Raw genomic sequence first — 121,548 nt, forward strand, 5'->3', positions numbered from 1 at the left:
TGTCCACCCCTATTGGATGGGCACCTGGGACACCAGAGGTGTATCTCATGCAGCAGTGGCAGGGGGCACCCAGCCTAAACTGCCAAAATTACAAATCCCATTTTTAAACGTCACTTATTTTCTGACAGCTGAACAAAATATGAGCTACTTCCTGTCTGATACTGAGAATTTCATTCTTAGGTACAGGAAACTCCTGTTTAGGTCCCCAGTGTGGTGTGTTGCCCATGGCAGGATGCCAGGTGCCCAAAATTGCTCTGTAAGTACACACCTTGTTTCTGCAACTCGCCTCCCACTGGAGACAGTCCTCCATGAACTTCTTCAGTATCTTCACCATGAGCTGCAGGGGAATCTCTGCTCTAGCATCTGGATCACCTCCTCCCCCTCCTTCTTCAGTGACCTTGGTGTCTGCAGAGCTGTTTCACATTCTCATTCCTCTCTACTGGACACGCGAAGCTTCTAGCAGTTTCTCACAGAAGCCTCACCCTGTAGCTGCCTCCCGCCCCCAATTCCAAGACTTTGCCATACAAACCCAATACACAGGTGCTCTTTTCCCAGTTCATGACTTTCAGGAGTTCTTATAACCATTTTTCTATCTGCATTTTCTCCACCAATTTCCTCCCACTTATTCCACTCACACCTCATGCCTGGCTTAGCTCTGCTGAGGAAGCAGCTCAGGATGGAGCCAAAGGTAGCTGCACTCTTATTTTATAACACTTAAAACTATCTTGTCATGTATAGAGTCATCCTTAAATGTTACATAGTATGGCTATAGATATGCAACAAGAAAAAAAATAAAAAGGAAAGAAGACCTTTTTTTCCAGAACTTTGGGATGAAGATTGTTTGGAGTTAAAGAGATTTAAGAATCTTTCTGCTACTTTACTTTCAAATGTGTGAACCTTACAGGGAAGTACCCCATATCACAGGGTCCAGTTCTGTTCATGTTGAAAAGACCATTTGCTGCTTTTCGTACATAATAGGTATCGGGTTCAACTATTTGTGTTCCAATGGAGGCTGCAGCATAAGTATTAGTTGTGGCATTCAGCTCAAGATATAAGTCCTAAAGAAATCTTGACAGTCAGAAATGGAGATCAGACCATGTGCAGGAAAAAGCTGTCACTGATAGTCACAGAAAAAGTATTGTCTTGATAAAAACATTCAAGATATCTGACAGGGAAAGAGCTACAAAAGTGTTACACTAGGGAACTCCTAAAGTCTTAAAAAAAATAATATTATGACATTTATTTTTAAGATAATGTGAGCATGTTTTTAAAAACCTGTAATACTGACCTAAACTTCTGTACCTTTTACTTACCTTTCAGTCCTCTTTGAACTATAGTCCCAGGTTAAGACACTGCAGAAAAGTATGTCAACAGAATTCTTTCCTTCAAAAAATGCCAAAGATGGTAAGTGTGGAAAATTGGTCACTGTAAAGCACCATTGATTTAAACTGTGCAGCAGCACCTGTGCTATATGACACAGCATCCAAAGCAAACAAATCATGGAAACGTACCAGTGAGAAGTCCAACCTGACTTTCAGGTCTGTAGTATTGTGCAACACGATTTGTACTTGCATTATTCAAGGACATATCAATGTTGACTAATGCCCTCAGCTTACCTAGGAGTCAACCTAATCTTTAGTGAGCCTGCAACTCGGGAAAAAAAATAAGGCAAACTCTAGCAGGTACGTTTTGTATTGAGGTAAGAAAAAAAAAATTAGTAAGTGAAACACATAGGGTGCTAGTGTCTATAAAACAGTATCTTAGCAGAAGATTATCCCATGCAAAAAAAAAATCATGTGCTGCTTAGATCTTGAACATAAAATGGAGGAAAGAATCTTCACATGATTTTTCTCCTGTGGGCATGAACAGATATTTTTAACTTAAGCTACCAAACAGAAATGACTGAGACAAAATTAGATTACACGTCCAACCAATACTTTAGTATCTTGCAAATATATGACAGCTGTGATTCTGAAAGACTGAGAACTAAGTTTGTTAATATCAGTTGTTGCTAAGAGATGCATTGCCTTTAGTAGAAGAATGAATACGCACCCACATACTAAGTGGATCGACGAACTAAGTCACAAACCCAATACAAAATAACTTATTTATATTGCCAAAAGGCCTGAAAATAGTTTGCTGGGGGGGTGGAAATCAGCATTATTGCTCTTTGACTACATCATGAGTTTTGCTGACTTGCCTCCTTACAGAAGGTGTACCCATGATTACATTTTAAAAGATGAAGAATGATTGAAAATCACATTGAAGACAGTAACTCAATATCATTCTTGCAGGATACTCAAGAAACTAAACCATTAAGCCATACATTCTCGTTATCTAGTTTGTTGGGAATGATACTGCAAAGTCTAAAGAAGCTTGAGACTGACTGACAAAAAGCTTACACTGGAAGATAGATACCAGATGTTTTCATATAGTTATGAGCAGTGCAGTTACTCATAACTGCTTCACACAGTTATGACTATTGCATTGTTATTACCATCATTTTAACAGCTGCCTCTTCTTTATTGCTAATTAATGTACTCTCCAATTTCAATTACCTTTACCTGGTACAGTACACTGTGTTTCCACACTTCTCCCTAGACTACTTTTGTATTTCCTAACCTATGTCTATAATTTACTCATGTGAAATATCATTTTCTTGACAGATTTTCTCCATGTTTGTAGCATACCTCACTCTCAGACTGTGTTAAGAGGGGATATTTGAGTTTGTGGGGGTAAATGACACAAAATTCTGTCATGAAAACGCAGTTAAAAAAATTATCCATTTCCTGAGTTGTCTTCTTAATGATCTTTTGTTGGTTCCTGTGGGAAAAGATATCCATTACAAAAAAGCAAAGGTATTAGACCATGTAAAGATGTTCTTTGGAAAAAGACTATCCTCACTAAGAGAATGAATAGTTGCAGCAGTGAATATTCAGGGACTAAAGCACAACTGAGCTGGACACACTATAAAAGCTTTAACACTTGACAGTGCCAGATAAATTTTCCTGATACCAAATTAGCAAATACCTCTGTGATAATTGTGTAAAGTACATTGTAGGTAGATAAACATTACTCTAATATATGTATGGAAAACTTAAGGCAAAAATGAAGTAGCTTACACAAAGCCCCAAAGATTGGCATGCTGACATCTCTAATAAAATTCAAATAAAACTTAATTCCCAGTCTGTATTCACTGCATGACTATCCTAATGGTTTTTGGTATTGTATGGACGAAAGTGCTTTTTCTTCTTTGAGATAGTCATTATTTTGAAACAATCGTCCCTTTTCTCCCTACCACCTGCTAACTATTTCTTGGGCAAAAAAGTGAAACTCCAGCTGTGGGAACGTACAAAGGGCTGTGTCTTGTTCCAAGAAAATCGCTTCAGGAAAAAGATTGGTGAACGGTTATGAAACTGCAAAGTGGATTCTGACCCACTGCAGAGTCCCTCCATAGCATGCCTCCCAGCAGATAAGCTGTGGAAAACAGCAAAATGCAGCTTCTCATGACCAGGCAGCAGATGGTCCCAGATAACTCCCAACAGCAGCTGTTGTAATGAACCACTACTTCCCATATCAACACTGCCAACGTTTCTGACTACACTTTTCTGTTCTGAGTTGGCTAGTTCAATGACTCAAATTTCTGAAGACTGGATTTTGCTGCACTTGGGTTGATCTTCTGGAAGTAGCCACCAAGCCAAAATATCACATTGTAATAGCTGAAATGCACACATCTTTGAATGAGGAAAGAACACATTAACACTCTGCCCAAAGATAGGTTACAAACTGGCTGTAAAGTACATAAAAAAAACCCAAACAACACAACAAAACAGACAAAAAGATTGTGGGCAGAAATTTGAGAGTAGCTGCTCAATGTACTTTTGAAGCATCAGAAATATGAGTGAATTCTTAGCTGAACCATATTGCAGTCATACTATCATTGTGCCTTCAGCTGAACTACTTCATGCAGAAAGCTGGAAGATCTTGTAAGCTAAGCAAGGTTATCTTGGGTCAGCGCCTGAAAAGAAAATGTATGTGCTGTCACAGCTGGAGCTGGCAATTCATTAGATAGCTTCTCAGTGGGCCTGAAGAAAGAAGACTGTAGCTGTTTGTCAGATGGTGCTTGACACTGCAAACACTTTGATTTGGATAAAACTGACAACAAGCGTGTGCCGATTTGTTGTCCTTAAATATCATGCAATGGATTTTGTAGGTGGATATAGCTTTTACACATTGTTGGAAGAGGAAAAGCAGAATGTCACTCAGAGTGTCATGTAACTTTGAACGGACTACAAATGCAGTCCAGCTGAGGGAATGTCTTTGTTTTGCGTTTTTATTTTTCCAATTGCTTTTTACATCCATAGAGAAATGATGGGAGAAGAAAGTCCAAACTGTGTAGTAAAAATCACTGTCAGCTCTATGCGTGATACTCTTACACATTACGAGTATGTGTAAAAAGCACTCCAGTGCGTGAAAAGACCAAGGCTTGGATTTAGGCATTTAGTACCACCTCTAGTGTAACCAAAGCCTGAAATGCTCTTTTGAGACAACTGCACAATTAGCCTGGAGTTACAGATGAAGACTGCTATTCATTCCAAAGAAGATAAAGCACTCTTTGTTTTCCCAGGACAAGTGGCTAAATATTAAGCTGAATCTAGCCTCTGAATGTATGATAAGAACATGAGAACTGAACGTGAAGGAGATCTTGTACTTGAAATTCAGGCCAGGTATTTTGTCCACATGCCCATGTGAATTGCTGTTACCTTGAGATCCTTTCTTCTTATAGTCACATTTAGTCTTGTATAAATTATATGCACTTTGAGACAGGAACAATTACTTTTCATTAGCATGGCCTTTGACAAGACATATCACTGCCAGTATAAGCTGCCCGTAACTAACAGCATTTCCAGCCTCAGCACCTCAAGAACCACAAGATTTCAGAGCTGGGTCCTCAGGCTGCTTGTTGAGTTTTGTGGGCTCCTCGAGGACTGGCACATGCCCTTCTGTGCCCAGCGGGGCACAGGGAGCTGCATGGGAGCCAGGTGGCTACCACAGCACCTGTCCTGCGCACAAGTGGGCTTGGCAGCATGACTCTTGCCATCGGCCTCTTGTGGGAAGAGCTCAATACCCTTCCCTCAAAGTTTTTTGTAAGACATGGATGTGGTTTAGCACCAGACTTGGTAATTACATAATGGTTGGACTCGATGATCTTAGAGGTTTTTTCCAACCAAAACAATTCTATGATTCTACACAAACCTGAGAAGCAGGAGGCTGTGACCTCAAGTGCCCGGTCTAGTGTGTTATGCAGTTCACTGAAATCCTGTTGGCTTTAATCATTCACCTCCCACTTTCTGTTTTTGAACAATGTCTTCGCTTGCATGGCACAGGCCAGATTAATTACATCATTTACAGCTGTTCATAACTCGTCCCCTCGCCCGTATGTCCGGCGAAACAGTGACCATTATACACGTTTCGTACGTAAACATCTCTATGTGTGCCATATGTACAAATCAGAGGGCGCTCCGAGGCCGGGCGGAGGAAGGTGCCGAGAGGAGGTGGGCCCGGAGCCGGGGGCTGCTGGCACCTAACCAGTTAATGGCAAGATGGCGTCGCACCGCCTTCGCCCGCGCCTTCGCGCGGCGGCCTGGTCGCGTCTGTGTCGCGCGGTGATGAGTCACCGGCAGGGGCGCGTCGCGCGGCTCGGGGGTGGCGGGTGCGGAACGGGGCGGGCGGAGCTGCTGCTGTTGGCGGCGAACATGGCCGGCGTTGCCGACGCCGCTGCCTCTGCCGCCGCCTCTGCCGCCGCGCCGGGTAGCGGCGGGGAAGGACGGCGCGGCGGTGTTCCGGAGCAGCAGGATAGCGGCCGAGGGGAGCCGAAAACTCTCTGGGGGAGCGGCGATCCGCTGCCGCCCGCCGCCGGCCCGGGGCAGCCGCCTCCGCAGCAGCGAACGGAGACGCTGGGCTTCTACGAGAGCGACCGAGGCAGGAAGAAGAAGCGGAGCTTCTCGGGTGAGGAGCGGCGGTGGGGCGAGAGGCCTTCTTCCGCAGGCTAGGATGGTGGAGGGCAGCGAGGGCTCCCGCGCTGTGTTGACTCCCCACGGGAGACCAGAGCGGCCGTAGCGGTGTGGCCCGGGACGGGCGGCGCTTCCGGGGCGCGTCGCCAGTGCTGGCTTCTTACAGCGCGGCCCAGCCTGTCCCGCCGGAGGGGCCGGGGCAGAGGTGGGCGCCTGAGGCGGGACCGAGGCCGCCGCGGCCGCTCGCCTGTGCAAAACTTTGGTCAGCGACTTCACAAAGTGCGCCGGGACCTGGTGGGACCGGGGAGCGGCAGCGTTCCGCCGCTTCGGTAGCGGTACCAGGCTGGCGAGAGCTTCTCGTTGCCTGCCCTTCAGTTTAGTCGGCAAACCCGCCCATGTCAGTGAAATAAGCTCTGCAGCGTTACTGCTTGTGTCCCTGCTTTCCACACCAGCGTGTTCGGCAAGGGGACAGTGCAGTCCCAGCGCCCCGTTACGCAGCGCGTTAACAGGTAATCGTCAGGAGGTTTGAAACCACACGGACATCTGCCACTGAAGTGCAGCACACTGAAGTTAAGTCAGGTGTTAGGGGTGACATCTGCCAAGGAGTGACTGCAGCGAGCGTGTCGCACAAGGGGCTTCTGGCAGAGCGGCACAGACCTGGGCCCTGTGTTTGCTTAGGCCCCCGGGCCGGGGGTGCTGGCCTCGCGGAACTTCATTGTAGTACAACGAGAAACGCTTCACTGCCCTAACTTCTTGTTGCATGCATGTAACTGTGCCTTGCTTCTGCTGTGGAAAGTAACGGTGCTGTTGGAGCCTTGAAGTTGTATGCAGATTATTAGAAGTCTTTTAAACTAAACGTAGTTGCCTAGGTAAGACTTTTCTAGGGGGAAAAAGCAAGAATGCCATGTCCTTTGCTATCAGTCTGCAGCTATGTTTACAATTACACTTGAGCTGGTTATTTCAGGTAATTTTCGAAAATAGCCCTGCCTTTTTTTTTTTCCCCTTGTAAAAACTGACACTCTGTGTGGCAGGATTCATTTAATGTTGGTAAGGTTATAAATAATTTTATTAGCATCATATTCTTAATTGAGTGGCTCACTGAAAATTTGGAAAGTTGTCAAAGTGTTGGTCAAATTTCTGGGCTTTCTGCCTCAGTGGTGGCTTGTTGGCTTGAATGTGATACCACAGGTCTTAACAAATGTGTAGGAGAAGAAATAAGAATGTGAGGATTTAACTTAATCAGTCTGCCGGTGTAGTAAATGAACTAAACAAAAGTCTTTTAAAGTTTTATTAAGAATAAGGGCAAACAAAGAAAACAGCATGCTGGGCTGAGAAAAAGGGATGAAAAACAGCAAAGCAATAGTTTTTCTCTCCTTCTTATATAGCTATCTCATTTACATAAACAGACTTATGTTAAATAGAAGGCAGGACATGATAATGAGCCCCCAGAATGTTCTGAAGTGCTCAGGAGAGAAAAATAAAGGGACCAGAGAGTAAAAGAATCTTTCTCACAGAACGTCCGCAGAACTCCCACATACTTGTCTAACACACACATTCCAAGGCAGAGCCAAGCAAGGCCACCTTTATCTTTGATTTGTCTAATAAGAGGTCAGATTGAGCCCCTTGAAATTGATCTTCCAAATGAAATTCACTGAACTTAACTCTTTATGTGACACAAATCACATATTCCTCCATGAATATTGTAAAAATATTCACAACAACTGGCAATTGAATGCTTTCCATTGAAGTCTAACAGGTGCTGTCTTAGTTTCTGACATTCATTATATCGTAGGAATTGCAGCATCGACTGCAGTTCTGTGGTGTTGATGTAATTTGTGCAGCTTTAAGGAATTAGCTTGATTGTAGTGTTATGAATTGCTTTGTGCTGGAAAAAAAATGGTTTGGATACATGAGGATGTGCCTGAAGGACAGCTGAACAATTAAAGCAAGGAAATTGTTATTTGTGTGTGCGTGTGTGAATTCGTAACTATTCTAGCACATGATTTTTAAATTTAAAAAATAGTTAAAAATCATTGGCACTCTTACTCTTCAGGATAAGAACATGTGAAAAGAACAGGCTACTTGGCAATAGGTTAAATGGTAAGTAAAAGCAGTGATTTTTTTTCACAGTGCTAAAAGAGGGCCCGGTACTATACAAAGAAGTTCAGAGGAGAAAGAAACTCTTAAGAAAAAAAAATTGTCTGGTTTTAGTCTTGATTGATTGATTTTGAGTGTTTTTGGAGGAAGTGAGGATTTAGGACTGTTGAGAATGAAGTTAGTGCCTGGAATTGTTGCATTTAGGATTAAAGTTCGGATTACATAACAACAGAAGTTGGTGACACGCAGTGCCTTTCACTTCTGCACAAATTTTCCTCCCCATTTCTGGTTAATGGTTATCCATTGCATAGCTATGCACTGAAGTATAACTTAGGTATCTTGAAGCAATTAGTGGCTTTTATGTTCCGAAGATGCTTGTGCTTTCCTGTCGTGAGATACATGAGAATACTTTAAGCATTAAAAGTATGCTATCTGAATACTTAGACAACACTCTAAAACTTTCTGACTTCAAAGGAGAGAAACCTGAAGTAGGGAAGGAATCTGAATTAGGAATTAGTGTTTACGTATTTTTAAAAGAAAATGATGCTATGATACCAGAATTAAGCTGCTTTTCAAATGCTTTATTACTCTGTCCTTCCTTGGTGTATCATCCTGATGTTTTGCTTACTGTGTTTTTCCAACAGTGTTTGCCAATGATGTTTTTACAGCTGGCACAGAGCGAGGGCTGATGCTTCTGAGCAGTAAGTGCTCAGAAAAGAGGTGGCTGAGCACCTGTCTGTCTTCATTGCATCCCTTGTCACTGGAGAGATTGCAGTCATTCTGGACTCAGTCATGGAGTGATTCTCTCTTAATATCTAGCACATGAAATTCTAGCCAGGTGGTGGAAACTAAAAATTATTTGTTTTTCAACAGTAGGCCTGTGAACCAGTTTGAGGTGAGGAGTAGGAACAAACAGCTCATTAGGTGGAATCAAGGGACCTGTAAGTTACTCAATGGTGGTTGCCTACATATATATATTTGCTTTGCAGGAAACTGTTTTTTTCAGACACATTATCTTTAACTTAGCAAAGGTCAGTTATCAGAGATGGAAGGAGATACACCTGGGCAGTTGAGTAGTTAGTTTGTGTTTATATCCTTTTAACTTTTTAATTGATAAATAATTGGGAAAACTAAAAAAGTTACAAGTGATAATGAAGGAAGGAAGACTTCAGAAAAAAGTTTGCAAGGAATCTGAACAATGATTTAGTGGTATGAACTTCTGCCTTTTTTCACTGGAATGAACTTTGAAACTTTAGTTGTAAATATTAGGTTTTTACTACTCATTAAACTACATGCTGTTTTCATTTGTTTTAAACTAAATAGGTTTAAGGCTTACAGTGGCTTTGGCCTACTTAGTAGAAATAGATCAGTAATATCTAAGTCATCAAAATCACTATCCAAACAAGCCTGTACAAGGGGAAACCATTCAGTTCACATAGTTTAAAGCAAATCATGGTTTGCATGATTTATTAACAATACATAATGAACCAGCAACCAGTGAATTATTTAGCTGTGATCATTATCATCACAGCAGTAAATCACGGTGCTAGACACCCACAGAATGTGGATGCACCACCACAAACTTCAAAATGCCCATTTGTAATCCTCACAAGTTCTGATCATACTCAGTACGCTTGCACCCCACCCAAGGTGTGTTGTGGGTTATAAGCACACTGTGACTTGTGTTTGAGCTGGTTTCTTTGCTTTAAAACACTTCGTAATTTTCTGGCTGCTCTTGCAGCTAATGGTCTGCATCTTCAGTGTCATGAAATATTGAAACTCCACCATCTGTTTTGGATGAACTCTTCACACACGGCATCTATATGTGTATTCTTCTAACAGCTGTTACCAAGGCACTTTTACTAATGAATGATGTGTGATGAATCCTCCTCTTTTCCCCCCAGAAATACGGAATATTGTGCCCTGCACGATCCACCCTCCAGTGCTCTCCAGGAGTTACTAAAACTTTGGCTAGTGCTCTGTACCTTTTCACTTGTCTGTCTAGATAAATGTTTTCCATCTTTTGGATGGTGTGTGAACACTGAAAGTTTCTGGTTTTAAATGCCAGTAGTAACCAGAATTGTTGAGCTCCCATTGTAGTGTTGTGTTCTGTCCCCTTGGAAGCATTACCAGGGGGTGGTGATGTTAGTCCTCATCAGTGAGGGTCGAAGCTTAAGCTCAAGCTCCTTGCGCTGACAGCCTGAATTTTTGTAATTTCACATTTAATTTCCTTTTGCATAATTGCTCTGCACAAAGTCTTTTGTAGAGGCCATTAGAATTGAGTAAACATAGGTCAGTCAGCCTTTAACTTATTTATTACCTGGAGCCATTAAAATGCAGAATACCTGTGCACACTTGATGGTTTTTTGGTCTTGAAAAAGACTATGGTCTCATCATCATGCTTGTACTGTTTGTGCAATGAATCACTTGGGATTGTGTGCCCATGAATATTTTGATCTTACAGAAAGTTGTTCTATAAAGGACAAGCTGCTAATGTTGCTGAGAAAGAAAATAAGTTTTAAGAAGTCTAAAGTAGAGCTTAGTAAATTTAGGAGGACTATCAGTACTTTAAAGATCAGATCCACTCAGCATATTGCAGTGCAGATGCTTCAAGTAATTTTTTGAGGAGTCTGGTGAAAAAGAGACTGGGAAAAGTAGCCTGTTTTTTTGTTGGGAGGCAACAGGGGAGTGGGGGAGCACAGGGCTCACTTCTCATATAGCTCCTTCCATACTAAGTTACTTGACATTCTGGTTGTAATCAGCAGAATCCTTCTGCCTTAGATGTGGTGTAAATGAGGCATGTAGCAAGTAACAAAAGTGTAGCAGTTTTTTCACTCTTTGGAGGTGATGTCTGAAGTGTTTTCTACTTCTGTGTGTCCTGAATGTAGATCTGTCACTGCTGAGATTCATCAGTGCGGAGCTAACAAGAGGTTACTTCCTTGAACACGACGAGGCGAAATACACCGAGCGGAGAGAGAGAGTGTACACCTGCATGCGGATACCCAAAGAACTGGAAAAGGTGAAGTATACTTCAGGATCTGTTTTCATTTAGAAATTAAATCTGCTGCATTAAAGTATTTAAAGTTGTTCTTCCAAACATTTTTGCTACTAAAAGGATTGAAACACGTATAGTCATTAATTTTCAGTGTTAGTAACTTCAGCATGTTTTGGGTTTGGGGTTTTTTTTTGTTTGTTTTCTTTGCTTATATCTGCTTGTTGATGTTATTAACTCGTATTGTTAGCAGAGACCAACATGACTGACTATAATGTCCAGATGATGACAAATTAATTCAGAGATGTCACAGACCCTTAAAGGAACAGTCAAGCAAAAGAAAACTTTCTATAGAAAAATGTAATTTTCCTTAAAAAATAAAAATACTTTAAAGAGTTTGCCAGTCTAAAATGTTTTGTGGGTGGGAAGATTTCAGTCCTTTAAAAATACAGTGATGGATGAGTTTCTGTTTAAGCTTTTTTACAATTTTCATAGCCTTCTGTTTTGTTTCTTGCCACTGATTCATTTTCCATACCTGTCCCAGTGCTGTGCCCCTTCCTGACGCATTCCTGCCACCTCCTGTATGTGGCCCTACAGTGAGCCAGTTCCAATGCTGTAATGTTCTATTATGTCTTAACCATTTTGATTTGAGAGGCTGCAGGAAAACGCTCAAGGATGATGAGTGAGGTGAGGTTTGGCTAGGTTGCAGCATAATGATAAACACTGTAAGTAATATTGCTAAAATTCTCAAAACCTCTAGGGATGAAGTCACATGGTAGGGCTAAACCAATTTAGGTGTAACTTAAATTAAGGGAAGAGTCTTGTTTCACTGTTCTTCCCACTTCATTCTCCTGCCTTATGCATACTGCCAGTTTGCATGAGCTGTGGTACTTATTGGACCATCTTAAGAGTTAAATCAGGTCATAATTTAGCAGTGAACGCTTCATTTTCCTTGCTCTGTTTGTCCTTTGCTAGGATAGCAAGCTGAGTTGCTCAGGCAATAATGCTTGAAAATCCAGAGTCCACACAAGGGCAGAAGGGGAGCTGCATAGTTTGAGGTAGGGCTATAAAGATGAAAGAGCAGCGGAGGAGGGAGGGAGAGTAGATTTGTTTTGTCAGCAGCATGCGGGTTCCCTCTTCAGTATCATTACATTCATCCTTGCTCCATGATGGGACCTACGTTTACAAAACGAGATTCTCAGTCAGTTACTGCAGAAGATCACAGGATGAATGCAAGCCCATGCTTAAAGCTGTGTCACCTACAGCAAGTTCCTCAGGAACACATCCAGTTGCATTTTCAACATGTCCATGGGTGATGTCTTCAGTCCCTCATTCTATCCATTCCAGTTTATGGTAGAATATTCCAGTTATGGTAGAGTCTCAGTCGAAAAATGCATCAGTTCTACATCATCTCCATTGTAATTATGTAGACTATAACATGCCATCTCCAAACCAGAGAAGTGATTCTGAAAGATTATCACCATGGTTTTCCAATAAAACTTTCTACATGTGAGAACAAATGATTGTGGGAGATAAAAGTAATTTACTTGTGCTTTGTTTTACTCTACTTCCTCCCCCAAAGCAACTCTTCCTTCCCATCAGCAGTGCATACAACTTTCACATGTAAATGCTTATTTGTTGTAGGTATCTAGGTGTGCTTAGATGTTGCAAGTATTAATTGTGGAGCCTCTTTAAGTGATTGTCCTTACAGGAAAATACAGTAGTTTCTAGTCTGACAGAAACATAAAAGTATGTGGCTAGAGTCCCAGTCAGGTAACTCTTAGATACATTCAAAGAGCAGATAAGAAGGAATGTCATGTGGGGAGCTCTAGTATATAAGAGCTTTATAGTTGCAGAGTTTAGGTCTAATTTGATTATAGAATTGCTTATTTTGTGGCTATAATTAAATTGTTTCTGTAAATTAAAGATATAAAACATTTCAACTGAGGGAAATTGGAAGTTTCCTGGTTTACATTCTTCTTTGTATGAAAAGAGTGGATATTCTTGGAAGGAGAACTATCATGGCTGTAATTAGCTATGCAGTAAAAAAAAAGTACCAAAGTGAGGGGAGGGGGGGAAGGGAGGAAAGGTACATCTTAAAAAGGATGTAGGCAGAAAATAGCTGTGCAGATGTACAGCTCTATTTTTTTTTTTTCTAAGTTTAAAAACATTAACTTCTGTAGCCTTAGAGGAAAGTCACCACTGGGAAATGAGCTGCAGTTGTATCCAAGTGCAATTCATCTTTTCAATAGTGAGTTAGATGAGCCATGGAAATCTGTAAAAGCCTTTTCTACTTGGACCTGGTGGTGCAAAACTTTTGCCGAATAGTCTTCCACATGCATAGCATGTTATTTTTCCTACAGTTCAGCTGATTGAACACATGAGAGTGTTGTCCTTACTTGGTTAATTAGTCTTACATAAATTTTATTTTCATAAAATAATTCTTTAGAACTGTTTTTAAACTTTTTATAAATAACTAACATAGCTCTGTTTTCTTTTTGCAATGTAGTTGATGTTTTTTGGAATCTTTTTGTGCCTGGATGCTTTTCTGTATATATTCACCCTTCTTCCCTTGAGAGTTTTTCTGGCAATGTTCCGGTTCATCGCTTTGCCTTTCTATGGCTTACGGTAAGTTGATTCCAGAGAAAGGTGCTGATATCCTTAAATCATGTTTCTCTGTTTATACACATGCTTAATTTTATGACCTTTCAGTGCTGTTTGAACTATTGACGACTTCCTCCACTGTACAATACAAGTTCTGGTCTAGACTACTCAAAGCAAAGGTGTGTGTGACCTTTTAAGCTTTTCTACCAGTCACTGACTGTCACCGTTGTTTCCCTCAGACACAACAGTTTGATAACACCACCACTTAGACATATTCAGGTTAGTAAAAGACAGGCATGTAACCTTATGCTATAGTTTTATTCTTTTAACTAATATCTATTAGAACAGTGGGTTAGGATTTCTTAGACTTGAGTTAATGACTTGGTTCATGTCTTTTGATAGACTTTTTGATATTGAAACAAAAGTTTGGGTTACTTTTTTTACAACAAAAGTTTTCCCCATTTCCACAGTAAACTTTGCTCAAAGAATCTGTGTATAAAATGTGTTATTTTCTTTTCTTCAAAGACTATGGAATTGGATGGGACTAAGTACTCTGAGTAATATTAACAGATTTTATATCTTAGCCCCTTGCTTTTTGGTTCAGATCAATACTAAGAAGAAGTTGTAAACACATAGGTTTTTGGTTTGCCTGTCTGGTGTAGGCATCAAAAATTGGATAGAATTAACTTCCTTTGTAGGAGGTGCTGCTTCACTGTAAAGTTTAATTTTTTTAACTTTTCCTTGAAGAAATAAGGACTGCAGGGTGTAAATTCTGGATTTCCCCAAACTCAAAGTTGATTTATGGTATTTCCTGATATTTTTTTTTTAGGTTGAGTTGCTTGCATTTGCATTATTAGTAGTCTTTTATATGTGATGTGCTTTTAGATGTATAGGTGAGAGAGTATGCTCTCATTAGAGCAAATGCTAGTCTAGTTGCATAATAAATAATAAAAGTATAGTCTTAAGTTGAAGTGTTTGGACTTCGGTGGTGCTTAACGTAGTCACCAGGTGGCGCTCTGTAGTATCCTGCTGTTAACGTTGAGCTGAATCTCAGACTTGAGTTGCGTGAGCGGTTTTCCTAGCTGTGTTACAAAAGAAATAAGCCAGCTGTTTAGTTTTAGCTTGATGACAAGTCAAATGATGTACGTATTTGTAAATACCTGTATGGATGCTATTGCTGAAATACTAACATTCAAGTAAATTTGGGTATTGCTCAATATACTAAAGAAACCTGTACTGAAAATGTCATATACAGTCACATGTGTGTATGTGTATATGCCCATACACCTACAATCTTAAAACTTGGTCTTCTTGCTTGATAGTGTTTATCATGTGTGAGGCAGGATAGAATCCAGTTTAATCTGCTCAGCTCTATGTTAACTTTAAAGTGTTTTCATGTGAGATGCAGTGAAAATGAGATTATCTTGACTGAGGAAGACTTTGGTTTTGTATCATCTTCTGAAGCAGTTTCTTTTGTCAGTTTCCTCAAATGGTTTTGGAGCTTATTATTTACTTGAGGCTTTGTGTAATTCATTAATATTTTGAAGTTGGTGACTTTTTACTGACAGGGTCACAATTCATGTTTATAGGATGTAATGGTTTCAGGAATGTTTTCAGATGTAATGGTTCTTTTTTTCCACTTTTTGGGGGCTTTTTTTGGTTGTTTGTGTGGTTATGCTGATTTGATTTGTTATGTCAGAAAAGATGTGGCACTTCCTATAGCTCAGGAAATCTGTTTTTATGTGTTTGTTAACAAAATAAGATTTCAATAAATAAAACATCTATGATTATTAAAGGTACTTACAAAGCGGGTGGCTGTTTATCTTTCAGCTTGCTCTTTCTCACAAATGTCAAGTGTCTCTTAAGACATGACTAGTTGGTTTTCGAACCTGACACATCATATTCCATTCTGTGTGGTAAAAAAAGTGCTCCTCCCTTCATCCTGACTTTTTTCTGAACATCTGAGTGAAGTGACTGAACAATGAGCGTTCTGTCTCCCTTCCAGTTTACTCTATATTTATTTCCACATAACTCTTTCTCCTCTTTTCAGTGTAGAAAAAGATAATATTACCTATTATTTCTTTAAAATAACAAAGCCACATTCTGTGTAAGATGGGCTCATTCCTGTCTGAATGTGTGTGTAGGGGGAGTGCTTCATAGCCTCTTCCACATGTTGTAATACATCATTCTAGAGGGCTCTGAAAGGGAACATAGAGTAATGTATCTTAAAGAAATTTGTTTCCTCTTTCTGCCTAGACAGTGTATGTGCTTTGGTTTGACTGCTAAGTCATTGTTCCTCATCACTTGCTCTTTCCTTTTGATGAAATTTAGTTCTGTGTATTTCTCAGAGCTATATTGGTGTCAGCATAACTACTTCAGAGAGAGAGAGTCTAAAACTTTGAAAACTTCAGTCAAAAGAATCCAAGATTCTGTTGTTAAGTAAACTAAATTGCTGTGGCCAAACTGGCAGAGGCTGAATCATCAGATCATGGTGGTTTTGGCAGGTGCAACTTCATTGCTGCTCTGCTTTGTAAATAGCAGGGTGCTCTTAAAAAAATGAACAAACTCTTCACAAAATTAAATTACATCTGAAATTGCAAACAACAACAACAACAAAAATTTGCTCTGCTGTATTTTATTCTGAATCATGGAAAAAAGATTCCTAAATTATTGTCTTTGAATCTTGTCAGCTACATCCTTGCTGGAACAGCAGATCTAAGGCAGAGAGAGAAGTGGAACTTTTTAGGAGTTTTCTTCAGAATTACAGTCCTTGATGATAGGTGTCTAAAACAAACTTGTACCTGTGGTTGAAAGGTGCAGTTGCCTTAAAATTCAATACCTTTTTTTTTTTTTTAATACCACTTTAGACCCAGAGATTCTAGGCAAACTGATATCTATGCTTTTTTGAAAGCACTTTTATAGAGCTAAATTTTTGGCTTTTGTTGAAAATATATTGAACACCAGTAAAAGCTCTTGTGGGAATGTAGAAAAGCTTCTGTATTATTTGAAAAACACCATAACATGACAGCTAAAAATGCATGTTAGTGAAACTCTGATGGGACTCACAATTTAATTATGTTTAAAGGCGTTTTACATATTTTCCACAAAGCAAACAAGGACTTGTAACAGAAAGTGAGACTTTTTTCCTCCAAATTTTAGTTTTCTCAAGAAAATAGAGAAGCATATTTTTAAATTTTCTTATATGTGAAGACTGATTGGCTAGATCTTTGCATTTCTTCCATGTGGAAATATGTACAGATTATACACATTCTGTGTTTTTCTGTAACTCTATCTATGAAATAAGTGAATTTAGATCTTGTTCCTATTATCAGATTATTTTATGTATTTGAACCTCTGTTGCACACTTACTCCTAAGCCTAATTTTTTTTTTTTGCTGAGGGCCATAGCTGTTAAATACATAAACTTCCTACTGTTAAATTCACTGTGAAAGCAATGTAGCTGTCCACCAAAACATGTGGCTTTCTACCAACCAAAGGCAGGCAGGTGCATTCAATATTCTATGTAGTAACCACTCAGATCTCCTTTCCATAACAGTGCATAGTGTAGCAGCATTACAACCTTCTCTCTCTTTCTTTCTTGTAAATCAGACCGAAGGGAAGAGCACTTTCACTTCCATTATAGGATGGAATGTGGTGTCGCAGGGATTCCTCCTTGGTGAGTAAATCCTGATTTTTCTTTTTCCTTCTGTGCTGTCAGCCAAATTGTACACATCTACATGTAATCAGTAAAAATACTGATTGCAGATGAATAGTACAGCTGAATTAACCAACATGCTTCAAAGGAGAAACCAACACTTAATAATAGCCAACACATGGAATTAAGTCAGTTCTGTATGCATTGGTGTGGAAATAGGATATGATCTTAATAGATGTAAAACATATTTTCCATAGTTTGCCTTTGGATCAGTTCAGCCCAATTTAAAAGAAGGAATATTGGAGAAACTATGGCCCCTGCTGTACTTCCTTTATGGTGCCTTAAGCTTTTCTACATAACTATATTTTCGTGTGTACTTCAAGAAGGTGTTTTTGTAAACTTTAATTTAAATTATGCAGAGTTCTGAAATTTCTTTGCCAGGTATCTTAACACTAGGGTTGAAGTTGATTCTCTGTGTTATAAAATACAGCACTTCAGCATACGTTCTTTTACTGGCTTCAGTTATAGTCGATTCTGTTATTAAAAGCTTAATGAAAGCTAAATTCTAGTTGTCACTTATTTGAAACGTCTTTTTTTTTTTTTTTTTTTTTTTGAGACAGCTCTCATCGAGGCCTAACAGCAAGGTTGGTTTTGTTTCATTCTTAGCATGGTCTCATGCTTTGTCGTGTGCATGTATAGGCTTCTTATTTAAGAAATGAAATGCCATCTAGTCTTGGCAAGCTTAGCTCTCTGTATCTTAGGAGTCTTATTCGGGGCCTTATTTTAATGAGGGTTTTGTGTATCTCGGTTTTACAACAGTGCGCGGTCCTGTCTACTTTAAACTACCTTTTTTTTTTTAAAGTCCCAAACTGTGTTAGATTTGATCAAAATCTTTACTTCCAAAAGCCAAACTTAATTCCAAATTTGAGCATAATTTTAGGAAAATATTTCCATTAGATCACTTGCTGCATTTTGAAAATTTTTCATGCGTATCTGTATGGAAAAGTACTTAAATTTGGGTCGTTTTCCCTCATGTCTTTATTTGGTATGCTAACAGGAAAATATCCCTTATGTATTAATCCAATCATTTACGTCAATGCTTCATGTAAGATAAGAAACTTACACCACAGTTCATTAATGAAGCTTGCATTCAAGGATGAAGACTTTGATCAAGATGAAATATCTACATACAAAACAAAATCCCACAGCTCAGTTTCCTTAAAAGTCTCTGTGGTGTAAAAGTGGAGAAGAAAAGATAACAAAACTTTTAACTAAACCACCATTTCAGTAACTGAAATATGTTAGTAATTAATAGAAACATCAGTAGTTGTCTGTTTCAGAGTGCTAATATTGAATAAATAGCACATTTATAAAAGGTTTGCTGTAAAAAATACTTGCTCAAACTTGTAACCTTGATGCTAAAACACTTCTAAAGTGCATTAGCCAAAGTTTATTTCAATGTGAAGTAAAATAACATTTATAGAAATAATACAGGTATCTTTAGGATTTGCAAGTGTATAGACATGCAGGTGTCTATAAATCGTTATTAAGATTAAAATATCCATCTAAATTGTTATTGCCATGATAGAGTATCTGTATATTTAAATGACTGTATCTGTCCTGAGATGCATTTTATGTTCCAAGTGGTTTAACCAGTTCAATAAGCAGGGCTAATTAAAACATTTAACACCTGCTCTTGTTTGTTTTTTGGTTTTTTTTAGAAGTCAGTTACTTGTTCATGAGCCGCTTGTGATTTTTAACACATTAAAACCAAACAGCAGGAAACTGTGATTAATTTTTAATAACCCTGTATTTAATGTTAAATAAATGTAATTGTATAGCCATCAGAACAAATAAGGGATTGGTGAGGTAGACGCTAATACCTTCAGCTGTTTTGCAGCTTTACTAACTTGAAGGAAAGATGCTGTGAAGTCCAGGATGCAGTTCAATTGAAACAGCCATTATTGTGTGGCTAGGTAGCATGACCATTTGGGTGGTTGTAACCCTTGGTAAGGGTTGAACCTAATGTGCATCAACCAGTAGATGGAGACAGAACTCTTTGGTACTGTATGGGATGTGGCTCGTGGCCTTTCCAGTATGGTATCAAATAGGCCTTGAAAATGACAGTCAGGTAACTAGTTCCTTTAAACTTTCACTTGCCCAAGGAGATTGATTATGAAGAACACTGGTTTTTACACCAATTTTTTCTTTATAGAGTAGCTTTTTTATCTTGAAATCAGTTTCTCTGTTTATTTTGTAACACCTAAGAGTGGTTTTTCTCACAAATGTGACATTTGTAATCAGGAAAAAAAATCTAGGTCATTGTTGTTCCCAAATTTTGGGGTAGCCAGAATACTTGGTAATATTTTAATTGGATACTATTTTAGTTTTATGGAATAGCAAAGTAATTTTCCCTAACTGTTTATAAGGGAAGGTGCTTGGTTTTAGCTTTCTGAAGAAGGAGGGCATACAATGATCCGATAGTTTTCTAAACAGAGGAAAGGTTTGCATTCACATTTCCTTAATGTCTGAAAGCGGAAAATCCATGAGCTGGAAAGCTTGAAGTGTGATGAGTATTGAACCTTGAGCTTAGGAGTTGTGTTGAAAGAGAGTAATGCTTTTTCCTGTATCAGACCAGTTTCCTGGTTTTTGGCTGATGTCAGTCAGTGCACTGTGTAGATTTTGCTGTAGTTTCACTTGGAATTGTCTCAATCACTGTGATAAGCATTGAGCTTGGCATGCTTCTCCTTTTGTTAATTGAGTGGGCTGAAACAGAAGCATACTGTGGTGGGATAGGGAGGTATAGTAGTAAGACATGCACATCACTTTCTCACATTAAAATGAGTAATGAGCTTGTATGTCCCCTTAAGCATGCATTTGTCTAATTATATTTGGAGACATAAGGGTTTGTTTCAGTGGAGATTTTCTTTCAGTTAGTAGACGTAATAGTAAATGCACCCAAAGGCTGAGGAGTTTGAACATTTCATGAAGTACATGCTGCAGAATACTGAAGTCCTTGCATGCATCTTTTTCCCTCTTGCTAGTTAGTGTTAACATGAGTGAGTTTATCTGTAGAAGAATGCCTTGGATTTTCATTCTGAATTCATGCAGATTGAAGGATCTGCTCATGTTTAAATAGCTTGGCATATTCAGTGGTAGTAATAGCAAAGCAACAAGATTTTGTGTAGTGGATATTAGAAAAAATGGATAAGCCTTACTCTTTACTATTAAGGTACTTTGTTTTAAGAGTCACAGAAGTTTAATTTAAAACTTCGATTCCTTGGTAGCCTAGTCTGCACAGCTAAATGTGGGAACTCGAGGCTTAGCATAACGAAACCATTTGTAAAATTCTGAAATGAGCATTTTGGAGAGCATGACTTATAGCAAAAACGTTAGAAATACTAGTGGAATAATAGATTTAAAGAAACAACCAACCAAGCAAAAACTGACCCAAAAGCAAACCCAGAAATAGTGTATCTTAAGGTGCACTTGAAGGAAAAATGCCCCAAATCTGGGTATTTACTGGTTTGTGAGATGTGAAAGTTTTAATTTGAATTATATTGATCTGTGTAATCAACTAAATTGTGAAATAATTCACACAACATTATTTCTAGAATTGAGTAGGATAATAGAAGAACTGCATATTGGACAAAGGCTCACATGATGCTATTTCAAAAGAATGGAGTCACTAAAGCTGGGAAAGTATTAACACTCAATTCACTTGTGCAGCATTGCTTTTATGTCTGGATAGCTTTGAAGGAAAACAGTAACAGATTTCTACAGAAAGGCTCTACTTCCTGGTGGTTTATAACTGAGATGGTTAAATACAAAATGAGAAGAAACAGCCATAACTAACTCTCATGTGAAATCTTTTCCTCTGTATTCTGTCACACTTCATGCACAACTGTAAAAATACAGTCTTTTGAAACAAGCTCAGCTGTTTCAGCTTCTCATAACTCTGTTTAAACAGTGGTTTCTAGAGTTGTACAGTCGTTTAGACTCTTGCCTCTTTACGTCCAAATGAGATACTGACAGTATTATCAGCACTCTGCTATTTTCTTGGTAGTTTCTTGAACTTTGGATAGTTGTTACAGCTTTGATCTTAGGGGCTTTTTTTAATTTGGAATGTTTATCTTTTTTGAGATTCTGTACTACTGCTGGTGTGGATGAATACAACATTATGAATTTGTACGTGATATTAATCATGAGCTCTGATTACTTAGTGATCCAGATAGTTCTGAAAGTACTTGGCACTGAGCAGTTACCAGAGACAATAAACAGAAACATACATTGATGAAAACAAATGCAGAAAATGTAGTATGTGTAATGGGTGGGCGAAAACTTTTAATGACAAGCGCAAAATCATGTCAGCCTGTTTGTGTTTACGTGTTAAGCAGTTTGTTGTAAATGATTTTTGACAAATGCAGATTGAACCAGTGTGAGCCTGATCAAATACTGAAACTGCAATGCTTCGTTCTCACTAAACACCAACTACATCATTTCATAACTGCAAGCTTTGCAGTTAGTTGTCTCCAGGAGGTGACAAATCTTTAGTCTTAATCCATTTGTTTAGTTTTCTTGTCTTTGTAGGACATAGTCATTTTCAGAGCCACACCTCAGAATCCTTTTATAAATGTTATTAGGCAAGAGTATTAAAAGTATTATGCAATAAAAGTGCTTGTGTGGATTTAGGCAGTAGTTGTGGTTAATTCTCTCATGTCAGAAATTATTTCTGTAATTTTTTTATATTCTCAACCTTTTTATTTAATTTTAAGGCTGTTTAAATGCTTTGCATCTTACTAATACTAAACTACGAAAATGGACAAGTAAATACTTCCTTGCAACTTCATTACGCTTATGGCTGCTATGGGGCCATTGAGGCAAAGCTATTTTCCTGCAGCAGTTCATAGGATGAAATTGTGTAACTCCTCTGGGTTACTTTTGGGACTATAGATAGAAAACTTCTGCAGTCATTCAAGATCAAATTCAAGCTCTGCTGTCAAAACATTTGCATTTGCTGCTGGTGAGCTTAGAGACAGAAGAAGATATGGAACTGTGTTTAAACCTGTGGCTCCGCATCTGGTTCGTTACACTGAAATTGAAGATGACTGCCTCGTTTCTTTTTTTTTGGTTAAATAAATTGTACTTGTTATAGCTGAGGAAGACAAAATGATGAGTAGAACGGGCTGGAAGAGGAAAGGTAAATTAAAAACCGAAGCACATGAATGCAGAGGGTTCTTAACAACTGGGAGCTCTTACTCAATAAATACATTTAAAGTGCATGGCAGATAAGAGAGTGTGCTCCTATTCAGGGCAGTGATCTGTGAGTGAGTCATGGTCCCGATGTTCCTTGTGTGTTGGAGTGAGGGGAAGGGGCCATAAATAAACTACATTAAAATATATCTTTGATGAACAGCTGCTGTAAATTCCTGTTGCCTTAGAAGGATTTGTATTTTATGGGTATATGACATTTAGTGGAACTTTCTGCCCTTTGTATTTCAGTGATAGACGTTTGCTGCAACCTGCTCAGGTATGTGACATGCTCAAAGGAGTTATATTGGTCATCTGCTACTTCATGATGCACTATGTTGACTACTCTATGATGTATCATCTGATAAGGGGACAGTCTGTCATAAAGCTCTACATCATCTATAACATGCTTGAGGTAAGAATGCTGGCATCAGGATACCAAGCATGCTTTTTTCTGACTAAAATATTGTTCTGTTACACATCTCGTATTCTCACAAATGTGCATGCACTCTTAGTAAGCCTAGAAGCAGTGAAACGGGTAAGTTTGTGAAAAGCCAGTTTTGCAGATGCTTTCATATTAGATGTTTCATATTACCTATTATTAATCAATTCATTTGAGCAAAAAATCAAGAACTTAAACAGTTCAGTCTTAGACTGACATGCAAGAAATGGAATTAATAAGGTTTTGAACTCATTGAGAAAATAAGAAACAATTGATTTGAAATATATAAGATACTGAGAACAGAGAAGGAAGCTAGGATGGAATTTGGATTTTAATTCTTCCTTATGGAACTACAGGTTGTATGCAAGGACACGTGTAACTGCTTAACCTCGTAGTCCTGGCTAGTAGACAAGAAGCCTAAGTACGTAAGTTGAATGAATACAGTGAAAGAAGAAAAGGAAGGGTTTTTGGGAAGTTAAAAGATAAAGATTTCGGGGACAAGAAATTGTTCGTGCCTTGTTATTCATGTTAAGCATGAGATTTTTAATTGGAGTTCTATGATCGGTGATTCACAAAGTAAATAATGTTTAGCTACAGTCTTATCTCTATCCTGTAAATACAGAACATACTAGGATTACAACCTCTTAAAAGGACTCAGTCAGAGCTTTGCATGCAAGAGCGCCTCTACTAGGATTCTGGGATCTCTGAATAACACTGATCTTTGTTTGAACATCTGTTGTATCTTTGTTTGAAGACTGCAAAAATGGGACTACACTTTGTGTAAAACCTGAATATTGTGTTTAAAGGCATTTATTTTTTCCTCACAGAACATGAAAATATTGTGTAAGGTATATACCTCATTATCCTGAGTGAAAGAAATACCACACATCTGCCTTAGTAGTTTATTCAGAGTTTTGTTCCCCTTGATTTTAGATTTCCTAAAAAAAAAAGGTGTACAGATATTAAATTGGCACTATTGGATCCACTGTGTGATTTTTTTTTTTTTTTTTAACTTCTGTTAGGAAGTATTCATTCTTAGTTGCCATAGTCTGTGAGAAACTATCGATCACTAAGTAAATCCAGGTGCCCAAAATAGTAATTTCAAGTCGCTTCTCTTAAAGCTAAGAAAACATAGCACTATGTGCTTCCCACATAATTTGGAGGGAGGCTGGAGTGTTTGCTGTGAATTGGAAGCTGTGTGCCGTTTCATTTTGAATGTGCAGATGAGCTGAGTGTTTTGCTGTGTTTGACAGAAGCAAAAGCGTGCAACTCAACCAAGAAGTGCTAAGTTTGGTTTTGATAACCTAAGTTTGGTTTTGTGTTTTGGGGGGTTTGGGTTGGGTTGGGTTTTTTGTTCATTTGTTGATTGTTTTTTTTTTTTTTTTTCCTGGTAAGGGTAAGTCTGTTACTACTCAGAGTTGCTAGACGAATTTCATCAGACTGAAGTTGGAAACCGAATATAATTTCTATGATGTCTCCTAAGGCCCAACATGCCAAGCAGAGGGCATGTGTTTATGGGATGTTTTTACCATGTTATGTTGCAGCCACAGTGTTGGCAGAGAATGTCATGGGATCCCTCTGAAAGGCTTGTTCGATGTCAACTTTCAACAGCTTGAATACTGGCTTGCTTAGACTATGGTGAATTTTGTTACAAGGCTTTTCTACTAATACAAGCCGTGCTTGAGAAGGAACTGTTAATTACTTTTAAAAAAGCATGCTCAAGTTTACGTTTTCGCAAGTTTTCGAAATAGGAACATAGCTTTGATTGAGTTAAATCACTGAGCAACAGAGATGTTTACAATGTCCTAATGTTTTCGGCTGTTGGAAAGTCCAAGGAATTGTGTCCTGGACAGATTCTAATGAATGCAAAAATCTTCAAATCCATGTGCCAGATGCTCCAGATAGCCTGAGGGGAGCAATCAGCACACTTGGTTTAAATGACACTTCTCTTTTTTAGATTCAGCCCCACCGGCTCCTGCTCCTTGTGAAGCCCCGGTGTGCGTTACACTGGTGACAGCACTCACCATGGAATTCTGCTGGAGCCTGGAGCCGGCTTGTAGGGTTTAGGTAAGTCCCATTTGGAAAAGCAAGCAACAATATTGTGTGGTGGGTTTTAAAGCTTTCTTTCCTGTTAGCTAAGAAACAAGGACTGCTTAAATAAAGGAAACTAAAGCCACATTTTGTCTACTAAAACCCGCACAATATTGTGAACAAAAACTTACCAAACTCTAAGCATTTGTAGTTGGTGTTACTCACCAGATGTAATTACTCAGTGGATCATCACAATGAGCAGGAACCAAATAATGCAAACCTCCTTAATTTACAAAAGCCGAAAACAATACCACTGTAAATATCTCTCAAACTGATGGGATTTCGAACTTCAGATTTAGGACAATTCATCAGCTTATGGGTTTTTTAATTTGACCATAAGTGAAGCTTAAAAAGTAGCACATGGGACAGTCTACTTGAGACATCCAGTGAAAATTTGGTTGTATTCAACCTTCATATTTTAGGAAACTTTGATAAATGCTGCCTTCAGTAAGTTAAAGTATAATGCTTCTCTCCCTTCAGCATCTTTTATCTTTAGAATACCTAACTTACTCAGGAAATGATCCCAAATTAAGGTTTACTTGTGTTATCCCAGACCTTATTTTCTAGTTAATAGGTATGGTTCAATATTGGAGACACATTGTGCACCTAGTTCTTCATTGCTGCATGGTGTTTCAATACATCCAAAATTGTTTTCTTACAGAAAGACAGTTAGAGGAAATATCAATTGTCTTTATTAATTAGCCAGAATCAGGTTTTCTTATGTTACTATTGCATTTGGTGAAACTCCATGTGACCTTTCATGCCGTGGTATTGAATTACAAGCCTACTGACAGTTATTTTTTTCCCCCCCTACTTGTACATATATTCTTTGGGTTACACATGTTTTGGTTTGGTTTGGTTTTTTCAACCCAATTTTCCCCTTTTGGCAGAATTTCTAGTTGTGTTACAATATTTTTGATTTTCAGTTTCCACTTTATGCAGAGATTTGTATTGACTTTATTCCAAGAGGTAAGGAAACAGTACAGGCAAATCGAATTTCAGTCCTTTTTCTACCTGTGAGCTGATATTGCTATCACACATTTGAAATTCACTTATGATTACTTTTTTCCCCCCTATTAAACCCAGAGGGGTGGGGGAAAAAAAAACACACAAACCACAAACGTTTAGGGTAGTTTTGACTCAGTACACATATTGCTTTATCAAAGGCTGTACTTCAAACTGTACTTGGATGTCTTCCAAGGATAAAACTGCCTTGTTATATATTGTAAATGCTGTTGAAAAGGGAATAGTAAATTTGAGAAGGAAAGTAAGCTGCTGAGTGTACAAAAGGAACAGCATCATTGTGAAATACAGAGTGAAAATAGAATGAACAGGAGATGGAAAGTGGTAAATGTGTGGAACTTTTTTGAGGTTGAGCTGTACTTCCAGTGACATATTCAAGCACTGGCCAGAAAAACATTACCTTGAGGCAGTAAAAGGTTCTTTTTGTTTAGGTGGCTGATCGTCTGTTTTCTTCATTTGGACAAGATATTTTGGATGCTCTTTATTGGACAGCTACAGAACCTAAGGAAAGAAAAAGAGCTCACATAGGTGTGATTCCTCACTTCTTAATGGCAGTGATGTATGTCTGTATCCTTTTTCTTCAATCAGCTGTAAAAAGTTTTTAAATTAAATAGAGTAATTGCTCTGAAATATTTTATCTCAATATATTTGAAAAATTATTAGTATTTCTAAATCAGTATTCCTTTACTTTCAGTGTAAGGTTACCAATACTACAGGTTTTTAAAATCAGTTTTAAAATACCCAGACTCTGAAACTGATTAAAAAAAAAACCTTCACATTGGTATAGCACTGCAGCAGTGGACAGCTTTTGTAATACCTAGTGTGCAGTAAAATGAAGAACAGTAATTGGCTAGTTAACAGAAACTTTGATTTCTGATCTGGGTTTTGAGTCACAGGGTCTTGAAGACGCTGGGGGTTTGTTACCTAGTGGAATGTTACAAACACTTAGCTTGAAAATGTTTTCTTGAAACGAAGGGATAAACTCACGGATACTCAGGATTCAAATGAGCTTAGTGTGAAATAACCTTGTAATCAACCAATAAAAATGACCTGTAAGATGATAGTCTGATAGGTGTGGTGATGAATTTAGAATTCTTGTACTTTTCTCTGTTTTCTCTGAATCTTTACTTCTGAATCTGTCTTTATCTGAGTTTTTTTTCCTTCTGGTTGTGTTTCTCATGACTAATGTTATTGGGCTCTTAGAGAACCAGAAGCATTAGTTATTGCATGCTACAAAGCACTGTGAGTACATTACATACAAAGGTTTAAGTGCTGTCTTGCTGTAAATCTAGTTGACAGGGAGATAAAAACATTTTTGTTAAATTTTTGGCAATGAAATACAAGTTTTGAGTTGTGGTGCTGTTCAGTACTGTGGTGCAGAACCCAAATATTCCCAAATATACTTCCTTAACCCTGCTATCCAGTCCTGCATGCTATTCTTATAATGGTTCAAGCAACAACCCTTAATGTGGCTTTCAACTCCCACAATAAATCACTGCTTACCATCATGATGTCCAATAATGTAAGTATGTAGCTTTATACCATAGCTGCCCTCATTTTTTTCCTGCATCTGTTCTGTCTGGGCATCACATGGTTCTTTGCATATAGGTTGATTGCCTGGTTTGTTTATATCAGATTTTTATCACTAAAAACTAACTAAATGTTTTTACAACTTGCAGTTCGTTGAAATAAAAGGAAGTGTTTTCAAGAAGTTTGAGAAGAACAATCTGTTTCAAATGTCAAATAGCGGTAGGTATACCTCTGCTCTTCTTAAATCTGGTACTGTGTAGTGTAACATTTGGGAACTCTTCTTCTGCACTGTCTCAGAAGGAAAAGCTGTTAAAGGTATCATTTGATGGCAGTTCTTTCTAATACTGTTATCAGCCATCTGAAATAGATGTTGAATTCTTGGTTTCAAAACCAATAGTAGAGAATGCACTTCAAGGTTGTGCTCAAGCTTCTTTGCTTATGTTTTCTGTTCTTTGGACACATCTCTTTCTGTTACTTTGTGCATATGATTTTTTTGATTGAAGCTATTTATACAGATAAGTAGACAGAAGAGCATGGTGTTCACGTGTGTGAATCCAGGGATGTGGCCTTACTTGTTCTGTGCTTCACCCCATCATCTGGGGAATGGCAATACATGGAAAAATCCCCTCACCTGTTTAGATACATGTGCCTATACACCAGCCAATAAATTCATAAGTGATGAACCATTATTGGTGCATGTTTTGTATTCTGAAATTTTAGTTGGGATTTTAGTTGTTTTGGATATCCTGAAGGCTTTTTTGTCCTTGCCATGAGGGTGAGAAATGAAACACACTTCTGAGTCATCTGGGTTTGTTGTTGAAGCTGCTGTAAAAATGCCCTTTCTCCCTTGCTTGCATCTCTGACGTTAGGTTGGTGAGAGGGACGAGGATGAAGAGCAGCAGCCGCACTCATTCCTCTTGCTCCAAGCAGCCTTGAACAGCTGTGGCAGCAGAGATAACAGATTAAAAGGGAGACCAGTGAGAACAGGAAAAATAAGCATAGGTGTCATCCTGTCGTCTGGTTTCAGAAATTAGTGGGGGGAAGATGTCCCTTCTCAATTTAATCCTGTTGACTGGTGAGCTAGCACAACTGAGCAGGTAATAACTGCCTGAAGGATTGGCCTGAGACATCTTTTAATGTTTAGGCATGAACTAAGTACTTGTTGGAGTGTTACTGGCAAGAAAGCAAGAAATTAAGGTTAGGGCTTCACCTATGTCCTGGTTTTCCTGGTACTTAAATTCCTGTTACTGAAGGATTTGCTTATTTTTTCCCCCATACGGATGTCACCTGTTCTGGGAATTTGTGCTTCTCTGGCCCTTCCTCAACCCATGCTGAGAAATGAATTTACGTATCCCAGAATGTGCCTCTTTGCAAGTGCACGTGCAATCTCAGTGCTAAATTCTGTTCTTCTGAATATTCCTGTTTCTTGTATCCTGAAATCAGTAGGTAGAACATCACAGAATGGTTGGAATTGACATGCCTATGAAGATATTGCTGTCATAGTTATTAATGGGTGTAACAACTAACAGTATATTCAGAAATTTTTGTAACAGTCCTGTCTTGTAAAAAGACTTTCATCGGACTTGCTCATTTGTGGTAACATTACAGTTTAGGTAATGTTGTGTTTACTGAAAACTTCCATTTTTCAGTAACACAATTTCAGGAAGGCTTTTTAATATGTTAAAATTGTAATGCTTCCTGAAGTAAGCTGTATTGGTCATTTCTGGAGATTTGCACCACAACAGAAAAATAAGACCCTCCTTGGTCCAGGAGAGCAAGTTATAGGACTCAGTCTCAAAGTCTCTGCTGTTGTGGGATAGTTCTTAAGGCTTTGCTAACTGAGATGATGTATCCAGCTGTTCCCTTCTAAGGTGGCAAATTGAAAGACTAGTGGGAACCTTCTCAGGGGTAGTAGTTGTCTTGAAACACCTTCTTTGTGTTTTGTTTTTTCCTACTGGACTTGGTATGCAGCAATTTGGATATGTTTGGTCTGTTGAAAATGAGATTAGCCTTGCTGATAATGTGAAATGTCAGACAGGTGTATTGTCTCCATTTTTGCACCAGAAGGTACTGGTACTTTTCGAATCCCACAAAAATGCACAGACTTTATCAAGAGAGATGCTTTTTATTAGCATATTAGAAAAGGTGTTGGCAAGTTGCACCTTAAGGCCCTTCTGATGCTGGGATCATCCCAAGCTGATAAAGCATCAGAAGGTTCTGTGGTCAGGCCACAGCCTACTGCAGAGATTCTGTCTGTCGTGAGGTTCCCAGCATCCTTTCCCCTTGAATGAGTAGATATCTGTGTATGCAAATAAATATTTCTTTGAAGTTGACAGCTTTTTTTTTTTTGTTTTTTAAACTAGATATAAAGGAGAGGTTCACCAATTACGTGCTGCTACTAATTGTATGCCTAAGAAATATGGAACAGTTCTCATGGAATCCAGGTGAGTAAAGCAGTGGAAAAGTTGAATACAAAATGTAATTCCACTGCTGACAACTGCTGTATCTTTTGCTTATGTCCTCAACCTGAAAGATAAAAGGACATTTAATTGAGGAGTCTTAGTTTCTCAAATACCTTAGATTTGTACTTTTTTTTTTTTTTTTTTTTTTTTTTAATCTCTGGCTTGTAAGAGTAACTCAGTTCTTTCTGCCAGGAGTATATGCTCTTGGGCTACAAATATATTAGGTTTTAAGTCTTCCCTTTCCTTGGTATACTTTGAGGATGAAGGTTTCCCTAGAGAATTTCATTTTGTGAGGTTAGTGAGATAAAAGTTTGATAGAGGATGATGTAAAAATTTCCATTCACAACTTAGTATTGATTATACTTAGGACTTTAATTGCCATATTGAGTAAAATTTTGATATTATTTTATTAAAACTTTGTTTTAATGATTTTGAGTCCTGATCTCTGTGGTGTATTTTGCTTGAATGTTACCAGTCAATGTAAATTTTACCTTAAGCATCTAAAATAGCAGGTGCTTTGTCTGTTTCCTCGTACATGCTGAACGTCTGTCTAGTACATGGAAAGGTTGTCTTCCTAAAGGAGATAAAACTTTCCAAAGCGACGGCTTTAGAACCTGGTGCTGTGTGATTGTACAGTGCTGATAAGTTTCCTGAACAGCAATGGAGTAATGGAGAACTTGCACACTACATGCTGAGTGGTGATGTAAAGTTACAGACTCTTCAAACTTGAGGATTTTTCACTTCTGAGCAATTCTGTATAACTCATCAAATTAAATGGCCTAACTTCTTTCTTTCCAACCTTCAGATCATCTTTGGGTCTTATTCCCAGATGTTTGCATGGTGGTTGCTTCAGAAATTGCAGTGGATACTGTGAAACATGCCTTCATAACAAAATTCAATGACATTACAGCAGATGTAGGTATCCTATTTGGAACACTGAGTGCTATTTTATGTTGTAGTTAATTTTGTTAATATCCTTTTTAATATTAAAATTTGGTCCAGCGCAGAAAATGTAAAAATTGTTCTTTGTCTATCTAGGGTATTATTTGGGAAAGCTTGGTAATTTCCTGACACAGTATACTTCCGAGGATCTCTAATGTGGGACAAACACTTCTGCTTTTAAATTAGTTGAAAGTGTTGTATAACAGTACACAGAGTAACTACAATTCACATAACTGGCAGATAATTTTGTGAAGCAATCACTGGTTAAATTAAGGTTACTTATCCTACAGACTAGACAGACCTTTCCCTGACTGTGGATTGTGGGTTGAAATCCAGGCTTTAGGAAAGACAGGTCTTGTGAGGCCACTGACTCTGTGTTCTTGCATATATGTTAAAGGTGGAATCCGAAATCAGAGTTGTATTTTCCACTGTCCCTGGAGCACTGATGTGAAGTGGGTTATGTTAGTACCACTCCTGAAATTTCTTATGCCATATATATTATGCAGTCCTTACTTAAAGTAGTAGATGAGGTTACTTTTTGTGTGTGGTAGTGTGATGCATTGGCCATTTGTGTTGCATGTTGTGTGAATTCAAATGCACTTGATAAATGTGTGAAGAGATGAATTGGTATTTCTCCAGCATTAAAACCACTTCTCAGGAAATGAGATCAGGAATTGGAAGTGCTATCTTTTTCAGCATCTCTAAAGTGTGGTGTAGAAACAAGTTTAATAGATGAGCTTAGTAAGCTCCCTTATGCCAGAGGCATTTATACATGCCCTACTTTCTTGCAGAGCGTGGAAGAGAGCAAGTGTGCTGAAACAGCTGAAGGAATAGGGGTAGTGAGTGACAATTTTGCACGGTTTATTTAACAGGGTTTCTTATCTGAAGATTTATGGTTGCTAGGTCAGACTTCTTCAAAAGTTTTGAACACCTGCAGTGGAAGTTGCCCTGCCGCTTATCCTAAAATAGATGCTTTTCTCTCTTAAAATGCAGGCTTTAAAGGGAAAGAAGAGCTTCATTCATCTTTTGATACACAATTTGCTTTTTATTATGGATTCACTTACTTTATAAGTGAGCTCTCTCATTTGCTTAATTTGTTCCTGATGCTACCTTTCATGCAGCTTAAAACAAATTACAAAGTGCAGGAAAAAAGTAAACGTGACTTCTCTTAATTTTGTGTTTCTGATTATCCTCTGATTCAATAAATGCTCATTCACTTCCTAAAGTACAGCATAGTGGTCTCTGGTTGTTGTATATGAGTTATTTTATCACAGCACTACAGGCTCAGATGTTGAAGGGTACAATTAGACTTCAGAAAAACTGGGTTTGACTCCTTCACCCTGTGCAAAAGTGTTTATAATATTTTTACAGAAATACTTTATTACTATATCTATAGTTTCTATAAAGTGCAATAACCAATTAAACACATATCTGATGTGCTGGGGATATTTTTTTTTCCAGGTCTACAGTGAGTACAGAGCCAGCCTTGCATTTGACCTTGTGAGCAGTCGACAGAAAAATGTAAGCCTGAAACAATAAAGCCATTTTCTGTACTAATGAACATGATTGTTTTGGGGGGGATACTGAAACAAATACCTGCAGAAATATGTACAGAACTGTTACCACTCCTACAGCACAGACACTCCAGTCTGTATTTTTAAATGAGAGAGACCGTGAATATCTGCTTCTGATTTCTGTTCTTATTTTTATGCAATGTTTCAGGTCGCTTTGGGCTTTATTTCATACATTGTTGAGAAGTCTCTTCCAAGTGCACTTGTAGTCGGGGATGGTTGTAATAACTTTGACGTTTTTGAAGTATATGGGAAGTAAGCAAGCTTAACTAGATGTTCTTGAGATCACTTTAAATTACTGGTTTTGCTTTATTGTGACTACATTGGATCAAAATGCAGTATTCATTGGAAATTTATATTATTTCTTCCATAGACAGCCTACACAGACGTAGAGGGATGCCTTGTGTTGTGGCATGGGTATTCACAGAGCACACAGACTGCTTGTGGTTTTCATTAGTACTGTTTTTTGAAAGGCTAAAACACACCTTTCCTGAATGGGTCTCTTAACTGTTAGTGAGTGCTCTAACAATTAAATTAACTTTATAATAATGATTTATGTAATATTCTTGGGCATGTTTAATAGCTATTGCTAGAAATGCAATTGTTATACCTCATAAGTTAGACACCTTCAATTACAAATAATTATTAATAATTTGTTAATTTAAAACACAGTTTATTAGCTCTTGAAATACCATTAGGTTTCCCAAAGATTCTTTGTGAAAAATGAGGTAGCATCATACAGCCACTAACTTTGGCATGATGTTCAGTACCGCATGAAAGCTGTCATGCAAAGTAGTTGTGTTGTGACGGTTCAGGTGTAAACATATTTTCAAAATTATTTTAACACATTTCTCCTGAGGCTAATTGCAGATATTTGTAGAATGGTCGAAAATTGCTGATGTGATGGATAATGTTATTTTATCCCTGTTAGGGTTTTTTTCTGTACAGTATTTGAGGATCAAAGTCAAATTAATACAAAAAAGGTCTCTAAGCGAGTGATAACATATGGATGAAATGCCATAGTGTGTTTGGATTCAGTGTCCTACTTGCTGTTGATTTGGAGAGCCGTATTACATTCCAGTTGCTCTTCATTTAGAGCACTGAAGCTAATCTAACTGCTTGTGGTAGTATTACATTTTTGTCTGAGAGCACAGTTATCTGCATTTGAATTTCAGAGTGTGAATAGGTGCACTTGATACCAGTACAGTGTTTGTTGGCAGAGATTGAGTCTGATGTAGAAGGTGTGCCAAGCTAAAATAAGCTCATTCCTTTGCATAAATAGTTCATTAGTCTTCCCCCTTTTTTCCCCTAGGCATACACAGATTATAGTGATTCAGTTTCCAGAAGAATGGGCTTCATTCCTCTTCCACTGGCTGTTTTAGTAAGTTGTATCTTTACTGTCAGTTCTCTGTCAATATGATCTCACTTGTATGTGCCTGTGAGATAGGTGGCTCATTTTGATGTTTTGAGGATGAAATTACCACCTTAAGTAACTGAAATGATTGAATTAGCCTTCAGTATAACCTTTATCACATACAAGTTAGGATTTCACAAATGTGTTACTGTTTATCAACCTTTCATAGAAAATTGAAAATGCGTTATAGTATTTGTAAACACTGGAATTGCAGCAGTGGAATTAACCTACATCTGTGCTTATTAAGCATTTATTTCTTTTGGCAATTGTCCAGGTCAGTCATTTGGAATAGTGTAAGCAGCTGGTTGCCAGAAGTTTAGTAGTAGTATACTAGTTTTTTAGGTTTTTAATAGGAGTCCTTGGCAAAGTTGGAACTAGGTGTTAGTATAATATTTACTCAAACCAAAATCTTGACTAGTTAGCGCTACCAAGCACAACATTAGAAGAAGCTTCTGTTAATGTAACTATTACTACTTTGGGCTTGAATTTACCAAATGAGAAATGTCTGTTAACATAGTCTATTAATCATTGTGTACTGTATGTTTTAACTTTTATCCTTAAAACAGCTCATCAGAGTCATAACAAGCTCAATAAAAGTACAAGGAGTCTTAGCTTACATTTGTGTTGTGCTGTTCTACTGCGGGTAAGTAAACGCAAATGTTGCAAAAGTATTTACCATTCTGATCAGATACGGGAAAAAAAAAGCTGCTGTTAGTACTTGCAGATATAAAAGTATGATCAAAATGCAGATTGATTCCCAAGTACTGTAAGTACACTGGGGAATTATAGGCCTCAATAAATAACTTCAGTAAGGAAAATGACTGTTGGAGAAATCTTTGAAACAATTTATGTCAGACCTGCATAAAAGGGGAAATTGAATTCAAAGGAATGAAAGACTGAATATGCCAACAAAAATAAGCCATCCAAGTAGTCTCAGCAAATGATGAATTCTTCTCTCTGGTAATGAAATGCAAAGTCTCTTGGTGTTAGGAAACTGTTATATGGAAAAAAAATGCAAGGCTCACCCTTCTGTTAAGGCTGGAGTGATAATCTTAGTTAAGAAATAAAATGTCCTATAGAAATTTGTTTTCCAAAGCATCCTTTCACTGCCCAGTCAGTTTATACTTGTGTTATCCTTAACTTCTTCCCTGTCAGTAAGTATTTCTGAGGGCTGGAGGGTGGAGGGCAGGAAGAAGTAATCTGAATAACTTGAAGTGCTGCTCTTTGAAGGCATAGGTCACAAGAGTAAATACATTTCAGTTCCTTTTGTCCGTACTGAAAAGCGAGAACGATTTCTTACTTCTGCTAAGATCTCAGATTTGGAGCTAACTAATTTCTTGCACCTTCCAAGCAGTTTATGTTCTGAGTGTAAATTTCAGCTTTTCATTAGATGAGTATAGCATCAGTAAGTGAAAAACAATGTGATACAAATCTGAAATGGTTAACTGGGCACAGGATTTTCCAACAAAAATGATTCTGTGATTCTGTAATATGGAGGACATTGATTTGTACTGATACCTAGCTACTGTTACAGTCATACCCGGCATATGAAACCTGAGTTTTCTTTTTTCTAGGATTTTACACAACTGCAAACTTGTATTTTGTAAGAAATTTGAGCCTGGGGTAGACTGACAGAAAAAATAAAGGCGAATCGATAGAAATTCTTGCATAATTTTCCATGAGAATCTGGAACTGATACAATAAAGTGTTGATTTATGGCCTTTTCAACTCCTGATCTCATTAAATCAGAGTCAAATCCTGCTGTAAACACCTGCTCACTCAGAACAAAAGCATGTTATATAACAAGTGTAGGAAAAATACCTCTAAAACTCATTAAAAATGGAAGAGGGCTTCTCAACTCTCAGTAACAAAATCTGTCCTGATAACCTAATAGAATTGTAGAGAATCACAGCTTTCAACTTGTATAAAATGATACCTTTTTTGTGGTTGCTTGGATACTAAAATGTCAGGTTCTTCTGAACTGCTGAAAGTGGTCGGCTCTGCTCATTCCTGTTTCTCTAAATTCCTTCTACAAGTAAATATATTTATCTGTTGGATAAATTCTGATTTCATTAATGCGGTGAGAGATGGTGAAGATGCTGAAGTGTGCTTAGGTCTCTTTAGAGAATATTCGTGTTCATCCTGCAGAGAATGGATGGCTATTTCCTTTCACCTCTGCTTTCACCTCTGAAGTGAACATTAATTAGTCTGTGTCATGTAATACTAGTAATGGATCTTAAATTTTATCAAAGCTCATTTGAGTTGGAAGCATAAAAGCACTTGCTGGTAGTGAGCCTTTCCTGTTTTTCAAATAAGAAGACAAATATCAAAAGGACTGCAACGATTTGCTGAAGTTTGTGCAACAAATTAGTGAAAATAGAGAAGGAATCCGCCATCAAGTGGCCTGTGCTGTAGTACAGCCTGTAATTTGTGAAAGATAGATCTTTGGTTTTTTGTGGTTGGAAGTCCACTAGTGATCTTTGCCTGGGCACACCTGAGGCTACAGTTTTAAAACAGCAGTGCCTTTAATTTTGACTTGCACTGTTGAGGGCCCTTTTTATGTCTGTGTTTAAATATTTCATGTATTAAATGGATGCTAGCTGTCTTTGAAGTCATTTTATTAAACTGTGATAAAGCATGATGTTTTTCTCTAGATGTCTTCTGAAAAAAAATAAAATGTAAGCATTGAATCTGAAACAAATTGTTAGGAAAAGTAAATTACCTTCTGATGTTGCTGTTGAAGGGATTTAATTTGGTAGCTAATACTTCCAAGACAGCAGTAACTGCAGTTACTTTGATATGAATTATTGCAAGTATGAATAACATGCAATTATTTTAATATTGTAATACAAGTATGTAAACCTGCCTTCTTTTTTTTTCCCCCAGATTAATATCCTTTAAAGTCCTTAACAGTATTGTATTGCTGGGGAAATCATGTCAATATGTAAAGGAGGCAAAAATGGAGGAGAAATTATTCAATCCTATCCTGACTGCCACCCCAGGGAAGCCAGCTGGCAAACAGCAAAGCATGTTTAAATCTACCCAAGGTAAGGCTAACTGCCTTGTTTTGTTTTCAACTGTCATGAAAATTGTTTTCAGACTAAATTTAATGTTAAACCAGATGTATAGCATTTCTGCACAGTTACCTGGTTGCTGGACCTTAATTGTACTATTTCACAGCTGTGAGCACAATTCTGTAAATGTAGCAGAACTTAGTGCTTTTAGTTCACGTTCCTTTTGGTTAAAAATGCTCATCTCTCTGATCAGATCCCACTCTGAGTTGTGGAGGTGGTAGAAACATCAGAATAGTAGCAGGCTTCTGTTTGACAATCACAGAATGGTTTGGGTTGGAAGGAACCATTAAAGATCATCTAGTCCAATCTCTTTGGCTATGTCATAGAATCACAGAGTGGCTCAGGTTGGAAGGGACCTTAGAGATCATCTACTCCAAACTGCCTGCCATGGGCAGGGACACCTCTCAACTAGACTTGGATATTCAAGGAAGGTCTCATCCAGTCTGCCCTTAAATACCCCCAGGGAGGGTCCATCCACAACCTCCCTGGGCAGCCTATTCCAGAGTCTCACCACCCTCATAATGAAAAGCTTCTTCCTAAGATCCAGTCTACCCCACTCTCTCTCAGCTTCAAACCGTTTCCCCCTTGTCCTATCGCTAGACACCCTTATGAAAAGTCCCTCTGCAGCCTTCCTGTAGGAGCTCTTCAGGTATTGGAAAGCAGCAATAAGGTCCCCCTGAAGGCAGCTATAATGTCCCCCTGGAGTCTTCTCTATGCTAAACACCCCCAGCTCCCTCAGCCTATCTCATAGCATAGTGCTCCAGCCCTTGGATCATCTTCATGGTCTGCCTCTGGACTCACTCCATCAGCTCTCTGCCGTTATGATGGGGACACCAGAACTGGATGCAATATTCGAGGTGGGATCTCAACAAGAGCTGAGTAAAAGGAAGAATCACCTCAGATAATTAAATATTTACATATCATCTCCAGCAGTGCTGAAGTTTAATAGAAGCAATCGGTGCATTTCTTGTGGAAATTAACATAAAATATGGCACACAATAGGTTGTCCTGGGCACGTTAATGAAAAGCTTACTGAAATTTAAACAGGAATTGCAGCTGGTCTCTGCTCACTTCATTTCAAGTCTGTGCAGTGTGGTGTTTCGTGTAGGTCCTCAGCATTAGCAGTTCATATGTAATTGGAAGGGGGCACTGTTACATTTGTGTGACACCTTCTAGAAGAAACAGAAACCTTCATTGTTGCAGTCAACTGAATTGGATTGGATGTCTTCCTCTGTGAAGAGCAAAATGAGAGCCCTAGAGAACTTAACGGGGAGGCTTTTATTGTGTTCACCCCATTGCTTGCCAGAGACCTGAACAGCTTGAAGTGCAGGGTGCTTATTGATCATCACAGTGTCTTGCCAGCAATAGCAGAGAGACTATCAGTGTTTCAGACATAAATCTCTTACCTATGTCAAATCATACCAGGCAGAAACTTTAAAGAGCTGAAATTGATGGAGTTGCTTTAGTTTTATGATGAAAGAATGTAATATCAATTGTGCTGGATGCCTTTTGCATTTCATTAGACAAGTATTAATGATAGTGTTTTAATGAAGCATTCTGATACCACACTTAGGAGTCATACTGACTTATATTGACCCTTAAACTCACAGTAAATAAATCCTGAAGACTTTTTTAGCTGAAGCAGCAGCAGCAGTTTTACCAGGTCAGTTGGCAGAGATGCTTATTGGCACAAATGGAAACATTCTGATTGAAAAGTAGCAATCAAAAAGCTTTTGCTGATTTTCATTTAGAATGTTCTTAACTTCCATCAGTAATGAAAAAGCTCAATTTTTAAGTTTTTAGGGCTGTTTATAACTTTTAACACCTTTTAACAGCTCTTTATTTACTTGAAACCTCCATTATGTGAAAAAAAAAATTATTTTACCTTCCCCAGCTGCTGTGTGCCTGCATTATTACTGCTGGGCTCTGCAATATTGGTTAATCCCTGTGCCCCATTTATCAGGTTCTCTTCAATACAGTCTCTCAACTCATCTCTTACTAGAATGAGGGTGAGGGAATTAATCTAGCCTTACTTCCTATCAGCTTATAATGTAAGTCAGTTCATTTTCCTAAGAATTTCTACCTTGTCCACAGAAACAGTTTAAAATTTTGAAATAATTTTATAATTGCTCTTGGAGGATGAAAGTTTTAATTACTGCTAATCATTTATAGGCTGACTGTAAGCTGCTGGTTAGAAAATACTTACCTTTGTGACAAAGTCCTACAATTAGCGTTATTTTTAGTACCTTTGATTTGCATAAGACTGCAGAGAGTAATCCAGGTATTTTCAGGTAGTAGGTTGGTGTACTGTGAAGATTTACTATATACAGAAAAACGTTTTTCTAGTTGATTTGGATAGTGGTGCCATTCTGACAAAGAATGCTCCCTTGGGCTGGTCTACAGTCCTCTCCACAGTAGTCAGATTTGTTTCAGATTCCTTTAGAAATAATAACTCAATCTTTACGAGGAGGTAGTAAGCAAGAAAAACATGTCCTTGTCATTTGCTTGTGCATTTTGTTCAAACATTTAAAGAATTAAAAGGTGGAAAAAATTCATGGATGTTACTTACAAATGTCTTAGCTTAATGGACCCAGGTTCAATTCTACCAAAGAAAGAGGTAGGAATAAAAATAGACAGCTTTAGGATGTCACAGCTATGAAAGTGTGTAGCAGTGCATGAGTCATTTATTAGCTATCCCTAGAGAAGCCAGGTTTATTGTACATATATGGAGGATTAGGCACAGAGATTCCTCCATTTCAGTAGAAAATATTTGTGATTCACACAATGACTGTCAAAAATCTTTTTGCCTATGCCAACAAAAATGAGTATTTAAATGAGAGGAGCACAGTGTGTGGCCTAACATCTACTTGTGCTCTTACTCCTTATCTGAACTTCCATAGAATTAATTCTCTGTCTTTCTACCAATTAGAAATCTCTTATGATAAAATTGAGTAGATAGTGGCTTGGTAGTGGCTTCCATAAAAGCATTCTTCTGCTGATTTGACACAGCACACTTTCCCATGAATCTGGATGTTACAGGTGCATCGGTATGTCTGTGTGAAATTCACTATTAATTGTAATTGTCTTCTGTTCCAACAGGAAAGCCCACAGATGGAAATGGATCTGCATCAGTTACCAGTCAGCCTGTGCATCAGAAGGAGAATGCACCCTCTTTACTCATAACAAGCAATTCTGATCAATTTCTGACAACTCCTGATGGAGAAGAAAAAGATATAAGCCAAGACAGTTCAGAATTAAAACACAGGTCTGCAAAGAAGGACTTGTTGGAGATAGACAGGTTTACTATTTGTGGAAACAGAATTGACTAAGTTGTTTGATTTTTCTTTTTTTTTTTTTTTAATCAATGTGCTAAGGATACTGAGCTGTTGGAGCAGCAGATGCTACCAGAATGGACAGATGCCCAAAAAAAGGCACATAAATATTTATTTAAAAACTTAAATTATTAATGGCAAAAAAAAATTAATTTCTTTATATGAGTAACTTGGCTTGGTATCTGGTCAGGTCAAGTAAGTGATCTTTCATTTGCCTCTCGTGAGTCTCTAGCCTGGTGGCAGAAATTCAGTATCTTCTTGTCTGGAAAAGAGACTGGAAAGAAAGCCTAATCCTGTTCTGCGCTATGAAACCATGCTTCCAGAGCATACTACTTCTCATGAAGGTTCCTCCAGTGTAAGGATACTCCTGGACATATGACAGCTTGACCAGAAGCCTGTCTTTTCAGTTACCTTGTTTTGTTAAGCATCTGCAAGCAGAATTCAAAACTTGTGCTTTTATCAACAAACGCGTAAAGCATTGGTACATAAAACAGTAAGTCAAGATAGTTACTCCTGTCAACAAAAATCTTCGATATGTACCTTGAAAATCTTGTAATCAGAATAAAACTTTGCCTTTAAATGAAAGACCTACTGCATACTATTTTATCTAAGTTCTAAAGAGCAAGGAAAGATCACAGTCATAAAGGTTCTGCTGAACTGGGCAAATATGAAGCATATTAATTTCTTGTGTTGTGTGTCCTGCAAGGCAGATTACTTATAAATTATTTTTAAGAGCTGAGGATTTTTTGTTGCTGTAGGAAAAAAGATCTAATTAAGGGACGCTTCTGTATGTTGAGGAAAGGCAATGTGAATTGCAGCAAAGTGGTGTGTTGGTGCCCTATGTATGGCATTAACACAGCAGCAAAGAATGACACTGCATTTGGGGTCTAACTGACAAGACTGGCATCTATGTACTACCTTGCCTGATATGCTTATAAAAGTTCATGCTGACAATCAAATCAGAGTTACCCATTTTAATTGATTTGGTTTAGCCGAACTTAAGTAGATAGACTTGATATATAATGAATATTTAAGCATTACAATGCATCTGCATGTCTAGTGTGAGATGCAGTCCTGGGAGAATTGATGAAAGATAATTTGGAATGCTCAGACCAAGCGTGGAATAAATTTGAGCTCAAAGCATATGTTTGGAGACTTGTATCAGAAGAGACCCTTTAGTTAAAGATAAATCCTTCCTCTATTGTTAAACAGCGTTAACCTCACTTGCCTTTCAGATATTTAAGTAAGACCATTTCAATTTCCAAGGGAAGATGTCATAAAAGTATTTCAGTGCTGAACAAACGAGGATAAAATTTGCTTTTTGCTAATTTAATAATTTGTCAGGGTGAGAAAGCCAAATTTTATTTGCTCTGTGAACATGTGAAAGTTCAATGTAAATGCTAATCCCTGAAACTTGCAGGACTACAGTACAGAGCAGATAGAGACAGGCAGAGTTATCACGTATCTGAGCAGACTTGGTAATGAGGTTAGCATGGTCTGCTCTGGTGGGAGCTCCTTGCTCCAGTCCTTCAGCCTCTCTCCTATCAAGAGCAGCTGGAGCAATGGCCAAAATGTGTGGTTACTGTTCAGGGAAGAGAGCAAAAGAGAACTTGTGCTGGGGAAAATCCTGAAATTCTTTCAGTTTTGATGTATTTTATACTAATTGGAGATGTTCACACATTGAAATTCAGATTGTCAATTTGGTGTATATTATTTTTTAATTATTTAGGAGTTGCTGAAGAAATCTTGGAATTGGTTTCGTTTTTTCTGTTGAATGACATTCTGTATCAATTTTATAAGTGCATCTTGTGTGAAACTCAATAAAATCCAGTTTTGTAATGTTTGTTTAAAAAAGGAAAAGTACAGCGTCAGCATTTCTTCCTTAGCATTCAGAGTTGGACCTCCAGTGTATTTACTGGATGAAATTCCAATTTCCATAAAGCAAGATTCTGGTAACTGAGGCACAAATGAGCATAGGAGCTGGGTTGTTGGTGATTTTACTTGTGACTTATTTCTGTAGCAGTTAGTTGTTAATTCTTGCATGAAGAAGGTGTTGATGCCAACCTACTACTAATTTGGTTTTTAAAAGCAAAAGCTATGTAAATGAAAAAATACCGTGTCTTAAGGGAGTTGTCATTCATGTGGGTAATTGGATGAGTTACACCTACACAGCTAAGCCAAATGTACTTGCAGTGTAAGTTCAGGCAAGGTCTTTCCTGAGCCTGTGACAGTAAGAGTGAAGAGTGCTGGCTGAATGCACTGAGCTCCGTGTTCTGGCCCAGACCCTCCTGTTGAAGCCCAGATCTGCTGCTGCTTTGTTGTTAACACTTGCATTGTAGTAACAAGATCTAAAGTAGTGTCGCTGGGCTTTGGGGTATGGCTGTTTCATCTCTGTTGTGTAGGCAGGACTTTGACATGGATCATAGTAAATCAAAGGTATACCTGGGGCACTGGTTAGAGAGAGCTTTCCAAATGCAACATTGCCCCTTAAACTCTCTCTAATAGACTGGTAGGGGTTCAGGTGGGCAGGAAATGTTCATTGTTTTCTCTTGCTCCAGGCACCCTAATTGGGTCCCATGTTTTTTTTGTGATTCCCTGAATATCTAGCAGTGAAAGGTGGAGGAAGCTTCTTCTCTGACCCTGGGTGATCCTCTCAGAACTCCAGAGGTGGCTGAGAGGAACAAACCACAACACAAAGAAAACCAGCAACACGAAATTTCTCATCTACAAATGTAGTTCTTTACTTCTTTAGATCTTCTTGAATAGCTCCTGTCCCAGCACTGAAATAAGAGCATCAGAGGTTAGGCAGTGAATAAATCAAGTTCTTTAATTCATAATCCCTCCAAAAATAAAACCTAGGCAGTTTTAATGCAAGCAGTGATATTTCAACCGAAGTCACAGTTGCCAAATTCATTCCAAAGCACACCCTGAGTCCAGTATCACTCATTATGGGACCACTAAAAACAACTCTCTTTTCTGTAGGATTATTTAATTAATCTTTGGAAGCCTTTCAGATGTTCATCAGCCAAGCAGAATTCCCCCTTGGGCAAAGTAGTTTTACAAACACAAATATGCAGTTTGTTTATTTACTACTTTAATCTAGAGTGAGTTTGTTGAAACTTTTCAGCTTTGTCTTGTCTTTTTTGTGGTGGTGGTGCAAAATTCTAAGTGTTCATTTAGAAGTCTGTGAGTCAGCATAGTTGCTGAGGTCACTGTTAAAGCCCAGTCGTGGCTGCTACACCAGCTCATCTGCTGGACTACAGTTCTCAAGCTATTTGGTGGTGAAAAGCAAGGATGAATGCAACTGAATTATAGCACAAATATGATCAAACTGAAACTCCTGAAACATGGCAGCATTTTGTCTTACAAACCAGGCTACTCCACTGTGAGTAAACTAGGAGTTGTACCTGCTGTGTCAGTCTTGGGTAATCGTGGCTTCAGAAATGCTCTTCACAATTGCTAAGCAAAGTTTGCTTTTAGAACTTCTTCAGAGTAATTGCTTGCTCTTAGAAATGGGGACTCTGTTAGTTCTGATGACCGCAGGGAAGCAAATGGTGTTGTGTGAGTGCTGAGCAGCTAGCAGAGGGCTGTAACAAGCAATGGGCGTGGTGCCATGGCTTCACCTTCATCTCGAGGGTTTTTCTGTGTGAAGTGGTATGAGATGCTTAGGCTGAAGGTTGTCGGAATCACTTCATGTGCTATTTGTTAAGTGTTTTTTCCTCCAGACCGGTGTCTCAGCCATACCAACTAAGCCTAAGCCCAGCTACGCTTTTTTATCACTTCAGTATCTGTTATACTCTGATGTAGAAAAGGTGCTAGCAGAGGAGTTGTAAGGGGGAACATGGATATGCAACACCAGAGAACACTGTAGTGGGCTCACAGCTCTAGTGGCAGAAAAATCCAGAGTTAGAATGGGTTATTGAAGAACATTTCTCAGTTTTCACCAAAACACAGTCACCGTGTTGGAGATGCAATAAACTGAGATTTCTGAATCTGCCCTTGTTATAAATATACTGCCCACCTGTACCTCACAGCTGCTGTTGGAGGCTGTGGAGACTAACTCCTTCCATGCATTACTGCTCTGTGGGACCGTGATGCTTTCAAGCAGAGCCAAGGTTCTTCTCTCACTTGGAGGCAGTTCTGTCTCAGAGCTGAGCTGCAGGAAGTGGTGAGCATCCAGTCAGGGGAGAGAGGGAGTGAAGGCAATTCCTAGTGAGCACAAAGATGTGGGTTGCAGCAGCACTACCTTGGCTTCTAGTGTTGTTGTTTTGGGTTTTTGTTTGTTTGTTTTTTTCTAGGGTGACTGCAGATCTATTGCAAACTTTGCTAAATTAATTGCGTGTTAAATAGGCAGACCCACTGCCATGTGTTGGACTAATTATTGCATTTACTGCAGTCAGGTTTTTGCATTGGAAAATTGCTTATTAATCTTAGATCTGGTGGTGTGAGAGCAATGTTGCAAGGTAAGTATGGGTTTAATAGGTCAGGTTTTGGGGCTCATGATTTATATTGGTGCAGGCTTTTCTGTTCCATGCTCGGTTGTTTGGACAAAAGCAGTAACAAGTTCCTATGTATGTTGCCCACTTTGAATATGAGACAGAGTATGTGACTGAGATGCCCGGTCCTGACATGCTTATATCTGCTGTACCTGTTGAAAATAAATTAAGTATCAAGGTAGGTCAGGAATCATATGTTTGATGCTGACAGTTTAAAATAGGTAATTCAGAGAAGTGAAATTGTGGAGGCTTGGGAAGTGATGCCTCAGATCTACTGAGAAACGTGGCTATGGAACTTAAAATCTTGTGTTGGACAGCAGCGTTCTTAGGCTCAGTGCACCAAATCAGAACAGGAAGGTGTTTGAATTGAAGCTGGCCAATAAAATTCCAGTGACAGGACTGACTGTCAGCTTAAAATTTTCCTGCAGACTTGATTTGAGCTTGATGTGCCTGTTAGAGACAGTGATATAGCCACCAGCCAGCTTCTTTCTATAGCCAAGGCAGCAGAAGCTGTACTAAGTTAGGCTCTTCTGGAAACAAGTCTAGAAGTATCAGATGTGTATGTGCCTAACCTCAGAGCCATGGGACCTTATTTTCAGGTCAGATAACACTTTGTACCCTTTGGACTCCTCCAAGGCATAGATGTAATGGAAAAGAATCTTGCATTGAGGCTTGGCACTAGCTGCTGATTTGAGACAACATGCTTCCTGCAGTAGCCGGGAACCCCCTCTTAGGCTGGTGTCAAAATTTGACTTGTCTTTAGTCATTTTAAATTACTTTGACATAGGAGAGCCAATTCTGCTCCATCTGAGGCAGTGGTGCTTGTTCAGCCATTTAGTGGCCACCTGCTATTTTGCCTTCATGTGGGCAGGAGTAAATTCTCTAGCTGTGCTAGACCCTCATTTCTCAAAAGCAAGGAGCAAAGGCCAGCATCCACTGGAGTGATTCTTAAGGTGGATGTTCTGCCACCAGCATCAGAGTCATTTTGTGGAACTGATTTACCAGCTTTGGGCCTCTGATACTCAAAATGGCAAATTGTGTGAAGGAAGTTTCAGCTCTTGGTCTGAAAGAGCTGATCTGTTCTTTTTATTTGTTACAGATTTGACAAGTCTAATTTCTACAAAATCAGAGTTCCAGTAGACCCAGCTTTCAGCAATAGGGGTTTTGTGCCTGAGGGCAGTAGGTGTGCCAAGCTCTTGGCATGCTCACCAAACTGCAAACCTGAAGAAACAACAGTGCAAGCTCCCTGGTTTCACAAAAACCGCTATGAGTGAGAGAATCTCTGGTTTCTTGGTGCCAGTACTGAGGTTTGTTCTCTGAACTGTTCAGCTGGTTTCTGCCTGCTTTGTTCCAGTGCTCACTGCTACACCCTCTTGTTTTACTTGTCTTACCTTTTTTACCTTACGTCTGTTTCACGGTGTCGGAAGCTGAATAAAAATACCTATGCTAGCTCAGGTCCTGTTCAATTCATGTACCTCCTGACAAATATTTGTTAACATCTTCCTCAGTCTTTACAGAGATTCCACAACCTTCTTGAAGAGTAAATTCCTCCACTTCAAATGCTGCTATCACATGTAGAAAGCTTTCTACTGTCTAAGTCGCCTTTACTGAAATTTAATGTCTCTCCCAAACTTTTTGTCCATCATGGGCATGGAGAATAAATTTCACCTCCCCTCTTTCTCTTTTTCTGTTACATCCTTGGCAGCTGAGGCTTGTTTCATGGTTTCCCTTCAGGGTAAACCACCCCAATGAGTTCAGCTTCTCTTTGTGTGGACAACTTGTCCCATGCTTATTTTGGCACAGAACTCCAGCTGATGCCTTCCTGTCCAGCTGAGCTGAGGCAGGATTGCATCAGCCAGCCGTTAGTTGCCATGTCCTGGTATGGGATTTACAAAGAGGATGCCACTGCTGACCAGGAGGAGTTTGAAGACACCACAGTACCTATCTGCTGTCTATAGAACTGCCTGGCTGTTCCCAAGCCTGCGCTTGGTGCTTTGGTGTAAAGCTGCAAAAGGTAAAATCCTGTATTACAGAAGCTTCAGGTTAATTTTTTTACCATCTGTTTCTGTGGTTAGCCAAGTTTGCCTTGAGCCCCTGTCACGCAGTCGATGCACAGCCCTTCCTTTACCTTTCCCTGGTATCAGCACAGTCCTACTTATTTAAAAGCACTGAATGGCAATGGAGCATGAAGGGACCTCTGCAGAATCTCACTGCTGTGTGATGATGAACTAGTGATAAATACTCCCTAAGCAGGATTTCCCAACAAGCTTTGTCAGCTGCTCCAGGCAATTTTAATCTGAACTGTTTCCTTAGTTTGAGAATATCCTGTGCGAGAGTGTCAAAAGCTTCATGAAAATCAACGTATTGATTATCTGCTGCTTCTCACCTTATGGTGTATTACTGCTGGCAAGGGAAGTGCACTGGTTTGAGATGATCTGACAAATTCAGGCTGTCATTCATTCATCATATTGCTCTTCAGGCACTAAAAAGAACAAAACCCCAATCTGATTACTTGCCCAGTAAAATTTTGGAAGACTGCAGTTGTTCCATCATTCCCTTTTAATCTGGTCTAGAGATTGCTCTTTTAAAGAACAAGAAAACTGCTATCAACTCTGTTAGCCACTTTCTGATGTTTCTTGGTTTGTTGCCCAGGATAAGGCCTAAGCTGATTGAAAAACCTGAGGTACCTCAGCACTGATATGAGTCCCCATGAAACTGCTGTATTCTGTAGCGGGGGCGGGTGGGGGGTATTGCACAGCTGTGTTTTGTCTTTGTGCAGTTCCCACAGAGAATGTCGATATGCATCTAGTAAGAAGCTCTCAAAATATGTTGTGTGAAACCTTACTAATGTGTCTTCAACTACCTACGGGGTAAAGGGAGGAGAGTGCTAACCTAGCACCACAGTCAATGTTTGTTGAAGGACCATAAGGAATAAATAAGATAAACCTCTTGTCCTAATGTCCAATGATGAAAAACAAGAAAGCAAGGTCCTGTAAAAGTCAGCCAGGCAAGGCACTATCCCACCATGGCCCTCAAGCACAAGGGAAGAAGGGCCGTGGCTCTGCCCCTGTTCCTGTCCTTTTCCAGCTCAAGGAGAGGGAGCAGTACGCAGGACAGGCAGCATTCAGGCTACTAAAACATTCAGTGGAGGTATTCCCCCATATTCCTTCATGTCCTTCCCTTGGCTTTACAATAACAACCTCATTTTTGTGCTTCTTATAGCGTGGTCCAAGCTGTTACTGCTTGCCAATGGGATCCTTGTTACTCTTTTCCTCCCAAAGCTTAGCTGAAGACTCCCCATCCTGGAAAGCTGGCAGGCAAAGAGGCTTTCCTCATCAAGAGAATTCCCATCTACCTCAGTAACTCCTGCAGCATCATCATATGACTGAAAGTGACAAAGTTGTCTTGGAAACATCCTCTGTGCACTTGTCTCCAGGAAGCATTTGGTTCCACCTGATCCTTGAGCAGAAGGATTACGATTCATAAGTCAGGAGCAACAGCTCCACTACTTTCTCTCCTGTTCAAGCCTTACTTGAAAGTATCTCAGTTGAGCAGCCAGGGTCACTTGGTGTGTGACACTTCACTGTCTTTGTGCCTCTCTAGTGCTGGCAAAGATCCCGTCTCCTGGGCAGGAGCCCTTCTACCCTACCCAGCTGAAAGTCCACCAGTCCCTGCTGCTCTTTGTAGTGGTGACTGCAAAGTAACCCTTCACAGAGGCATTTGCTGCTTTCCCCAGCAAGGAGCAAATCCTTCCTGCTGGCAGGACATTGGAGCACCAATGTAAACCGTTTTTCATCTGCTGCCTACCTGTAAGGAGCAGAAGCAGAGGAAGCCTGCAATATGTTCATTTCCTTTCTCCAGCACACAGAGTGAGTAATGAATCACTTTCCTAATAAAAATATTTTTAGTGGAAGACTTATCACCCCTCTTCTTGATCATCTTTTTTTCCCCTAGACTAAAGCAGCTTAGTGTTTCTTCCTCTAGACTCTCCATGATTTTCCTGAATCTTTGAAGTGTCCCCAAGAGAAGAAGCAGTCATCCTGTCAAGGCTTCACTGGGAACAAAACCAGAATAATGATTTCCTTTCCATGCTATGTTCCTATTAACATAGGAGCATTTTATATCTTATAGCTGATAAAGCAGATCTTCAAGTGGTCTCTGTCAGTATAAACTTTGGATGTTTCCCATGTAGCAGCATGGCCAACTGCACCACATCTGGGCTAGACTTTGACAGTATTTAGATGCTAATTAATTTTATTTAGGCACCTGAATACTTCCAGAAGAAGGACGTCTTGCATATTCTGTTGAGATTGTTACTTCTCTTTGTTAAGTTGTCATGACCATAAATAGGGACTAATGGCTTTGCTTTGAGACCCTGATGCCTTGATTACAGATAATAAAAAGCCACTTTTTTCAATACCTGAAGCAAGCAATTAAGGTGCAAAATCAGCTCCACTTAGAAAGTTGCTATGTTGACATGAAATCCTAGATGCAGTGCTATGAAGGAGAGAAGAAAGGTGCAAGCTTTGCTTGATTTCCTTCCCACTTCAATGATCTTTACATTTACACTTCCAGTGAGCTGTCAAAGATTTTGATGTTCTATTTTTGGATAAGAATTGAAATAAAATACTTCAGGCAAGAAGTTAAGTCCCTGAGCCTGTACCCTCAGTGGAATACCAGCAGACCACAAAGAATTTCTGTGTGATGAAATTATTTTACACAGTGCTGGTTTAGTGTGAAGAGCCCACTCGTGTCTATATAGCATTTAACGGGAAAGGGGGGGGGAGGGGAAGGCAAATGCTTGTTTAAAAACTCAAACAAAAACTGAAACCAGAACCTCACAAACCCCACTCCACCCTGTCTCTTTAAGGCAAGTGGTAGCAGTTTCCAGGGCATTACAATTTACATGGATCTTCAAAATGATGGGAGGCAGCTCCTTAGCTCTGGCTGACTTTCCCTAATTAAAATAAATTCAATTAGTAATTCCTAGGTTGTAAGTTGAAAGCACTAACATAGTTTGCCCTTCAATGCAGTGGCATTTAGAGATACTTTTAATGTGAAGTAATTAATTAGGAAATATACTATAGGCCCCCCTGTGCATCTCCCATGGCAAACAACCAGCACTTCTTTAAAGCTTGTGTCTGCCTGAAAGTGATGCACTGATTCAAATGTATGGTCCAAAGTCTGTAATAGCTTCCACTTCAGCCACAGCCCTTCCTGCTTTTCTGGATGTGCAATAAATCCCTGTGCAAACCTAATATCATGCTTCCAAATTTCAGCCAATGATCTCTAAAACAACGAATCCCAATTAAGCTGCACAGCAGCACATTCTTCCAGTGGGACATAAAAGACTATTTCTGCTTAAGAAATTCGTGAAACAAAGTACAAGGGACTCCAGCTTGCTGACCCCAAATCTGTCTCATAGCAAGGAGCAAGGCCAGAAAGACTTACAGCATTGCTCCATCCTAAGGAACAGCACTTCCCTGAAGCAAAGGAAACTCTTCTCCTGTCATCATGTTGGGTTTCATCAAAGGAACATGCAAGGGTATTTCAAGCCTAGGCTTCGGGATTATCAATTCTCCATGGACAAAATCCTGAGCAGGTTCCCCTTCTCTGAAGCACCGTGATAGGTATCTTCTATGAGATTTAAAGAACAAAAAGGTCTGATACCACATTCTTTTCTTGGGCCTCTGGGACATCTTTTTTTACTTATAATCATAATTAGTATTATTATGGAAGCTTTTGTCTGTAACCCTAAGAGCTGGAGGCTTTTTCTCTGAAATATATGAGTAACTTGCAGATTGTCATACAATCAGAAGACTCCAGGAATTCCAGCCTCTGGAGATACAGCAAGTTTGAGTATTGAGAGACTGGCAGGGCTGCAGTGAAGAAAGGAGACTTGCTACTTGAACTTAAATGTTTCCTCCCAGGGTGAAATGCTCCTCCACTGCAGAGAAGCCAGAGAGTAAGTCTTGCATCCTATTACCATATAATTACATGTGCTTATTAAGAGCAATCATAGTAAGAACTGAACGGTTCCTAATTTACATCTCTGTCATGAGCACACTAGTGAGTGTTGCTTCAGCTGTGTGTGCGGCTCCATTCCAAGGAAGCAATTAGAGCCGACTTCTTTATTAACAGCTTTAGCTACTATTTGGCTGGCAGAACGATTTACTTTGACTGAAAAGTTGTCACAAGCTGTTGAGTTTACAGTCATGTACAATTTTCTATAGGTAAGAATATTTTCATAATGCAGTGATCATTTTTTTCTCTTTCCTTCTTCAATATATATCCAGCAATTCTTAAATCTAAGTCTTTTTCATTAAAGAAAATGCCTTCCTCTTTTTCAAACCTCATGAAGTCTAGAGCGTTCTCAATCAGAAGTGAGAAGGTGAGCCTGCTCCAGATCTGATGCACCACTGGGCCAAATTTATTATGGCAGTGTGAAAAACATTGTACTACTTCAGTGAGATAAAGTATATATTAATTGCACCCCCATTAAGTTCTGAGTGTGGCAGCAGTACTGTACTGGAGCTGCCCAGTTCACCTGGCAGAAATGTCATTGGATGTAGAAGGAAGCTAACAGCAGATTGCAGATTGGGTATGTAGTGAAGAAAAATCTTTTCCTCTATTTTTATTGTTTGAGCAGCATCCTCCCAGACACATCATTCTGTATGTCTGTTGCCCAGCCCTGGCCTCAAAATTGTTCTTCAGAATCTAATGGAACTCAGCAGTGGTCACATGCATGAAGAATGTGCTCCGAATGCCCTTCCCTCACTAGCAGCAGTATTTGCCGTTTTAAAAAACTGTGCTGAGCCGAGGTTTGTCACTGTGCTACAGCTCAGGTCTCACTCTTAGGGGACCTATAGGAGCTGGAAATGACCATCACAGTGCAGACAGTCAAGCATGTTAACTGATGATCTGGAAACTTGAGTGGGTGCCATTTGCTCCCAGCAGTATTCACCTGCAGAAGCTGAACGGGAGCATGAAAATAAAACCAGTCAGCAATTTTTCTTGTGCCAAACCAAGCAGTTTTCATCTATTCATTACTGAAAAACAAATTAAATCTATCTAGCTCAGATTTAGGTTGGAGTTTTGTTAGGCCAGTTCTCTTCTAAAAATCTCTGAGTACATTGTAATTCATATTTATATTGTTATAAAAAAAGAAAAAAATTACAAATGGTTCTGGGGTATAGAACTGATCAAAGGTTTAGTAACCCTGTTTGAAACAAATGCTGTGTCTCAAATATTCCTCAATGTAAACACACTAAATGTTCCATTAATTCCACAAGGCCTCATCAGGAGGCTTTCTTAGGAGTCTGAAAGCAGAGAGATGCTCATCTGCATTTTGTTTGTCATAATGCAATGCCAAGCCCTGCAGCAGCAAAGGTCCTTTGTGTAAATTTCATATGGGAATTACTTAACATCTTCACAGGTTTTGCTCTGGGTTCCTGCACAACTGAACCAAAGCAGTGAAGTATCAGGAAGGTCTCTCAAACTGTTTTAATTGCAGGAGGAAACTAAATGTGGATGCATCTTTAAAGCCATGCTGCGTGTTGACAGAGATTTTGGCACTGTTTGGCAGAGCCTGAGAAAGTTGCTCATGCCTACGCCTACTTAAGCACTTCCCAAGTGAGCTTTGTGGTGAGCCTTACCCTGTCAAGGTTCAAAGAAGGTTTTCTCATTAACCAGTTCCCCCTTCTGCAAACACATCCGCTTTAGTGTAGCAGTGCTCTTCTGTTGGGTGTGGTTTGAATTCTGGTAACTGATGGAAATGAGCTTGAATTGGACTGCCAGGGCTTGCTGTAGGGCTTCACACTCATTGACCTTCCTACTCTGTGACCCTCCTTTTAACATCCAGCCCCTCACCTCTGTGTTTCCTGTTACAAGGCCCTTCTAACAGCTGAATCATCTCATTTAACCTATGGTATCTTATCTAACCCAGTGGTGCCCACTGCAGCTTTTACAGGAGAGCCAGCCATGACCATCAGAGCACAATGATCATCAGAGCAAAGGGCAGTGCCTGAGTACACCCAAGAGCTGCTCCCTTTCTAAAGCAGCTCCTGCTTCACTGACAGCAGAGATGGAGATAAATGCAGCTGTTAGTGCAGAAACAGGGTCAGCAACAGCTTCTCATTTCCAGTCACTGAGGACCACTTTTTCTGGAACATCTGCTGTTGATACCAGTAATCTCTCACTCTTTGATCCTCTAATTTGTTTAACTGCTTATTTCTCTTTTGCACAATTAGTGCAAGTTGTTTGTGCCTTTTTATGGCCACCATATGTTGGAAACCTGGACTCTGCGGGGAGATTCAGTCAGGGCTGCACAAGCTGTTGCAGTGTTTGAACAGAGCTTTTGGAGTTCTGCCACGGGAGGTTGCTCTGCACCCATCCTGCTGGATTTGTCTCTGTCTGTTTCCCAGACCCTGTACTATTCCTGATAGCTCTAATGATCAGGGAAGATACTTGCGCACACACAAGCAAGAGGTAGTTCATATAATCCCCACAAGTTTTCAACAATTGTGAGACTGAACTGAATCTGATATCTGTGAAGGACTCCAGAGAGAAATTTTCCAGGTTTCTCTGCTGCTCTGTCCGTTTTTTTGATGTCCAACTCAGAAACATAAAGCACTAATATCACCAGAAATTCTTCTGATGAATACCTGCGGGTTCCCTCTGAGGTTTCTATTTAAAACAAAACAAAAAGGCAAGCTTCTTAAAACACAAAGTGAACCTCTTGCATGCTGCTTTGCCAAGAAGCCCACTGATGTCAGTGTAACTGCACAGCCACAATTTCTGAGTGAGAGGCTTGGATTCCTTCAGGTACCAGGGACTGCAGCCCTTCACAAGCAAAGGCTGCACAAGCTCTGGCTGTATATGGAACGCGATCCCTTGTTGGGAAGCCTAGTGTCACCTGTCCTGTCCACTCCTTCCCACAGATGCAGCTTTTTCCTTTCTGCACCTGCAGTGTGGCAGACAAGATTTAGCAGTGACCTTGGTCTGCACAGGAGCAAGCATAAGCAAGAGTCTTTCTGCATATCATACTCTAAGCATCAGCACTATCACTTCTAGAAGCAAACACTGTCTGCAAAAGTATGCCATTAACTTCAGAAAGTGCAGCTACCAATAAGAGACTTAACTGGAAAGTAAAATCACTGAACAGAACTGGTTCTGGTCTAACTCACACCAAGACTTTTCACAAACACTAAGAACAAGGCTCCACTGCAGCAGGATCCAGCTGACAGCTTGAGGATGGACATTTTTATTTTTCACATTCTTCCAAGCAAGTAATGAGAGGCTTCAGCATTGTCATTTCTTAGGGAAGTTCTTTCTGCTCAGGAAGAATTCTTGGAGAATTGCATGAGTGACACTTACTCCTTTTTTTTTTTTACTTTTTAGATATTGTTATTTCCGTGCCTTTAAGCAGCTTTGCACTGTGAATCGCATCTATTTTGAAACCTAGAGACTAAGTTTTGTAGGAATATACCAGTTACAGAACCTGAATCCTTATCAGCAAGACTCAAATCCCATTTGTATTGCATTTTGCATAAAATATTCAAAATGAATGATATATATTTGCAGGGCAAAGGAGGAGTAAATTAGCAAACAGGAAAAAAATTTTTAAAATAAAAAAAATATGTAGGGAAGCATTGCCTGAAGTGTGTACCTGAGACTTGGGAAGTTATGCAGAATTAATAGGTTGAATTTGGATATTTTCTGTAGGTGGATGATGGAAATTGCACAGCGCTGATGTGTAAGTAATGCACATACACTTAGGAACTCTGACCTACTGCTTCTGGAGCAGAGCAGAATCTACCAGGAAGTGCCTGGCAATAACGCTCAAAATAAAAGCTCTAAGCCACATGAGCACAAACAGCTCCCAGCAGCCATTACACAGCCAGACTGACAATTTGGAAACTGGATTTTGGTGATTGCTTCTCCTCTTCCGCCTTCACTCATCACAAGGGGTTTTCTGTGACTATATTGATGGGGGCTTCCACTGCATGACTTGCTCAAATACTGAACTTTTCAGTTGCTATAGGGTAAATTCACATCAAATGTGTGTCCCCTTTGTGTGCTCCCGAACACAAGTCCTTACAGGGTCTGATCTGTTTATGAAATCTCAGAGACATGCTGCTGAAAGAACAGCTGGCTCAAACTAGATGCTGTGGATTGGAAATATTAATTAATGTTTTTCTAAAGGCTGCATTTCATACTCAAATCACCCCAGGACCAGGAAAAAAAATATTCACTGCAAGAGACCAAGCATTGAAAGTGTGTGTAAGCTGCTGAACCCTTCACTCAAAAGCAGCACAAATTTACCCTGAGCCCTTCCTCTGCTTCTGCATCCCTAAATGGCTCTTTGCAGCAGATCACAGTGTGTACTTGGGGTAAACAATCATAAAAACAGAAAGCAGCAGGCAACTGGGGGGATTGTATCCCAATATCTCATCTACTGCCTTTCTGCTCTGGTAATTGCAGTGGTCTTGGCCATGAAGAAAGCCCCAGGTAAACCTGCCCAGGGAAGCATGAAGAGCTGTGACTTTTTGCACGCTGGGGAATCTTTCTTCACACCTTCCTGCAATGTTTTGGTGAGTAAAAGTAACCAAATCTTGTGAAATGTGGAGAGAACAATTCCTCTTCACATTGTCTGATTACAGAGGACATGAAAACCCCATTTGCTTTGTCTTTGATCTCCACAGATTAACTAGGGGGACTTGGTGGAAGGCCTGGTTCTTCCTCCAGTTGACAGCATGTGATGGTTTAAAACTGTCTTTTTAATTTTTCCTTGCAAAGTTCAGAACAGAGAAAGTGAAAGAATGTAAATAAGTCACTATTGGGTATAAGAAAGCAAAATAATGATTGTTCTAAACACTTCCATTGGATAGATAGAAATGTTTAAGAACTATTACCCAAAACAAAGTAGGCACTCTGCACATTCTGTGTTCAGCAGTGGGGGCAGTTGCTGGGCTGTCTGGCTGCTTTTTCTTCTTCTCTTCTGGCTGAAGATAACACACTGACCTTGGCAGCTAAGTTAACAACTTTCTGTTTAACTAACTCTGCTTCTCTGTCCAGGGGGGTCTGGAGGGAAGCTCCTGGGAGAGAGAGAGGTCCCTTTGGGAGGGTCCCCTTGGGGGGAAGCAAAGGGAGATCGGTTGTGCTTTTCTGTTGATTGTATATATTTATAAATGTTGTGAATTTTGTATATTTGTACATATTCATTGCATTTCATTGTAGATTTTAGACTCTGCTTGTAAATACAGCTTTTCATTTGCTTCCAGACTGGGCTAGCCTGGTTATTGTCGGTGGGGGGGGAATTTCAGTGTTCTGGTCTTTATTTGAGCTTCAGGTCTCTGAGGCACCAGGACTTCTGCCATCTGGCCAACCTCTCCCAAATCAAATAATGCTCTAGCTTTGGTAGCCTCCCATTAGACTTTTTGTTGTCTTACTGGCAAAGAGTCTTTTCCCTGCTGTCTGTTGAGAGAGCTTCAACAGCCTTTCTCTTCTCTTACTGCATGTTAGTAAGGCTGAAGGAAGATCTTTGCACAGTACAGAACCCAGAGCTCTGTCCCTGTCTGAAATGATGTCTAACAAAATTGACAAAGGAATTAAATCTTCCAGCAAGCATCTCAAACAGATGTGATATTGATGTTTGAAGGTGCTGTATGGCCTGCTCTGAATACGGGAAGCTAGTTCCCGTCCAGTGCACCCAGCATGGATATACAAGTTGTCAGGCATATTTTAATAGTGAAAACAACCTTGTGTGGGTGATAGAATGAGGATAAATGCATTTCATATGAAACTTTGTTTTATACATGGACACATAGGCTGTATTTCTCATAGATGATGGTATAATTTCCAAAGGTTAATTATTCAGGTTTTGATAGCTCCAGTTCTGCTCAAAAGAGAATCCACCAGACCATGTGGAAACTCTCTGCTTCCTTTAAGCAGCTCAATACATGGGCAAACAGGCAGCTGATGAAAATAGGTCTGACAAGGACAGCATAAACCCTACAAGAGCAACCACTGCCTCCTTTGCCTTCAAGAAAGGAAGGTGGTGAGGATTTTGGCTGCAGGGGGCAGGGCTGCCCCAGCGGTGCATTCTGCAGTGGGAGCTGTATCAGGGAGATTTTCCCAGCTAAGAAAGTTGGGAGCTTTTTCTGCTCTGTTGAGAAGGCTTGTGCTGGCCTTGCCCCATCCTGACCCATGTGAACCTGAACCACACTACAGGATGCAAGCCCATGTTTATAACAAAGCACACTGATCTCAGCTGAGCTTCTCCAGTATTGCAGGGGGAGAAAATAAACACATGAAGTAGTGGCTAATATGTATTTGTACTCTTCTGCCCTGAAGCTAATGGCCACGATAGCTGCATGGTGTCATGCTGAAGGCAGGCTTTCTTTCAATCAAAAGATGACAAAAGGAAAAAGCTCCCAATGATGCTGATGCTGTAATTTAATTTCTAATGAGTATTCTGCTGTCTGAAACAAAGGCTCAGCATTGTCAGGGAGCTCTTTGCATGGATGTGACTAATAAGTCATTCCAAAGTGATCCCATGGTGTATTTACCTAAGCCATTTTCTTCTGGGGGTACTTTGGTGACACACTTCAATCAGTAAACTAGATTTAGTCATGCACACTTGAGTCACAGCCTAGTGCTACTTAATTCAGTACAAGCCATTAAATATTTTTACCTCTGTATTAGGGTCAGGACAAGAGATCTAATCAAGTGAGATGCTGTACAAAGTACTCAAGCTAATCTTCCACGCTCAAACTTACTCCCCACCACATGTGGTTGAGTCAGAAATACACAGGGGTCATATGTACACACACTTGTCAGTTTGGTGAGACTAGTGTGCATGTGTGCAAGGGCAATACTAAACACTAGGCCCTTCCTCATGTAAAAGCAAAACCTTTCAAGGTGAGGATAAGGGTGACAGCCAGAGCAGAGGCACAGACTCTCCAGGCTGGTCTGACCTGGTACTGATACACCATGGATGTGTTTCAGTGGCACAAAATACTGCATGGCTACCTTGGTGTAGGGTGTGTTCACTGGGTTTTCAAAGCACAAAATGTATTAATATATTAAGAGATAGTTACACTGGTGGAAACACCCTTGCTACGCAGAGGCCTGGAGTAAAAAGACACATTTGGCATAATAATTTTAGAAATCTTAATCTATTTAGCCTCTTTAGTATTTGTCTTGTTAAACATGTACAGCACTAAATAAATTGGTGCTACTTAAATATTTATCAGATGTCTCCCCACATGTTTAAATAGCATGCAAGCAGCCACTCATAAACGTCAACATTTTTCTTTAACCATCCCTTCAGGATCATCTACACTTCTTGTTTTCCCTTCAAAGGCTCAGCATCATGGTCACCACAGTGACACCAGGCTGGGAGAAGCCAGGCAGGGTCTGGTAGGCCATGTGAGAGCAGTCCGGGAGTCTGGAATGGAGCCCAGGGCCCCATTGAGGCCAAACCCAAGTCCCTGCCACAGCAGCAGGGCCCCTTCCCCTGGGCTGACCCTGGGCTCAGCCTTCTCAATCAGTTCCCTAGTGCCGTTCCTGGCACCAAGCAGGCATTTTGGGGCAGTTTTGTGTAGCCCTGTGATTTTAAGTCTCACTCTGGCTTCAAGCTGCTGTGTTATCGTAAATTTTTGCTGCAAATAAGCTTTAAAAGCTGGTTAGCATCCTTGGCAGGAAGCTTAAAAGCTGGAACAGGTCAACTATTTTAATCTGAATGACAAAATCATTGCAACAACCATTACACAGGCTTGTCCCAGCCACCACTTCCACTGGTGTCTTTTAGCAGCGTGCAAGCTTGTGCCAGGTGCACACAGGGAATTCTAACTAGGGCTTGCTTCCCACAGTGCTGGTGCCAGCCAGGCACTGCCTGCTGCCAAAAGCTGGAGAGCAAACCGAAGCAAAGGGTCCTGACAAGCCCACAGCCTGGTACAGACCTGGGCTCTGACACCAGTTCACTGGGTTCAGCAGTGTTAGTGTCAGGCAGCATGAGTGATGGGCAGGGCAGGACACACAACCAGTTACATTCTGCACTTCAACAGCATCTTCCTGAGGAGCCATGCACTCCTCAAGTATCTTTGCTTCCCTTTTGCAGACAGGAGATCAATGAAGAGAGGTTATGGTAACTTTCTACCACATGTATCAAAAGTTGGGGATAAAATTAACAAAACCGTAAAAACTCTCCGACTTACTAGCCACCGAGAAAACCAATGGTGTGTCTATATCCTCATTGTGTGCAACGGGGGGGTTAGGTTTAGTGACAACCTCCAAAGGCACTTCAAGTGGGGGCTTTTAGCACCCAGTTCTGTGCCTTCCACCACTTTCCTCAGTGATACAGATAGGGGAGTGGAGGATGTCTTTGTGAAATATGTAACTGATACCAGTTTGGAGACAGGGAAGAATTTTGGTGATAGAGTTATTCAGAATAATCCTTATGAACTGAGAAAGTTCTAAATCAAATATATGACATTTGAAAGAAGCAAAGTGAAGGTGTGTGGGGGGGTGGAATTCAAACATGTAAAAAAATACTCCCCAGGAAATATTTGCCTGGGTGGCAGTACTTTCATAGGAGATTCTGGAGTGTGCACCAAGGCTGGGATGCTGTCAGCAAGACTGGTGATTCAGCAGTGCACAAAGAAGGGAGTATGTATAGTATGGGGCATCATCAGGTTGCATTCCTCAGAAAGGGAACCCTCAGCTGGTGTCGCAGGTTTACACAGGGAAACTGTGTTTTGAAGGACATACAGATTGGAGAGAAGTCACAAGATAGAAATGAATACATGGGATAGCTGAACTGGGCTTTGACCCAGAAAGCAGAAGTCCAGGGGAAGGACATGGTAACCTGTTCCAGTGCAGGTTCCACTATTTCAAGCACTGTAATAAAAACATTATCAATTATGTTCCATGTCCACTGAGGGAAGGATGGGTAAAATGAACCTAATTTGCAGCAAAGAATATTTAGGTTAGATATTAGGAAAACTTTCTAATTATGAGCATAATTAAGTATTGGACCAAACTGCCTGGGAGCAGAATCTGCCCGTGAAAGGAGGTGCTGATTGGGCAAGTGCCTCAGGTTGGTCTTGGCAGATTTTGCAGGTGGGGACCCTTCCTACTCTGTTTTGATGCCTTCTGAGATCCAGTGCCCAAACACAATGCAATATTCCTGACATTACTGTCTTAATATTCATCAGGTCTTCATAGCAGCTACTAGAGCAAAATGAGAGACTAAAAGTTTGTTCTAATTAAGCAACTCAATTGATAAGACTGAATAAAAGTGCTCCTGAGAAATTTTGTTGGTCACAAATAAGTTCAAAATGACCTCATACTATGATCAAAGCAGTGCTAAATTTGTGCTAAAACCTCTTCCTGCCCACCAAGGAGAACTGGCATTCTGCAGGTTTGAAATACAGCAACTGAGGCAGCCTGGATACAAAGGTTAACCTCGACAGATTAATATGAGCTCCTATAAAGCTCTTAATGCTACTCCAAATGCTAATAGTGACTGACAGTATAGGGTTTCCTGGAACCGATTTAGAAAGACAAGAACCTTTGGCAATAAAAAGTTTGTTTATCTAATAAGAAGAGCAAAAAAACTCCTTAATTACCCAGCAATTTAACCAACTATGATCTCATTTAACAGACAGATCATTTCTAAATGTGACATACATCTGTCTGATTTCCCAAGACACTGTACTGTACCACACAGTGCTCTTCAAGCAGGGCTCCAGGGGCACTTCCAAAAGAGACACTGACAGAAAGCTGTGAGAAAAGGTAATTTTTACTACAATCAATTTTATAACTGACAAAGTGCAGTGCAGCAAGTACTCTGTTTTTCTCAAGGTAAGAAAGGTTTTAGCTTCACCATGTCCATTCCCTAGTCTTTTGTTCCATATCCTGGGATACACAGCTCCTGGTTAAGCAGTAAATGATCCTCAGTGCTGAAGAGCATATGATTCATCTGAGGTGATGCTCTTGAAGCATTTGCACATCATTTTTGTCTTTTTATTTGAGCCATCCATGTGCTTTTCCTATTTTTTAATTTTTTCTTTTCAGTGAAACAACAAATGCAAGATTGTTGTGATAATGGCAAAGGCACACTGGGAATTTGGAGAACCTCGGGGAGCTGAGCCATTTCACTGAGAGTAATCTAGGCTCACAAATTTAACAGCAGTTCCTGGCAGCATTGCACATCCTGCTTCAGCAGCAGAAATACTTTTGAAGATTTTTCTCCCCCTTTCTAAAATGGGTGAGGAAATGTGTACTTAAGATCTTTACAGTTTTTTTTCCAAGAAAGGTTGGACCAGATGATCCTTCCATCCCTGGTATCCTACGATTTTATGAGTTAAGAGTTACAAAACTACAAAAATGCTATCCTTCTTCCTTCACTGCAGATGAACTTGAGTATTAAAAAAGAAATTTGGCTTCTCAGACAAATTCAAGACAAGATATTTGAGTTACTCTCTTTCAGATGTTATGAAGTAATAGCAGAAATTAAATAAATATTGGAATGTTATAACATGCACAAACTTAGCCTGGGAATTCAACTGGGAGGGTTCTTCAAGCCTATGTGGCATGCTGTGTCATGGAGCACAAACCAGTAACATCGATGCATGCCAGAATTCAGATCTGACTGACATCTACACACACATACACCTCTCCTTGGGTGAAATGCAGTCTCTGTTCCCACCCCTCGGCAGACTTTTTTCCTAGTCTTTCTGGGGAGTTTCACAGCTTTCACATGGGCAGAAAATATTTTTCATGTGATATCTCTGCTCCTGCTTTGGCAACTCTTGGGCAGAATTAATATGCACAATTTTTTGTAGTGTTTTGCTCTGTGTATTGAAATATCCTACAAGCTACTTAAATTCATTTAAAAAACCACAACAATGTGTATGTTTGGGAACATGAAACAGCTGCTAAAGAAAACTGAAGAGATATCTGATGCGCACTTTTTAATTGCATGCCTCTACCAATTTTCAGCTCATATAGAATATATATAAATTAATATGTTTCACTGCAGTGAATTGTGCATATACTTTTTATTTGTACTTCTACAACTACAGCATGATTCTGAAATTTATTTATTTCCCTAACTACAAATAGCAGAGGGCAAAAACTACAAATCTGCAGAAGCAAATATCAAGCCTGTACAGAGGCAAATGCTAGGGTGAGCAAAGTGCAACAGAATCTGAGACCTGGTAGCCTTGAGAAAGCTTAATGGAAATATCGTGAAAATGACTTTGTTTTGTCCAGATAATGTACGCAATGTCTTTGTTTTCTGTGCCTGTGTGGCCTTCCATTCCCAAGCTAAAGGGTGCAGACTGCAGGACACGCTCAAGTGAAAAACCTACACCTCAGACTTCACTGTTCCTTGATCTGTGCTAGTTTGGAAGCTACATGTGGACTAATACTGATACAGCCAGAGCATGGCAAATTGAGCAAAAAGCAAACCAGCATGGCAGCACGGTTGTGCCCCTGCTGTACTCATCTGATCAACCATGAACTCAAGCACAGAGGGAGGGAAGCTCTAGCCTGCAGCAGGGCAGCACCAAGAGGCACACTGAGGCTCTTGGAGCATGAGGCCGATTCTTGCTCTGCAGCCTGCACAAATAAGTGATGTGCTACCTCTTATGCAGACTGGATTTTAAAAGTACACATTGCCTTCAAAGCAACAAACCTCAAGTGTCCTCAAGACAGTACAAATGTTCTCTGCTATTAAATACTTACTGTTGTCATGAAATACTTATAATAGGAAAATCGTTTGGCATTCTGAAGTACAAAATGACAAAGCAGCAGAGCTAAAGGTCAGCTTTTTTTCATGACTTGCATTCTTCAACAGCGGAAATACTTTTCCCTTTCTTGGTCTCTCACAGTTTAATCAGCAGGGATGTGGAATACAGGAAACAATAAATTACTGAGAACAGTAGGCAAAGGGAAAGCCATTCTCCTCCATAATATTCTGAAAATATCTTCCTTGACAAATAAATAAATCCTATTATATTCTAGGGGAGAAAAAGGCATTTTGCTTAGAGCATGTTATCATCAGGGCTGCAATCTTTTCCTCAGCCACCATGAACATTTTGGTACTAAACTTGTGAAGACCAAGGAGGGAGCTGGAGCTGTGATGCAGCAAAAGGCAGAAGCTGCACTTCTGTTTTGCTTGGTAACAGCTTGGGGATAGCATGCTGCTATCCCAACCTTTATATGGAAGGTTGGACTTGGAATGGAAAGGGACAGAAACAGTATATTTTTTTACTACTAATGTGAAGTTTAACATGAGAAGAGGGAAGGAAAAGTTCACCTCCTAGGCTAGAAGCCTGGACAAAGAAACAATAAAAGTTGTTCTCTACCCACGCTATCAGAAACTTAGGGATCAGACACTCAGCATGCCTCTGTGAAAGGCTTATAAAAAGCAGTTCTTTTACTATCCCGGTAGCAGATTTCCAGCAGAAGCACAGTCTCTGTCAGATAAATCATGGTATCCTAGATAGTTCATTTAAGGAGACTTGCAGTAGGTGTAAAGTTAATAATAGAAACCAGAGCAAAGGGGCCCTGTCAGGTTAATCCTGTGATGTGTGTTGTTCATCAGCTCCCTGCAAGATCTTGCAGGTGATGGTATTATTCTCCCTGAAAACATAGTGAACGGACACCTTCCTTTTTTCTAGTTTGTTGTGCCGCAGATTATTTTATTCTGGTATTAAAAATAACCTTCTTCCAATCTTCTTTACTTATATCAGACAGAATTTACTCCTGAGCAAGGAGACAAAAGAAGGTCACTGCATCAGCTAAGCTTCTAAGGTAGGATTACATTTTGTGGGAAGCATGGGATGGTTACCCAGCGCTCAGGGGACTTCTGCTTATCACAGGTCTACAAACAGAGATGAAAACTGATCTTTTTTTTTTTTTTCTCCTGGCAACCGACTATCATGATCAATGACTTTGCTTCTGTGCTAGCTTTCATGAGTGTACGTGGTTTGGCTGATTAATTATTTCTGTAGTGTTTCGTTCTTACTGTCATACTCTTCTTAGAGGCATAGCTTATTTAAACTGTGTATTATAGCCTCTCTTGCCTCTGTCAAGCAGTCCAGCTCAGGTCCTAGTTTTCAGTGGAGATAAATAAATGCATTGATTATACCCAAGCCAAATCACACAAATAAGACACAAGAGGGTCTAAAGAACCTATGAGTCCTAATCTCCAGGCAACCATGCCTGTAGCCCAAGGGGACGCATCAGGTTAGGCTGGATGCTGTAGCACACGCAGCTGCTGGCCACTCATATCCTATGCACAGGTGATCTTGTTAGACAGGACTCATCTTTGTCACTGTGCCTGTGCAACCCAGTCTGGCTGAAGCCCATGTGTGTATCCACAAGATACCAGCACACCACAAGAAACAGCCATAAGGGTAGTCAGCAATTAACTGGGCACAAGCGAGGAATTACTAGTAGTTGAGAACAGATGTTACCCCTGGCCATACTCTCATTTCTGAGGGAAAAGGCACCCAGCTGTGTGTGCAGTTATTTAAAATCTTCTTTTCTGTAAGGTGAAATTATGCTTGTGCAGAAGATTTTCAGGACTTCATTTGAAAGCATTTACTTGAGGTCCTAAGTTGCATTCTAACTGAAACGCCCTTGCTGATGTGGTCACATCCTCTATCAGATGGCTCATCATGTGCAGTTCCCACAAAAAGAACCTGGGACCTGCTGTCAACAGAGAAGTGCAAAGTGCTGGAGCTACAACCGAAATCCTGGGTGGTAACTGGCTATTGCTGCCCAGTCTGTTATCAAGCAGCGTCAGAACCAAGTCATGCTTCTGTTGTTCCAGTGTCAAAAAGACATGTGCCTTTCCCATTTTAATTTCAAGCACTCTTGACATGGTAATTTATCAGGATGTCAAGTGTCAAAGCCTCCAAGCAGAAATAAAACACAGAGATGATGGAAAAACAGAAGGGGGGGGGGGGGAGGGGGGAAGCTCATCAAAGAAGCTCCAAGTACATGCATCATGTAATCCCTGTCATTTTGCATCTTTGTTTAGCTGTGAAATCTGTTATAGCAACTACTAGTGGTTTCCTCAGATGAAAAGCAATGAATGCAATTTTAAAGTTCCTTCATGAGCTGTCATGCAGATCTATCACAGCCATGAGAAGGGGGCACAGCAGGGCATAATGGCAAAACATGTGCAGCTGACAAAACAACTCTCTGAAGGCATCCTAAAGTGGTATACAGCAGGACAAATCTACTGTTCAAATGAAGACAATCCTCACTGAAATCATAGCCTAAACTGGCATGAATCAAAGGTCTACAATGAAATGTCAGGTTGTCTTCTAGGTTTAGAAATGAATGTGAGTAAGATTGTCTATTTCTCTTTTTTTATCTTCCCTTGGGGGGAAGAAATTAAGCAAACACATGCCAGGCTATAGCACACAGCAATTTTGCTGTTTCCCCCTATTTTTATGTATCCTGATAATTCTTTCAAATTTTATGTGTTTTGTTTCTAATACAGCAACATGTTCCTCCTGCTTGCTGTAATCCCATTTCCCTGCTCTCCCACAGCCTGCAGAGCCTGGGTTAGCCTGGCTCCAGCCTGGAAGAGTTTACAGCTCAGAGTTTGGCCTGTGAAGGCACTCAGACCATAATCCCTTAAGCCTTGCATCCCACAGGAGAATTAAGGACAAGGAGGGATGCAGCTGGGCATGTTGGAGAGGGGAGAAACAGTACCAATGGGCAGCTGAGCAGATGGAGGGCATGGGGTATGTGGGTAGCTGGTGGGTGCTGCTGGGCATGGTTAGTTAACTGGGAGGTCTGGCACAATCCAAAGGGCTAAGCCAGACCTGAGGGGATGGGTAGCATTGGGTGGTGGTGGTGGGGAGGGATAGCTAGGCAGAGTGCACAGTGGCAGAAGGCAGGGAAGGACTTGGAAGCTGTAACCTGGCTTGGCAAAGTAAGCGCACAGTAGAGTTGACCAGAGAGACAGGTAGACTGGTCAGATTGCAGAGAGTTGGCAGAATTCACTCTTCCTCATGTTCTTGACAGGAGGCTTTTCTCTATAGCCCTGGTGCAGAGAAGGCACACTGATCCTCTCCCCCACTTCCATGCACCCTTCTCTCCCTGAAGACATGCTCAGGGAACAGACAGAGGAAGACTAAACACAATGTAAGAGGTTTTCTACCTCAACCTTTTTCTTTTTGGGAGGTGGAAATGTTGGAGTTATGATTTTATCTCTCTTCAGGCATATCTTTATGCATATCTTTAGCTAATGAAAAAGGCTATTTATTTAATAGACCTTTAATCATGAGCTCTACCTAAAAATCAATTACATCATACAACCATTATAGTTAAGCTCTAAATCTCATGTATCTTCCTGTTATCTGAGGATTTTCCTCTGAGATAACAGAGATGATTGGTACATAGCCAGACTTTCAAATGCTCATAACAGAGTACAGGCCAGGATTTTCATCCAGCTGTTTCTGTTTTGGGTTTTCAAAGTCCTTAGCACCTACTGTGGTGTGGTTTGAAAGACCATTTCCTCATTTGCATGAGCAGTTAGGGGTTTAGCTGTCTCAAGAACCTGATTGTGCTCATCTCAGTGCTGAGGTAATTTAAAAGTTTTGGCCACAAAGCTAAAAAGTATCTTGATTAATTTTAGGCCAGTTGTCCTAAGGCACAGAGGACCACAGACAAATGATGGTTCGGTCTCTGGAGGACACGTTGTTGCCCTCCGAGCCTGCTAAGGCTCCACACAATGCATTTTCATATGTTCAGCTTCTCTAATGTGCCTGTGTTACGCTTCATGTGCAAACCACACACACATTATGGTGCATACCATTTGCACTGCCAGTGTGACACCTTGTTTTTTGAGGTGCATTGCTGGGAAATGCCCTGAGCTGCAATATGGGTGGAGTTCAACAACACCAAATACTGGCTGTGGGAAAAGTGTTTGATATTTGGCCAAACATCAGCAATACAGACTGCTGCCCTAGCCTTGATTTCTTTCTGCCTGCCAAATGGGACACTAACCACCTTCTCCATCAGTGTTTTAAGGACATCCAAGGAACCAGCATGACCTTGGATATTCAGCAGAAATTCTTGTTTTGCCTTGAACTGTGATGCTGGATAATGGAGGTGGTCTAGTGAGAGAAGTAAGAATCATATATGTGTTTTAACATTGCAATAGGGGAACCATATTAAAATACCAAAATTTCAAATAAAGCCCGTGAAGGGCGAAAGGAGGAAAATGCAGGAGCCTTTGAAAATACGTGTTACTGCATTGCAACCGGTAGAAAAACTGCTTCTTATTTTACCAATAAATCACTCAGAAACAAGAATGATTTAGAGCAGGGATACCAGCCATAAAAGTGCCATCAGGAATAAGGACACCTTCGGGAAGGGCAAAACGGGAGGTTTTCCCAAAAGCTAATGGGGTAAATCGCCTTGATGGGAAAATCAACCCCTCTGGAAATCAAACCTAGCCCTAGGAGAAGTGGCCAAGGAGGGATGGCACGGTCACACCTATGGGAGGAAAGGAAGGAGGTACCACGGCGTTCCGGGGCACCTTCCCGGTCATGTTCCTTTCGGAACCAGCCTGGCCCGGTGAGCAACAGGTCGCCGGCATGGGCCAAGGTTCATCCTCACTCGCTGGGCCGCCTTTAAATAGCCACGGCATGACACCTTTCCTTGGCACGATGCTCAGTGGGTCCCTTCGGAGTTAAACCCCTCACGCTCCTCCTCTTCCTCTCAGCTCCAGCCTGCCGGGGTGGTCCCGCAGCCCCGGCCCGAGGCAGAGCCCGCCCTCTGTAATCCATGCGCGGGCGGCAACAGCAGCACTGCCGCCGCGGCGCTCTCAGACGGAGCGGGCCGTGCCGTGCCCCGCCGCCTCCGTCTCGCTTGCTCCGCTTGGTCGGTGAGTGGTGATGAGCGGGGGGTACGCGAGGAGGGGTCCCGAGGCAGCGCTCTCCCGCGGCTGCCCTGCCCGCGGCGGGACCGGGGAAGGTAGCAGGTGGGGGTGGGGCTCCTCTGTTTTCCCCGGCTGCTCCCGCTGCGGGCAGCAGAAGGTCCTGGCTGGGAGAGTGCAGATGCGGGGGAGGACCGCTTCCCGGCGGGAGGAGAGGTGTCGGCGCGGGGGGGCTCTCGGTAGGAAGTCGGGTGAGGGGGGACAGGTGGCCATCGAGGTCGGCGGCTCCCCGAGGGAGTGGGGCTGCCTGCGGGGAGGGGGTCGGTGGAGATCCCTGGGAGCATATCGAGGACTAGGAGAGCGACCCGTGGGACGGAGGCGCTGAGCTGGGAGCCATGGCGAGGGTGAGTCGGGGGCAGAGGGGCAAGTCTGTGCTGAGGGGAGACGAGGAAGCGAGCTTGCGGGCAGGGGCTCTGCGGAAGCGACACCTTTGGCCAGGGGCAAGCGGCTGCGGCACGGCAGAGCGGATCTGCCGCTCAGGAGAGCGGGGCGGGGACTCGAGTGCAGCGGGTTTCACCAGGCGGTCCGTGTCTAGTGGGGCGGCTGAGCAGGAGTCGGCTGTGAGTCTCCGGGACAGCCCCGGACATCTCCCGGGAGAGGGAGAGGAGGGCTCCCACTGAGGGTACCTGCCCGGGGCGAGGAGGGGGGAAGCGGACAGCGTGGCCTGACGCGGAGGGGAAGGAGGGCACAGTGCTGGCCTCGAAATCCGCTCGTCACGGGCGGAGACAGGGATGCAAAACCCTGCCCTGGCTCTGCGGTGAAACCGCGGATGTGAGAGGGAAAGGGGCCCGTCCGCTCTCGCCGTGGATCCCTGCACGGTACGGCAGCCCGGTACCGGCAGCCCGCTGCGGTGAATGCCGGCTCGGAGGAGTTAATTGTGGCGGCGCTCCTGGCGGCTTGCGGCGCGGTGTGTACCTGGGCAGATCCCACCAGCCCACCCCAAACAGTCAGACATTTTTCTCGGCTGGGGTGAGCTCTGCTGCGAGCTAGGGACCTCATCCGAGAGCGGAGGGGAAGGGGCAGTTGTGGTAGTCGTCGTGGGCTACGCCTTCCTCTGCACACACACGCAGAGGAACAGTTGAAAAAAAACTACCACGTCGGTCGGTTTCCAGCAGAGGTAGAGCTGCGGGACCCGTGCTACTTGTAGATCAAGGACTGAGCAGCATAGCAGAGGAAGAGGTCACTACAGTTTTAGTAATTTGAAGGAAGGTGAAGGGGAGGCTCATACATGGAGTCTGTCTTCACAGTGTTTTGGTACTGGGACACATTCTCGGTCCTCATCAGTTCATATTTGCCAAAACCCTGACGTTTTATGGGCTGGCTTTTCTATGTCTTAAAAGTTGTTTGATGGTGAAAAGTGCTCTTACAGGGAATACTTTGAATACTAGGATAAATGCACCACTTAAAATCAAGTTAAACGTTTCTTGTTCAGTTAGTGAAAGATGCATTTGGGCAGTCAGATAAAAAGCAGACCTCACTTGGAAGGGAGAGAAGATGTCTCCTTTGGAATTTTTACAGGTCTGTTTCTGTTGTTTGCAAATGACTAAGGCTTGTAAAACTGAAGATTTTTGTGTGTGTGTTGCCATTTGTTTATTTATTTTCATGTAAGTAGCTACTCGGAGTGAACTGAGGTCTGAACATTCAGTTTTCCTGATTTGAGCACTTAACTTGTTTGGAGCATGTAGCAAGCATGTCAGATGCATACTGAGGCCACCTTGTGTGGCAGATTGTATTTTTTGAGTGCTGCCAGATTCTGTTCTGCGGTTCATACTGCTGATTAGGTTTATGTGCTTCCTACTACTTCTGTGGCAACAGGTTGTAATTGTGGGGAAGCTGAGGACAGATTTTTGTAACGCAAACTGAACCTTTTTAGCTTGCCAGCATCGAAATTGGCTTGCTGTATTATGCCTTTTGAATAGGAAAGTAGTGGTGTGGTGTTTTTTTAATGCATACTTCGGAGTTTTAGACTGCCTGTGATTCTGGCTGTTTTGATTGGTTTCACTCTTCTGGTGGTTACTCTCACTGGAGCCATCTCGCTGAAGGGACTTATAGATGGATTTTCAAGTGATTAATTAAAAAATGTAACAAACATAGCCAGATCCTTTCTGTTGGCTTCCTATGGACAGCAGCATCTTCCACCATCCCATTCTGTTATTGACAACCAGTAGGCTCCCACATTGAGCTCTAGCAGTCTAGTCTCTGGCTGACTGAATTTCAGTTCTCAGGGTTAATAATCATTGCATCACTGCACTGCAGCATGTATTTGCATGAATTGCAGTGTTAATTAGAGGGTGGCCAGTCTTGGAGAATCAAAAGAGCTGGACCTCCTGCTGTTTCTGAGCTCTGTTACTTAGAGCTGATGTATCATGGTTGCAGTTGCTGAACTTTTGCATCTCTTGCTCTGTCTCCTTTCCTCCCTCTTAAACTTACAGTGGAGTTACTGAAGTTTTTTTGGTTTGGGAAAAAAATACAATATTTAATAACAGGTCACTTCTCTTGGAGATATGCTAATACTGCAGCATGCTTGGTAGAAGGGTGATGGTGTTTTCCACAGATAGTGTTTAAACCCCAGGAATTAACATTTGGTGATGTGTACATGTAGAATACTGGTGGCAACCACAGAACAAAAAGTAAAAGCTCCAGTCTTTCCACGGTGGACGCTTGTAAACCACATAGAATGAATTAAACATTCTCAGGATAATATATATCTTATTAGAGTAATTACCAGGAGTTGTGCTTTGGTGTGGCTTTTTAAAAATCAAAACATAGTAATGAAACTGGTGTCTTATTTGGTCACTAATATAGGCACTTCAAAGGGTCACACAGCTTCTTATTCTTGAGTATTTACTTGAACTTGGGGAGAGCTGTGTTGACAGTTACTGTAGCTCAATGACTGCAGTGATGCCATGCTGTGTCTGAGGAAATGAGATGACCACCTGCTGCCATGAAGAGCACCAGAAACTGCTTTGTAATTCTTTAAGTGTCGCTTGTGTGTATGTTGTTCCTGAAGTTCTCACAATTACAAATTTCATGAGTAGACTTTCCCTCTTTTGCGCTATTTGTCTGGCATGTAGTAATACCCTCCCAGCTAAGTTTCTTAGAAATACCAAGGTGAGGACAACTGCTGGGAGCTTTTTAGATCTTGAGTTACTTTCAGGAAGGTTGAATGTATTGAAAAAATAAAATAAATTGCACAGAAAACTATCTGTTAGGCTGTAGGGAGCCTTGAGATAGTTTAACAGAAAGTAATTACTAACACCTGTTGTCACCTGCAAGGAAGGTGAAGTTTTGTTGTGTTTTTTCTTTAACTTGTCAGTGATGGAATCTTGCAAGACAATTAGGAGTACCTGGCATCTGGAAGGTTTTACTGAAAGGCTGAGATTCAAGAAGCTACAGGATATGACTTGTAATAATTGCCATCAACTACAGGACCATCAGGTGGCTGATTAAATGCATTGTGCAACTGTTGTGACATGACCTATTGTATGCAGTCAGAACCACAATTCAAACATTGTTTTCTTAGATTTGTTTCCCTTGGAGCTGTCCCAATGCTCTGCTTTATTTGTTTTTGAAAACTCACTGACCTGGAACTATGCATAATTGTTGTGTGTTGGGTTTTTTTCCCCCTCCCTCTCCAAGTAGAGTGTCCATAGCAGACCACATCATGCACTAACTCTGATCTTTCCTTTTTCCTTGTCTATCGTATACTTCACTTGGTTTTACAACTGTTGATCAGTTTCCACAGAAGATTGCAAGTTATCTTGCACTTTCCCATCTGCTTGCACACACCTTAATGTGCTCTTTCTTGTTTTCACCAGAGATGGTACGCTGCGTCATTTCCCTGAGAGGCTTCTGTACCACTCCAAAGCCAGAACACATTGAAGAATAAAACGTGTGAGGGCACACCAGCATTTTCCTGGCTAGAAAGCCAACCCTCAAGTGAATGTATTGAAGATCCTAGACTTAGTGGGAGCAATATCTCTACCTCCAGTTTTATGCATACTGCTAGCCATGGCTGTGGAACTCTGTTTGCTGTTGCTGCTGTTTTGTGGAAGTACTATTTCAGAGGTACAGCCCATATACAAACCACCTCCTGGGACTTTGGATTTTGGATTTGTACCGACCAAGATGTATGATACAGGTGCATACCATGAACCTGGGCCAATAGGAATTTTGTTTAAAATAGTACATGCATTCCTGTACTTAGTGCAGCCAAATTCTTTTCCTCAAGGTAAGCAGATAAACTGCTTTTTTTGCAATGAATTTTTGTTATTGATGTGTTCACGCTATTGTAGATACCAAGACCATAATTTGGAAGTAAATCATATGAAGGGCTTTGTTAGTAGCATGTGTTTTGTCCTGGAAATATGTGCAGTTCCATTAAAAAAATAGCACTTTTCTGCTAAAGTAGTTGGGGGAAGGTTGTTAATGCAAATTAAATGTTGCAATTTCACAGAACTTTGTTTATGTATCTCAAAGTTGTCACTGATGCATTTGAGGCTTTTTTATTCACTGAAACTTTTGCTTGCATATACTCAGAAGCATGAGATAAGACTAAAGCATAAACTGCTTTGTATTTAATATTAAATCCATAACAGACTGTTCCAAGGTTTGCATATTACGATACGCAGTCAGATGGTTATAATATTATAGGATTTAAAGTGGAAATGTAGCATCTTAAAATAATCTACATATTAGTGCATCTGTACTCAAGTTCTGTTACACAGCCACGTGTAACTTCTTGTTCCATTGTAAGCTGTCAGGAATTGAAGCTGCATTTCTTTTATTGAGATTCCCTCCCCCCATTCTTTTCCTGCTAAGTTGTCCCTTCTGAAAGAAAAGTGAAGATATCAGTGTATGCTTATTGAGGTTGCTTTGATGAAAGGGTGCTTTTAGGAACACTCTTTGTGGATATAGTAGTTGTATCAGTTCTTCAACATGCTTTCTGCTTGTCTTCTGAGCTTTGAACATCTTGCACCTTTCCTTTGTTCCTTGCAGATCTTTTTTTGCCAAATCAGTAATTTTTAGCAGTCTGGCTTTCATTATTTGCATTAGGTGAATTCCTTTTCCCATGCCCCAAAGTACCTCACTGCAAAATCCAGATTTGACGGATCATGTCGGTTTGACTCATACCATTTAATTGGTTAATCCCCTTAATCTCTTTTGCCATATGCTGTTCTATTTTCACATTCAGTGTATTAATGGTGTAGTTACATATTTGAAATGCCCCCCTCCCTTTTTTTTTTTTTTTTAAGATTTAAACTGCCAACTTGAAATAGAGTTAATTCCAATTCAGAGATGAAAATAAACATAATCACAACTGGGCATAGAAAGCAAGCCTTTCGATGTTTCTGACCCAAAACTCTGCCACTGAGTTGGTGCTTCAAGAGAGTTAGCTCCAGCTTGATGCCCCAATGTACTGCATATAGCTGTAATGCAGCAGAGAAGTGTGGTTCAAGTGCAGGACTTATCAAAGTTCTATATGATTGATGCCCTTAGTAGTTCTTTTTTTTTCCCCGGTATTTGTAAGTACTTGATGTTTGCTTTTCTAATCTGCTGTTAGTATTCTTAGCTGGGAGGAAGAAAAGTGACAAAATTGTCCAATTGTGTGTAGGTATTCCTGCCTTTGCAAGTTACCTTTGAGCTTTCAGTAGTGCTCTGATGGAGATGAATATGATACAGAGCAACACTCACAATCCTTCAGTCCCAAGTATGCCTTTTAGGAAGAAAGCTAGTGTGAGCTTTATATTGTTAGGGTAAAGCATAAGCTGAAGTACATCAGATGTTGGGAAATGTTCTTAAGGTCTTTGCATGCTGCAAAGCCTTAACGTTTATCTTGATGTTTTTACAGGTTACATAAAAGTTGAAAGGGATTGCTTCATTTAAAGAAAAAAAATAAGAAATATTTTGCAAGGAGTTTGAGTTAATTCTAAGTAAGTAATTATTTACTTGCTTCTAATTCAGCTCATGCCATCTGGTTTGTGGACATAATCAAAATTTAATAACTTGCCTATTAAATCTAATGGGATGGAATATAGTGCTTGTCTAAAGCACAGTAACAGAATCAGGGCAAGGAACTTCAGGTGTTTTTTAAATTGCTGTCTTGAAGACCAGCACCGTGCTCTTGGGATATGGAAAGAAACCAGTTCTAAAAAGTGACCTAGGAGATCTGATTGCAATGCTTCAGTGAGTGTAAATAGATTCTGCTTTCAACTTCACTAATGAAATATTTCTGTCCTCACTCGATGATGTACTAGTGTAAGTGGGAGTGTATTTGCTCTCAAGCATAAACTGCTATGCAGGGAAGCAGCTTCCACTTTGAGTTAATGATACACTGGGTTGGAAAAGACTGGTCTCTGCTTTGCTCCCTGAGACTCAATAGGTCACTTTATTCTTGTGCCTTGGTTTCTTCATTTCTAAAATGCAGGTGATGGTGCTGCTACTCTTTTGTTGAGGAGTGTATAGGGTAAAGATGATGATTCTTTGCTGTTGGTAGCAGCACTTAGATAATAGGAAAATCACAAGCTGTTTCTCTCACTCAGCTAAGCAGACATTAACAAAATATTGTCAGTTCTTCTCTTAGAATTTGTCATAAACTGAAACATTGGTTTAAGTAATTTCATGGTTATGACACAGTGTATATCACTGGTTGTGCTGGAGACCTTCAGGTGTGAACTTGGTGTAGACAGGGCATGGTCAGACTGATCCTCTGGCTGCTGTGAATATCTTACCATGGTTTTGTCTTTGTTCCCATGGAAACAAGTTGTTAGTTGCACTAAGACCATGTTGATCTGAGATTCCGCTTGCCAGCAGGATGTACACAACAAATCTTCTTCACAGCTTATGTCTTGTAAGGAAAATGTGAGGAGTTCACAAAGAAAATAAACTGGGAATAAAGTTCCCGCTCCTATTGTTAGGTGAAATGAGACAAAGTTACAGGCCTGCTTACCTCACTCTACTGTATCTGAAGGTACTGCAGGACAGCTGTGCTGTTTAAGTGACAACTGCTTCATTCCAGCTCCCGCATTTTTATTCTGGCTGACCTTGTTTCCACTCAATGCAGGTACTTCCTAGGAAAAACATAGAGTCAAATATGCTATTTACCTGTGGGAACAAGAACAAGCTGGTTTTTAAACCTGGACTATACCACTCCGTTCTTTTGTTTGTGGAGTCTTGCTTGTTGAACAGTTTAAGAGTAAGACTGAGGATCAGAAATTGACTATTTTAAGTCAAAGTCCTGTCTCTGACCCCTTTTGGTGTCACCATGCCAACCTTCAAAGCAACTACAAATTAGGGAGTTTAGCAAGTTACTCTTGTGTTCCCTGACTCTGCAATTATTATCTCATGTGAGTGTAGTCAGCAATTAAAACATTTTAACATTAACAAAATAAACAGTGTATCTATAGCTGGAATAGAAAATGCATATGTAAGTAGGTTTTCTTGGCTCCTAGAATATTGATTTTTTTTTTTTAAATTAATTTTTAAAAAATACATTAGCTGTGTTGGATGTGGGAGTCTAAAGAAAACGATCAAAACTCACATAACCCTCCCTTAGTTACAAACTCAGCAAGTCACATTTTTAAAACTATAACTTCTTTGCCTGTTGGAATTACTTAGTTCTTGGTTGCCCGTTTCTGTTTGCTTCCTATTAGGTAAGTAATCTTTCACAGTTTCTCTAAAAAATACAAAACAAAAACCAAAAAAGAGGCATCTGTCTGGATGTTGCGGCATTGGAGCTAAACTCAGTTTTGTGTAGCTGGTAGTGCCCTTTTGTTTTTAAACTGTAGACCTTCCCTGGAACATTGGGCACGTGTGCATCAGAATGTGTTCAAAGGGCTGTGCTCTGGCTCTGACGTACATGCAGATGCTGCAGTACAGCAATGTAAGATACTGCTCAAGGTCTTGAAGCAGTTATGACCTTTTGTGAAAACCGAAGTTACAATATCCTTTTCCCAATTCTGTGAATTCTCATTTTGGGTGTGAAACTGCCCTGATGTGTGATAGGCTGTTGTTTTGAGCTGGTGTTTGACAGCTAACCCCTGAGCATGCAGGCTGGTTTTTTTTCTTAAAGCTTGCATCCTGGAGCTGGGTTGGGAGCCCAGATGTAACTGCTGGTGCAGGAACTGAGAAGGGAAGAGCAAGATGTGGACTTCAGTAAGTTAGCTGTTGGATTGGCTAAACTCTTGTGAAATGACAGTTTGGGTAAGAGGTGGAGTCAGTGCCTTCACCACATCCCTGTAACTGCTTTCTTTCCAGCACTGTGGCTAGAGCTGTGGTGTGAATTTAGTGTAGTAGCTGAAGTGTTTATATGCAAAATGCAGATTTCAGAGACAAAGGTTGTGGTGGTGTCATTTAGGCAGAACTGGGACTTGCAGTGCACCTTGTAGTAATATGCCGTATAAGTGCAAAGGGATTTCTTGTGTCTTACTGTTGGAAATACTGGGAAAGATAGAGCAGCAGAAAGAGAAAAGATAGATTATCCTCTTCTCTGCCCACTCATTTACATAAGGAAGTAGTGTTTCAAGAAATCATTGCTCATTCCATGCTGGAAAGTTAAGAGATGATGCTCTTGATGACATACTCATGTAAAAAAGGAACAGTCTGAGAATATTTCTGAAGCAGATTTAAACCCTTATTTAGGCTTCAGAAGAGTAATTCCTTTTCCTGTGAACTATTCCAAAGGGTAGACTAACAGATTGCTGGTGGATTTTTTGTGGACAGGGAGGAGGCAGAAGCTCTAGGGAGAGGAGACTTAAACAGATTTATCTACTAGAGGCTACTGCAGAAAACTGCGGTTGTGGACAATAACGTTGTCCTGATGTCTTCCTGCCTACTTCTCTTGGATTACATAAACAAGGAGTGTCTTCTGCAAGCGGTTATGTGGGAAATATGCAAGTCAGTAGCTGATCATCTGAAACTATACACACATCTGGAACCCTTTCTCTACAGTGTCTGTAATGCTTGCCCTTATCTGGCTGACTACTACCTGCCAGCTGCACCTAGGAGACAAAAACATGCCTTGACAGCAATTGGAACATAACAATCCAGCTTCACAAGTGTAGGGACAGAAGGGAGAAGCTAATGCAAATTGACCTCAAGTAGAGTTTGAGGGAGTTGGGTTACCCGTTTGTGGGGAAGGTGTTCAGAAGTGACTACCACAGATAGCTGTGGTCATAGGCTGGAGGGCAGTTCAAACAGTAGTACCTCTTGGAGGCTAGACTAGAATAAGTACAATAGGCTTGCAGTTGTCTGGTATTGAGACTTGGCTCATATTTCTCAAACCTAAACTGCTTTCCACCACTTCCAAATTAGACACCTGTGCCATTCCTCTGTGCTGGGAATGTTTCCCGACAAGCGGGTTGGACATTTTCTGAGCAAGGCACTAAGCTGTCTCAGGAAATCTGAGGCCAATGCCTGAAAGTGTCCTGACCTTATTCAGTTTGTCTGCAGATATTAATGGGAGGCACAAGGTGTAACCAAAGAGCTGATCAGCAGCATTCCCTGCCTTGGCACAAATGGGCTGAGTTCTGGGTGCAGCCATATCCAGGGTTGCCAGCTATGGGGAAGGGAAGGGTGGGAGGTGCAGGACGGTACTGTGAGAGAGAGTGGCCTTGTTTATCTAGGTAAAGAAGCTTCAATGATAAACTTTGTATATTCTTAAAGAAAAAAGCAGAGGTGCTTTGTCCTAGAAATGGATGTATGTAGGAAATTAATGGTGCTGTGTGGTGTGTTAGGAGTGGTAGCCTTAAATATCTTGAAGGTAGTATGGTGTCTGCACAAGCAATTACAGTAAAACACTGAATTAGCAAAGAGATAAGCACTTGGGCATCAGCTTGGTCAAAGCTTAAGTTTTACCTTTCAAATGCCAGTGCATAATCAGTCAGAACACACTATGTGAAGAGGGCATTTCTTTGTCTCCCCCCCTCTGTTAACAGAAAATCTAAACCATTAAAAATATGATAGCTTGTTTGAGACTTTCATAGCATGCCTACAGCATCTCATACGATATGAGGAATGGAATAGGTTTTGAGTCAGCCACATTCTCTAGTAATATGCATTGTGTGAGAACCTCATTGAAAATCACCTGTACCTACAGACATCTTAGGAACTTTCAGGGTACTCACCTGAGGGTCCGTGATTTTCCTAGCATAGCAGTGGCAACTACTCTGCTGTCCTTCCTCCCCCTCCATTTAATTTTCAGGAGCTTATCTATCCACATGGTGTTGAACCCATTTCTTTTCTGACTCCTAGTCGATGGACCTGTTTGGGAGAAGAAGGGATATCACTGAACTTACCTGCATTAGTGTTTTGATAAGCCTCTAAGGGACCTCTCAATTCCCTCATCTTGTCTATTAAGAAGCATTTTGAGTTCTAACAACGTGAGATACTGCATAGATACTGCTTGTTGTTGGAAAAGCAGTTGTTAGACTTGCTGTCTTTTTTAAGTTATTATTACAGATCATTGTAATTAGGTGACATTAGCCCTCTCTTTGTTGTTTGTCTGACAATTTGCTTGTGTTGTCTTTTAAAGAGCAATAACCTCCTAGGTCTTGTTCAATGATGTCTTTTTTCTTGCATGTTGTCATTCAAAGTAGTAAGAATTTGATAGATCTTTGCAACAAATCTTTGTTCCATAATCCTCATAGTCAATGTTTAATTACATTGATAAATCTGATCTTTTTTTTTCCTTTCCTTTTTTTTTTTTCTTCCCTTCCTCTGGTAAAACAGAGAGATAATTCTGAGGAATCTCAGTGAAGCTGCCAGAATGCCGGTCACTGAGATAAATAAAAGCTGGTACCAGCAGGGCTCCCGTATCTCATCCCCAATTATCTGAGTTCATGTTGATAATTCCAGTTATGCAATGAAATAAAATATTTTTCCTCAGTTTACAGCAACTTCTGAGGAAAGGAGTAGAAAAACCATCAGTTCTCATACCTTCTAAATATTTACCACTTTGATCAGTTACAAGTTCAGCTGTCAAGTTGTTTTGGCTCTGCAGCATACTGAAACAGACAAGCATATACGGTGCACCAAGTTAAATCTTTGCACATAATCTCTTGTAAATCCTCACCAGATGGTGGCCTAGAGAGAACTTTAGGTAGCTGCTGCAAAGTAAGTGGTAAAAAATAGCTGCTGTGGCACAATGTGCTGCAGAGGTTTTGTTGCCTTCAGAAAATGGGAGGATGCAGTTTCTGTGTGGAATATGTCTTCAAAGCCTTCTACTTGACTGTGTGATATATGCAAATTTATTGCAGCCTCCTAAGCAAAGATTTTTCTAAAGGCTTCTCCCCTTTTGTTCTTCTTCCAAAACTTCAGCAAGAACAGAACATTCTTTGTGGTAAAGAACAACTAGAAAGTCCCTGCAAAAGTTATTTTCAGAAGAGAAGTCTTTCATTCTAGGTGTCCTGTAACAGTCAGTAGTGTGGCAATTTCTCTCTCTTTTTTTTTTTTTTTTTTTCTCTTTAAACCTTTTCCTGACCAGGCTCTTTAATGTTTTCTGTGCATGTTGGTGGAAAGCAGAATGTGCCTAAACAGAAAATGTAGCTGCCTAAAAGAGTAAAACCAAGTTTGGGGCAGCTCTAAGGTGTGAGAATTTTATGTGCAAGGCTTAAAAATTACACATTTGGTCTTCCTGACTAATAACCTTGAGGAAGTTAAATTTGTAAAACTGTTGATTATTTCATCCATATTTTTTTGGAAATTGGAGAACTGTTTGTATGCACAAATGAAGTTTATTGATTGTTACTATTATCTGATCCACTGCTGTGTGATTTCTTCAGTAGATCAATGGTAATTTCTGTCAGGAAGGGTGTAAAGGGAGTTGTGTTAATATTTCATGTAGCCTGCTTGTTCAGCAGCTGTTACTGATCTAAAAGTCCTTATCTTCAGCGGTTGCACTGTGCCTAGTCCTACCTGTGCTCTGATTAAAGCTCACTCTGCTTAGACCATTCCTGCATTTCAGTCTTGCTCACATCTGTTCATCTCTTCACTGCCTGCTGCATATTGCATCTCTACTCCATCTTGTGTCACCCCTCACTGCATCCACTATAAACTAAGACTCATTTCTAGGTGGTCTGGTTAGCAGCCCTACCAACTGTGAATGAAGCAGTACTTTGCAAGTCTACTGAGACGTAAAGAATGTATTTATGATGCTTTCACTTGTGTCATACTGTGTGTTACTGGATTTTGTGATTGAGCCAGAGTACAGTAGGGTAAGTGTATTCCTTTTGCTTTTGAGCAGTATATCATAACGCAGAGTCAGAGAAGGGGAATAGAGTGATGGTGTTGATGAGAGGAAACAGCCTGCTGAAGGCAGAAGAGGATAAAAAGGTTACTGTAGGTGCGAAGTTAAAACACTTAAGCAGTGTAGTATGTATTTGTCATGTTTTACCTCCATTCAAGCAAGTTCTTTCAACCACTGTAGAATAATAGGTTCTAGGTGGTGAGGTACAACAGCTAGGTGTCTTTCTTACTTTTTTTCTTGTCCAAGTGCATGGCTGATGGTTTATAGTTTTTGTGCATTGTTTCTTTATTACATATGAATAAACAGGGGATCGAACAGAAGATTTCCTGTCACCATCTCTGTAGTGTAAATAAGTGGTCTTGTGTTTAGGCCTCAGAAAGAGGGAAGTTGGGTGCCACTCAGGACCTGTGCTCAAGGGGAAGAAGGACAGAGTGACCTTTTGTGAGGAGCAGGAGGGTGGAAGTTGAACCAGCCTTGATGTTCTCAGTAACTCATGGGGGGAAAACTGGGAATTCTATAGAGATAAATTCTCCCCACAAGAAGCTTTCTGTGCAGGCAGGGTGTTTTCTTTGTTCGGGGACTATGGCTATGGACCAAGTCTGTCTTGAGGGAAATGGGAACAGGGGAGGTAACCTTTTGAATCTGGAGTTGGAAAGGAAGTCTCTAGACTACGTAAGGGAATGCTTAGATTAGACGACGACTGATCTGTGGACTAAAGTGGTCTCTTACTTGAAGGACCTCTTCACCTCTGAGACTTCCCCACTTGGTTTGCAGAGTGAGTTTGCTCTGCAGAAAGAGGGCAGACAGCATCGAGTGAGCCAGGAGCCTCTCAGCACTGACATGCATGGTGGCTTCTTTGGCCATCCATGTTACTGAGCCATGGCCTCACTCTGCACAGAACTGGAGCCAAGTGATTGCTGTGTGGTTAGGGACAGTCGGAGTCAGCAGAACTCTTAGGTACTTCAGTGGCAGTAAAGGAGCTACTTGCTGAAGGAGGCCTCTGGAATGGGAGCTAAATCTGACCAGAGTAAACACTAACGGCTGGAGGCTCTCTGGCTTGGGGGAAGTAACCAAAGCCCTGCTCAAGTCCAAGCAGGTAGTTTAAAATATCAATAAACTAAACTTGCTATGTGATACTGGAAAGAGTTTTGTCTCTAAGTCTGCAAGGCTTTGCTGGTTTTCTTGGACTTTTGCAAGAGTTATTCATTAGTCTGAGTCAGAGAGAGGGAAAAAATGAAAGTTGAAGTAATTTTAATTCATTAATTTCAGACTAATTGTTGTTACTTATTTATGACTGTAAATGTGATCAAACTGACCCATATTCAGAGAGATGCTGAACTGCTCAGTGTGTGTAGTCTATTGACTCTTAGAGAAGAAGGGGAACGGAATAAAATGCTATCTCATTCTAGTGCATATCATGGTATTAAAGCAGTTATTAATTTATCATGTATATTATCTATGTAAGTCTCTCCTGTTATTCTGGAAAAACCCTCTATTCAGTGTGACATGAATGCTTCAGTCATGGTTCTTACTGGTTTGCTTGAAGTCTTTTTTTTTTTTTTTTTTTTTTTTTTTAATAGAAGCCTAATATGTTAACATTATACATAAAAAGATAAATTAATTTCTGGCATAATTTGATTAATGCTGGAGTTGCACTATAAATTAATGGGCTCAACGGAATTGAGTGTAGAGGCATAGCATTCCCAAAGGTTTTACTCTGACTGTTTTCCTGTCATCTAGATTTGAAAAGCTTTCTTGGCAGAGGAATTTGTAACCAATTTGTGTTGCTACTTAATAGCCAGACAGCTTATTTTTAAGCCTCTATTATTTTTGGTATCCCTTTCTGTAGAGCAGCTCTAAGAAACAAGCCTAGTTCTATCCTCGTATTCTCATCTGGCTAATGAGATATTGAGTATATGTACACAGTACTTGTGCAGTGCAGGAGTTGGTGATTGTTTTCTTGACCAGGGCTTCTCAGAGGTACTTAATATTTCAACGCCAATTGCGTTGGTAAATTAAGAGTTAGATTTACTAGGGCAGATGGCATTTCATATATGTGATGAGAGCAGGAAGGAGACAGAGCAAAACAGTAATGTGATTAGCTCTGTAAATGAACCTGACAAGGTAAATCTCTTTAACCCCAATGATAAAATGTGTTCTGCACTAAAGACTTGGATTACTGGTCCTGTGAAACCATGTGTGCAGCTGGTCAAACCAAGATTTCAGAAATAATCCCATTAATTTAAAAATAGAGGACAACACTTTTTATCACACCCTTTTAGCACTTTACTATTTGAAACAGAAATCAGCCTCTACCAAAAATGCAGAAGTGAGTGGAGTTACCTTAGTTCAGCTTTATATAAAAACTTCCTTGAATGCTAGGGATGATGTGTTCTGGCTGGGTAGGGAACAGGTGCTTCATAAAAGCAGAAGAATCACAGGCTGAGTTAAGTGTGAGCTGAGGTGTGTCCTCACAGAGCAGTGCAGCCATACCTGGTTTGCCCAGTACCTGGCATGGGATGTTCCCCTGCTTATCTCTTAAATGCTGCAATAATCATTGTGATTGCTGGCCCATGTCTGTAAAACCCAAAAGAATGGCTTAGGTTGGAAGAGACCTTTAAAGATAATGTATCTAGTTCAACACTCCCTACAATGAGCAGGGAGATTCTTGATGCTGCAAAACCACTGAGGCATGTTTCTGCTTAAGGATGCATACATGAGTAACTGCATGGAAAAATCTCATGTGCAGTTGTAGTCAAAACTTTTTTTTTATGGGGACTATATATGACTTCCACATTTCATTTGAAATTAGTTAGCTGGGAATGTGTCTAATCCAGCTGATACCGAAGGCTATTGAAATTGGTGGCAAAGACTGGTCAGTCACTGTGCTGCCTGGTGGGAAGAACTGCCTCAAGTGTCATGTTACTTCTGAAAATCACGACAGAGTAATGCCCACAGTAAGTCTTTATTCAGCAGGGAAATCTCACATTCTGGAAAATTAAGGGGGAAATGGGCTGTGTAACAGTGGCCATTGTGCTATGTATGAAACCCGTATTGTTCTCACTAATTAACTTAATCCATGTGGGAACTTTTTTCTACGTATTTTCAGGCTTTCTTGTTTATAATAAATCTAAAGATGTTTTAGTTTCTGATGAACAGGATTTAGACCCTCTAAATTTCAAAAACACATTGAAAAATAGTGTTGTCTGCATGAGTTTGTCATAGTGTATTCAGGTTGGTTTATGTAATTTTTTTCTTTTTGACTGGCAGGCTATAAATTATGGAAACAGTATAAGTGGAAACTGAGTCAGGAACACTCTTGAGCAATTTAAGCATATAACAAGCAATCAGCAGTCTGGGGGTTGTATCTCAGTTGGTTTTTAAATTATTGGATGTTCTCCTTTGAGTAGCTCAACACCTGGGGTGACTGCAATGAGCTGGGGGCTTGCACTGGATGATCTCAGGGGGTTCTTTCCAGCCTCAACCATCCTCTGTTTCTCTTGATCAGTTCTTCGTATGCATACACATATGTATATAGATGCCCATAAATATACATCCGTGTAAAACTTGATCCAATTATTTTGTTCTTCCCAGGTGCTTATTTTACAAATGTCTCGGGTTTATTACCATAGCATTCAGCCTTCTAACACGTGTGGCCTTTCCAAAAGGAGGCTGTCTCACTTTAGAGCCCTTCATCAGCTACTGCTAGCAATCTTTCTGCATTTTAGAATATACTTCCCATCTGGATGATTTGCAGCCTGCCAGTTCTGTGACATGTTGACAGATTTTTATTTAATTTTTTAAATTCCACAGTCCTGCTGGCTGCAGCTTGCTTGCAGGGTGTACCTTCCTTGAAACAGCAGCTGTTGTCTCACTGTGGTCTATTTTCTTTCCTTGGACAGAGTTTTCTGCAAGCAATTCTTCCACATCTTTTCAGCTTGCAGACTGGTTGTATCCACATTCTCTGTGCAGAGTGTTGGGCAGGGGGGACTATGGAGCCACATACAGGATGAGGGAGGCACAAGTTTGCCATGTCTGTGAACTCACTGAAAGTATTTCATAAGAACTGTAAGTTTCTGAGAGGGCTTGGAGATGATCATTCGTTCTGAACCTCCAGGGCCTCTGTGGAATCCAAGATTGGTGACTTGAGTTGCATATGGAGGGGCTGGCAGTGGGGCAATAGTACCATGAAGTCCAGCTCTGTATGAACATGAGGGGCAGAGTGTTTCTCCTTGAGGTGTAGTGTGCCACTTTAGATTGTATCTTCTTATCGTCAGAGAAGACCAGAAGTTCAGTCAGTCATGTCTCCCAAACATCCAAAAGGTGCTGCTTGCAGGAAGGCCAGCATGGAGTACTCCCAGGGCCACTGATGCCCCTCTGAAGCAGAGTCTGAGAGCTGGGGGTTCCTGTCTTCAAGTGCGGTGTCACAGAAGTGACCAGAAGCCACAATTCCCAGCACAATTCCCACAGAGCTGGCAAAACTTTGTCTTGGTAGTGTCCTAAAAAAGTGATCCATTTGTTGCAGTTGCTGGGGTTTACTGAAAGAAGCTGGTGGTGTGAAATGATACTTACAATGTTAAGTGGCACTATTTGTGTTTTCTTTCTATTTTGCTTTTTTTTAGTAGTTGCTGTATTTTGTCAATATTGTGAATAAATCAGAAGTGAGTGTTAGGTGGAGCTGCACACAATAATTTGGTACACGTTAGGCTTTCTGCTTTGTTTCAGCAGTGTTGCATGCTCCATTCAAAGGCTATTGATCTGAAGACTGAAAAAGAAAAAAAACCCATGATCTGAATAATGTTGGCAAGATGAAAGGGCCTTCCCCCTTCTACCTACCATTCAGTCAAAAAGTTGTCATTGACATGTTTGGGTTTTACATTCGATATCTAACCGTATGTGTGACTGCATGCATGTACCTGTCATAAACACCAGGCAAAACTGACACTCAGAGCTTTGCCCAAGGAACTGAGAACTGTGTGATTAACTTTTAATAATGATGCTGTGGTGCAGAGGATGACCTTGGAAAAACCTTCACTGTATTCCAGGGGGAATTGGTTAATTGATAGATAACCTGGTTTTCTTCTTGTGAGCCTGTAAAATACACAGTTGATTAAAAGTGCTGTTACTAGACAGGTTTATGGAAATGTTTTCCCTCGTCCTGTTGATGTCTGTTCTTAATTTAATCTTGCCTACCTAACAGCAGAATTCATACCATCCTCCTTACCCTGTTTGTATTATTTATGTTGTTTAAAACTCTGCAATATTCTTGCTTATTTTCAGATCTCATCAGAAAACTAGCACAGCAGAAGTTTGGAAATACACAGGGTGATTATCAAAAGGTAAATTGTCTATCTGCACTAAATAATGAAAACAAGGCCTCTGACACTCAGTTTTGTTTCTGAAACAGGAAATAGTTGGATTTTTTTTTTTCCTAAGCTGTAACAATAAGATACCAGAATGAAATTTGTAAATTATGTGTGTGATGGTTTCATACCAAATTTGGGACCAAAACCTTTCAAAAGAGCTTACAAAGCAAACTTTATAAGAAGTTACACGTAGTTAAGTCTCACTTATAAATTCCATCTGTAATGTGATTGTGACGGCTGTTGCACAGAGATTGAAAGCTCATCATACTGAAAAATCCTGCTTTTATTTAAAAGTGCATAGAAAGCTCTCATGGTAGCTTCAGCTATTGTCCTCAAAAAGCTGAATTGATATGCTGGTTCAGGTGTATGCAGGATGGTCTGGGAAACACACAGGTCTTCAGACAAGACTGGAAGAGTTTGTTTAGCTTTGCAGAATAATTGGTAGAGTGAGTGATTATTCCCTATGAATGTATGGAGAAGAAGAAAAGGCCTGCTGCTTGGGTGAAAGATGGTGATGTCACAGAAGGAAGGGGCAGGAATGGACCATATGTGCATCCATGTAAGAAGACTCACTAGTTCCCCAAGCGCTGGCGACAGCCTTCGGTAGCAAGAGCAGGAAATCTGGTCCTAATGCTTAGCCTGTTGGATTTCTGCTGTTGTTCCTCTGGTTTTGTTTTCAGACTTATTTGGAGAATGTGTGGAGGCCCATCCCACTTCAGTGCTGTGTGTCGCTGTGTTCCTAGTTGGATTCTCTAGCATCAACATCTCCCCATTCTGTCAGGGACAGCAATCTGCCAGGACAGCCCAGCAGCTGAGTGAAGCTGCCATGCTTGCTCAGGGGGAGCCAACTCGCTGCTGCTGCTGCCCTTGCTTTACTTCTCCAGGAAAATGTGCTTGCTGAAAGCATTCAGTCTTTTTTGGGACCAGATTTTTAAGGGAGGGTAAGCATTTCTTTTCCTCCCATTAAAAGTGTAGTTCCAAATATGATTTTGAGCATTTACAGCATATTCTACAGTAGCAGCTTTAGAAAGATGTATGCTGCTGGAAAAAATTCCTGTATCTTGAGAACATTTTTGATTCTCATGTATCAGACTTTGAGAGTTCTTGCCATCTGGAGTGTGTCCACTTCCCTTTTTTCTTCTCTTGTGAGAAAGTGGAAAGTGTGAACTTACCATACAGAGATGAAGGGGGAAAATACAAGAAATTCTGTTTCTATTGTGAAAACAAAGGGGAATTTGGACTTGTCTGGAATTCTTGAATATTTAGTTTGGTTTGTTATGTTTGTGGTTGTTGTTGGGTTTTTGTTTGTTTGTTTTTCCCTGAAAGTATAGATAATAAATCAGGTAAGAACCTGCTAAATAGACTTCTTTAGTCTTTTTTTTTTGAATGCTTTTTCTTTTTAACTTTTGAGTAATTTCAAAGTGAGGCTGAATTTCATGTGTAGCACGTTACAGTCTGCAAACTGCTACTGAAATTACTGCTTTTATGCCAAAATAAAATAAGCACTGAAAAGAAAAAGTTTGTCAGGAATTTGATAGGTCAGTTATGACAGGTGGAATCTGTGAAGAAATTGCTTAACCACAAAGTAATGCAATCTCTGACCTATTCTGTGTTGGGTATTATGTGAAACAGATGCTCAGTGCAGAAATACCTGGTCATTTGTTGCTTTGGGATAGAAATGTTCCGATAAATCCTAGATTCCTTTCACTTAGCAAGGAAACCATCAATTATTTGTGATGTCTCATATTGTAAATAATTTTCCATGATTGTTTAATGGCATTATTTTACTGTAGTGGCTTTTGGTTATTGTTTTTTGTTTGTTAATTGTTTTGGTCATAATTAATTGTTCATTTTTCACATGATTTATTTTGTGCATGCTGCCTGTGCATTATACACATTCTTCATTTGTTTTGACTTCTACAGCCAGAAAATGTTGTCCTGACTCTTCAGGTAATGTCTTAAAGCAGATGTACAGCTTTGAAAAGAAACTGTTTACACTACTGTTTAAATATCTGTAACTATTTTTAACATTGTTTAAAATGTGGTTTCCATCTAACCTATTTTAAAACGTTTGTCAGAGTTCCGAATTAGCCACCTAACCAGAAAGCAGTAATTTTTTTTTTTTTTGTGAAAAACAGCCAAATTCTTCCAACATCTAGTTTGTATTCTTCAGAAGGGATAACAACTTCTAACTAATAACAGTGAAAGAAATAGGTTTCATCCTAGAATTGGTAATTAGGTCAGAAATCTGTAACTGTGCTAATGGTAGTGGTTGCTGTATTGGGGTCAGCTGCCAATTAGGGACTGTGAGGAAGGGCATCAGCAAAGCTGGAACTGGAGCATGACTGAGCCCTTTAAAGAAACTTATTTTGCAGGACAATACCCAGCCTCGGTTCTGTTCTTTTACTGCCAAGTTGCACTTGTCCTGGCAGAGTAGTAAATGGAAGAGGACTCAAAGTACTGTTGTTGAGGATTAGTTCTCCTAAAATTGGGAAAGAAGAGGTTTATCAGGGAAGAAAGGTCACTGGAGCATGCCCACGTGTGGTGGATTGAAATTACCCCCCAACTAATTTGGAACAAAACTACCCCCAAAATAAATTGCTCCATTTGGGACAGAAGCAAATGAAGCTCTATTTACAAGCAAACTAAAATCTACAAATATGAAATGCAGTGAATATGTAGAAAATCTACGGTATATGTGCAATATATAGATATTTACAATTTTAAACAACACAAACTCCTCAGACCCTGCTGGATGGCTCCAGGGAACCCCTTTACCTCCTCCCCCACTCCTTCCCGTTACCTCACACAGTAGTCAAAACAGAGATCCCCTGGCAAGGCCACAGGAGAGAGAGAGAGAGAAGTTGCAAGCAGAAGTGACAGAAGAAAAAAAGAGAAAAAAACCTGTTTGTGCCTCTTCTCTATATCCCCATTAGCAATCCAATGAATTATACAGACCTTATTATTTTTCTTTCACATCCAATGGTAATTTATTTTAATGTCTTTGCAGTTAGGATCTAAGCTAAAGTTCCCCCTTCAAACTGTAGCACCACGCCATGCTGTCCGTCTCTGTGTGCAGACACCTGCCTGGTTCATTTCTGGAGGTGGTGTCTTGTGGTCATAGCAGCAGGAAACAGCATGGCCAGCTCGCAGCTTGTTCCCTGGTAGCTGCATCGTCTTGTGTGAGGCTGTGCCAGGGCTGCCTGGCCCAGCTTCTCAGTTCTGGGGCACTTGCACTGCAGCCAGTGTAAAAGCTAGTCAGGGTACTGCATTGCATCATTCCCTTGTACTCCTTCAGGCTTCTCAAAGTGTCCTTTCAGTTGCTGCTGCTTTGCTGTTTGGCAGCAGAATAAATGCCTTTACCTGAGAGAGCTTAAAATCTGCTCCTTCCTGTTCTCCAGTCCCTAAGCATTTTTCACTTCAGCAGCTGGGAGAAACCTGCCATTACAATTGATCATCCAGTGAAGAACTTCCCTTTGCAGTGCAGACAATCTTTACACTCCTAAGAAAGAGGACAAGCTAAGCCTTGCTCTCCCCTCCCAGACAAAGTGTTGAGCTAGGCAGCTGACATTTGTTGGGCGTTTTTGGAAACAGATGTACCAAACAGTAAAGCTGTGTTCCAGAAAATCAGATGTGTTTAATTTTTAACCTATTTCAATTGCGCTGATTCTCATTTGCTTCTTGTGAGCTTATTTCTGTCTTTGCACCCACTCCTGTAGCTCACCTGGCTGATGTTTTAGCTAAATAACTCTTAGCTCTCAGTATCTGCAATGCTGTCTTTGTGTTAGAAAAGTTGTCAGTTAGTGCCAAAATACACCAAATCATAACCGTAGTAACTTGGTAAGTAGATGGTCTACTCTGCAGCTTGACTCTGAATGCTTTGCTGTGTATTGATTGCAGTTACTGTGTGATCCCTGCCATGTCACCACTGTTCTGTCTGAATTGCAGGTCATCTACTATGAAATCGGGTTTATAGTCTCTGCAGCCTTGGGAGTGCTGTTTATTTTGTTAATGCCTCTCGTGGGACTTTGCTTCTCTATGTGTCGTTGCTGTGACAACTGTGGTGGGGAAATGCATCAAAGACAGAAGAAAAATGCTGACTGTCAGAGGAGCTGTTTTGCAACATTTCTCTTTGTTGCTTCTTTAATAATAAGGCAAGTGTAATAAAGAGAACAATGTGAAGCTTGGTGTAGCACTCATTTTGCAGTGTCGTATGACAGATTGTTACTGCATTAGCCTACAGGTGCAGAAATTATTTTAATGGCCTAAGTAATATTATTGCTTATTAAAGAAAATGTGCCTGCATTATAAAAATGCTGCTACCATTGCTATCCACAGGTCATGATGTGCTCACTTGAGAGGAATGTAGGTGTGAAACAAAAAAATCCCCAGCCTGAAGTTGGCATATGACGTTTCTGCCAGTCTCAAAATGGCAATTGCAGAATGTTTCATGTTAAATTTGAGGTACTGTGTCCTAGGGTCAGTTACCATCCCATAGAGAAGCTGAAATGCAGCATACTGCTTCGTTCTTCATAGTGTAGTAGTGGTGGGAAAAGTAACTGTGTGATGCCCTCCAGTATATTCTGTCCTCTAGAGTTTATTACTTTAAAATAATGGATTTTCTTTTGGGCACCGAGTTGGCTAAAGCATGCACATACTCTGTGTATTACAGTCCCAGAGCCTGGAGACATTTTTGTGATGATGGTGTTAGGAGATAAGTCTGTGCTGACTTTCCCCTCCTTTCAAAATACATTGTTTGCTTTCAGGGTTTCTATTTTCCTTCAACTCTGTTGTATTTAAAAAAAAATCCAGCCATGTTTGGTTATAAATACAGTCATTTATCACTAGAGTTGTGGTTTGTTTGTTTTTTTTTTTCTTCTGTTTTTCATGACAAATTGAGACCTTGCCTATGTTTAAATATAGAACACACTGGTACCAGGTATAGGAACATGCTCTTTTCTCTTGGGCATTACTAACAAACACAACACTTAAGTATTCTGAAGACCAGAAAGCCAAATTGTATTGCGGTGATAGTTACCTTTCAGCACGCTGAATCTGAAGGTAGCTCACAGAGCTTGCCAGCTGTCTTTACACTTTTGCAGGATGCTGAGGACACGTTGCTTGTCAGCAGAGAAATTAAGGCATTGTCTGTCCCCCTTGTTGGTCTCTCTAACTTAGGTGTTTCTGCCAGCTATTCTTGTGGTATTCAGCATACTCTGCCTCTTTAAGTCATCCTCTTTTTTTTTTTTCTTTTTTTTTTTTCCTTTTGTATGAGACATCAGGAATATCAGATGCTTGCCCTAAGAGAGGGGTTGGCCTGATCTCTGCCTGCAGGTTTCCAGAGGTGGAGGTAATCTTGTATGAGACCCTGGCTAAGTCTCTAATGCTGTGAGTGCTGTGCATAGCAAGATAGGGGCTTTACAAGGCTTATTACTGGCCCAAGCCTGGCTGAGTGCTTAGGGCTCCAGTGTATCTCCACACAAAGCAGGATTCTGCTGCCCTTCCTGGATCTTCTTTCACGAGGGAAGAGAAGATGCTGTGCCTGGATGTGTTTAAGCCCATGTTAGCTTGCTTACTGCTGTGCTGAAACATGAAAGGACAGTCTTGTTGGTAGCCATTGCAGCCACAAGAGAACTGGAGAAAGCCTGAGATTTACTTAAACTTGTTTCTCCATTTCTCAGACTGAACCTCCTTGTTGATTTATTCTCTGCTTTCCCCCTAGTTACCATGCACTTTCGGCCTGTAGTTGTTCTTCCCAAATCACACTTCTCAAGGACTGTGCCCCAGCTCAAAACATGTGACAATAATAAGAGGAGTTTAGTTCTATGCAAGTAAAATCCTTACGGCTACTTGCAGATGCAGCCAGAAGAGGAGAAACTTGAATGCTCTCTGCTAATACAGGGTTAGATCAAGATGTGCTATGTAATTACTAAAATGAGTCCTCTTGTTGTTGGGTATAGTTTAAAGTTCATGCCAAGTTAGAGGCCTCCTTTGAGAGTATGTCTCCCAAACCCCTGCCAGGTGACTGGAATGTCACAGACTCCTTCAGCTGCTGTGCTGCAGGTGCATTTAGCAAGGCAGGCAGGCAGCCATCAGAGTAAACTGAGCCCACACACTTGTTTATCTTAAGTAAATAAGTCTTAAGTATGTAATCTTCCAGTATATGCACTTTCTGTTTGAGATACATCTTTTGGTAGACGGAATCAAAAATGCATGCAGTGTGTTTTGGTGATTCACAGCTTTATACATGACTGTTGTCCCACTAAGCAGGATTCTATTGCTAAAGAGCACATGCTGTAGCAATAATCCATCAATAGACAGCTAAGTTGGATACTCCTCATTAATCATTACAACAATTAACATTCCAACATTAGCTGGGAGTCTAGGAACAGAGACATACTGTTACATCTTATCTCCTGATTAGCTACAGGCCTAGGCAAACACATGTTTTCCTTGAATCTAATTTTAGCAATTCCTCTACATAGTAAAGGCAAGGAGGTAACATTGGATTTTTAAGACAAAGTACTTTGCATTACCAAATTTAGCACTGGTGATAGAACATGTTCTGGCTCTTGGATAGAAGAACACCATCAGTTTTTTGTCCTTCCAAGGCAGCCTGTAAGTTCTTTCTTGGATGTTACTATGTATGAAGCTAGGGAAAGGAAAGATACTTGATACCTTGGCAAGTATCTCCTGCACGCTTTGTAGAAGACCTCTTGGCTTTGTGAGGTTGGTACTGCCTGTTGTCAGAATCTGGGAATCAACAGTGTCTGAAAGGATCAGTGGAAAAGGTGGTACAGAAATCTCTAGCCTATTACTTTCTTTGTGAAGAAGGTAGCATTCTTCTGATTTGTAAATTTGATCAGAGATTCTATTGTGACTTGAATTTTTCTTGTAAGCACAGCTAAAGGAAAAGCTTTGGTCTGTCCCAAATGCGCCCCACAATGAGACTCTAGTCTTATTTATATCAGTCTGTGAAACGTGATGAGAAATTGAGTGTGGAATATCTGACTGCTGAAGAGATTGTTTAAACAGTTCTCTAATCCATTACAGAAAAGGCATGTCCTTTTTATTCCTGCTTTGACGTTCTCCTTGTTGCTTATTGAATATTGACTCAAGGCTCAGTTACATAATAAATAGATTTTTCCTCTCATGTTTGTTTAATTCCATTCAGAATGTAGTCACAATTTTTCTGAGTGCCTTGTCTGTTTAAAGCATCTCCACTGTCTTGTTTCTTCCCACTCCTCCCATTTAAGAGACTGAGGAGAAAAATGATCATGTTCAAGTTTTAAAAAGTACTGTTTTGTTAGCTTCCAATTGACCTTTCTGCTCTGTGAGCATAACATTGAAAGGACATAAAAACACTGGCTGTTGTTGTGAACTCAGAACCTCAGGGCAATATACCTTTTTATTTTTCCTGTTAGTTTGAGCTGGTTTGTCTTCTGATTTAACAAACAAGCACAAAACACAAACTAAAGTATTTTTCAACAAATTGCCGTCACTTTAGATTGAAAAGAAATAATACATCACATGTGCCCAAAATGAATCCAATTCCTTCTGCTGATGGTGAAAGTCACTCAGTTTCTTGGCATTTTATGCATTTGTAATTCTCGTTCTGTGGGAGTTAGCTGATGATAATGTTTGGTCAAATGTTGGCCATGGTGAAAATAAAGCATTTGCTGTTTGGTTAAGTAACAAAATAAAGGTTTTTGTCCATTCATTAGTGTGTTCTGGGAAGGGAGTTAATAGCCAGTTTTGAAGATATGGCTGTGAAATTTTGGATAGAGATGCAACTTCTGTATGTCAAACTCTCATCCTGTTCTGAATATTTTTAGACACTACAAAAGAATTGCTAGTGAAGCAACCCTAACAGATCAGCACCTGTAGCATATAGTCTTGCCATCTCTTCCTCTACCATGCTTTGAAAACAGACTTTTCCTACCGAGGGTATTTGTCAGAACAAAAGAAATTCTCACAGTTGAGAGCAGTTTTACTGGGAAAAGCCTTTGCATTGTTTGGGAAAGCTAAAGTAGGAAAACCAAAATAAAGGTGAAGGTTTGTTTTTTCAGTCACATCATCAGGGTGTTTGCTCCTGTCTTGCCAGGACATGCAGATCCTGTTATTTTAGGTACCCATTTGCTCTCCTCCATTCATTTCACATTTATGTGGCTGTATTATGGCTTCCTTTGAGCATGCATTCTCTGGAGCAAAAGTTACACTGGCTATATTTTTGTTCCATAGGGAGCCTGATATGGGTTTTCTGAGTCTTGTTTAAATATAGTAGTATTTAGGTCTTCCTGACACTCCAACTCAAAGTTTGACAGTCTGTGAGGAGAGCAGTGTTATTTGTATTAGTGACTGCCTTCTCCTGTCCTTTGGATGTCTGTACTGACCTTTCAAGGCACTGCCCCTCTTGTACAGAGCTGTTGTAGTACAATGCAGAGTAAGAGACTGAGCAAATAAACCATCCAGGAATTGTGTCATGCACCTGGCTGCAGCTTCTAGGCAGAGCTTGCCCATTGGGGATGTATCGCACTGTACTGAGTGGATCTGTGCTGTACCCCAGTTAGATCTGTGGAAAGGCAGTGCTTAACCTATCAAGGGGGACGGTCTGTAGTCAGCCTGCTTTTGAGGCTGTTACCATCCTGGTGGCCGCTCTTGTTTTTTCTGGTGCTTGTCTGAAAGTTTTGCTGTTGTGAATATGAGATGTTTGAAAACAGTCATCCCTCTGTTACACCAAAGCTGAACGAGGACGTAAGGATTGTGTATACTAAGAGAGCTTTTGAAGCCTCTCATGGGATTTTTAATTGCCTTTTTGCTTACTGTTTATGCAGATCTGCCATGCCATAATTAGAGTTTTACAGTGGGGAATGATCAAATAGGAAAAAATCAGCAGCCACTGCTGCCTGGAAGCCTAGCTTTTGTTTTCACATCAGGAAATGCTCATATATTATTTTAGCATTAATAGGGACTATTTATGTGCTTTAAAAAGATCTATGTAAATATGTAAAAAATAGGGCCATCGTGAATAAATGTTGCTGAAGTGTTCAAATGTAAAATATTTCCTTTCACAATTAGCTTATGAGCATTTGCTTGCAGCAGTGCCAAAATTAATGATACCTGTAAAACAGTCTAACATTTCCAAGTCTCACACAATTTACCTAGCCTTTGAACATTCTCTGGCAGTTTCAGAGCTAAATGGATAAGGAGCTGGATGTTGATAACTTCTGAAGACTTTGGGTTAACATTGCTTTTTCCTTTCTTTTTGTGAATTAGCAGTACAATATTGACCCTTGTGGCTAATTCCTCTCCTTTGCTTTGTGGTGGGGCATGTGAGAACGTGTAGTGGGAAAAAGAAATTGTGTAAGTTTATGGAAGTCTTCATTTTGATAATGTTGAGGGGGTTAGTTCTGTTTTGTCAGAATTTACAGCAATAAAGAAATATCTAATATCTGTAATTTTTTTTGTAGTGTTGGAGTGCTCTGTGCATATGCTGCCAACCAGCATTTAACTAATCAAGTCCGAGGAGCAAAGAAATTGGTTAACAGTAATTTCAAAGATCTGAAAATTTTCCTTAACGACACTCCAGTGGTAAAGAATTTTTTCTTTATGGGGAACAAGGATGGGAGGGAAGGGGTGTAAGTAAAAAATACTGCAGAAAATGATTGTGTCTTTCTATTTGGCAAAAATTACACCTGCCGTATTTTGTTTGTTCTGTGAGTGTCAGCCTCATGAAGTAGAATAAATGATACAAGGTAAGACATTTTCACACAGTGGGAAATGTTTAGGAGTTATCCTGATGGATCAACATTCTTTGAGCAACTCTTGGGCTGTATTCCTGGAGTATGCTTTGATGAGGCTTATAGGTCTGTTTTCTCCTACTGAACTAGTGTAGATTGCTAGCAGGACATGGATAATTTGTAAAAATATCATTTTTAAAGGAATGAGTCTAGAAAGCGAAAAAAAAAAAAAAAAAGACACTACATGACAACTTGCATACCTTGTTGCTCTATTTTTCCTCTATTTTGGACTTCGTAGCTCAGTCCCAGAGCATCAATAGCTTCTTCTCCAGAATTTTTCTTTAAACCCCTGTCATACTATGCCATACTGATCAGGGAAGTGTCTTTATTCTTAAAAAAAAAAAAAAATCCTTAGGATCCCCAAAGCAGTCCTCTGCATATCTTTTCTGCACTGAAAGAGAAAAATAGATGCTAGTAAGGAAGACTTGGAAGCTTTCCCATGTACAAATTTCAACTATTTATGGGTTAGGAGAAAAATAATAGCCCAACAGTCCTGTTGCCTTGACTTTCGTTAATTTATCTGTTCTATGTGACTGCTAACTCAGAACTAGGTGGAATTCACAAAGTTACACAGGATCCACACGTGGTAGCATCCCAGTCACAGTAACTCAGTGCTGTTTTTCTACTGATCATACTGTATGAGAACTGGAGATGTCTGGGGGAATGCCATTGAATGTTTCCATGTCTGGAATTGTTCTGATCTAGTGGAAAGTGTCCCTGCCCATGGCAGGGGGGTTGGAACTAGGTGATCCTTGAGGTCCCTTCCAACCCTGACGATTCTGTGATTCTGTTTGCATGTGTTCTCATGGCAGTGTGGGGGTGGGGATGTATGGCAGGAAGTGGAGGTCCTAGCAGAAATCTCTGCTGAAACAGAATGCCCTTTGTCAGGCTGGAGCTTACTGGAGTCTCAGAAGGGTGTCATCCAGTTGCATCAGAAGCTGCTAGGCTGCTCTTCACAGCATGCTGAGTGCCAACAATTGTTGGAGTAGAAAATCTGTTACCTAGAAGTAACCATTCTGATAGGGGGGGAGAACAACAAACAACAACAACAAAACACTAGCTAAAAAATGAATAAAAACATCTGAATTCTTGAATTCGAAAGTGGCAAGATTGGAACATCTGCACCAAGGATTTCTCAAAGTCTCACTTAGGTAGTAGGTTTTTAGTTTATATGCAGGATTAATTTTTTCTTTTTTAGACTTGATGATGCTTAATGATTCAGTTATCAGATATCTCTTCCAAATCATTTTATCAAACAAGTACATGACCATCACAATCACACATTCATCTGTAAAAAGTTCTTGAGGACAGGAGAAAGCACTTCAGCTTCTTGATAAAGTTGTAGAATCTAACTGCTTGGCTATAGAGCTCTGAAATCTGAACTGCTGTCCTTGAGTTGTCAGCATGAGGTGTACAGCATGTAAGAGGATTTGCAGAAAGAAGTCACGTGAAAAGTTAATGTCACAGAAGATTTTCAGGCTGTGAGTCCTGAGCCATAACACTCTTAGCTATGCAGAATCACCTTTTGTCTCCTTGGAGGCAGTGCAGAACCTACAGCCCTGAAAATTTTATTCCTTAGGATAGTTGAGGAAGACAAACAAAACAAAAATATACCTTCAGCCTTCTTAATAAGAAATGCTCAAATTTTGTTCTTTTATTTTTTTTTTTTTTAGAAGGAGCTCTGCCTCATGCTTTGTCATTTAATTACATCCACTGCTGTATGATCAATAGGTTGTTTTGAAGGGTGGGGGTTTGCCTGCTATTTTTTTCTTTACTCCATGGAAAGTTTGAGACTGCACACTGCATTTGAGTCACATTTGAAATTGGAAACCCATTTGTTAACTTATACATGGCTTTCACTCATCTGGGCCAGGAGTCATAACACATTATTTTAAACATGCAGAAATCAGGGGAGATTATTGAATGTCTTTTCAAAACTAGTATAGTAAGATTTCCACTTGGGATGGTTCTTTGATAGCCCTTTTTTCCAAAATTAGGATCTAGGTTTGCTGTTCTGTGTGGTTACAGTGTCTTAGTAGGGCTCAAGCTGTGCTTGAGGCAAAAGCCCCTGGTGCAGGGAAAGCCATCTGCACTAAGAGCAGATCCTTTCAGCAAGAGAACCTCTGAGAGGCTGCCCAGATACAAGCCAGCCTGTTCGTGAATTGCTTCAAAGTTACTAACGCATCAACTTGTTGCATGTCTCCTTGTAAAAGAACAACTAATGCCTCTAGAGTGTTAAATAACAGAGATGATGTGCAAAACTTTATTAGCCTGACTGACTTGAAGCCACAGTTCCTGCTACTTAACACTTAAGCAGCATCATTTACCCCAAAGATGTTCCGATTAAACATTTTTTTTTTTTTTTTACTCCCAGTTCAGCTAAGCAATATTTTTAAAATACTTAGTTAACAGAAAACAGTAGAAACACAGGATTTGGGGGTTTCACCAAGATTTTGATTGTTCCAAAGTGGCAGTTTGACTCATTGTTTAGAAGCACTGTAAGCATTACTTATTTTTTTGTTTTTCTTTTTCCCAATTATTTTAATAGTTTTTTCCATCATCTTTTCAGCAAATTGATTATTTGGTGAGCCAGTACAACACAACTAAGGATAAAGCACTCTCTGACCTAAATAGTGAGTATTTTGGTTTAAAGGGGGCTAGTGATGTATATTTAAATACTTCAGTAAGATGGTGTAGATAGCTCATAATGCAAAGTCAAACTTTATTTAGGAGAACATGGTTTTCAATAAGTGCTGCTCAGTGGTAAATGAGACTAAAACCTAAAATTCTTTCTATACAAAATATCCCAGAGCTGGTGTAATGCATATTGTTTCCTGAAATAAAAGTTCTTTGGCTTATTGCAGAAGCAATGTAATAAACTCACATTTTGTGTTCCTTTTTATGGCTAAATAAGCACTAGTACTTAATGCTTTGTTTAGAGTGTTATTTCTCAGTTTTTAACTGTGGAGCTAAATGTCAAGAAACAGAGATACTTGTGTTTTGATGGTTCCAGAGGGTGAGAGGTCTCTGCACTTTTTCATTTTTGTTGTTATACTGTTGTCTTCTACTCAGCTAGAAGTTGTGAGGTATAAGCTTATCTTCTTTCCAAAGCTGCTTTGACATATGTGCCATTTTGGAAGGAGCAGTTGAAGAGCAGGAGATAAAACCTGAAGTGCAGCAATTTCCCCTTCAGCATAGTTCCAAAGCAAGGTGTTGCCTTTTAAAGCTCTCAGTAAACAGAAGCAACCAAACCACTGATGTTTTACAGTAATTCAAGCATCACTTTCCAAAACTGCCAATAATAGAAAGGGCTGGCTGTAGTTGGTGCAGATTAGAACTTAAGATGCATCATTAGCAGGTGTTAATAAATGTCTACAGGCCTGCATTTTAGAAGTGAAATACAGAAATACCACTATCTGTTTTAAATAGGATGGTTGATGGAATCAAACCACTTACAAATTGGTTTATCATGCCCTGGATCTATGCTTATGTCTAGGTCTTAAATGTATTTTAAAGATACTTTTCAATGCAACTAGCTTGGCGTACCCTGAGGTTGTGCCTTGTCTAGGTGAGGCTACTAAAGCACATTGAATGTGCAAAAGTATCAGGGGTCTGCCTGCTTAATTCAAGCCAGGAATACTTTGGTCTAAAGTAAGTGTGTCATCTTGAAGTCAATAATAATCATTTGACATCTGCATTTTGAGTAGCTTGTAGCATCACAGGCACTCCAACCCAAAATTTCAAATTAAGTATTTAGTTGTTCTCAATGCCAGTTTAATTGGTTAGATAACAAGAACCTAGCTGGATCTGTGGTGAGAGTGCTCATCAGTAAATGAGGCTGCTTTTATTTTCTTGAAATAGCAGAATTAAGTGTGTGACACCTAGGGACAAAGGATTTCATTGTAAAGGAATTGACAGTAGCATAAACCTCAAGAGGAATGTAGATGAGTTCAGTTTGCCTACCATAAGGAAATGCTGAGAAGTGTTTTCTGCTTAATAAAAACTCTCATGCCAAGGCAGACATGACAGTGCTGACAGCAGTGGATGCTCCTGTACTGTGCAGTATTCCCATCTCACAAAGAGTGAAAAAGCGCAAAGCAGTTTACTGTGGTCTGGAAACAGAGGGGACTCAGTGAGTGCCCGGTGGATATGTTACATTCAGGTGCTTCCTCAAACTCTGCTCAGCATTGTCAGTCTTCTTGCTGACTTAAGCCTCATTTCTGTTTGTGGGTTTGGAGGTGGGGAGGGCAGTGAGGAAGCATGAAGGCTGCACTGTAAGCACCAGAGCTGAAAGCACTGTATGAGGGAGCAGGGACTGGAGATGTGTGTGTGCTTAACACACTTAAGGGATTTCAGCAGAGATGACTGGCAAATCTGGGGTGTGGGTCACCTTGACATTGCTGGGTACATGAGGAACAGGACAAAGGAAAAGAATCCATTTTCTAGTGTATTTTGCGTTATAGCATGTAGTCAGAAACACCATGAAGTTCCTGTCTAGATGTTGAACCTCTTTACAATAGATTGTGAGGAAAGAAAAAAACCTGCTTGCAAGAAAATAGTAAATGCAATGAAATACATTTCTGCAGTTTGTTGAAATGTTCTGTGTCTTTACATATACAGCTAGTGAATATTCTTCCCCTCTATTTTGATTTACTGTTTTCATTTGTAGGCCTTTAGCTAAAGGACAACTGTGTTCCTGCCTTATCTTCTGCCACTAAACTCTGACTGTCAGACCTTAGAGAAATTTTAGTAATATATGTATACTTCATTAAGAAAGAGTGACAACATCTATACTAAGAGGTAGTTTAAACTGAACTAGTGTGTAATAGTTGTGGGTGGTTTGTTTTGTTACATTTTTATCTTTCCATACTGCAGATGTTGGACCTTTGCTTGGAATTAGAGTTCAGGAACAGCTGGGGAAAGAAGTACGTCCTGCACTTGATGCAGCTCTGACAATGGCAGGAGGTAAAGATGTACATACAGTTGTATTAATGTCCCGTTGCTATGGTAAGACAGGCATCATCCTTCTAGTGCACAGCATGGGATGGCTTTATGCAGTACCATGATTCAACTAAACTTTTTCTGTGTGCTGTGAAGTTTCTTTTCAACTGAGGATTTCATAAATTTTAAGGTTTATAAATATATTTAAAAACTCAATCAGAATTTATGTACTGTTGTTGATACCTAGTTTCAGCAGTCATTGAAGATAGATGAAATCCCAGTTCCCTGCTCCAGGTGGTTGTCCTGTTCTATTGGATATAAGGGAGACACGGAAAATTGTGCCTTAAGAGCTGCCCATAGGACTCTGCAGGTTAATCTTTGACAGGCCAGGGGAGGAGTGTACAATGGGTGTGTACTATACACTGCCAAGACTGTTATGAGAGTGCTAAATATCATATCTTCATTATATCTTTGGATTTAGCATTGCTCATACTTAGTTCTCTCTCCCTTTAAAGAAAATATTTGTTTTCTATTTAAGGCTTTTTTCAGGAGTCTGGTACAGTTTGTAGAGCAAAGGGAAAGGCATTCATGAACTTGAGTCAGTTCGCTTTTTTTTTTAACCCACAAGTTCTTTCTCATTCACTCGTCATCATTCTCCTCTTTTGCTTTATTTCTCTTCTTTGTCTTGAAGTCAAAGTGGAAAGGGCTATCAAAGGTAAAAAATGTGATAAAACCTTGTGTAGTGTGAAGTGCACTTCATTTTTGTAATGTGTCTTTAGTTGTCTGTGTGGTTTTATGTCCACTAAACAACTGTTCAGTGTTTTGTTGGGTTTTATGTTTTGGTTTGTGATTGGGCTGAAACCTAAAGCCACAGACAGTGTTGGCCACTCCTTAATATTTGATGGTAAAACATGATCTTCGCCTTTCATCTTGCAGCTACATAATTTGTGAGTTGGATTATAAACAAAATACTGAAAATACAGTTTTGTGGGCATTATGTTTTCTTCTGGTTTCTCATGACCAAGTGTTCAAGTTCTTTACTGAAATCACTGGATAAGGAGAGGTAAGGGAAAGGACAGAAAAGAGTAATTTGCAAAGTGGATAGAATCTCAATAAAAGTAACCTGAGCTCATTCATTTGTTAGTAGGAAAACATAAGGTATATATTTTTGTGTAATAAATATGTTTTCTGTGGTAGAGAGTTTTTCTGAGAGAGAGGCAGTGTTGAGTCAGCGTTAAGAATATCACAGCATTTACACGTGTGAACTTTCTCCCTATGTCTGTACCTGTGCACTGCTTTCTAACTAAAGCTTTTTAAACAAAACATCTTGTCCTTGCAGCCATCAGAGAAACAAAGGAAGCACTCGAGAATGTGAGTGTCTCTGTAGAGGTTTTGCAGGAGGGAACAGAGAGGCTTCATGCAAACTTGTCAGATGTTAAGATGCATCTAAACAACACCCTCAGTGATGCTGCGTGCTCTGCAGCTCAGGCTGCCTCAACTTGCGATATCATCAGAAATTCCTTGAATCAACTGAACATCAATGCCAATTTTAGTGGGGTAAGAGAATGTATTTCAGACTCTTACAGTGTGATTGCCTTGAATATGCCTAGTGGTATTTCTGCAACTTAATGGCTTGGTGTGTGCTGTCACTGGTGAGATGTGACCTTCACTTATTCCGTGTTTCTGGGTAATTCCACTGTTTTCACCTATTGTGTAGAGGAGGGTAAAATGTGTCAAGCAACTGTATTGCAGTGCTGCTCTGGGCAGTGACGTAATCTGCCTTCCCAAAGATGCTGAGGTTAAGCTTTGCTTTTGTACAGCAAAGGTTTCATAAATGCACTAGGAAGATTCTACTGCAAATCATCTTTCTGCTTTCTTTACCTGTTCTTCTACCTTTGAAGTATTTCATAACGTCACAAGCCTACTGTTTTGATGTGACTCAAGAATGCTTTTTTTTTCCTAGCTGCCAGGAGTGAGTTCACAGCTTGCCAAGATCAATGATGTCCTTAAAACAGACCTTTCCAGTCTGGTTCAAAAGGTACGTTTCTTGACAAGCTTGTAAACTCTTAACAAACAACCTGAGATACTTGCATATCGCTGCTTTCCCTTTGGCTTTCTCAAGCACAATTCTCTTCTTCCTGCCTGATCGTGCCTCATGGTGGATATTCCATTATTTGGTCAAGATTTAATATTTGAAGGCATGAATGTAGTACTTTATATCCCTGGGATACTACAGATCAAAAATGTATTGCTAATTATCTGCCTGAAAGAGCAATCCTTAAAAACAAAGGCAGAAGCATGGATCTACTAGCATCCTCTGTTTTTTGTCATATTACCATTCTGTTTTAGCATGTGTATACTTTTACTCCTTGTATAAAAGGAAACTAATTTCATGTGATTTGGCAATGAGAAACTTACTGTAAATTCTCCAACTTTCATTCTTAGGGTTATGCAGCATTTAATGATACTCCAGACTTGGTGGTAAATCAAACCAGAAACATTTTATCAGGTAAGGACAAACTATCTTTTCACATTTGATTATTTAGTGTTGCTGGTTTTACATCACTTACTGATATTTTTGTTCTATCAATAAGAGGTTCTTTTGGGCTAAAGATTCATTCAAAATAAAAATGTGAAACTTAACACTTTTAAAAAATTCAGTGCCACAAACCCCCTTCAAATGTAGAAAGCAACTGTGTTTTAATAAGAATTCAAAACTAAACCTTAAAAATGGACTGTATGTTTTTTTTTCTGGAGGAGTTTTGTTTGTTAGACTTCTTGCTGCTCAAGTAATGAGAACTCTTGGTATCCCAACTTGTACACTGACACTTTATCTGGTTGAAAAGCTTATTTTCCTTGACCAATGTGTCTGTGATGTATTTAGGAGTGTGATGTTAAAAAACCTGAACCTGCCTCCTGCTGTATTAAAATGTAGTGGATGACAAAAGGGAGGTAAAAGTATATTTAAGGATATTTAAATGTTTGTCTGAATCGTTTTGTTACTTGGGCTTTACACTGTTACTCTTCGGCAGTACTTGGACACCTGACATTTGAATAAAATGTAGCATAGTGGATGTACACTAATCTGTTTTAATTTTTGTTCTTTCATTGTGGACCTGTGCTGCATATATAAACAGCTGTTCCTTGTAAGTTTGTTTGGTTTGGGGGTTGGCTTTGTTTTGTTTTGCTTTTTCCTCCTGGCCAAAACAGAACACTAAGTATACAAGCATAGCAGACTATGTGAACTTGTCTAAAACAAGCCAGGTTTCTATAATTTGTGGTAGCTTTTCATTAGGAAAGCTAGTATACATGTACTCATTTTTGTATCTGTTGATGCACATAAACAGACAAACCATCATAATTTATCTATTTGTAAATTTTTATAAAAACTGAGATTGAGTTACACAGTAAATAAATTAAGAACAAGCAAACAAAACCAAACAACAGCAAGAGAGTTTACTAGAACAAAGTAGTATTTATTTGCAATCTTTTAAAATAAGGGTGTTTGGTACCTGATTGAATTTTAAAGAGTAAGTATCAAAAACTGCCAAAACCTTGTCCAGTTGCTGTTTGGGAAAGAGAAAGTTGTTGCCTGCTACCCAATAGCAACCTATATACATCCTCCAATTTCAAGTTGTGTTCCAAATGGAAAGAAGGGGAAGAGTAAAGAGAAGCTGCCTTTTATGGATAAGCAATATGTATAATAACTGAGTGAACCATGTGTGTGTGTATCTAAACAGTGTGTCTAAACTGTAAGGAGAGGGTAGCACAGTTGTTGATAATTTGAGTGGGGAAAAATGGCTTAATTGATCATTATCTCAGGAGTGTTGCTAACTAATTGGAATGAATTTAAGTAATCTTTTTAAATAAGATTGGAAAGAACTAATATAGATTTTCAATATAGACAGTCTCAATTTTTTCAGTGTTGTATTCCCAAGTGATGGAGTTTAAATAGATTTTGATCTTTGTAAACTTAGTGACTAATTGTCTTGCTTCAGCGTTGCCGTTTGCAGTGCTGCATGACAGGCAAGATTTAAGCTGCCTAGATAAAAAGTGACACATTCATTATAATGAAAGGAAAGAGAGAGCTCTGGCTAGACATCTACATCTTTCATCATTAAACTGAATGCTAAAAATAGTGTGCATTTAAAAATGCCATTGTGTTACTTTGAAGCTCAGTGTTTTTGTTGCCTGCTTGTCTTTTCCTCACACTTGTCTTCATGGCTTGCTTGTTATGTGTGGCAAATGGCTTAATAGCATTTTGTAATGCATACATGAAATGTAAATTTCTTCTGTGAATCTGTAACTGTGCAATATGTTTATACTTTCAGATATCAAAAATGTGCTGGAATCCATTGGTTCAAACATCAGTACGTTCACAAAAGCGCTCCCTGTTCAGGAGGTTTTAGCAGATCTGACAGTGCATCTTACACAGAGTGAAGCGTACGTTCAAAATTATTTTCCACTAGTGGAGCAGTATGATTTCTACAGGTATGTACGGGAAGTAAGGCTGCAGTGAAGTGCTACCTGTTGCTAATACTTTGTATTCATGTTCTGTCAAGGCCATTAAACTATTAATGATGATCACAGTGAAACAAAGATGCTATGAGGCAATTGTTTGTTTCTAGCACTTGGGTAAAAGCTAAAACTGCCTCTAATCAAGAGCTGGGTGGTGTTCCACTGCAGAGCCAGAGGTAGTTTCTACACTGTAGGCCTTTAGGTCTTTTTCAGGAAGGATAGATGTAAGTAAATGTCAAAGATGAAGGAACAGATTGTGTCACAGTGCTAGAATGACTTCTTATTTAGGGTTTCTTTGAGTTGCAGGCAAGTTGAGAGAGCAGAGGACTGGAGAGGCCTTGAAGCAGATCCCTTTTTATTGCACCCTTTCAACCACAGAGAAGGAGTAGCAGAGATTCTGCTTTGTGCCTTGTAAATGTTTGCACACCCACTGGTTTCTACTGATGTCCTTGTGAAAACATGGCTTGATTCTGCCTTGAGAAAAACATACTATTCCTAAACATACTAATGTGTGACTCCTATAATTAATAATCTCATTCTGAAGAAAAAAAGCTTTTCATAATTTACCATTTAACTTTGTCTAGATTTTGTCATTTCAGTCAAGCTCATCAAGTTCTCCTTACATTTTGACACTTCAGTTGGTCCTGTAATCAATAATTAATTGCTTCTGTCTGTGTGTCATGTTCTGGAGCAGTGAAACTGATTAAGTGTGCTAACAGCTTTAGCACCATGATAAATAAAAGTTAGCAAAAGAATGAACTTTAAAAACCTCAATTACCCTACTCTGAGCTCATTCCTTATCTGATAGTTTGTGGTGAGCCTTCAATTGACAAAGTATCAATATTTTCTTGGAAACTCAGACTGCATTTAATCAAATAAACATTGTTTCATTCTGCAATAGTATGCCTATGTTAGTCTTACATTTAGATTCAAAAAGTGGAGAAATATCTACATGGAACTTTAAATGCTGGCTCTTACCAAGCTTAACGCACTGGTACTTCAAATAGAAATGAAACTAAGCCTGTTACTTGTCCAAATTATTTTCTGTCCATCTCTTTTCTTAATTACAGGTACATTGTTTGTAGTCTTTAATAAGCATTCTTTTGTGAATGTGCCTGGGGCAGCTTTAATGTGCCCCCTTCTCTTTTGATTGAGTGTATTCAGTATGATATTTCCTTTTCCTGATGTTTCTGGGTCCTGGCTTCTTTCTACAAAATTACAGGAAGGAGAAAAGGGAACTTAAGAAATATAAGGAAAAGAGAGGATGAAAAGGAAAAGGAAGAGCAGAGGGGAATTATGAAAGTCTGAAAGGCTAGAACAAAGTATAAAATGTGTGAATAAATAGATGTGCTGCAAGGATGTAGGCAGATAGAACTGTTATGTGATTTACTTAATTAAAGTGAAAGTTTGGTTCCTATTCAGGATCTTCTCTTTCCTGTTCAAGTTCTATTAACTGCTCCATACAGTGAAAGCATCCCAGCACAAACACACAGAGCCTAGGTTTTGAAAGTAGCCTTACACAAAATTGTTTACAAGGAGAAGCCTAACACTCCTGTTAGAGGTAGTAAGCTTTACAGTAAGAGCAGTTACGTGCTTTGTGACCGATGGCCAGTCTATATTCATAAATTTCTCCATTGCTTCTTGAATAAATTGTTGTTTAAGCACATGCCTCCTCGGAATCATTGTTTATTGTGCTTGGATCACTTGGACTCTTCAGTACAGCCCACCTGCAGTACCTGGAGTTGGGAACACCTTGTTCCTGTGATTATTTCTCAGCTTCTCAGTCTGTAATCCAAAAGTGGTGTTCTGGCCCAAAATACTTGCCTAGTGTAGGAAAATAATTTTTTTTTTTTTAACTGCTCAAACAGAAGCATGAGTGTGCCAGTTGGGAATGTGGTGCTGCCTGATGTATTCTGCAGGTCTCCAGTGTGTTCTTTGCATGCTAATAGCCAAGCTCTTTGGCTTTTATTCCTTAGGTGGCTGGGTTGTCTCATTCTGTGCTGCATGGTGGTCCTCATTCTGGTCTTTTATTATCTTGGATTGCTATGTGGCACCTGTGGTTATGATAAACATGCTTCTCCAACAACCAGAGGCTGCATCTCCAACACTGGGGGAAACTTTCTAATGGCGTAAGTTTCACTTCCTGGTGAAAAATGAGACAAAATTATCTGCAGGAGGGTTTTTTTTGTTGGTTTTGAAGGATATATGTATGAAATGAAATTGTTCTGTTACCTGTGTATATGTGCTGGGGGAAAAAACGTAGAACAAACATAAATACTGATCTCATGAAATTTTAAAGGGAAGATTGTATTCATTTAAGGCTCTGTCATTCTCTTAAGAGTTTGTACACCAAATGAGGGTGTGACTGTTCTGGTTGCAATGTAGCTGAAGACTTTACAGGGCTGAAACATGTTTCAGAGAGCAAGAAGATATTTCAGCTACCTACCAGTTTTCATATCTCTTATTGCTGCTAACTATTGGCTTAGCTGTTCTTAAAAGACAAAAACTTATTCAACTTACTTCTTTTTTAGTGGTGTTGGATTCAGTTTCCTCTTTTCCTGGATCTTGATGATTGTAGTGGTGCTCACTTTCATCACTGGTGGAAATGTACAAAAACTTATCTGTGAGCCCTTTGAAGATAAAACTTTATTCAAGGTGAGGTTGTTCAAGTCATTAAATAACTGATAGAATCCTCATGATTCCCAGTGGTCTTGTCAGTTGTGTATGGTGGATTTTTGGGTTTTTGTTGTTGTTTTATGGGACACTTCAGGTTAGTTTTCTTCTGATTTTAGTTTCCCCTTACACTCTGAATGGAGACATTCATCCTTTCTTGATTTAGTCTGCTTTGCAGTGTAAGTGCTGCATGCCTGTCTTCCTTTAGAGATAAATCTTTCCATGATTTATGACTTCTTGGCGACTTGGTGCTTTAATACTCACTTTCTGCACCAGGTTGTATTTGTTGGTTTGCTTCTGTCTCCATTCATGGGTGATAAGCTTAGATGTGGATACATGTCAAAAGACTGGATATGAGTAAATTCATGAGCTGAAAACGTTGAGTTATAGTAATGCTGTTGAATTTTGCCTTCTAGGTTTTGGATACTCCCTACTTACTAAATCAACACTGGAGAAACTATCTCTCTGGCATCCTGTTTAAAAATCCCAATATTAACTTGACTTTTGAAAAAGTATACAGGTACTGAAGTTATAATCAAGGTTTGATACATATATTGATTTTGTGTTATCCTACCTGTTTCATATTTCAAGCATATGTGCAAATCTCCCATGTTCCAGAAGACATTTTGATTTTTCCAGTGAATCCCTAGAAAAAGCAATTTCTCCTATATGTGAGTTATTGGGCATAGTGTAATGTTGTATAACAACACTAGTTGAGCTCTTTGGTAAAACATTTGCATCTTTGAGAGCAGCAGAAACTATTAATTACTTGCTATGTCAAAAAACACAGCCAGAACTCTTCTTTTTCAAAGGACTGATTTTCTTATGATATGAACGATACTGTTAGATCATTCTCTTAACACTTGATCCTCGGGGTGCTTTTTAAGCTCATGCATCTATTTTTATTTTTATAGTGATTGCAAGGAAAACAAAGGAATTTATACTTCCCTTCATCTAGAACACTTATTCAATATCAATGAATTTTTAAATATTAGTATGGTAAGTAAAGAAAGTATGTGTGACTGGATCATCATTTTTGAAGGCTGGAGAGATGTTTGCTCTTAAACACGGTACAGAATGTCTTGAGTTTCATGGGATTTTGGGCTTTATGTACAACACACCCTGCAAGGAGACAAGATCATGTTCTGTTCTGCCAGGCACTGTGTACACACTTAAGACATATAGTCCCTACCCCCAGGTGTCATCAAATTAAAATCAACAGCGAAGATTAATAAAGAGAGAAAGTGTTTTGAGTTTCAGCAACAGATGAGTGGTAGAGGGTGGGAAGTCAGTCAAGTTGCCGCATTCTTCATCTATTGCTTTACAGCTTGTGCAAGACAGGAAACATTTTAGATTTATGTGCAGTGCAGGAAAATCTAATTGAGGTAGCAATATGCAGGTCATAAGTCACCACTAAGCATATTTAGAGGAGTGTCATCCAGTCCTGTGGCCAATACACCTGAGATACTGAATTCTCTAGGTTTGCTTGATTAGGCCCAGAGGTAGAACTTAAAATTTCCAAGAGTAACATTTTCTGGAGAGGACAGAGAATTCTGCTTTATCTCAGTCTCCTTGTAGGAAGAATTAACATCTATTCAGAGGAGCCTCCATGAAATGCAATGAAAGGCAAGTAATTAATTGCTGTGGAGATACATAGGTGGTTTAGAACATGGCATAGCTAGCCTGTGGATACTGCAGGGAAAAATGCTACCTAGTGGATTATATCCAAACTAATTGAATTAGGCTGATGTCAGCAAAAATCAATGCGTGCTTCTTCATGGAAATGATGAGTCAATAAAAAGAAGATGCTTGGGCAGGAGTGGAGGCTACAGAGGAATATGCACTGGGTGCAAACTACTTTGCTGGTTTATTTTGTTTCCTTCTCAGTATACAGAAGATGTAGCACTTAAAATTGAACATATTCAGATAAACCTCAGCAAAATCATTCTGCTGGATGAAATGGGGAAGGAGAATCTCCTGAATTTCAGCTCTTCAGGAATAGAAGGGTTGAACTTTGCAGCATATTTGACAGAGGTGAGATTGTGGTGAATGAGAGACATGACTGAAACAAAGCATACAATGAAATGTTTCTTTAACAATGGACAAAACAGAGAGCTGCCTGGTTTTGTGGGAAAGGGCATGCTTTTGAGAATGACAGAACTCAGAGCAAAAAGCACCTTGGAGGTTAAAGTCAATAAACATTTAAAGAAATAAAGGGTACTCAAAGTAGGTGGTGTGAAGTACAATCTGTATATGCAATAACAATATACTCTTTTTTCATTCCTCACTGTTTACATCTTGTTCCAGATCAATAAAAGCGTTACCAAGGTTGATCTTCTGTCATTTGCTAATGACTTGGAAGCAAGAGCAGACCAGCTGGTAAGTTTATTTCATTATAATAATAATCTATAAAATGTGTTATTTATAGGCCATGTAAGTATAAATCCAGAGCCAAGTGTTTAGGCTTCCTGTGGGAGAATTCTATGCTTCAGACACTATATATGATGCATTGTCACATAAGGAAAGACTTTTAAAGCCAATGTTGCATATAAGCAGCATTCAACTATTGCTGATTTATATGCTAACTGATGTACAATTTCTGCTTTGAAGTTGTAATTTTTTAAGTTCTACTGTTTGTCTAAGAAGTGAAGGGAATACTCCATTTCCTGCTCTGCTGTCTACATTTTAGTTGTACCAGCTGGAAGAAAAATTGGTTAGATCGTAATGGTAAAGATGAGCTGAATTGATTTTTCTTGAGGTCAGAGGGCAGAAGATTTTGCAGTTAGCAATAAAATTAATACTGTGGCAGCTCATAAGGGGTGTAATGAGAACTGTGGCTGCATTGTGGAAGGACTGCACAAAAGAAATCCTTTCTACTCTGAAGGGCTTTTTGAATGCAGACACATGGACAATGGTCAGAGGGTATAGCTACAGCATTGCCCACAAATGAATCAGCAGAGTGACACAGCTATGTTAACAGTGGATATTCAGTTGGTGTGTTTGTGTGCATGTCAAGGTCACTTTTTTTTTTTTTTTTTTTTTTCAAAATAAGAGGCATGGTTTGGACACTGGCCCAAGACAGTTGGAGAAAGTTTTGCTGCACATGTACCATGATGGCTTGGATAACTAAGGGGCACAGAGAGAAGGCTGTGCTGTTTGGGAGGGTGTCAGATATTCAACCCTCCTGCTGGAAGAGGAGGGCTTCAGCAGAGGCTCCTGGTGTGCTTACTCCAGCCTTTTCATAATTTGATCACACCTGCTGCTTTTGGGGTTCTTTTTCTGCCACATGTGCACTCATGGCAAAGTTGAGATGCTCATGGGGTTTTTGTGCTTAGTGCCTTCTGCAAGTACCAGGTGAGCTGCACATTGCCTGTGTATTCACATGGGTTGTCTGCTAACTAGGAAAGAATCTTTGGCCACACCTCACTTCCATTTTCAGTTTTCAGTGTGCCATTTTGGAAATTGTATGGGTGGGAAGTTTTTGCTGTTGTTTCAGGGCTGTTCTCTAAGTGAAAGCTGAAGTTGTTCAAACGTGTTGAAAAATTAAAATTACATGTTTGCCTGTGTAATAAGTTCTGTACTCTGAGATGTCTGTTTGAGGTATATTCTGCATAGCTCCGTAAAAATATATTGTCCTGCTAGATTTGAGTTTTCCTTATTTTTTGTAACAGAACCTGAAGGAAGCATTAGAACTGAGAATAGATCAGGCAGAATTCTCTTTTATATAAAAAAAAAAGCGAGATTAAATGTGTGCACTGTCACAGTGTACATTTGATTTCTTCCTGTGATGCCTCTTAATTTATAAAATATCTTTGGAAGCCAGTATTAATTTGGAAACAATCTAACTTTTCAATACACCATATTGTGGGGCTTTTGGGGTTTTGTTTAGGGAATTTTTTGGTTGTTGTTTTAGATGTTTTGTGATCACACTTATTGTGAGTGGTAAGACTGAAAGTTTACAAGAACAGTGAATTAACTGATAACCTGAGGAGTTTTGGGCTTTATAGTTTGCATTTTCTGCACCTTACACAAAATGGAACGTATGTTTTTACACTTTAATAAGCAAATGGAATAAAACTTGCATCAAACCTAGGGATCAGGGTATGAAGGAGAGAGCAGTATCACCAGGAGTTGCCAGGTAAGTGAATTCAGCTTGTCAGCACAGGAGATGAAGCATCCTGAAGCTGCTCAGTGACTGTTCACAGGAAGCAAACATATTTCTGAGCCATTGTTAGCTCCTAAACTGGAGCTAGCAGTGTATATTCAGTGTGTATGCAAGAAGCCAAGAGATTTTGTCACCAGAAGGAGGCAGAAAAGAAATGTATTTTTGAGAGTAAAATTGGATTTTACAGTGTTTCTCAACAAGTATGAGCTCCAGACAGGCATTCACACTTGAAAGTTAGGGCACAAACTTGCAACTTCTGATTAAAGGGCAGGAACTGCAAACATGAAAAATTGCCTTTGCAGATGCCCTTCCAAGTTGCTGGCTGAAAACACTGAAACTTCTGTGCCCCTCTGAGAGCAGGGCATGCCTCAGGGTGATGTCCACAGTGCCCACATGAAAGGCCAGTACCCACTACTAGGAGATGTTCATCACAGCTGGATACAGTGCTGCAAGGTTCCAGCAATGATGTCTGGCCTGTGGCAAGTGAGAGGAGGGTGTACTTCTTCTTCAATATGTGAAATGACTTAGTGCACCATGTGACAATTCAGTTAAATATGTGCTTATAATATGACAGCCAGAAAAGCAGTATAATCTTTTGGTTGCTGAGGTCTGAATTATTGATACGGTGATTTCCACACACACCACCACCCGCCACCTTGTACTGAGGAATTCAATTTGCCATGTTATCATCAGCTGTTCTGCAGTGGATGAGTATAATGTGCAACTTTTATTGCTTTTTGCTTTGTTGGAAAGCTTGGAGACTGCTGAACAATTCTGTATAATTGCATTTTTTGCAGCCAAAAGGAGCACTGGAAAATGCCTTAAAAGGACATGCAAACAACATTCGAATGATCCACAACCAGCAAGTCGTTCCCCTAGAGCAAGCTATGGTAAAATATTAAAGCAATGTTAAAACGTATTTGCAAAATCACTTAAATACAGTTTGGAAAGCTGGACTTAAACTATTAGATAAGCACAGATTGCATTTGTGTTGTCACTGAGGAATAATCTGGTTAGAATATGTGCTTAATAAATAGTTTTCCTATTTATAATACTAGTACTCAACAATACTGTCTAAACCCATGACCTTTTTTTTCCCCATTTTCCCTGTGTTTGTTTGTGCTTATTTATGAATAAAGGAAGATGCAGAGGAGAACTTTACAAAATTCTAAGCTTAAATCACTCATTTTCTTTTTTGCTTAGCATTTGCCTGCAGTAGTAAAAGCAGTTAGCACTTTCACACTTTATTTCTTGAAGCTAGCAGTCACTTCCCAGTATTGGAATTGGCAATTCCTGGCAGTATTATTTGGAGCCAAAGGAAAATCTTTTTTTTTACCGATTCTATAAAAGATGTGAAAGGGATTCTTCTGCCTGGTTGTGCCAGGCACTGATTTGTGTAGTGTCAGGCTGTGAGTCTCATACATGCAAGGTTTTCCTTTTTCTGCTACATAACATGGACGCTTGTAGTTCATACAGTATTTCTGCCCCTATAAAAGCCTCCTTGTGGAAAAAGCATGAAGTCGTCTTCTCCATTCTGATTCTGTGCTGTTCTTTCTTAATTAACGCCTAATTATTCTCATTTCTTTTTCCTTTTACAAAACTGACTGTCAAGAAATATGTTAAAGCTAGGGTAAGTGCTTTTTGCCTGCAAAAATTGCAAAGTATAGAATACTCTGAACATTTGGTTCTGATTTTAAACTGTTCTCTCTTCCCTCCAATTAAATCTCAGTCAGTTTATTGCTACTGACTTTAGTTAAATCCAAAGTCTTCCATTACACAATTCATAACTATGTAGTGCAGTTTGTGAAATCCTGATTCAGTAATTAAAACCACAGTATTTTAGGTTTAGTATGATTGTTGTTGCTGTATATAGCATGGTATGTTGTATTAGAAAAAAATAATCTAGAAAAGATCAAAGTATATATAAATGTTAAAACAGGTGGGCTTTTACCTGTGGTAATGACTTGAATCTCTCTCCTCCGTTCTAATAGAGCACTTTAAATCAGAGCATTAGGTTACTGAAGCGGACATCATCTGAACTGATAGTAAGCTTTTCTTTCTGGCAACAGAAACATTTTTATGTGTTTTTAATCCATCCAGCACACATGCAGGGTGTATATTTTCAGTACAGCTTGTTTCTAGCTGTTCTGTTATTGGAAGAGACGTAATGCATTGAGGTAGTAACAGGGACTTAAGATACCTCTTCTGTACAGCTTTTACTACCCTGGCTTTCCCTTCCTTACGGAGGAAAACGTAATGAAGAAACAAGTGGTTGGGCTGTTTTTTGAAGCATGAGTTGTAAAATCAAAATGGTTCTAAATATTGTGTTAGTCATATTCCGAAAAGTGTAGTAGGTTTTTCTAGAATCCTTGAATGCAGCACTTTTCGGGGGACAACCAAGAAACAAAACGCAAAACACAAGTGAGAAAAGACTTTCGATTCCTATTCTTAACCACTTCTTGTCCAATGTGCAATTCCCAGTAGGGCATGTTTCTTTAGCATTGTATAGAATGCTTTGGGTGGGAGGGGACCTTTAAAAGTCATCTTGCATTGACAAGAGACATTTATAACAGGATCAGGTTGCTCAGCCCATCCAACCTGACCTTGAATGTTTGTAGGGATGGGGCATTCACCACCTCTCCAGGCAACCTGGGCCAGTATTTTACTACCCTCTAGAATTTTGAGAGGACAGTGAGGCTCGTTTATCCAGAGAATAGGTTCCCAACGGTGGCTGCAGAGCCACTATAACCTCCTGCAAGGCATTTATTTCTATTAAACACTGCCTCTTCTTCTCCAGGTTAAGGTGAAAAATGTCATTAGTGCTGTTAATGCTGCCCAGCTTCTCATAAATAACAATGCTTCTCTAGTTATTGTCCAGGTAAGCTGTATTTGATTAAAAGATAAAATACCATGAATTATGGTGTCATGGAGACAGAAGTTCAATTACTTTTGTCTGTTTCTAGGAGACAAAAAAGTACATGGATACCATAGTTGGCTACTTCGAACAGTATGTTGAATGGGTCAAGGAGTCGGTAAGGTGCCTTTACCTCACTGAGTGAAGCTGAATGTGAAAAAAGCAACAAACACTACAATAAAACCTTAATAAAAATGTTACTTTATAGTATGTTTTCATATCTTCTGTTTGTAAGGTATTTGTACTTATTATGAAGGGGAAAACCTGTCTTCTATAAATACTTCTGCTGTTTGAAGTAGAATAGAAATGATGAGTTGTGTTGATGGGAATAAAATGCAAATTTAACATCATTTTTCCAGGGCTAGCCTGAAATCTATTTGTGGTATACCGCACTGTGCCTGACCCTGCTTAGTTCAAATTCATGTCATTATAATCTTGTTTTAATTTTCTTTCTTCAGATGCAGCCTTTGAGAAAGTAAGCTTGATGATTTAATATGAGGTTCATATTAAATATTTCAAACTGTTTATTTGGGGGTTTGATTTTGTTCTTCTTAATCTGTCTTTCAGATTGCCATGGAGGTAGCAGCATGCAAGCCTATTGCCAATGTGATAGATACAGCAGTAGATATTTTTTTATGCAGCTATATAACTGATTCTGTGGTAAGAAATATTTCTTCTTACTCAAAACTGGGGCATCAAGTGGGAAATTCTTTGAACATAAATCTGCATTTAATTATTCTGGTTATTCTGAAGCATAAAATATCACATGGAAAATCACACAAGATAAAAATGTTCTGGCCTGGATCAAGTCCAAAGCCAAACTAGTGCTGAACTTGGTTTAGGTTCCCATTAAACTTCAGTTTCTATTATCAAGATACCTGTGAAATTAGCTGTTCTTATAGTTAAGTACCTACAGTGCTCCTGGTTTGGAATAAAAATTCTGGAAAGGGTGGGTTCCAGTTTAATTGCTTGATTCTGAACCACTTAGAAATGGAAAAGCATGAAGATCTGAAGTTTCAGCTGTTAAATTCTAACTTAAGGGGATGGATTAGAGGCCGGAAGTGAGGGAGAAATGCCAAGGAAAAACTTTCTCAAGAATCTTTCCTGGGATCTAGAAAACCAGTATGAGGCTTTATCACTTGACTTATAGAATACAGATTTTGATTCATTCCTGTACAGTGGAGCTTTTGAACATGGCTGTAGCAGGGCAATACTGGCTTTTTTATCTTGCCAAAGAGCTTGGAAAGAAGACAGGATATATTAAAAATAGAATAAGAAGCCACTACCTAAACCACTCTCCAGCTGTTTAACTTTATGGCACTTTTAGCCAGGTCCTAATCATAGCAACAGTAAGTGCATGTCATCAGTCAAAGCCAAATCACTCTGAACGTGATAATAACCATTAAAACTTCTTAACCTGCCAGAATCATGTCGTATTCCTTGATTACCTCATATGGTACAGAGCTTCTGTTCTTCTGTGTGTAGGCACTAGCTGTCTGGTGGGAGATGGACCATGTTTTTCCTGTTGATAGGATTTAGCTGAGTCACTTAGAAGTCAAAATGCCTCCAGCCAATACAGTCATACTTAAATAATTCATCATTTTAACACTTGGTGATAGCTCAGTTCAGCTGTATGATAATGAAATTAGTTACACAATGAGGCTGCAAGTTAGCAGGTTAAAAGGTTCCTTGAGAGACTGCTGAAAACTCCAATTTTGACAAGTATTGCAAGAAAGACAAATACTTTCTTTCTTCTTTCTTGATATTTTAGTGTGGCTAGTATGGTAGTGCTGAGACACAAATTTGCTTTCTAGCCTGTGCTGGTTTGAGGCCAGCCAGAACATCTCTTGCCCCGAAAGGGACAAAAAAATGACACACACGAACGGATTGGAGAGTGATGGAAAGTTTAAATGGAAAAGCAGTTGGTGAAACTACAGAAAAACCACACAGCATAGTGGCAAAGAACATCCTAAAGCATACAGAGTCCCTTACATAGTACCCAGAGGCTTCCCAATCCTTCTCTTCTCCCACCTGAGGGTCTACCCAAACCCTCAGGGCTCTTTCCTCCCCCTCCTGCTGCTAGGCAAGTCTCAGGCTGCCCCCCCCCCCCTCCATTCTCCTCCTGGCATTAGGCCTAGACAGGCCTAAGAGGCCTGAGATACTCCCCCGGCATTACCCGATAAGAGAGGACATCTCCCATGGGAGCAGAGAGGGAAGAAAGAGGAGGAGAATGACTCTGCAGATGGCTTTTTAGGGCGCAGGATTTATGGGTAGAAATACGCCGTTTCCTGTGTCCACCCCTATTGGGCGGGCACCCAGGACACCAGAGGTGTATCTCATGCAGCAGTGGCAGGGGGCACCCAGCCCAAACTGCCAAATAGCCCAGGGCTGACTGCATTGAAATGACTTCTTATGGCACTGTGGCTGGGTAGCATTGGGCAGCCTTGTGTATGTTTCTGTTTGGTTACATTTGTAAGTTGGTGTTGTTCTTGCTTTTAGTTCACACTGACTGTGGAGAATGCTTAATGTGCCCTGTTCCACGCTGATATAGGAGCCTCAGATAAGTCCACAAAACCAGTGCCTCTAATTTGCACTCTGTTCTTCCAGTAACAATGCTTAGAATATCAAGCAAAAATCCAGTACTTTTCTGATAAATTCTCTGTGATCAATTTTCATGGATTTTGCTTTATTGCAGAATACCTTCTGGTTTGGTTTGGGAGGCTCTTCAATATTTTTAATTCCTGCCATAATTTTTGCTGTAAAACTCTCCAAATACTACCGTAGAATGGATACAGAGGATGTGTATGATGAGTAAGTATAGACTCCTAAGTCAGCTAAATGGCAAATGGATTCAAATGTTGTTTTTTCTAGTCTCACAAGAAGGTGCTATAGTCCTTAAACCTTCTGTGCTGTCAGATTAGAACTGCATATTCTAGGGAAACACTGCTGGTGTGGGTTGGTGCCTGCAAAATGCTTCACATAGGTGGTCTTTTGTTGTTTAGACTTGCCATAATTCTGTGCAGAAAATGCCAGTTCTGACTTGAAGAAACTTAATTCAGAGTGAGGCTTCAGAGCTTCCTGTATAGCATTTATATGAGTATCTTCTAAAGGTGCAAATGATCAGCTTTGCTGAATACCCTGTTAAGGTGAATTGTGCCTGCTTTGTAATCTCCTTGAATTGCTTACTTGCTTTCTTACTGCCTTAGTTATTCCTAACCACTCTTTCCTTTTTCAATTGCAGTTCCTCTGTCTCAGGGACTTGGCATTTTACTTTATGATAACTGTTCTTACGCATTTTCCCATCAATTTTGGTTTCACTGGTTGTTTTTCTGTTAGTGACTTTCCCTCTTGGTGTTGCACATTGTTCAGTCAGCCTGTGCACTGCGTTTCTCAGCTTTCACACTGGTGATTTTTCATTGCACATTCACGGGTCAGTAGAGCAGAAACATGCATATGCAACTAAAATCATTCACCTCTTAGTGTCTGGTTAATTACTCCTCCTTTCCTGTATTTTTTTAGTGTCAAAACTATACCCATGAAAACAGAAGACATTTTTGTTGGTATTTCTTAAGCCCTCCCACCTGAATAAAATAATTTTATATTTGTATTGTAATTTATTACCTCAAAAAGAGGTAGCACATTCTGTTTCACCAGACTGAGTATCCAACTCAACAATAATAACAAAATGATTAATTTTTGGAGAATATATATAAAAAAAAAATTAAATGTAAAACTATAATTGTGCTGTAACTCCTGAATGTTACAAAGGAAAAGCTATATTCTATTGTACAGACAGTTTGTCTTTGCATACAATTTCACCCTTCATGTACGTGTCTGAAAGCCACGCTGTACATAGTGCATCTTACCATTAACATGGTCTTTCTGGGTGTATTTATTTTGTTGCAGTACAGAAAATGGTAATAATGGTTATCATAAAGATAATTTCTATGGTGTACACAGTGCTGTTTTTACAAGGTAAACCAAGCCTGAAACTGCATGCCTTTGTGTGTTCTTGCTTAGCTACTCCATTAATCACCTATCAATTTTCTGCATGTTTTTAAAGTGAATCACTAGATTATTTATCTTCTTTTTTCATGATTGCTCACTACAGCAAGTGCTGTATGATTTCTGTTTCTCAAGCATTCTTTACATGGCAGCAGATCTTGCAGTACTTTCCATCAAATTAAAGGAGTTGCCTACACTGTTTTAAGGACTTCCAATATTTTACAAAAGAAGAAACTAATAATTGTTCAGACCTTAAAAGTCCCGTTGTGATCTTTGAATCTTTAATACGAATATTTAATACTTTTGAGGTTTATAGCTCCTTTTCCGTGACATTTCAGTGATTGCTGAATAGTTTAATACAATGTTCCTGAATAAGCTAAACATTTACTAACATAAATAATCTTTCAAACAAAGACCCACTAGTTCAGTCCTAACTTCCTTGACTTACTTTTCCTAGATTAAGTTACTAGAAATGCTTCCATAATAAAATAAAAGGGTTCAGTTTGAAGCAGTGCTGTCTTCTGATGGGCTAAGTGAGATAATTTGAAAAACTGCTTATACATGTATGAGATAAATGCTTTGAATTTCTCAGTCTCAGATTCCCATAGCAATAGAACCTTAGCTTAATTTTAATTAAAATTAAACTCTTAGCTTTTATGCTATCCTTGTTTTTTTCTCATTTCCTGCAAATTATTTTGGGAGATATTTTGAGAGATATGACTTTGAACAGATCTTCATACACCTGTACTTTTGCAGGTGTAAAGAATTCCATAGGGTATTTTTGTCCTTCAGAATCTACTGGATGATTTTGCTGGAAAGAGATCCAAGTATCTTTGTTTACAAAGTCTGAGATCTGTATGAGGTATATTTAGATGTGTAGCTGTTTCACATGGGTGGTTTTATGTACACCTCACAGATGCAAATAACTGCAAATGCTGCCACCATTTTTGTGAGGGCAAAACTGAAGGCTGGATTAAGTTCCCAAAACAGTGCTGTTAAATAGGTAAACCAGGATTTCTTTCTATCATCAAACAAAGGTAACCAGAAAGTTTGGTGCAGAAAACTATGAATCTGTCCTTTTATCTGAAAAATGTTTAATTAAATGGATAAAAGTTTGAGAAGGGTTTATGCAGTTGAGCTTGTCTCACCTCAGTGAGACACAATGTTTAGGTTCCGTTTGTGTGCAGAAGGAGCTGATGGTTTGTGTGTTTTTTTTCTTGTATAGCTCTGTGGAACAGTGGTAACACATAGTGGAAAAGGGGTAAGTAACAAACTTTTTAAGTCAATTCTAGGTTTAGTATTCACTATTTTTAGGAGGGCTGCTCTGTAACATGAGTGCTGTAAGGTTTAAAAATAAAACAATTACTGAAGCATGTTGATGTTCACATGAGTATCTGTGCCTGCCTTCTGCTTCAGTTGCATTAGAATTCTGTCTTCATCAAACTCTCCTGAATTGTTTTTGTGATTATTTCCAGGCTATACAAATGAGACTCAAGATTCCTCTGCAGGAATATGTCATCATTCTTCCAAGTGTATTGGCATTTACATTCATCTTCCAAATCCTGAGCCACTTGTTTTATGTCACCTGTACTGTAAATCCCAACTGTACTGTTGAATGTTATGCCATAAACTACTGTACAGAATATTCTGCAGTCAGGGCACTGCCTCTCAAATACCACTGTTCAAAGCTTGAATTAAAATGGGTTTGAGTTGGTTGTGGGGTTTTTTGTTTGATTGATTTTTTTTTTTTTTTTTAACTTTTTTTACACTGGGCTTTCTACTTTACATCACAGTATAGAAATTAATTAGATCACCTGCCTTTGCCTAGCAACCCTTTGACAATTGGTGGAGTTCTTAACTCGTTGGCTTGTGTTAAATATAGCGCCTACAGGTTTACATACAAACACATTTTGTATACAAAGACTTTTGTATATATACATTTTTCTTAAAACTTAGAAGTGTTTTAGTTAAGATTTTAATACTGTGTAATACTCTTCAAAAAAGAATTTACCAGCATGATCAGTGTTGCTATTTGGTGCTCTTGAATGACCACTTTGGACTAAATTTGAAGTGTAATGGGATCCACAGTGTCTCTTTGTGTCTCTGAAAAGTTCAGTTGCAGTTCTGGCTTTTCCCTTTTTTTTTTTTTTAATTATTATTTAATATTTAGTGGGTTTTGCAGTATAGACCTAAAAAGGGACTTTTTGGAGAAGTTTGTTTTGAAGCTGTTTGGGTGGGAGGGGTGGGAGTGTGTGATGCATAATATAGCAAAAAAGCTAAGCTTTCTTAGAGGTCAGTAGTACTCAAAAAGAGCATGAGAAACGCCATATGTTGGTCACCTTTAGACTGCTTTATGTTCTCTGTCTCCCTTTTTCTCATTCGTGCTCACTTCTGTCATGTCCCGGGTGGTATCACTGTTAAACTGTGGCTCTTTCAGGAGGCAGTGGTCCTATTTTTGCTAAAAAAAGTTTCAAAATATGATTTCCAATACTGAAATTCAAATGTATTTAGCAATTGGAGTTCGTATTTGTACCATTTAGAGTTACTGCCTTGAATTTGGGCCTACAGTTGTATTCCTGAATTAAACAGTGGAATTCATCAACAAGGCCAAAAGTATCTGCATTACTAGTGTGAAACATGCCGGCAGGTGAAGTAATTGATCTAAAATAGTGTTTCTTCATACATCAGCTTGTGAACTTTGTTCCATCAAGGTTCATTGGCTTGAAGTAGGTATAATCCTGTAAAACATTCATATGAAAAGTGATGAGAGTCTTTAATCTGGAATAACCTTGATTTTTTTCATTTTTAGGTCACAAATGGAAGCATTTCTAATTGACAGTATGTAGCATATGTGTACATGTAATGTCAGAGCTGCAGATTTTTAAACGTTTCTATTTTTAATTTGAGAAAACTGTTCCCCGTTCATTTAAATAAAAAAGAACTTGCTTAACCTGATGTT

General features: G+C 39.8%; 2 protein-coding genes across 6 annotated transcripts; both read left to right on the forward strand.

Moving 5' to 3' along the window:
* The first annotated feature begins 5,935 nt into the window (after positions 1 to 5,935).
* On the forward strand, positions 5,936 to 42,274 carry TAPT1 (transmembrane anterior posterior transformation 1). Of its 3 annotated transcripts, XM_054391695.1 has the most exons (15): positions 5,936 to 6,009; positions 11,000 to 11,130; positions 13,613 to 13,731; positions 17,982 to 18,005; positions 22,864 to 23,026; positions 26,599 to 26,734; positions 27,592 to 27,689; positions 27,847 to 27,916; positions 30,061 to 30,141; positions 30,965 to 31,074; positions 32,563 to 32,622; positions 33,985 to 34,053; positions 34,653 to 34,729; positions 36,973 to 37,133; positions 40,260 to 42,274. In XM_054391695.1, exons 2-15 carry the CDS (start codon positions 11,104 to 11,106, stop codon positions 40,487 to 40,489), a joined length of 1,425 nt encoding a protein of 474 aa, XP_054247670.1. In that variant the 5' UTR covers positions 5,936 to 6,009; positions 11,000 to 11,103; the 3' UTR covers positions 40,490 to 42,274. The 3 variants fall into 3 exon arrangements, with proteins under 3 accessions (XP_054247670.1, XP_054247667.1, XP_054247668.1); XM_054391692.1 differs by lacking the exons at positions 5,936 to 6,009; positions 11,000 to 11,130 and adding an exon at positions 11,765 to 11,790; XM_054391693.1 differs by lacking the exons at positions 5,936 to 6,009; positions 11,000 to 11,130; positions 13,613 to 13,731 and adding an exon at positions 17,338 to 17,382.
* Positions 42,275 to 71,974: 29,700 nt separating this feature from the next.
* Positions 71,975 to 119,833, forward strand: PROM1 (prominin 1). 3 transcript variants are annotated; one of them, XM_054391497.1, is made up of 24 exons: positions 71,975 to 72,194; positions 85,488 to 85,546; positions 87,497 to 87,523; positions 89,522 to 89,727; positions 95,044 to 95,164; positions 97,943 to 98,006; positions 100,249 to 100,338; positions 101,654 to 101,871; positions 102,278 to 102,352; positions 102,760 to 102,823; positions 104,646 to 104,805; positions 106,809 to 106,961; positions 107,364 to 107,487; positions 107,922 to 108,025; positions 108,420 to 108,504; positions 109,393 to 109,539; positions 109,813 to 109,884; positions 112,468 to 112,560; positions 113,662 to 113,715; positions 114,468 to 114,548; positions 114,634 to 114,702; positions 115,152 to 115,244; positions 117,280 to 117,395; positions 119,815 to 119,833. In XM_054391497.1, exons 1-24 carry the CDS (start codon positions 71,975 to 71,977, stop codon positions 119,831 to 119,833), a joined length of 2,514 nt encoding a protein of 837 aa, XP_054247472.1. The 3 variants fall into 3 exon arrangements, with proteins under 3 accessions (XP_054247472.1, XP_054247471.1, XP_054247473.1); XM_054391496.1 differs by lacking the exon at positions 87,497 to 87,523 and adding an exon at positions 118,491 to 118,559; XM_054391498.1 differs by lacking the exon at positions 87,497 to 87,523.
* The last annotated feature ends 1,715 nt before the right edge of the window (positions 119,834 to 121,548 follow it).

This window comes from Indicator indicator, chromosome 23 (genome assembly GCF_027791375.1).
Source record: "Indicator indicator isolate 239-I01 chromosome 23, UM_Iind_1.1, whole genome shotgun sequence".
In the NCBI taxonomy this organism is placed as follows: domain Eukaryota; kingdom Metazoa; phylum Chordata; class Aves; order Piciformes; family Indicatoridae; genus Indicator; species Indicator indicator.

What these genes read in the sequence shown, in the direction of transcription:
- PROM1 (XM_054391496.1), top strand. Translation starts at nt 71,975, where the DNA reads ATGGCTGTGGAACTCTGTTTGCTGTTGCTGCTGTTTTGTGGAAGTACT. An exon ending in GAGCAGTATGATTTCTACAG is followed by an intron (nt 104,806 to 106,808) that starts GTATGTACGGGA and finishes TTTATTCCTTAG; the next exon opens with GTGGCTGGGTTGTCTCATTC. An exon ending in CTTCTCTAGTTATTGTCCAG is followed by an intron (nt 114,549 to 114,633) that starts GTAAGCTGTATT and finishes GTCTGTTTCTAG; the next exon opens with GAGACAAAAAAGTACATGGA.
- TAPT1 (XM_054391695.1), top strand. Translation starts at nt 11,104, where the DNA reads ATGCGGATACCCAAAGAACTGGAAAAG. An exon ending in CCATCATGATGTCCAATAAT is followed by an intron (nt 27,690 to 27,846) that starts GTAAGTATGTAG and finishes TACAACTTGCAG; the next exon opens with TTCGTTGAAATAAAAGGAAG. An exon ending in CTCTTCCACTGGCTGTTTTA is followed by an intron (nt 34,054 to 34,652) that starts GTAAGTTGTATC and finishes TCCTTAAAACAG; the next exon opens with CTCATCAGAGTCATAACAAG.